The sequence below is a fragment of the Diadema antillarum genome, unplaced genomic scaffold (assembly GCF_040938485.1).
Source record: "Diadema antillarum isolate AM-2024a unplaced genomic scaffold, OU_Dant_1.0 seq00002028_RagTag, whole genome shotgun sequence".
Lineage (NCBI taxonomy): Eukaryota > Metazoa > Echinodermata > Echinoidea > Diadematoida > Diadematidae > Diadema > Diadema antillarum.
The window spans coordinates 207,308-351,486 of NW_027272682.1; the positions used below are offsets into that span (position 1 = coordinate 207,308).

At 38.2% G+C, this 144,179-nt stretch overlaps 1 protein-coding gene across 1 annotated transcript; it reads left to right on the top strand.

Moving 5' to 3' along the window:
- Nucleotides 1-26,223: 26,223 nt before the first annotated feature.
- On the top strand, nucleotides 26,224-92,404 carry LOC139713666 (uncharacterized). Its single transcript, XM_071625367.1, has 2 exons — nucleotides 26,224-26,768; nucleotides 90,883-92,404. The coding sequence occupies exon 2, from the start codon at nucleotides 90,895-90,897 to the stop codon at nucleotides 92,134-92,136; it is 1,242 nt and encodes a 413-aa protein (XP_071481468.1). The 5' UTR covers nucleotides 26,224-26,768; nucleotides 90,883-90,894; the 3' UTR covers nucleotides 92,137-92,404.
- The last annotated feature ends 51,775 nt before the right edge of the window (nucleotides 92,405-144,179 follow it).

Consider the following 144,179-nt stretch of genomic DNA (forward strand, 5'->3'; position numbering starts at 1 on the left):
TGTCTAGTACACTGGATTTGGGCTCCGAGCAGTCATTTTCAACAAAATATCATTTCATATGAAAAGTACACAATCCCTGGACATGTTACTGACAAATGTCAAGGGTAAACATTCCCCCTGCTTTCTGACAGAGGTATAAGTCGATCTAGTGCTCTTCATTATGCCAGAAAAGTGAAAACGTGTTGAATTTTCTTTATATTTTCTATATATCGTATAGTGCATATATGATGTCATGAGTTGTAGTGTAGTAGTCTTAGGATCCTGGGTCTCGTCATCAAAACTTCAAAAATTCACAACTTTTGAACGGATGGTCCGATTTTCCTCAAACCTCAACTTTCACTGTTGTATTCTAATATTGCTGCATTCACTCAATCAACATCCATTTTGGGGTTTCATTCCCCTTTAACTTTACATCCTTCGTCGCCATCTTAAGTCTTAATCTTGTGAAGAAAAGGCCTCGAGTGTTGTGGCGCAGCGAATAACAACACATACTACCACTCACGTGGTCCCTGGATGGAGTACCTTGGATGCTCCGGTTGCCCATATAATATAGTGCCTCTCATTTTGCGCAAAGCGCTATATCCTCATCGCCTGGTCAGCATACATTGGTCCCGTAGTTACCTGCCTACAAACGTCCATTGTTTCTTAGTAGACACCTATAAACGAAACCATAATTCCAATTCCAAACACGTTGCTAAATGAAAGATTCAAAAGTCAGACGAGGCACTTCATCTCCATATGTCCGTAATCTAGGTCAACTATCCCTGCAGTAGCATTTCACGTATACGGGCGACTCTAAATTGGTGACTATCGCTCAAAAGACAAACGCGACTACTTGTTTGAGTCATCATCAGCAACAGGACAGGGCGAAAACTTTATCCTTTAAACTTTTCAATGCTAGTTTTCAATTCTACTTCCATGTCTTGTCGAAAGCTGAAAGATTCGACGCACGAAAATATAACAGCCATGAAAATAATCATAGTATCCACGAGCGTAAAAGAGCGAAAATAATGTATTCACTGAAAAAAAAAAATGTTTCTCCTCTTAACTTGTCTTCCTTTTAACAACTTTGTCCGCTCTTGTTTTGTGTGTGTGTGTGTGTGTGTGTGTGTGTCTTGAATAATGCAAGGTTGAAAAGTGGGCCGAAGGGATAATTATTGATGACTTCATCAAGCGAAGAATTTTGTGCGAAACTCTGTGCATAATTGACAATGTCCCCCGTTAAATCGCTCACGCCAGTGGAGTCCAGTTCATAATTTACACCCATGTTGATTCATCACCGAAACACTTTATCCTGGTTACTTGCCTTTCTCTCAGTTTAGTATGTGCTGCAACGACAGCCGGGGTCCCATGGAATAAATCACTGGGAGAGGATTCGTGATAAATTACAGCTTTAATATTTCATCGTGGAGCTACGCTCTATGATTTCATAAAACCAACTAGGCAACGTTGGACTAGCAAGGGATGAAATTTTCTTTCCCGTTTTTTTTTTGTTTCCTCTTTGAATACCTTCCTGAAGATTTTTTGTTGTTATCGTAATGATTAGCTCTCTCTCTTCTTCTTCTTCTTCTTCTTCTTCTTCTTCTTCTTCTTCTTTACAGGCGGGTTTTGTCAATGTTTCGGTGTTTTCTTTGCTCACACAGGCGCTGTCTCTTTCTAGACGCAAATTTGCCATTATGATCTGTTATCTTGAAAGGATATTGCGGATGTATGGTCTAGAGAAGTCTCACTGCGCATATGAACAACATAGGCAACATATAAATAAGCATTTGTTGCCCAGACTCATCGACTACATGGTTATTTACACTGAATGGAAGCTCTAATGTATATAATGTTAGATATGTCACAATCCCCCAGAAAAGCTGATGAAAGAGAGGAAAACTGATTTCTAAACGTAATGGGTAGAAACCGAAAGTCGAGAGCGCTATTAATGTGTGGATTTTAGTTGAAGTAGCTCCCGGCTCAGAACACTATACAGTATAAGTATATTTTCGTCCATGAGTGAAAAACAGAAAAAATCTCAAACGAGTTACAATACGAGAAATAAGCCACATTATAAAATATCCTAATAATGACGGTTTTACTGCATTTGGAAAAGCTTCTGCCCGGGACCTAATGTTGTGGACAAGTTTGTGTCGGCAATGATTGAGGGTATTTATGAGCAAATTTAACTGAAATTACGTTGAATTCTCAACGATTTTTTACGGCAATGTCGGTCTATTACAAACATGTCATTATCATCCTGCGCAGTCAATTGATGTATTTACGTGCATAATAGTTAGTGCAGGTTCAATGTACTTTTTATCATGTCTTGCTAAAGCTGTTTGGCACGCGCTCTTTGCTCCTCCTGTATCATACAGTACATGGACTTTGAAACGAAATCAGAAACGCTCGTACGTGGTACACGTGAATTTTACACAAGCATGTACAAGCTTTACAGAAGCTTGTATGTAATACATACGAACTAGCACTCATAAGAAATATAAAGTTATGTAAATAATACTTACGTAATACTGTATTTCAGGGTGTATCTTAAAGGTACTGTTCACCATTAGGAGCAGTGATTTAAAAAAAAATGTTTGAGATATAGCATCTGATGCATATATTTTATGTAGGTCAGTTGTATCACAAAATATCCTAACATGCAAAAATTTTGCAATAAAGCCTGAAATATAAAGAGATATCACTATTTTTCTCAATAAACCATAACTGTAGACGGTTTGTCCAGGAATATTGTTGTTATAACTATTATTCACTTTTTGTATATTTAGCAGTACTTAACATTAATTATACTGATTAGAATTCTTACATCGGTTGTTTCTATTCCTAAATCTTTTTTTTTTTTGAGTGGTTCACAACATACAAGCTTGCTTTTTAGTGGACCTCTCAATTCTTTTTTTTTTCTCAACTGAAGCATAACTTTGTATTTTTTGCCAGTATGCATTCTTTTGTTTATCTGTATCATTTATCTTGTGCAAAGTCGAATGTTTATGTTTATGATGTAATTCCAGATTTATTGTATTATGTTTTGTTGGAAGAAGAAGAATGAAAATAAATGAATTGAATTGAACTGAATAGAATTGAATTGAATTGAATCACATTTTGCATCACATTATCTTGCAAACAGTGAATGATGTTTTCAAAGTATACAGGTGGAGGAGACTGTTATCGATAAGCAATTCGCTTGACTTGAATAAAGGCCTCTGGACAATACGCTCTGTTACTGTTTCCTCGTATTTTTAAAGGAAACCAAAACCCAAAGAGATGTGTGGATTCAGTGAAAAGCAGCAACATTAGTAGAACACATCAGTGAAAGTTTGAGGAAAATCGGATAATTGATGGAAAAGCTATAGGTTTTCCCGGTCAATTTCATACTTTTGTCATTCAAGTTCCTATTCCGAGCATTCAGTTTCACGCATTCCACGCTCGCAGCACTGAATCAGCAATCAAATTCAAAATCCGGTCATTTGAATTCACTATCGGAGCATTCAAATTCACTGTCGGAGCATTCAAATTCACTATCGGAGCATTCAAATTTAAGAGGGGAGCAGGCATTTCAGCAATGAGCATTCAAATTCAAACTGGCGACAGAATCTCGTCGGTCATTCAAATTCGTGAATCGGCAACCATGTTCCAAATAGCTGCATTTAATTTAAAAGTAGGCTGGAATTTAAGTAGGACCGTGTATGTGTGTTTTTTTTTTCATTTAGCTTTGAATATATAGGTTTTCCCGGTCAATTTCATACTTTTGTCACTCAAATTCATTAATGTGCATTCAAATTCACGCAGCGTACGCACGCAAAAATATTCGGGCATTTAAATTCAGAATCCGAGCGATCAATTTCATTTATGGGCGTTCTATTTCGTTTTCGTGAAATCAAATTCATGATTGGGCATTCAATTTCAAAATGTGAGCACCGACTTTCCTGCTCGTGCATTCAAATTCATGCGATAGTCACGTGATAGTCCCAATGAGTTTATTTGGAGCATTCAAATTCATTTTTAGGCGATCAAGTTCCTACTTCGTGCAATCAATTTAACGAGGAAAATGGAGTAGACTTTTAAGAAAGGGAAAAGGGCCAACACAACCAATAAAGGCTTGCATATAGTGTAATTATGGTTGTTTACAGGTTCTACATTGTTCTCTGTTCATGTATTCTTTGTTTTTCATCTCAATAAATTTCAAATTGCAATGTCCAATCAGCAGTGCATCCAAACAACACAACGACTAGTAATCATATTTCTTGGTGATACTGCATGCTGACAACGCCCCAACACTAACCACATAATCATGATAATGACAATTCATCAATTTAAAGACAAACTGACACACAATGATCCCACATAGCCCCGCAAAAGTAAATCAATAAGACAGCAATACACAGCAAGCAACACGTATAAAATGTTCATGTATCAGTTTCAATATAGTCGAAATTTGTGGGTTTTTTTTCCTCGAAAGTGTCAACCAACCCTCCATATTATGCTCGTCTGTAGGCCTATACAGTGCCTAATTTTGTTTGTTTGTTTCGTTTTCCATCAAACGGGATGGCTGGATAACCCATATTCAGCTGCAAAAGCTGGTCTTCCATAATATGGGGTCCAGTTTGATGTTCTGCTCTTTGCGATGAATAAATGATGTGGGATCTTTTACGTTGTGAGTTGTGACTCTCTTACACATGGGACCTCCATTTTATATATGTCCAATCCGAGGGACATGTGCCTGTATATTCCTACATATTTGCTAAGCGCGAGTTCAAAATTGTCAATGAACAGGTGGAAATCTACTGTAAAATAAATAATCATCATCAATCTCAATATATTCAAAGCCAAATGAGAAACACATGCATACACGACCCCAAACTAAGTAAATTCAGGACTTCTTTTAAATTGAATGCAGTTATTTGGAACATGGTTGCCTATTCACGAATTTGAATGACCGACGAGATTCCGTCGCCAGCTTGACATGAATTTGACTGCTCATTGATGAAATGCGTGCTCCTCTCTTAAATTTGAATGCTCCGATAGTGAATTTGAATGTTCCGATAGTGAATTTGAATGCTCCGATAGTGAATTTGAATGCTCCGACAGTGAATTTGAATGCTCGGATAGTGAATTCGAATGACCGGATTTTGAATTTGATTGCTGATTCAGTGCTGCGAGCGTGGAATGCGTGAAATCGAATGCTCGGAATACGAACTTGAATGACAAAAGTATGAAATTGACCGAGAAAACCTATATTAGCCATGTTCAGACGTATTTCTAGTCGGAGTAAAAATTTGTGGCACGGCAATTAAAATTCAAATTAATGCATATCTTACCACGACCCTTGTGTCCACACGACGGTCGTGCGAAGAAACTCCGACCAATGTATGTTATGTGCGAGGGTCGGTGTAACTTCCGGAAGTGGTAGCGCCGCGCTTGTCGACCATGCGATTGTTTTTTTTTTTCTACAAGTGGCATTTGTCTTCTCTATTCTTGTTCACAGAAATTTCTGCATTAGCGCTAGCTTCTTTGTCGCGATCCACTCGGTTATAGAATTGCACTACACGCGCACGTGTAGTCGCAAAATGTCAACATTGCGATTTGACCCAGGAAGTTTTACTAGGTCGTAAGGCATGTAAGTTCATAGATACTCCGAGGGCTTGTCCGCACGGGCAATTTACTCCGACCGGTTAGTCGTGGTAGCGAGATACTCCTGAGAAAACTCAGGAGTATCTCGTTCGGGGGAAGAGGTCGTGGTAAGTTCCTCCGATCAGAGGAAGTTACCACGACCTTTTTCAGACGGGCACTACTCCGACCTATCCTCCGAAGTTACTCCGACCAAGCTTCCTCCGACCCTTCCTCCGAAGTTACTCCGACCAAAACTGCCTCCGTCTGAACACAGCTATTGGGATTTATGATGAATATCATTTATTTTGCAGTAGAGGTCCACCTGTTCATTATGACAAATATGAACTCGGGCTTCACGAAAAAAGGAATATACAGGCACAATTGGCATGTCCCTCTGATAAGACGTAAAACGGAGGTCCCATGTGTGACAGAGTCACAGCTCATGCACGTGAAAGATTCCACTTCATTTATTCATCGCAAAGAGCAGAGTGTTTAACCCGATGAAGTGGTCCCACCTTATATCCAACTGGACCCCATAGAAGACCAGCTATTGCAGCCATCTTGAGTATAGGTGAAAAGTGAAACAAACAAACAAACATTAGGCACTGTGTATGTGCCTATTATACAGACGAGCATGATACGGAAGTTTGGTTGACACCTTAAAAAAAAAAACACATTTTCGACTAGTAGACCTACACTCAAACTGATAACATTAACATTGTATACGTCTTATTTGTTATTTATTGCTATCTTATTGGTTTGCTTTTGCTGGACTATGTGAGGTCATTGTGTGTCAGTTTGTCTTTAAATCGATGCATTACCGTTATGTGGTTAGTGTTTGGGCGCTGTCAGCATGCATGCAGCATCATCCAGAAATTTGATAAGATTGTCGTTGCCGTTGTGTTGTTTGGATGCACTACTGATTGGACCTTACAATTTAGATTTTTTTTTACGTGAAAAAAAAAAAGAATACTTAAACACAGAACAATGTAGAACCTTTAAACAATGATAATTACACTATATGCAAGCATTCATTGGTTGTATATGCCATTTCTCCTTTCTTTAAAAAAAAATCTACATTATTTTCCTCGTTAAATTGATCGCACGAAGTAGGAACTTGATCGCCTGAAAATGAAATTGAACGCTTCAAACAAGCTCATCAGGACTATCACATGACTATCGCGTGAAATTGAATGCACGAGTAGGAAATGCAATGCTCGCATTTGGAAATTGAACGCCCAATTGTGAATTTGATTTCACGAAAACGAAATAAAACGCCCATAAATGAAATTGATTGCTCTGATTCTGAATTTGAATGTCCGAATATTTCCGCGTGCGCGCGCTGTGTGAATTTGAATGCACGTTAAATAAATTTGAATGACCAAAGTATGAAATTGACCGGGAAAACCTATATCAATTCTTAAAGTTTTGGTGTTTTTGGAGTTTATGACATCATGTTTGGACAACAATTATAAAGAACACATAGAGAAAATTCAGCATGCTTTCATTTTTCTAGCACAATGAAAGAGCACTTGACTAACTGCTTTCAGAAAGCAGGGGGAATATGTCAGTATCAAGTTGATGGAATGTGTAATTTTCATGAAAAACAAATTTTTGCGGAATTCCCTTTATATTTAATTTATATTGTTGTCCACACATGACGTCATAACATCTAGTAGTCTCCTGATCCAGCGGTTCCAACACCAAACCTTTGAAAATTAAAAACTTTCGCATTGATTGTCCGATTTTCCTCAAGATTTCACTGATGTGTTCTACTAATGTTGCTGCTTTCACGCAATCCATATTCTCTTTGGGTTTTTGTTTCCTGTAAGGAATACAGTAACCGAAAGGAAAAAATTGAAAGAAGAGAAACCCCCCCCCCCCCCCCCCCCGATAGTATACAGTGTGCAAGAGTTGGGAGGAAAACGAAGCTAACTAATTTTACATTTTAAACAATGGTAATTGACGGCGAACCAACTGCTTTGATCAAGTAATCAATCTATAGCTTTTCCAGAGGATGAACCAGCGATAACCCCTTGCAAGTCCTCTTCTTAATGTTCCTCACAATATAAATCATAATACACTCTCAACGGGCTATTGTACACTTGACGAATACGGAATCATATTCTTTGCAAAAAAAAGAATAAAAAGATAAGAAGAAAGCTGTCTCATGATGGGCCATTTCTAAATTCAATTTGATATATCAGATATCATTTATTAGAGACGGACGACAAGTTGTAGAGGGCCTCTTGAGATGGAAATGGCGACATGATCATCGAGGCGCCAAATAATGCGCAAGACTCTCATTAGAAAGGATGGAGGTAGTATTGCTATCCTAGGTCGCTGCACTCCCCCGTGCTTTGCGCGCATGTATCACTACGATGAAAAAAAGAAAAAGTGCCATGCAGTTGTGAAGGCGACGACACGCCACGAGAATGAGTGTGGATGAAGCCATTGTGTGGCCGGTCATGACATGTAATCAATCAATCTCTGACGCAAATTGAGTTTTCTATCTGCTTGGGGTGATTGCCCGCCTTATCTCTCCCTCTCTGACTCTCTCTCTCGCTCTCTCGCTCTCTCTCTTTATCTATACACCTCTATCTATCTATCTATCTATCTATCTATCTATCTATCTATCAATCTATCTATCTATCCATCTATCTATGTTTCTTGTTTTGATTCCCTTTTCTCTTCTTTATACGGACCAACGAAATCCGCACCATGATGGTGCTCGTATATTCACGCAAAATTTCATCTTTTTTTTTTTCGCCTCGAAAAAAAGCTGTGAAGATTCGTTCAAGAAAACATCAGCCGCCCACTCACACATTAAGTGACATTCATTATTTCGTATTCATGGTTTTGCAGATTTTAAGACTCGGCAAGAAAACGTCAAATCGGCAAAAACAAAAATCTTCTTCACTTCTTACGGCCACATATTAGAAGTCAATTACATTACCTGTCAATTATACCATTTAACAGTGGTCATTTAGACTCATTGGACTCGTGTGTCAGGGCATTTTATTTCGTGCTAATCGATCCCCCTCTCTTGTTTTCATTTGGAAGCCTATCTAAAAGGAGTGACTAATACTTTCGTTCATCTGGCTTGTTCAAAAACATGTCAATGAAAACTCTTTAGCATTTGCATAAGAAAACTAACAGATGATTAATTCCGTGTATGATGAAACTTATCCAGTTCCATGCGCGACTTATCATCTGTTCGTGTTTTCGAGATATACGTTTTACGTCTAATCCTGATTGCTTCGAAATATCGGATTCATTGAATCGATAATAAAGCGAACTTTCGCTGATGGCATGGCAGGACGAAAGCGAGGCAGGAAGCAGAGTTTAGCGATTCTATCGATCGATCTCCGTTGCATGATACGTATCGAGTAATATATCATTTCTTGCGTTAACACAGCAAGACATTGCACTCGATAGGAATGTTTGAAATGAAATATAAAAGTTGTGATGTAATATGTATGGATGGTGCATCTGTCACGTCCGAAAACAAAGTCTTTGCTGCCTGATAGTACCCTTTAAACCACCCTCCTCCCAAACACGTTTCTCAGTCACGTTCGGCCAAGTGTTTACCAGTCGGGTGTTTTGCTCGCTCGATTCTGGCTGTCGGCTTCCAGCCCGAACGGTTCAATCTCTATGATCATACGACTCTGGAGATGGAGATATGTTTGACCTTGCATTCACTTCCGCCATCAAGCATGCGTGTACTTGCATATACTTAAGAATGTTAGCGTTTTGCGAGGTGCATATACTGACCATGCATGGAGTTTGTGTCATAACAGATTCATCCCAACACACACATGTCATGCAGGTAGAATATACACCATAACTCACACACATAAATCCCAAAACCCACGGACTCACTCTCAGATGAGTCCATTTCCATCCATTCCTACACTCACCCCCACATCCCACTTTCATCAGCCGCTGACATTTTACTTGATGTATAACCTAACTATGACTTTCTTTCAAACTATCACCTTATAATACGCCCTTGTCTGTTTAAGTGCCCGTGAGATTTTCACCTTCAACTTGCAATACAATGTATACATGGGCCGCGGAACGTTTTTGAGGGTGGGGCCGCTTATAAATTGTATAAACGGGAAGAATCTGAAGACGGAACCTTTGAAAATTCATGGGCGAGTGCTGATTTTTTTTTTTTTTGTTCTTGTTTTCGGCGAGCCAAAAAAGTGCTACTCCTACTATATACTGTACTGTGAGGGGGAAGGGAAGTTTTTCCTGTATTCAATGTTAGTCACTCGAAGCTGAATACATTAAAATGTATATCATATCACATGTATAAAAGATTTCGAAAACAAAAACATAATACTCCATAGACCTGATGAAGTTTTATCACTTGACGAATGTTTGAATAACCATGAATCATGAATTGCATATCCTAATAGTTACGAAGACGTTCACCTCCACTAAATATTATAGAAATATCTTGAAGATGTCTTGCTACTTTCAAAGTCAAACGTCAATTTCAAACGCACCTTGAGCAGTTAAGTAACAGTTCAACAGAGGAGAGTGTAGCATTTATGGCGCGCAGACTTCCATGCCAATTTTACAGCCCCAAAGACCAAAGGTGTTATAATAGTATATTAAGTTGTCACTTTTACATACTTTTACAACTTACATACTGCCTATACAAGTTAACGGTATATTTTGTACTTTTAAAGGTCTAATAAAAATTTCGGCATAGGTTTTGTCCTCCGTGTGTTGAGAGCGAACATGGAGAGCACAATGCAAGTGACACCTGAAGAAGAAAAAAAAATGCGTCAGAACGAAGAAGAGTCGTCGAATGATGCAGGGTACGTGGGCATTCCCAATCTAGGCTATGGGTTACGCCTAAATGCCACTTTCGTATTCGCGGTGTCTAAATGCTTTTTTTTTTGTTTCCCCGTACGAATGAGATAATTGGTTCCTATCGCAAGAGAATGATTTCCCCCCCAAGGGCCATCCTCTTTGTACCATTTGTATGACTCTTATAGTCACGCTTGCAATCAAATTCTGATGAAGCAATGATACAATCCCCCTTTAAAGTCCGCATCTCACATTTTGATTATACCCCTCGGCGGAACCATACAAAATGGCGGATTAACGATTCCGCATGAAAGTCACGGGCTCGGGAGACTCGAGATGGTCACGAAACGCTGGCTCATAGTGGTCACGTGCTGGGGCTGCCACATCAGAGCAGTGTGCCAAAATGTGAACGAGTATCAGGTGTCTGCTACTGTCTCATGTGTTCGTATCCATGGCATATCACTTCTTATTTTCTATAGATGACAGAATGCCCCCAGCATGATGCTAAGTTAGTGTCTTTGTTTGACTTGTTTGTTCCTGTCTTTTTTTTCCCCTCACGATGTGTCTTCGCTCTCAAGAGAATTAACACATATATCCTTTCAAAATTCCAGTTTGTCTTGAGAATAACACGAATAGAAAGTAATTATAACCGTTGAATGTACTCAAAGGCAGGTAAACATGGTACAATTGACATTTTGTCTGCAGTAGTCCCCCCCCCCCCCATCCTCCGTTCGTGAAGGAGTAATTCGACATGTTAGACAGTTATATATGAGACACTTAAATTCGTCTGTCTCTTAAGTGCAAGAATACCGTGTCCTAAATATATGCATGAGAAAATAGAATCCTCGAGGCAATTTCTATCAGCGGACATCTAGGAACTTTTCCAAGTGACGTCATAATCATGTGTCTCGAAGTTAGTTTGATTTGCCAATCTAAGTTATGATTAAAGTAAGTCGCTTACTTTCAAGTTGTTTTGACTTTCACAAGAAAAATAGTTTCAATGAATCTGACTAGGCCACATCATATGGAGTGTCATTTCCATAGGATATTGCTCTTTTAAGCCCTTTCTTAGTTACTCTATAGTTTAGTTTTCTCTATACACCCCATCTTATATTGGATATGACGTAACAATACGCAATATGCACTTCCTTTAAACTGGGTCAGCATCCAAAAAGTTATTACCTTCGGGGATCCTAGTCATTACATATGTATTCATATCGCACACTAAGTATTTTAAAAGGTCTTTCTTTTTATGTTTTTGAAGAAATAGAAAATCTGGGAGGGATAAGAAAATAAGGGATAAAGAAAAAAAATATTGCAACCTGTTCATAAACGGCGCCATAAACCTTTCATGAGGGGACGGTTATATTACTATCGCATCACATAGATTCTGTGGGTAATTACCATCTCTTGGAAGCGGTATGAGTTAAGACAGCTGTCCTATCTGCTTCGGGATGACTATAGACCGGCTTATCTTATCATCGAGCTTCGTATGAGCAGAGAGAATTTCACCTAAGTTTGCAGTATTCTTACCTAAGTCTGCAGTATTCTTGAACATGGGTGAAAAAAAAAAGCCAGACAAACATTATAGCGGTGAACATGGTCTAACACACAAGGTAGAAAGAAAAAAAGACCAAAAAAAAAAAAAAGAGAGAGAAGAAAACCAAAACAAACAAAATCCTCGATTATATTCAACCGATCAACTGCGGCGGGGTATGTCGAGAGCGGATCATGTTCAAGAAAATCCCCGTTACTAGGCAACAACATGCACAGCAATTATTAATCTAAGACCAAGAGCACGTCTGAGAAAGGTTTTCACTACGCTTTCTATTTTTTTTTTCCATCCCGAGGCATTCTTTTGAAATGTTCCCTCGCCTCGGAAAGGTTTGTGTGGCTCTCTTTCGGAGCGTTCATTCCTCGGGGAAGGGCTTACACAAAATGCTCCTCGTCGAATTTCGACTCTTGTGAGGAGTTTAAGCGATGTTTTATTAATTCGCCTCAGAACGATTGACATTGAGCTCTTCAGGAATATTCACTTTTACACAGAAGGGATGGTCTACCATCTCTTTGTCTAGTGTATCTCTCTTAGCATTCACCTATCCATGGAGGGTTTACACGATACGATGCTCTTTCGTACGTTGCACTGCTTTATAGAAAGGCAATGAACGATTATCTTTCCAGGGTATTCACTCTCGCGTAGGAGCTTAGACTCCCAATATGAAGATCTTCAGCTCTCTCAGGAGATTTACTTCACGCTTTCCCCCCGTAACTATTTACATGTATCTCATCAAGGACGTTTTCATCTCGCTCTTTATAAGTAAAGCTCATTTGTCCGTCATGTCTGTAGGGGGGGAATTTACACCATGGGAACACTCGTTCATTGTAGAGAGGCTAATGTTCGCCCGAAGACCATTTGTCTCTGAACGAAGGGTAATTGGAACATAGTGTGAATCGTCCTTACCTGTGCATTTCCCTTTCCTACATAATGACTTAGACTTCACAGTCATTGTAAACTGCACAGGTACATTATTATGGGCACATTGTAATTGTAGCTGTGACGGTTTAGTTGGTTATTCCAAAAGCTCGTTTATCCGAAAATAAAATAAGATTTATTATTCCGAGGATTCGTTATTCCAAAAGTTTGTTAATATCAAAATGATATAAGGTTCGTTATTCAGAAAGATCGTTAATCCAAAAATTATAATAAGGTTCCTTATTCGGATGATTCGTATCTTCTTTTGTGAATTTCATTTTCGTAATAAACGACCCGTACATTCTTTCCGGATTAAAGAATCCTTCCGAATAACGAACTTTAGGAATAGCAAACTCTTTTTTTTTTTAATTTTCAGACTAACAAACCTTCCGAAGGACGAATCTTATTTCATTTTCCCATTAACGAAATCTTTCTCATTTTTGGATATAATAAATTTGTGTTTTTCGGAATAACGAACCTTCGGAATAATGAGCCTTCGGAATTACGCCACAAATGTTCGGATTTACGAACTCTTTTTCTTTTTCGGATGAAAGATCCTCCACCTATAAGGGATTTGTATGTTTTGGAATACCGCACATTCGGAATAACAAAAGTTAATCCATGTTTGGATCAACGAAACTACGGAATAACGAATTTTCTGGAACATGCGACAAGATGTTTGGATTAACGAACTCTCTTTTATTTTCTGATGAACACATCTCTCGGTAAAAGGAATGTGTGTGTTTTGGAATAACGAAACTCTGGAATAACGAACTTTCGAAATAACGTCACAAATATTCGGATCAACGAACCCTTTTTCATTTTCGGATGAACGCAAACGTAGGTATAAAGAATTTGTGTGCTTTAGAACAACGCACCTTCGGTAGAACAAACATTTCATTTTTGTATTAAGAAACCTTCGGAAAAACAAACAGCACCCGGTTTTACAATAGCAAGACCCTCTATCTGGGCCCTGTTGCATAAAACCCTTACCGCTGGACTTACCGCTCCTTTCTAGCGGTAAGTCTTCAAATTAGTGGTAAATTTTACAATCCTTGATGCTGATTGGCTGTGACGCCTAATTTTGACGGTAGTTACCATTGAAATTCAATGGTAAGTTTTATGCAACGGGCCCCAGAAGAGAATCTGCCGGTTCACTTAAGAGACTACCCTAGGTGAAGAAGCCACATCAACATTGTTCATTGTATGGTGTTGTGTAGCTAACCTTACTGAAAAGAACATAGCGTGTTCACAGTGTGTTCACAGTGTGTTCACCTAGTCGACTATGTGAAAACGCTCGAATTTAACAGTGTGAAAATAATTTCACACTGCAGTGTGCATGCTTTTCACAGAGTGTTCACAAAGTAATGCTTTGTTTCACACTGTGAATTGATGACCACATTGTGTCCACACTGTTAAAACGCTCGAATTTAACAGTGTGAAAAGATTTCACACTGTGTTCACACTGTGTTCACACTGTGTTTCTCACACTGTGGGACACTGTGTTCTTTCCAGTAGGCAATTTGCATTCTCGGTTGATTGTGTTTTCACTTTATAATTCTAAGTTCAATTTCAAAGAATAAACATACATAATTATTGTTTTATCATTTTGTAAGAATAGATAATAATATTATAAGTATAATAGAGTACATGGTAAAACAGATATACAATTTCGAAGAATAACCAAGAATAGCAATGTAGGCTACACTTTGAAAGGTTAACAAAAAGGTTAATATGACAATGGGAAAAAAGTGGTCCACTTAAAATAAAAGCTTGTGAACATGTATCAATTTACGCGTGATATGTACTAAATATCATCCAGAATTAATTTATGTACAGCAGGTAACAAGAACATAATCATTATAAACCGTAACCATTTTGAAATACAACGATATACATATTAAGACAATAACAGCAGTGTTTCAACCTAACGACACGAGGAACTAAGCAATGGCTACCCGGAAAAGACTAACACAACAGTTCATACACACATACGCACATACACAGGTATGATAAACACGTATAGGCCTACATAATAACTATACAATAAAACACCCGATATCATACAGGGAAGTAATGTCCATAGAAACATAATCAACAGGAAATTGTCTTAAATATCCACTTAAAGGAGTTGAGTGGCACTCCTAACAAGTTTCCTGGTGAAGCGATATTTTATCTTTCTCAAAAAGCAAGAAAAAAAAAAGACTGAGTTGCTATCACTTCTCGGAGCCATTGTATTTCTGTCTCCTGCCTGTATATTCCTCTGTGTGTGTCTGTCACAATATAATCATGTGTACACTCTCTTCGTTATACGGTTTTTTTTTTTTTTTTTGGTCAGATTGTGAGCAGGTTATGACAGGATTAAAAAAACACACACTTTTTGGCAACTGAGAATTTAAGATACTGACGCACTAATATGACTTCGATTAAAAGATTTCTTTTAAAAACAGATCCATCGATGTAGATACACGGTTAACGAATGGCAGGTAAACACATGTCTCGTATATAGAAAGGAAATCAAAAGGAACATTTTCATCTTTTAGGATTAGATAACTTCTGACAAGCTACAAATATAAGATACGCCTCCTTCCCTAAGAGACCCCCGGGCCTGGACCACCCCCGTTTTCTATTACGAGACCCACTGCCAATGGGCAGCTGAGATGAGCTAAATCTATAAGAACTTTATTCTGCTATTTTTTTTTTTTTGAGATATGGACCATCATGATGATGTATTATTTGAACAGAAATGTTCGTGCGGAAGCAGCAGCACAAAAACAACGCTGCATGAGTACACAAGCACACAAACACTGTCAATTTGGGATAAATGGTTTTCTTTGTTGTCTGCACTGACAAGTTGGTTTTAGTTTCATAAGCGGTGTATTTTCCACTGGCAATGACGGGAGAATTGGAGGACAAAGGAAACTCGTGATATTTACATGATTGAGCGGGGAAAAGATAAAAGAAAAATCCCCGCCGAAACTAATACCTCGTAATTTTTGTTTTTGCGTGGCTTATTTCGTTAGCAAGTTAGGGAATGAGTCCGAGATTGCTGACCCAGAAATGACAATCAAATCAAGATTAGCATTACATTCCCGTGCTCGACGCGCTTGCTTCGTTTACTCGTCATCATTCGCCCAATCAATACGCGCCCATCTCCGCGGGACGGGCAATCCTAGCTTGCCGCCTCTTTTGGCGCGGGTCCCCGTGCCCACCAAGGCGTAGCAGTAATCACATCAAGGCGGTATATGAAATCACAAGAATCGAAAATAAAACCGCCTTGTCACCATTTCTGCGCCTCTGGTTTATTTCTTCGTTTACCACGGCGACTCTGCCGAAGAAGACCGACCGACTTCTTTTTTTTTCGGAAAAGAGAAAATTGTTAAAGAGAGATATAAGCAAATTAAAAGAGCAACGAGAGTTACATAATTCAAAGAAAGAGATGAACCGTTTACTTTGAAATTCAAATCAATGCTAATCTTGAATGCGAGCACTTCAAACGAAGCGTATACCTTACAGCACGTGGGCGACTTTTCCACCCCAAAGTCTGCCCAGAGTCGGGGCGGAGTGAAAGGTTGGTCGTGCAACATGATCTTTACACGAACCGCAGCATTCGTGACCCTTTTTATATTCTGAAATTGTGCGAATAATATGTGCGTGTGTGTGTGTGTGTGTGTGTGTGTGTGTGTCTGTCTGTCTGTCTGTCTGTGTACGTGGGTGATGGTGCATGTCCTTGTATGTAATATTTAAGTGTGTCGGCCTGCTTGTGTATTTGTGTGAGTGGGTTTGTGTGTGTGTGCGTGTGTGTTTGTGTGATGGAGCGTGCATGGTGGTCTGTGTGTGTGAGCGTGTGATGGTGCAATCGTATGTGTATTTGTTCATTAGAGTGTCTGAAATTCAATGAACTTTTTTTTTTTTTGCCATAACTTTTCGAAGACGACCAGCTAGGAATCACCAGGGAAAAGACACCATCAATTTTTACAATAAACCCTATGCATGCTTCGAAAAAGTGAAATCTGCGGAAGACCGGATTTGATTACTATACTCAATATTTTCCAAAAACAGAAGATTTTTTTTTTCAAGTGAACCACTTTGGTAAACGGTTTATCAAGACGCCAATGTTCGTAGGTTTTTCTTGATTTTGGTAACAACATCATATTCAAAGTGTTCTCTTTTTTCATCATCTGACAGATTAGTCAGCAAATGCCGTAAATAATAATATTATATTGAAGGGAAGTTTGTTTTAAAAAAGAAAGAGTAATATTTGTCAAGCACAAGAGTTAAAGTTTGATGAAAATCGGATGAAAATTGGGTTATGCAATTGTGAGGTTTCGCTAATTTTCACTAAAGAGTTTATGGACAGCTGATATGAAAACGTAAATAGCGAATTGATGTATGTCATCCGCTCGCATTTTGTCGTACAGTATGTACACAAAATCACGAAATTTCCATTTTTTATCAAAATAAAAATAATGTCCAGTCTCTTATCATGATATGATAATCTGACTGATTATTTTGAAATCATTTAAACACCAGAAAAAAGATATTTTCCCCCACTTTTAGTTATACGATTAGTGGAAAATGGTGAAGTGATGACATCATCAGCTCGCTGAAACACATATTCATAATTTATTATCAACTGTACGAGAACTGTTGTACAAAACTTAGTAAATATGTGAAATTTAGTAATTTCCTTAGTTTTGAATCGACGAGCTTGTCATGTTCTATTCTTTCTTTTCAGATCACTTTTAAGATATATATTTAAGTTTATATAAATATATGTATATGAATAAATATGAATATACTTGTATGTATACATACATATCAAAATAATATGTATTAACATAATATTCATACAATTATATCATACATGTTTATACGTACGTACCATAATACAAAACTACACATTTATATGTTATGCATGTATACATTCATATGTAAATATAAAATAGATAGAGAAGTAATCATATTTATGTAGGTCATATATAGTCTGTGTATGCATCTATTCAAATGGACGTATCAATGCTCATTGATCCGACCTTGGTTTTTGTCTATTGGGATTCAGGGTGACTGTTCAAAGCGTCGCCACTGTATCGGGTTGTCGGTTTACTGGGTATTTAAATTTGTCCACCTCAACTTTGGAAAGTGAGCCAGTGCGGTTTACGCTTCGACGTTCCTGCATTGCTTGGTAGCGATGTCACGTCCCTTTAAGCCAAACTCATGGCCGGGTATACTCATATTTGCTTTTCTCGCCATTGCTGCGGTGTTATTTACTCACATTACCACATTGGCTGCTTCAGGACGGGCACTCACAGTTTTGTTTAGTTTGTTTTTAAAGGGTCAAGGGTTCATAGTGTCAGAGATATTGAGAACATGAAAGCGTGTATTTGTGCGCGTATAAGAAATGAGCCAATGTTTGAATATTTTCATTTTAATCATATCAGTTGTTTTCAGTTCAGCGTAAGTAGATGCTTCCGGATACTTCCCTTAAAATATGTGTAATGCTTCAATTAATCCACGTGTGTAAGTGTGTGTGTGTGTGTGTGTGTGTGTGTGTGTGTGTGTGTGTGATACATCGTACGTTTAGCAAGGTATACTCTCAGCTGATAATGTGGGTTGGATTTTAAGCGGGAGGGGAGATGTGAATATGGAGGGGGTTTGATGCTTTTGGGTAATTTAAAAGGGTGCACGTCACGAGACCGACACTCACGAGTCATACAGCCTACGAGTCATACAGCTCACAAGTCATACAGCCCATGAGTTATACAGCTCACGAGTCGTACAGCCAATGAGTTCGACACTAAGCTAACAAGGCCCATGAGACCGACACATTAAGCCCCGTACTGTATCTGTCGAACTCGTGGCCTGTTTTTACCGAGAGTCGAACTCATGGGCTTTATTTGCCTAGTGTCGAACTCCTGGGCTACTGTACGACTCGTGAGCTGTATGACTCATGGACCTGTTTTCAATGTCGAACTTGTGGGCTGTATGACTCGTGGGTGTCGGTCTAGTGGGATGACCCCGTTTAAAGGTATGTTGTTAGGAAGGGTAACCAAGGAGAAGTGACTCTTTTTCTGAAGGGCTTAATTTATAGGATTATATACTTCCATTTCTCGTTGGTTATTTGCTGTATTATTGTCATTTCACTTGTTATATATATTAAAAAATGAAATGTATGTCCAAATAGCTACCTTTGTTAAAGAAATCGCTGTGTTACTTTGTACAGTAATACCAAATTGAATTGATGTTTCTGGTATTATTTGAAAGGTAGTGAATGAATATTGTTCAAAAAAAGGAGATTACGTCAGGAATACACTTGATACACGAAGACATAAATGTTGTCTACCATTTAATAATAACATATCATGTTATTCTCTGTCCCATTCTTAAAAAGTGCAGTAAGACAAATGCTTCAGCGCGAATACTCTCAGGTTCAAAAGGAAACGGATATATAACTAAGCGAATAAAGGGCTATTCATCGGATGAAGTGGCTTTTACCCGCACTTTTCACTTAGCCAGACTTTCGACCTTCAACTCTCGGCCTTGATTCCGGCAGTCTAGCAATAAACGAAGTCAAAACAAATCAGAATCAGGAAAGAAATCAATACTACATAGGTAGTGTCAATAATGCATGAATGTAAAGAAATTAGGTATGAATATATCATACATGAAAAGATGAGGATATTGATTCAAACACCGTGTAGATAACATGTGGATATATATATATATATATATATATATATATATATACTCATCAAGACATCAGTGACGGTATGATTGTATGTATTTAGATTCGATATGTTGTTTTCATTTACTACTACATTCTATGATACTATAAGGCAGACACTCTAGATGATCATGATGAACACGTAGAATTTTCAAACTGAGTGAAATATGCCGGTGTTGACATTTTTTTTCTTATACTGTCAAAAAAACCCCAACAACCCCGCAATATAAACGTGGCATCAAATATCTTTAGAGTATCATCTTTCTTCTTTTCTTAATTTTTCTCACTCTGTCTAATTATGACGTAATTATGATATAATTCTTTATGATAGCATTCAACTATCAGTGGGAAAATCAACAAATAAAGAAAGAAAAAACCCAAATGGAGTCACTGAAATTTCAGGTTATGTGTAGAAATTCCAACGAGATACTAGTCGAGAACTTCCATGAGAGTATTCAGTGATATTGGTCCATTTTAGCTAAAGTGATGGGGAGATGTAGGTACTCTTTGGAAAAATATTTCGTTGTGTCCGTTTCTCCGGAAAATATTGTGTATTTTACCCTGATGCTCGCCAGGGTTCTGAACCCCCCCCCCCCCCCCCCAAAAAAAAAAAAGATTCAAAGGAAACACTTGCATTGTAATCTTGCACTTGATAACACTGAAGGAAATTGGGAAACGTGTTCCTTTTACCGTCTGAGTGCGCTTAAAACCCGATCTGAATGACAAATAGACGCGTATATCCTTTCTGGCGTCGTTGTTAAGAGAATTGAAACATAACACTTTTAAATCATGATAGGCCGATTCGCAAGAAGAGTGCATGTTAAGATTGAAGAGGCTCGACCGCTTAGATTGATAAGACAATGATATCATTTGTTGTGATTCTAATGGTAATAAAAAACAATGACATCATCGGCAATGATAACTCTAATATTCATGATTCCTAATTATTAAAACACTCAGAGTCATACCGATAATGATAATGGTAATCATTATGATAACCGCCATTAATGTTATCATTAATCCTACTTTAATTATCATAGCTTAAAATATGATGATTACGAAAATTGATAATATTGATAACAGTAATAACTATCAACTGTTATTGTCACCATTGTATCATCATCACCATCATTATCGCCATCATCATCACCGTCATCATCACCATCATTATCGCCATCATCAACACCATCATCATCACTATCAATATCGCCATCATCGTCACCATCATCATCACCATCATCATCGCCATCATCATCGCCTCATCATCATCACCATCATCATCGCCATCACTAATCATCACCATCATCATCGCCATCATCATCGCCATCATCATCGCCATCATCATCACCATCATCATCGCCATCATTATCGCCATCATCATCACCATCATCACCATCATCATCACCATCATTATCACCATTATCATCAACATCATCATCACTATCATCATCACTATCATCACCACCATCATTATCGCCATCATCGTCACCATCATCATCGCCATCATTATCGCCATCATCATCGCCACCATCATCGCCATCATCATCGCCATCATCATCATCATCATCATCATCGCCATCACTAATCATCACCATCATCATCGCCATCATCATCGCCACCATCACCATCATCATCGCCATCATCATCGCCATCATCATCATCATCATCATCATCGCATTCACTAATCATCACCATCATCATCGCCATCATCATCACCATCATTATCACCATCATCATTACCATCATCATCACCATTACCATCATCATTATCAAGCTCTAAAGGCACCAAGAAGCAATGTCCTTTCACACCAGAACTTGATGATAGACGGTAACCACTTAGTGAGAAAACTCCAAAAAATGGATAGCAATAACAACGGTGTTTTAATACTTCGGGGAAGAAAATTCCGTGAAGAATGAAAGGCTCCTATTATTTCGTTGTGCTCACTCAGAGAGTGATTAAAAGTTGGTTTTGGGGGTTCTTTTTCGGTCACCTTACACTATTTTTTCCTGTTACGTGATCGTTCACAGTCATAATCAATTACTAATATATCACCATCGACGGATCATCGATATAGGCCTATACTGATATCTGGCAGACTGTCTGCATATATTTCCCCATTACCGTCTGTTTCTGAGAGCTTGAGACGCTAAACTTTCGAGTTATTTTGGCCGAGAAAAGATATCAACCAATCATTTAAAGCAGTATTTAGACATTATATATATAGCAAGCATGGAGACTGAGTTGCCTAAGTGGGCATCATGAGAAATTTACGTGCGTGGGCTTGTCAGTGACGTCATCCTCACGCTGTTCTTTATTTGGGCATTGTTTGTCTCATTTCTCTTGCTGTTGAAAACAAACAAAAGAAAGGAAGAGGCTGACAGGGAAACAAATAACAACAACTCACACGACTCTATCTGCAGCTACATGCAATGGGTGCATTTTCTTGTGTTAAAAAAAAGAAATATCATTTGTGCTATTTGTTCTCCGGTAACTCTTAGTATTCAATTTGATGAATTCATTTTCTTGAAATAAAGCATACGCTTTCAAACAAACAAATAAAAAGGGAATAGAAAAGCCTCCACCCTGAACGGTACCTGCAAAGAGCGCTGCGCCTGGAGGTAGTTGACACGAAGCTTCCCGTTTGTTGGCAGACTAATCATATCTGAGTAATAATGTCTTCGTTTCAGGTATTTAAACCAAAAAAAAAAAGAAAGAAAGACAAAAAGATAAAAGAATCGACTCGCACGACTTCGATGATTGATGAGCGGCGATGAGCGAACTTGCGAGTTCACTCGGCGAGACCGTGGCTGTCGCTGGGAGGCCGAAGATGACGACGACAAGATTGATTTCGGCGCATCGAGTCGGAGGAATTCGTGAGAGCCATAACCCTCTCGGCAAAGAGACGACACGTTAAATTTAATTGCAATGAAATTGCGATGACCAGAGGGAAGCGGCATCATATATATATTTACGAGTAAATGTCACTGTTTTTTGTGAACCCGACTCATCTCTGAAACGAGCGAGACAATTTTCTAGTGTAGGCTATTAACAAATTGACAAGGCGTGATTTCACTCCTTTCTTGTTTATAACTTTACAGTGTTTTTGTCTTGTCAAACTCTTAAAATTAGATTAGCGTGACGGAAATGTAATGAGAGTCTGCTTATATGGGAAAAGTGTGTGTGTGTGTGTGTGTGTATGTGCGTGTGTGTGTGTGTGTGTGTGGGGGGGGGGTGTTAATGTGAGAAAAATTCAAATCCCTGAAATGAAGTTTGATGAAGAAAGTTCATAAGTTTGATCAGATTTTGTGTATTAATTTATAATACTACATGAGGTGATATAAGGTATTAATTTTCAACTTTTTAGTTACAACAATAATAGCAATTAAACTTGTGTTTGACAAATAAAACCTCAGTAATATGAAGTTTCCATTCGAAGTGAATGCACGAAGACAGCAATCATTCTGTATTCGGCCATAATGACTTTTCTATATAATTGAAAGGGAGAGTTGTTTATCGAATCACGCCTACTGCGTTTATCCTTTGGCAAGATAATTATGTATGTATATATATATATGATATATATCATATATATATATATATATATATACAAGGAAGGTTGCACAATATATATATATATATATATATATATATATATATGTGTGTGTAGAGAGAGAGAGAGAGAGAGAGTGTGTGAGAGATAGATAGATAGATACACATAATTGAATCCAAGATGGGGGTCTCTAAACAAATCGAATCACGCCTACTGCGTTTATCCTTTGGCGAGATAATTATGTATGTATATATATATGATATATATATATATATATATATATATATATATATATATATATGAGATTAAAACCTAAAATGGCATTAAAACGCTTTATCCTGGCGAGGAAAGCGCATGATTTAGAAACAAGACACCAAACAGGTTAGTCATCGCATTCTTCATCAGCGACCAGGATGCGATGTGATGTTAGATTAAAAATCCGTTTCTGAAGCAGAACATACACACAAGGGTATACGTCTGCTCCTGGTCGGACGGATTTCAAAACTAACCTGCTTGTGATGGAATGCGTCTAGACTGATAGTTGCTGCCACAGTGCATGGTAACCGCGCAGTGTGTCTGTGCGCGTTTGGCGTAGCAACGACGCATCCATGGACTGGTTCCCTCCACGAAGAGCCAAAGATGAAAGGATGAAATCAGTGTTAAAAAACATGACAAACATGTTTATAACATCATTATATATATATATATATATATATATATATATATATATATATATATATATATATAGAGAGAGAGAGAGAGAGAGAGTGTGTGTGTGTGTGTGAGAGAGAGAGAGATAGATAGATAGATAGATACACATAATTGAATCCAAATGGGGGTCTCTAAACAAATCTTTTCACCAAATTTTACTCTGAATTGTTCGAGGTTTTCTTTTTTTCCTTCTGTGAATTTTAATCAGTTCTTTTGATTTTTTTTATTCATTGTAATGATAATGATAACAATAACTTTTTTTTACTATGTCTCCGTTATCTGTCACAATGATTAGCTTACCTTTCATGTGCAAAATCAGCCATGAATTATAATGAATGATGTGTATATTTCTTAAAGTGATCATAGTTGATTATTTGTACCATACAGAAATAAAATGAAATGAAATGAAATAATAATAACGATAATAGTAATAATGAGAATAATCGGTTTCTACATTGATATGTACATATATTCAAGTAGGATAAGTTTCTTTTTGCCACGCTTGGAACATCTCACGTACAGATGTAAATATTTCAAATATCTTGTATTTAGGTGATGATATTGTGTTTATCATTGTACGTAAATTTTGTGGAAATGGAAAACTAAGTGAAATATATAAAATGAAATGAAATGTTCAGATGCTCCTTGATTGTATCAACTTCAGTTCAAATCTTCATTTTGTTTTAAGTCTTATGCATTTAAACGCATAAAACATTTAACCGATATAAAGTCACAAATCACAAGACATTCATCATAGAGACAATTTGATATACGTATAATGTAAAACGTTAAAATCTAGCACTCATCCGAAATTCTGATACTTCATTGAACATTGATACAAATATAAGACTTCTCAGAACACAAGTTGATATCAAAATAATTCAACATGATTAACAGAGGAAAATGAAACGCATCACTTGTGTTTTGTGCATGGCGTATAGATATGTCCACATAAAATGGAAGATGATAAATGGAATATAATAAATGGAATATGATCAATTTTTTGTCTAAAGGAATCAATATGGATTTTGGAAAACTACCTATCCCCACATACATAAAACAGACTGATGCTGTCGTGCTCAAGCTCATACACAATATATGCAAACATATGAATATACCGGCGCATCCGAACATCATGAATATACCATTCCCAGGGTTACGTGGTCACTGGGAAGAGAGAGAGAGAGAGAGAGAGAGAGAGAGAGAGAGAGAGATTATTATGCATGTAAATTCTCCTCCCTTGACACTTATCCCCTCGCAAGAAGACACATATCAATTCCAGAAAATGAGCAGGTTCCCCCTCCCTCATTTTCCCGTCATATTTTTCCCTCTTAAAGGAGACCTCAAGGTGGTTTTCAGACTTTACGTTTTGAGCAACTTTGCATTGTTTATACCAGGTAGAGAGTTTCGGAATTTATAGTGAGTGGGATGGGGGATAAGAATGTACAGTATTTAAAATGTAGAATTTAAAGTTTAAAATTGAGAATGTATGTAAAATTTATGGCCTAATAATCATAATGAACAAGGAGGATAACATGGCAGCTTCACCACAGGAATTCACGAGTGAGGGCTCAAGGAAGCAGAACAAAAGAAGAAAGCATGTATCAATTCTACACAGGTGGACTTGTTAAGCAAACTGTATCGTAAAGAAATTACATTGCTACATTTCTGAAATTTGTGAGCCTCATATGCACTTATCTTTGTTAAACTGTGTATTTTTTTTTTCAGAGCATTGGTTTCTCTGGTCAAGGACCACGATAAATTCCACAAATCTATGTATTGAGCTGTCGATTCATGTACTACGTGATGAGAAATTGTGAAAATTGTCTGGACTTCCCCTTTAAACTCATGGTAACTGTCGACCTGGCAACCATTTCATAACGATTTCTACTGGCGGATCACATTTCTAACGGACGCAAATCCAATCAGTAACGCTCCAGCGTTGCGCCTCAGTGCACCCTGGAACAACATCGCACGAGCGCGTGCACGCAATTGAAGGAGCTGTGTTTTTAGCTACCTGGTGCAAGCACGGAGCTACTGGTGCAAGTGACTTTGGTCACGTGTGACAAGGAATCTCGTCGGGGGAAAAAAAGCTCGAGAATGCGAAGTTTTACCGTTTCCGTCGCTTAACCCTTCTCGTTCTTTCTGCGTGCGGTGTATGTGAAGTTATCAGGAGGTGGAAAGAGGGGAGGGGAGATTTCAACACTGCATGCAGTTTGTGTGTGTGTGCTGATTCTGCGCTATGGCACGCAGCAATGTGCGGCCGAGTTGATAACCGGCGCGCAAACCTGCTGCAGCATTTCACTCGCATTTTGGCGGTCACTCTGTGGCGTCGCCTTGGGTTTTCTCAGAGTAGTCGTAGACCACCGAGTGTAGCTCAAATGGTGGGCGCCGTGAATTAATCGGGGGAAAAAAAGAGAGACTGGCTTGACTTTCATGCAGGGCTTACATTACCCATGCCTCAAGCGTGCGTGGGTCAGGCAGATTTACAAGGCGATGACGAGTTTACTGCTGGTGGACCTGCATCACAAACCGTGTTTGGCCATGAAGCGACCAGGCATCTTTCGGCAGACGACCCAAAATTTGCCTGTCTCATCTTACTTCCACGCTCTCCCCTACTCCAACAAATCTCGCACGCATCGCTGGCGCTGAGCGCCAAGTTCGACTACGGCAGATACGACCGTGACTTTCGTCTGCTGTGAAACACACAAAACGAGACAAAACCAGGATTTGACCTTTTTTTAAAAGCAGCTAATACAGAAGAGAAAAAAAAAACTCTTTACAGTGGCAAGACACAATGTCACGACTGTAGCTCTGTCGCACGGAATACAGATCTGACAAGACTTCTTTCAGGCACACACGAACTCCACATCCGGTAAGTGAATTGCCTGTTCACTCGATTTCCCGCCTTTGCAATCTGGGACGAGAAGCTTACGCGTAGATGCAACCAATCCAATGCGTACTATATTAAACGTAATACGAAGGTATATGGTTACTAATACTGCGTGCTCTTTGCGCTTAAAGGAATGGTCCTGTTCCTGTTTATGTGGCGTATCAGAATGTTATTTGCTAGTATTTGCAGAATACTTGATGAAATTGTGTTGAGGAAGGATATTATCAACATCCACGATGGTTCGTTTCACATTACAGGGTAAAATAGATGAGAAAATTACGAATTTAGTACATAGTAATTTGCTGCAAGAAGGCAAAATCTTTCCAACATCTATCATGATGACCGTTACATACAGAGCGCCACCTGCCGTTTCCATTGCAATACGATACTGTCTCTGCGTTTTGCGAGCCAAACTCCAGCCACCTTCCACGCCTTCCATTCCACCAAGCGACAGGCCCTCCTGACCCCTTGACCGAAACACATCTATTTTTAGGCTTTCCTATCACTCTGCGAGCTCCCCAAGGACTCTCGGCAGAATCTCTCTCCCCATCTCCCAACTCTCGCCGTACAGGCCTACACACACCAGAGAAACACACACAATACCCAATGCCCAGCCACTTGCTTCATTTGGTGTACGGTGGAACACACACCGGTATTGTAACCCCATTGAACGTGTTGGGTCGCCGATACCAGTATCCCTACCTACCTGGTTATGGAAATGATCTCAATGTCTAGTAATGTACAGCTCCATCCATTGAATACTATGTATCCAAGGTTGTGCCATTGGGTACTAAACTTTGTGAGTCCGAAGAAAGTAATTGAATGATTATGGCACCGACTGTAGATATTTCACGTATGTCTGTACTTGAGAACCACCGGCATCAACGATTTTATCATCTATTCGAACATGAAAGTTTGAAGACTAGACACACGTGTACTAGCTACTACACACACACAGAAAAAAGATCCTAGATGGATTTCGACTGAATTTTTGATGTTCAAACCGCCAGCTCAGAGATTATGTTTATGACTGTCTTGACACAGGCTTGATCAGCGCATGTGAGGCACTATTGAATAATCGCGACTAGCCACCCTCACAATTCCCAAAAGTAGGAAAAAAAACTCGATTGGTAACTTCCGATTTTTTTTTTTTTTTTTTGTCAAGACATTTCAGAAAGTATCCAAATAGATAGACGACGCCAATATTTGAAACGCTACACCTATATTGCAGGCTGCAGCTTCACACACATGAAACGAAAGAAGTTTGCATCAAGATTTCAACCTCCAAATGAGCCAAAATACATTAGTATAGACACTAAATTTTTATAGAAATTAATTGTGAAGTTACAGCCCCCCCCCCCCCAAAAAAAAAAAAAAAATGCTGGGGTGAAATTCAGGTAATCTATCGTCCGGTCATTTATTATCATTTTTTTAATCAAAATTTACCGCATACAGTCACTTCCCGTTACAACTGCCGAAAAAAAAGCTAACGAGCAGAGATTTGTTTACGTGAATGACCCATATTACGGGCAGGTATCACGGAGTACTTCCTTGGTATCACAACGTTTTGTACGTGAAGTATTTATAGAATATAATAGAGACAATACTTGGTTTCTTATCATCAAACGATGATTATAGATTTTGTGTTAATTTACTGTTACGGAACTATTGTGGCAAAGTCTGTATTGTCAATCGCGTCATGAATAATATGACTTACCTGCTTGACAAATGGTTCATTCTGCTTTATTCTGCTTGTATAGCGCGTGTAAACAAAATAAGTAAAAACGTACCGAACGCGATGTGATGAATCATTTGAATCAAAAATATTTTAATCAGAATTATTTTAAGTAAGACCCCCTGGCAGTGACTTGATTACATATTTATGTTGTATATACTTCATGGAAACTTCTAGTTAGAATGCTATATCTACTATCAATTGTCGGGTTTTTGTCACCGATGGGATCGTATGTTTTGTTCAGTATAATTATAGTGGTCGAGATTTCACTGATTTCACTGTGCATAGCATACAAACTGACTTGTCCATGCCATGGATCGAGCTACAATAGAGCTCCACCGGCGATATTGACAGAATGGAGTTATATGGTTCACAATAGGCGTTTTCACATCAGCCCGATAAAAATCCAAGCTCGAGATATTTTTTTTGATTTCCCAAGTCAGAAAATAGCGCGCTATTTCAAAACATCGGGCTGATGTGAAAGCGCCTATTGAGTCTTACTGAGCGTTATATTGTTATAAACAATGTATACGTTGGAGGCGATGTGATAGAACCATACACAAGTTTCGGTACGGAGGAATAAATGTTTTAATGAAGTAATTTTTAGTAAGACCCCCTGAAAGACATTTTATTTAGGTTTATTAATTATTCTTTATGGAAATGCCGTGTTACAATTTCAAATCAATGATAGCTTTTGTTACCAATCGTATAATTCGAGGCCGAGATTTTTGTTTACGTGAATGACCCATACTATACGGGCAGGTATCGTACGTAGTACCTCCTTGGTATCACAACGTATACGTGAAGTGATATAGAATATGATAAAGACAACACTTGGTTTCTTATCATCAAACGATGATTATAGATTTTGTGTTAATTTACTGTTACGGAACTATTGTGGCAAAGTCCAAATCTTCCAGTGATCCCTGCGGTCACTCCAAAATGAGTGAAAATGAACATGTTCACTCGAAATTCACTCCAATTTCACTCTAAATTCACTCTTTTTTTGTATTCACTCCTTCGAGAGTGAATATTTTCACTCAATCTTTTTTTTTTAGAGAGTTATGTTTGATAATAATGTGAGTTATGCGACATACATTTGTAATTGTCAATTGAAAATCAACGACACTGCAATTACCGGTAGGCCTGTAGGACTTGAGTTTCTGAAATTCAAAGTTTTTTCTTAATCATGTCTTTTCAAAGATGGAAATAAAGAAATTAGTACATTGAATTGAATTACAGAAGGAAAATATATACCATTTATTGGCTGGTTCCTTGATTTGGACTGCCAAATCGGTATGTTTAGCAACCAAGGGTCATCTCTGTAGGTATGTTAATATTTCAATCTCACTGCTGCTTCTGAACTGTATGAAATTCATGTCCGAAATCATGCGACAAAATAGTAATAATACACGTTTCCATGAATGAAATCACCTTTTTTTTTTAATAGCTGTGTCTGATACACATACAGTCACTTCACCGTTACAACTGCCGAAAAAAAAAAATAAGAGCGGGGATTTGTTTACGTGAATGATCCATATTACGGGCAGGTATCGTACGTATAGTATCACAACGTTTTATACGTGAAGTATTCATGGAATATAATAAAGACAACACTTGGTTTCTTATCATCAAACGATGATTATAGATTTTGTGTTAATTTACCGTTACGGAACTATTGTGGCAAAGTCTGTATTTGTCAATCACGTCATGAATAACATGACTTACCTGCTTGACAAATGGTTCATTCTGCTTTATTCTGCTTAGCGCGTGTAAACAAAATAAGTAAACACGTACCGAACGCGATGTGATGAATCATTGAATCAAAAATATTTTACTCAGAATTGTTTTTGGTAAGACCCCCTGGCAGTGACTTGATTACATATTTATGTTGTATTATACTTCATGGAAACTTCTAGTTAGAATGCTATATATAATATCAATTGTCAGGTTTTTGTCAGCGATGGGATCGTATAATTATAGTGGCCGAAATTTCACTGATTTCACTGTGCATATATAGCATGCAAACTGACTTGCCCATGTTTAGTGGATCGAGCTACAATAGAGCTCCGATGTATACCTATAATACAAGTAAATTCGACAGGATCATGCTGGAACATTCAACTCCCTAGCAGTTATCATGATGTACATCTCTCAAACACCCCACAGTGAAATTCGACTGCAAAACTCGAAATATATTGACAGAATGGAGTCATGGTTCATATTACACAAATCTTACTGAGCGTTTGTTATAAACAACGTATACATTGGAGGCGATGTGATGATCCATAAAAGTTTCGGTACGGAGAAATCAACAATGTTTAATCAAATAATTTTTAGTAAGACACCCTGAAAGACATCTTATTGATTCTATAATTATTTAGGTTTACATTATTCTATATGGAAATGTCGTGTTACAATTTCAAATCAATGACAGCTTTTTATGTTACCTATATACTCACGTATGAAACAAGGTGTCTTGGCTCATCTGCAGGTTGAAATCTTGGCTGTACATGGAAGGGTGCTGTTCGTTATTCCGAAGGTTCTTTATTCCGAAGGTTCGTTATTCAGAAGGTTCATTAATCCGAAACACACAAATTCCCTATACCTAGAGGTTGGTTAATCTGAAAATGAAAAAGGGTTCGTTAATCCGAACATTTTTGTAGCGTTATTCAGAAGGTTCGCTATTCCGAAGATTTTGTTAATCCGAAAATGAAATTCGGAATAACGAACCTTCGGAATAACGAAACTTCGGACTGAAGAGCCTTCGGAATAACGACCCTTCGGAATAACGAACCTTCGGAATAACGAGCTGTAACCGTATGGAAGACGATGCCGTCAAGCAAAAACTCTTGTCAATCTATCTCCACAAGCAAAATCTGTAACATGCAGTGACCATCATTATCACAAACTGTACAGTGTTTGACAGTGTTGATACAGAGATGTGTGTACATGTGTATTTGTTGTAAATTTTGAACACCGCTTGTATTCGCGTGTCTTTTCCCATTCTTCAGAATAGAACTGGAAATTTGAGTAATTTCGAGACAGTTTTACGTATATATATATATATGTGTGTGTGTGTGTGTGTGTGTGACGGAAGGAAAACTTGCAGTATAGACGTTGCAGTGATGTTCAGTCTTGCCTTTATTCCCCAAGCTTTCGGCTGTTTCACTAGCCTTTTTCAAGGGCTTGATGAGACATAAACATAAAAGCAAAATAGCAACCAATTTGCATGCATTTGAACAGAAACAGAAATAGTAATAACAAGAGGCCTAAATATATATATATATATATATATATATATATACACACAGAAATGTAATAAGAAAATTGGTCTGCTCGACATCTTGATGATAATAAGTAAAAGAATTAGTAGAAGAAGAACGCCGTAAAAAAATAAATCATAGATCTTGAAGATCTTAAAAACGGAGCATAGCTCTCAAATACTGAAAGGCAAGGTCACACTCTTGAACTGATGAAGAGTGTGACCTTGCCTTTCAGTATTTGAGAGCTATGCTCCGTTTTTAAGATCTTCAAGATCTATGATTTATTTTTTTACGGCGTTTTTCTTCTACTAATTCTTTTACTATATATATATATATATATATACATACATAAATATATATATATCTGTATATGAATATACTTGTATACATGTACCTACGTAAACCACACCACATATTTGTTTTTTTCAATCACAATTCTGACAGTGCTAAACAATGTATCTTGTTTGATGTGGAAAGGTAAGTAGTATAAGAAACAAGCCTTATAATAAATAATGATAAATCTGTTGATCTTATATATTATAACATTGTAATATTAAAAAAAATGCGTGTATTATGGTAAATAATTTTCACATAGTATAAAAATACAACGATAGGCCTACAGACTGCAGCAATTCTCTTTAAATTAAATAGCAAGTCTCTTTTGGGCTATTTTGGAGGGGAAAACTATAAAGTATCAACATGGAGACAATTCGCAAACCATAATACAGATGAGACATTGGTGTGAACTAAAGATACATGTATCATTTTATAGAAATTGTATACATCACATCCAACTCATTTCGGGCATACACAGATGCATAGATGTAAAAGACAGTGTACCAAAATTTTGTGTAGGAATAAGATGTCAATATATTCCTGAAAATCCGGAGATCAGGAGGTCGTAGGTTTGAATTCTTCTCGATTATGTACATCCATTATTTATTTTGCCCAATATACTTCAAAAACACTGATCAGATTTCTAATGCTTATAAACGTCGATGTATGAAAGGCAATTTTTCAATCGGATGCAGTAAGACGAGGGCTGAAAATGTGCGGCAGCACACCTCCCCGACCATGGATTACATTCAAATCTTTTCCGACAATTCTGATGTAAAAACTGAAACAAAACAACACGGTAAGCCTGAAACTAAGGTCAGAAAGAGAGAGAGAGAGAGAGAGAGAGAGAGAGGGAGAGAGAGGGAGGGGATATCTTTCCGTTCACAGTTCCTTGCTGAAACATGAGGTCGACAAAGCTGTGAACTTGACGAACATAACGAAACAAGGTTGATCTTGTCAAGGATTACAAACTCGGTTCTAGTTTAGTTCAGTCTAGTTTTATTCACCATCATTCAAGTACAATGAAGTGCAATAAAAAGACACTAAAAATAATTGAATTACAAAATAAATGAATTAGAACAAAACAAGAAGAGTTGATCTTGAAGGTGAACCCTACATACATATTTTCATATGCTTTATATTCCCTGGAAGACCATTTCAGTTGTGGTTATTAATCAAGTTCCCTCGATTGTTTACAGTTAGTTTCTCGTCAGTGTATAAATTTTATCTTGCAAGTGCTCTGGATCGGCATCTCGCTTTAAAATTATCCCTCTTGAAGCTAACCGAGCTAACCAGTATCCACGATTACTGCACATTATGACCTCGGACAGAACCGGAGATGGTGATATCGGACCGTACATACCAACAATTCAAGGGAAATGTAAGTACAATTACAAGACGAAGTGTCAATCACTTTTGAAAATGAATATTTCTGTGATTATTCTTATCAACTTGTATAACAGCTAATGAGGCCAATGTGGTTGCGTGAAGTAATTAATGCACTTAACTTTTTTTTTTCATCAATCACAAACACGCAGTTCGTGGTATTAAAAAAAATCGAGGCTATTGCTAAACAAAACAGCTAACTCCTGGAATTGGTATTGCTGCTTGAAATTGTTGCCTTTGTTGTTACCGTTTTTATATCATTGTAATGATTATCATGAATACTGTACTATTATCATCATCACAAATAATTTCATTCTCTATATAAGTTGTCATTGCAAACCTCCTGAGAACCTCTGTTTTGATTGAGGAGAAAATATGTTTTGTCAAGATTATTTTGACGATGCTCATAACGCCAGAGTATACGTGGAATCCGTTCCAGTTAGTGCTAATGCTATCGACAATAATTATCTGATATCATTTGGCTCCCAGCCATTAGCCTCTTCACGATTCGCGAGATATAGGCATATAGCACACATACAAAAACAAAAAACACCAATGACCAATGACCAGTAACAGGAACAACAACGATGGCGAGACATAATACTAATAATGTGAATATTATACAAAAATGAATTACACTGATAATACTGAGCAGTAACATGTGAATTATCATTATCTTCGGTTCGACAGTGTTCTTCCCAGTCGTATTCAAAATATCACCTATAATAATTCCACGTCAAGCATATCGCTGTGCTTGAAAGCGCAAATTTAAACTTCTCTCTGCCATTATTTTAAAGAGGTGCGAACATTGCCTGTTTGTTAATAGCAAAATTTACATACTTACCGATGTAATAGATTATCTATAAGAAACTTACGGTCGAGCCACATATTTGCAAAGAAAATTCATACAGGGATAATTCACAGGGATAATATGAGAAAAGGAAGAGAGAAAATATACCTTCGACATAAAAAAGGAAATGTCTGAAAATCAAGCTTATCCGAGGTACTAAAAAGGACAGATTACGAACATCTTGAGGGAATTTACCAGCAGGCCTGTACAGCGTATTGCACTACCAAAGAAATTAACCAGCATACATGTAAACATGTGTGTATACAATGTGTGAACTAATGATTGATCGTTGAGTCAATGTTTTTACTGTTTGAACGTCACTGTACAGTGTAAATTAGGCCCTACGTCCATGTGACGGGGGATGGGCATTCAGGGTAATATCTTTGGAGTGACTGTTGCGTAATGTATACTGAGTATAATAATATATTTTGTATCGTAATTTGTTGTAATTTGTTCAATATGACAATAGCAATAATAAACAAACACACAGCCTAAATAAACATGAAAAATAAGTGAAAACGCGCTGGCATTCATTACCCATCTATACACGCCTATAGGGGGATTCACACGTATAAAAATTACTGGGTAACAAAACGAGAAATTTGTAACCCGCTAGTAAACTGAGTTCTTTGCACGAGTGGACAAAAACCCAACAAAGCGCGGTCAGCAGCGCGATGCTAAACCCAAGAAATCTTGCTGTTATTAGCGCGCTAATCTTTGTCCCGCAGATACGTGTGAACGGTCGACCACAAAAACTCGAATCTTTCATATCCCATCATTCATAGCGCACGCCACAACGGCGTGCACTCGACAATGTATGTGAGGTTCAAGAACAATGCTTGTAGTTTTATCGATTTATCGATAGGCAATTAGCGAGTTACTAGTATTTCTGTCAGGGAGAAAGGCTGCAAAAATAAAAACAGACAAATAAAGAAACACACAAAAGGCCCAACAAACTCTAGTTTCCGAGCGCATATAGTATACTCTGCTAACCAATTAATTTGGAGAGTGTCGATTAACTGTTTCAACAAAAACAAAGAAAACAAATAAAACAAAACAAAATAAAAACTCGAGTTTCGGGGAGCTTGGTAACCCGCTATATGGTACGTACAAACGCGGCTACTAAGTAACACTCGTGGACCTTATACGTACAATTTCCTTCATAATACCCTATCAGTACAATGATACAACATGCGCTTGTTCACCCGGATCGTTCGCATTCATGATCATGCATGTCTTGATATTGTGTTTACTATCTTTCCAGTATGTAGAATATCTACGCGCCATTAGCCGGATCCACACGTATAACAACATAGCGGGATGACGACCCAGGATGACGATTGAACTCCAAATCTCGAGATTTTTCCCCCTCTTCACGCGTTTGCACGTACCGACAATAATATTTACGCAGCTGCCACACAGTAGTGTGATGTTGTCATTTCCCATTATTGTGATGCTCGCTTGAATGATGGAATATAAAATCTGGAGATGAGTAGGCCTAAAGTATTTTCGGTCAGCCGTTTACGCGGTCACCGGGAGCAAATCAGCGCACTATTTCAGAAATCAAGTGCAAGATTTGTTGGGGGTACCGTCGCGATGCTGATCGCGCAAATTAGTGGGATTTTGTGTGCACATTCAATTGCAAAAATCTCGAGATTACGATGGTCATGTAAATCTCGAGATTTGTATCCCGCTTTTTGGCATACGCGCGAACCCTAATAGTGGCTCTTGTGTTTGTGGGGATATAGTTGTGTGCAAAACTTAGAACAATGTACAGTACACTGTATTAAAAAAAAAAAATACGGCCTAATAGTACACCATGATATAGTCTACTGCCGATTCCACAGCAGAGTAGATTACCAAAGGAACTGTTCACACAGTTTGAACAACCACCGTGGATACTCGCTGTGATGCCATCAACGTCGTTCCCCAATGTTCAACTCTTTAGACAGGTGGGCAGTGGTAGCAGCGGGCCAGATGGAATGACAGGCCTCGGGCTGGGCATGGTTTTCGCCAGGAACGTTCAGGCTGTGAAGGGGCTCAGCCGAACTTCGGAGAGGTGGAGGAAGAAACTTTTCAGGAGAAAGACAGATGGATAAAGCGACTTGTCTCTGGCGATACTTCGTGGCCGGGAATAGAAAATCGGCATGTCCGAACCTCTCCGATTTCTTTAGTGCTTTTGGTTTTGGTTTTGTTATTTTGTTGAACACATCTGCCTGTGTAATAAAGAACAAAACACAAACATTTTCTTATATAATTTTATCATTACCATGGTTCCATGAGTAGAGATTTTCTTCAACTAATATACGATTCAATTGCACATCCCGTAGTTTATGTACCAGAGTAAAATGATATTCACACAATGCCTTCCATTCTGACTAATAAGAAATTCGCGGAATGAAAATAAGCGTCATATAGGCCGATATAGGCCTTACGTGTTTTCACATTCTACCAAAAAAACCCCCACAAAACAAAATAAAACAAAAACACAAACACACACACACACACACACACACACACACTCACACTCACAATGTGAAAAAGAACAGGTCACGTTTGTTGATATATTTATTAGAATAACATTACCTTTGTTGACTGGCTTCCAATGCGCATTCCTGTCTTTTCTCGATTTGCTCCTGAGATCTATAAAACAAAATTGATACAGTGGAATTAGAGATTCATTCTTTTTTCACGCGTAAACGTATATTGAAAGAGTAACGTCGGGCCATACAACGTATCTCATTGACTACCATGATTCATCGCAATATCCCGCATTCCCTGTTAATGGAATCAATTGAGTTTTCACAAGTTAATTCCGAGACAAACTTGAGTTTTATTTATTCATTTATTTTTGGTGTCCTGTTCGGATCGCTTACAAAAACGTTCAATTCGAATTTTGATGGCCCGAAAAAAGAAATGTATCGTGGCCTACCAATGAAAGGAAACATTTTTTTTTTTTCGACACAGTTCTCCGATGGAACCGTCAAAATATAAACTGTTTAGAAGTTTGGTGGTCTGATTTCATTTTCAGAGGTCCCGAGAAACCACTAAAGTGCCATTTGAGATGTAGAGTATATCCATAGCCTACTGAAAGTGTAAAAGGAAAAGACATTGGTTGCATTCATAACCGACAATCTATGAAAAATTATACACGCATTGTTCCCAGGATGAATCCCTTTCGAGAAAAAAAAAATACATCTGAAGATTTTTTTTTTCTCAGAAGGGATTCATCCGGGGAACATAATCATAGCATCCTAAAAAGTTTTAGAACCTGACATCAAGCTGTTCTCACTGACTGTGTTAACAAATTATGAAATGGAAATGGAATTATGCAACCTGCAAATCATCTTATAGCTTGTCAAATTACAAAATCTATTTCATATTTCCATTTATTATAACTTTTATTCAGCACTTCAAAGAAAAGGGCACATCAAAGCAAACAGCAATTCATCATGATGGATCTATATGTACGATCTACATAGATGGACAAAACTGACACAGGGAATGAACAACCTACAGTCTTCTACGGCATATACATGTAGAGTCTCAGTCAATTTAATAATAACAAACAGTAATTGAAGAGCTTTGAAAACAAAAGCAAACAAATCAAAATACAAATCAAAATACATATAAAAAAGTATATAGGCTACTACGCAGAGAAAATTGAATGAAAATGATACGCAAACACACGCACATTATCATGATGCATCGGACCACTGAACCTCCGCCAAACGGCCAGCGTTAGTCGTTATGTTGCAGGTATTGTATACTTCATTTTTATGATTATGATATGACAGATTAATTACATCATAAGGATGAGCTATGTAATATGATGTAGAAACGGTTATTATAAATAGGAGCTATACTCAAAGGTAGGGAAAAGAAAATGACACGACGAGGGTGTAATGCTGCCGCGCCATTGTGTTCCCCTGTTTCTGATACTACCTAGTAGTATACAGTGTAGATCATCCCCTTCCAAATCTCATGTAAACTATAGGCCTACTCGACAGAAATTATGATCACCCCTTACCCCATTCTCTTTGGGCACACATTATTCACTTTTAGAATTAATAACGAATATTCCTTCATTTTTGACTAACGAATCTCCTTTTTGGAATAACGAGCCTTATTTCGTTTTTGGATCGATACATATAATCTTGAGAATACATTTGTACTATTGACGCTTCAGAATAAGGAAATTTATTTCATTTTCAGATCAACGAACACTCGGCACTAAGGGACCCTACTTCATTCTCGTTTGGCCGATTACCCCTTGCGAATTTCATTCAGAATTTTTTTTTTCTGAATTACACGCATAAAACCTTGAAAATCAAGGTGAAAAAATAAAGTAATCAAGTCTTTTGTGGGTCATCCTATACATACATCTTTTCTAGCAGGCACAGGATATTCTTCATGAGATACTCGTAAACTTCAAGCTCTCACATCATGCACTTACGGATAAAGATGGGTCGGACTGACTAACTTCTACACTCATTGCCTGTATACTCACTTTTTCACTCAGGACATCGCGAGCTGGGGTCGGTAGATCCAGGTGTCGCGTCGGTTCATTTCTACGGGATGAGTCTTGTCCAGTTTCAATAATCGCGATCCCTTCGTTGTCCCCTACGCCTCATTTCGAAATATTCTATATTCTTTTGCGAGATTTCTGGGTCGGAGACGTATGTGTACCTCGTCTTGCAAAACCTAACTGTTTCAGTTGCTCTCGAGTCGGAATCGGTAGAGCTCTATACGCAGCATCACACCGACAAAAAGAGACTATGTGCCCTCAAGTAAACAAACGGAAAGACGCGACGGCTGATAGCGCAGTGCGATCACAGAACTCCACGCACACACGACGTGCGTACAGGTCTGCAAATGTGCCATGAACCCCCATGATTACGCAATATTCCCTCGCCGCGCCGTCTCTCTCCCAAATTCACGGAGGTGAAAAGGTCAACCTCCCAGACCAAGCCGTGCGGTACACATCGCTCGCGTGTGCGGAAGATAACGGTTGAAAAAGCCCCAAGCCCAATGTAGTCAAATTCAAACGGTAGAGGGAGGTAAGGTCGTATCACGGGGGAAAGTGTGGGTCCCACACTTTTATCGGACGACGTATTTTTGCATTTCTCAGCCATTTCTAGACCAATTTTTGTCAAACAAACTTTGAATTCCCCATAAATTTCCATGCTCTTTCATATTTCACAAGTAGTTTCTCATTATCTTGCCAAAAAATTTCATCCCGACGTGCCATCATCAACCAAAACAGGACCTTCCCTTTAACTGTGTACGTATTAGTGACATTGTGCTTTTGTGCTCCACTTCTCAGCCCGGCTCTCAGGAGCGCTACATCCCTGGTACGACGTGAGGAATCATAGTATCTGGCACATCTCACTCGAGCTACAGATGTCACTACTTTTAGCTCTCGGTAGAAAAAGTGGTAATGTTTTTCAGGAAAAAATGTGCAAGACATTTACTTCAACTTTATTTAAAAAAAAAATCTCAGCATGCTCATTATTGCAATAGATTAGATATGAAGTAAAACAAGCTTTCTAGTCTTGTTTGAAATAGATTTTGTTTAATGGTGCATTAAGGTATTTGGCTACAAGTATATCTTTCTCTCAATCGATATATTACAAAATAAAACTTAAAGGAATCAAACAACACACAGGCCGAAATCGAACAAATTCCTCGAGGCAGTTAGATAATGACAGCATTTTATTTGTTAAAATGTCACATTGAATGTTACGTTGGGTCTCTATGACAAGACGTTATCGTTTGATATCGAATAAGTCACGTTGCTATGGTGATATCTTCTCACTTCTAACATCATTTGTTAATTACGTTTTATTCAAAATATAATCTCACGCGAACTGAGCTCAGCGTAGAAATAAATCAGTGTCAGGGATGACGTAATTGTGATACGAAATATCGTTATACAATGCCTAAAAAGCGAAAGCATCCATGAAGGAGAAACCGAAGAGAACCAGTACATGAAGAGTTTGTTTGCAAAAACCGATAAGTCCATATTTGCCAAATGGAGATATTTGCGATTTAAGGTCAAGAAAAATATAGATAATAATAAGAAAAGTTTTGCTTCTTTTGACCATAACTTCAAAAATATGCCTTTGTAGTGACCAATATATCATTTAAAAGGTATTATTTTGTACTTTATGACAGATATCGTACTTCAAAATCTTCAAAAATGGACTTATCGGTTTTTGCAAACAAACCCTTCAGAGAGCAGGGGAAGGAAATAATTCGACGAGTCCAGGTTTAGGATTTGTAAGGACTCGGTGATATAGGGGAAGTCCAGCCGATTTGCATAATTACACATCATATCGTAGGCCTACATAAATCGACAGCTCCATGTTTAGATATGTGGAATTGATTGTGGTTCCTGGGCAGAGAAACCAATACTCTGAAAAAGCTCAAAACATAAGAATGCATGAGTAGAAGGCTCACATAACATATTTCAGAAATGCAGCAGTGTAATTCCGTTACAATACCGCTTGCTGAACAAGGTCACCTGTGTAAAATAAATGCTTTCTTTTTTCGGCTTCCTTGGACCCCCACTCATGCATTCTTATGGTGAAGCTGATATGTCATCCTTGTTCACTGTGATTTGTTGTACATTTTAAAAGCATTCTTATTCCTTATTCCAATCGCCATAAATTCTGAAACTCTGTACCCAGTGTAACCAATTCAATATATAATTGTTCAAATGCAAAAGTCTGAAAATCATCCGGAGTTCTCCTTTAAGTCTCGTAAAACACATGAACATAACGATATGCTGCACACGCTCATGTATATGCACAAATACAGACACAAACAAGATCTGTGCCGGAGCAAAGAAGCATTATTGCTCTAATTATTTTTCTCGAATATTAATGAACGAGCCAGTTGCCATCTGCCTGAACTGTGCATATTTTAGGAAGAGTCACGTTGAAAACCCATGTCTTTGAAGAGAAAAAACATAGTGAAATAAAATTACTAACGTGCCTTGCGGCCGTGGCATTAGAGTGTAGGGCGAGCGTTGCCTCTATTACTCTACATAGACAACTATTTTAAGGTGCCCGTGCGAAGTATTTATAGCTGCCCGTGTGAATGACAAATGACTTTTAATGCAAACGGTCATAAAATTTCCATTATTCCTTCCCATCCTATCAATGCCCGCCTTATTTTTATCTCCTTTCACGTTCAGTCAGCACGAAAACAAAACAAACTAAATAAGATGTTTCCATCTGTATACACCTCCGCTGTCACTAACTTATCCAGCGGGGAAGTAAATTATATCACCCACTAGTTAAGCATTCCCCCTGATTTCCCACGAGCGTACACGTTGAAACACGACTAAAATGCATTGACATTTATTCGCATTATCTATGTGGATGCCACCCTGAAAGATAAAAGATGGAATATATATATATATATATATATATATATATATATATTTGTCTATTCTATTCTATGTATATATAATAATCTAAAGATATTATATCTATATATATAAATATATATACTTATATATATATATATATATATATATATATATTTGTCTATTCTATTCTATGTATATGAAATAATCTAAACATATGTATTTATATATATATATATATATATATATATATATATATATATATATCTGATAGTGAGAGATAGAGATACAGAGAGAGAGAGAGAGATAAACAACCCACACCTGCCCAGGCAAAGGGAGTTGTGTTGCGAGTCAATGAAAATGGTGTTATGACTGCCGGAAGGTGGTATCGACAGGATCGAACTTAGCGAATAGCAATGGATGACATAATACAAGCGAGAGAAATAGAGAGTGGAGGGGGGAGGGGCACCAAAACATGCCTATAGGCAAAGGTAGTATAATAATTTATGATGCAAGTCGATAAAAATGATAATATTATGATTGCCGACAGGTGGTATCGACAAGGTCAAAATTAAAGGATAGCGAGGGAGAAGATTTCATAACATGCAACCACACACACACGCACACCCATGCATGCCCTAGCGCTTTTATACACTTGTGCATTTGAATACACGAGAGAGTGCCGGACCATGTCCGTTGACCATGTCCTTTGGCCATTCCATGGGCGGACGACACTTGTAGTAGATAAGTCAAAACGGGTTTTCCCCTCATTTTAATTTATGTTCTAATTATTCCCGTCAAACTTGCCTGTAAGAGGGCACCAAATGTCATGGGTAACCTCAAGCAAGGTTTCAAATTGCAATTTAATTTACAAATTCATGCGTAAATGATTGTTTAACAACGCCATTGTACCAAATTGCTGGCAATTTAGAAAGAGGCCCTGAAGGCAGGTCTTCTATTTCGTTTCTTTGCCGAAAATAGAAAATTCCCGCAACGACTGTGAAGGTCAATACCATTAGAGAAACTCCACAAATGTACATCCTCCTGGCTCATAAAGTGATTTAGTATGCGTATTCCTACCTTTTGTGAGCCTTTAACACATAATATATATATATATATATATATATATATATATATATATATATATATATATATGTGTGTGTGTGTGTGTGTGTGTGTGTGTGTGTGTGTGTGTGTGTGTGTTTGTGTTAGTAGCGCCGATGGGAATCTTGTAGAGTTATTTGTATTCAAATCTCAAATATGAGTCTACGAGACTGTGAAGAGCAATAGTAGTAGATTGAATTTGAGTTTGAGTTTATTAACAACAACAAATATCTATATGAGAATATGAATACATAAGATACATATTTTTGCATGAGCATGCGAGTATGACAGTATGACTACGATAAACAAAGATTCGTTGACAGATATAGGTACATGCATACATAATCATAGTACATATATATTTACCTTGATTGCTTAGAAAACACTTTGTTAAAAAGAGAACTAAAAGTTAGTACAAGTGCAAGTAGAGAATGGATGTTCGATAGATTTTACGTTAAAAAATCAAAACATAAATACAACAACAAAAATTGTGAATTTAGTTCAAAATAAACTAAACATATACTTTATCATCAACCTTTGAAAAAAAACTTTTTCGCGAAATGAAAACCTTGTTTTTGCCTCTCGAGTACATTGTGGCAAACGATTCCAATACTTCACTCCTTTACTGGGTGTCATGAGTTGTTTTACATAATTATACAGAGCCTTAGTATGGAGCGTTCTTTGCCTCTGGTTCCATAGATAAACTATATAGAATTTTATCATATCGTAATACAATAGACAAAGATGATACTGCAAGTACATGACGATTATAAACACCCAATATTTCTAGACTGGTGAATAGTGGCCTAGAACTTGCTCGATATTGAGAAAATGTAATTGTTCTCATGGCCTTTTTCTTTGCCAGAAATATACAAGTTAGCATTCAAGAAATATGTAGCATGCCTGCTTTAACAATATTTGATTATCCGGTTTAAAACGAAATATATCTTATTGACGTTCAAGTAACGTTATTCATTAACGTATCAGTAAACATAATAATCTATCGGTTCGTTATGAAAGGTGAACTGGTGAGAACTCTAATGGTATAATTGCTCTAGACTTCGTATCATCAGTCTTTAGGATGTGGTATAAGGGCGCGGAGCGTGGCTTTTTGGAGCAAATCTAGCTGTTGTATGCTATAGTGAAATAGATTCATGTGTAATTATTTTCGTGGCATACATATGTATATAATTATCTCTATCTATCTACCTTTCTATCTATCTATCTATCTATATTTACATTTATATATTTATGTGTGCATACATACATAATATACATATACATATATGTGTTATACATCAACTTTGTCAATTTTCATTTGGCTGAGTAAATGATGATAATAATAATGATAATTACTATATACAGTATATATACACACTATATATATATATATATATATATATATATATATATATATATGTGTGTGTGTGTGTGTGTGTGTGCACATATACATATTATATTAAGAGAGAGGGAGTTTTGCTGAATGTGAATGAATTGACAGCACTACGTGGAATGCATGTAATAATAATGATAATGATGATGAAAAAAAAAACAACCAACACATGGATAGTTCATGACGATCCATGTAATTCCATGAAATAAAAAAGAAAGAAGCTGCTGTGATACCAATGAGATTCTGTCGTTGACGTTTTTTATAAAGCTCGATAACAAAATATATATTGCAGAAAGAAGGAAGTGCAATTTGCAAAAGTTATGCGCCTTTGTGAAGGAAAACGCGGAAGCGGCCTTCCCCTAACATGCCTAAGTGGTAGGTGGGGCGTACGACTCTTTGTGAATCCCCTTCTCACTCATCTTCAAATCGCGTGACCCGAAAGATGAAAATGTTGGTGATCACTTATTATTGCTTCCATATCTAGCTAATTGACTACTCAAAGACTCTATGAATTTGCTTCTCTTATTGTGAATCATCCATACTTTGAATTATGGTAAAAGATAGTATGTCATCAACTTTTTGTTGAGTTGTATGTTCTATGCTAATCTATTTCTGCATTTTTTTTTTAGCGCAACATGAACACAGATATGACAATGAAAGACTCTACATGCAATCCGATGTTGTGAACAAATTTTCTAATAAAGAGATAATTTCTGTACTTAGTAAAGAATATGGCTTATAATTTCATCAGAATTCCTAAGATGCTTTATAAAGTATGATTTGAAATGTCATTGTATTTTCCAACGCAGGACAACCCCCCCCCCCCAAAAAAAAAAAAAAATGACATGAAGAGTGCTATTGGAGGCAAAGTGTGGCTACGATCGTGGCCTCGAAAAAAAGGTGTAAACATAAACCAGAAAATTTTATGGTCAAAACGAACAAGAAAGAAGGAAGAATTTGAGAGTCTGATCAATGTGCTGATATGAAAGTCGGAAGTGCATGCGCCCTACACAATTACATTCTCGAGCAATTGTCGCGGATGTGCATTCAAAACATTTTCGTCGGTCGACCATATCTGCGCCAACAGGATTCGTGCTACGACCTGAAATTTAGAAATTTCTCGTCTTCAATGCTTGATGGGGTGCCGAAACATTATCCCCGAAATTGGAATGCGAAATCGAATGAACACTGGGAATATTTGACCAGCAAATATGAGATAGGATCGCGAACAAGGGAAGATTTTTTTCTAGGAGAACTGGAGGAGGAGGAGGAAGAGTAGGAGGAGGAGGAGGAAGAAGAAGAGGAGGAAGTTGTTAAGGAAGGAGATGGAGAGGGAAAAAATCATCACCGTTCTCCTCCTCAATCCCCTTCTTTTCCCCTCCTTCCTCTCTTTTTGTGTTTTACTTTTTACCCTTCCTTCATCGCTGTCTCACTTTCTCTCTATTTCTCTTTCACGGTCTCATTTGTCTCTCTCTCTTTCTTTAACACTTTTTCCATCTCTCTCTCTCTCTCTCTCTCTTTTCTTTTCTGGCTATTATATTCGACAAACGTCGCCCGAAGCGGCCAGCTGCTTGTATCAGTGGAAAAGTGACTACCCGCTCTCAAGTGTTTAGGTCGGTCTTAAGTGATGTCTTCACTGTAATGAATACAAGGAACAGATATTGCCGTGTTCGTAGTAATCCTTTAAAGCTCCACTTCAGCTTTTCCGCTTCCGCGTTGCCTCCACTTTTCATCCGAGTATGACTTTTGGTTTGAGAATGGCGTATCTCAGTTTCGTTTCTACTAAATCTACTATTAGTTTTGGCTGGCTATAGATGCGATGACGATTTTGCTTTCTTGCATTAATTCCCGTGAGCTTTAGGCATCTTCGGATTCTCAACAACAACAAAAAAAAAAACAAAACAACAACAATAACGACGACAACAACAACAGATCATATTTCAAACTAAACAGGAATATCATGATATGTTATCAATATGATGTCGTTTTAATCAACAAGAGTCCGGTTTCTCTTCTCCACCCTTATATAAACGTACTGTTGTATTGATTTGAGACCCAGTTTCACCTAAGCGTTGCCATGAAATCTAGAGAATGAAAAGAAGAAGAAGAAGCACATTAAAAAAAACAACAACAAATGACAACCTCAAAAAAAGTCATCATGGTTGAGTCATTCGACATGTAACAACCACATCACAACGTTATTTTTAAACTTGACTTGTCGTAAATGCTAACATAAACTAGTTTTATATACATGTATATTCTTTGTAGCGGCAGGAAGTATTATTTCCATGTAAATCGGTTACCAAATAGGGGTCCCACCCCTTGGTCGCCCTCAAGAAAAGTACTGTGTTTAAATAGGTATGGCACCCCCAAATCCCTTAGATAATCCCTCTGAGGAGAGGGGTAACATTGTGCCACACCAGCAGTTGGCACATCATCCTTTGTGAGGCAAGGACCACTTGCACCCCAGCAGAGATGTGTAGTGAAAAAGTCTGTGAAGTCAGGGACGGATAACAGTCGGTAAGTTATAACTCTGTCCAAATTTCTATATATTTGAGATGTGGCTGATCAAAGGCAGTTGCACGAAACATCAAATGTTATAATTTAGTCAATATTATTGTCTGTATATAGTATCTGTGTTCCTCATGCACAGAAAGGTTACATAGCAGAGGAGAAAATAAGAAGAAAGACATCTCGCAGATTGATATGATTTGTTCAACCTTTCTCTAGTAAATATTGATTGAGTATATGAGTGATTTAGCTGCTATATCTGTTTGCAGATATATAGGCAGAATCAAAAGCTATGATATGTCTTATATTGTTGCAATGAAGTGTCCTACTGTAGATGTAAGTTTGCTCCGGATACTATATGAAATGTGAATTGGCTTGCAGGAGCAGAGTGCAGTATATAACAAGTGCTGTGTGAACAGCTCCTAGCTGTAATCTCAGCTTTTTACCTTGTGTGTGAACATGACAGTATGAGTCACAGTGTATTGTATATAGCATGCTGTAAGAACAAAGAGAATACGATGCCCAAAGTTTGATACAAGTTCAGGTGTATGGGGGCAGTGTAGGTGGACAATGTCATTGTCCAGCCGAGAGGCAGTAAAACCCTCTGTACATAAATCGAGATTAGTTTAGCTTTTCAGACCCAGTTACAGCATACTTTGCTTGTGGAGTTGGGTAGATGACATATATCTTACAATTTAACTTATGACGTAGTTGTGGTATAATGAAAGGATTCTTCATTATGCACTGTTTATTTTCTATGAGCATATAAGCTCAGATGTAGTGAAGAAAAAGGCGAATTTTACCTTCCTATCGTGTTATGGGTCTGTGGTGTAGAATAGTTCACCTCCTATAGAAGTTGTGTAGGAGCATCTTAATTGTAAGTGCCTCTTCCAATGTTTGGGTTTGTAGCAGAGCAGGAAGGGATTAGCTCACTACGAAAAGAGGTCTGAATGAACAGGCTCTTTGTTTTATCACAGATTTACCTCTCCTCCTATGTTCTGTACCTTGCTTCAGCCTTCTCTCTCTCTCTCCCTCTCTCTTCCAATTAATCCTTCATTTCCTTCTTTATTGCACTATATGTAGTGTACTGTGGAAGTTGTTATCTAATTTATGCAATGCTGGAAGAAGCTTGCAAGTTTCGATGTTAGTGAAAGAATACACTGACTCAGTTGAGCCAGGAGCATTTAGGCTATGTATATACCGTGCAAATTGTATGTGCACTGTTGAATAAGGTAACAGAATTAGTTGAATTGAAGAAGAAACAAAGAATTGTAACAAAGTACAAAGAATGCAAACGTTATTATGTATTTGTATTGTATTTTTTCTGTTCACTTGCAGTGAACCACGCTTATGTGCAGCCGATGCTTACACATGCCAGCTCGATGCTGCTAAAGAAGAACGCCAATAAAGATGCTATTAGTGTTTGAATAGTAAAGAAATTGGTGCCTGTGATCATTGGGCTCGTCGAGTGGAGAGTCTGATTGGTGCACGCGTGCGTTTGGACTGAATCTTAACCACTTCTGTGTAGAAGGCTCGCTTGAGTGCGAGATAACGCTACATTCTTTTTTTCACAGAAGACGTCTTGTAGGTGCAACCACTTACTGTTCGGGTTACTGTTTCCGTTGATGATCTTTTTCCGATGGTTCGTTAATCCGAAAATGAAATAAGATTCGTTATTCCAAAGTTTCGTTATGTCGGAGGCTCGTTAATCTGTAAATGAAAAAAAATACGAACCTTATTTCATTTTCGGATTAGCGAACATTTATTGTATTAACGAATCTTCGGAAAATCGAACCTGCGGAATAACGAAAATTCGGGCTGAAAGATTTACACTTAGAATATAGTCGAAAGTTCTGAGCTCCAAACCTACCCCTCCATAGCCTCCAAATAGTCAAGATGTTCAACCTCTTACTCCCCCTTCTTGACACACTAGGTGTAATAAATTTGCAGCTGACAAAGCTTGGGTGAACAGTATGCCAGAGGTCTTTAGAGAATATAAATGCTAATGCTGAAGAGGCTACCATGAAAAGCTTAACATTATAACAAAGGAGACGTGGACTGGCTAATCCAAAGTGCTCTACTTTGATGACATTTTTTACTATTTTTAGGAGCGCTTATAACGTACAGCTTAAAAAAAAAATCAATGCTAGTCGGATCAAAGAGGTTTTTTGTAGGCATAGTAGTCATTGTGTTTTTCATTGGACCACTATCTAGTGTCGTGCCTTGCTATTAATGATGCGAAATAATTTCTAGACGTGATCTCCTCTTTCTCATTGTCGATTCATCTGAGTTATCGCACTAGGCAACGCTTTCTAAGAAATGTATTTTCTAGGAAATGCGTTTTCCCGGAAACCCAAGTCATCAAAGGGTTTAAATGTTTACATCTGAGCAATTAACACAAGCAGGTGCGTACATGTGTGTTGTTTCTTCACTCTACTTAACTGATGTATACAAATTTAGCGATATTTTCTCCCCAGGTAGTAAGTCGTATAGTAATAGATTATCTAATAAATTGACCAGTTAATAAAAATTGTATTACTTTTGAAACAATATTTTTATGACATCAGGAACTTGTCAAAATTATCACCTGCCTAATGGACGCCAAATAATGAAATCTATATTCTCTAAATCATTTTATCAATCGATCAAAATTTATTATACCATAATCGTGATTAAAACAGAGATTCTTTACAAAGGTGCTAAAAATATTCATTACATTAGGTTTCAGCATACTGATGTTTTTACAAATATTATACTTTGATTTAATGCCCTGCAAATGCAAAAGAAATGAAATATAATCAAATTGCACACCAGGTGAATTACAACAGGCCGTTACCACGTTACCAGATGCTCAACAACCGCCATAAAGTTTTATATCGACATCTATATCTAATCAAGTGTATGAACTGGATAAATCACACAAAAAGCTCTTTAGAAGTCAAGGAAAATATAAACGTCTATGATTACGTAAGAATAATAATCGCCTGCCTTTTTGTCGTAATTCTGTAGTTAGTGACATCGCTACTCTTGTCAACGTTTGGTGACTATTTAATCTGTCTTTTCATAATTTAAGCATGCAAGTGGTATAAAAACTGATAACAGTCACTTTTTCTTTTTGCCTCTCTCTCTCTCTCACCCTTACGTGCGTACCAAATCTTTTTCTTTTTTTTCACTCTTTTGAAACCGTTTGTGTTTGCACGTATACCACTGTGTACATTGAGTCTGCTGCCTTATTTTGTGCTTGGCTGGTAACGCGATAATCAACAAATCGAACTGTGCAGGAGGAAGAAATAAAAAACACGCAAACAAACAACAAAGCCACTAACATATATGCAAACCAAACAAGAAGAAAAAACAAACAACCCTAAACTTTACCTGCAGACAATTGAAATGGCGCATGCAAACTACACCGACAGGGAAAGCATAACATACTATGACATATATAATGTCTAATAATATTAACATGAAAGTATATGATTTATTTTATATGATATATATAAGGGCAATTCCGCAGTTAGGTGGACATGACATGGATAAAAGAAATGTGCCTCTTTATCTTACTCTTTAATTTAGGTATCAACTAATGCCATGGATGTTCACCAATCACTAAGGTCTTTCAAATTCAGTAGAATTTATTTTTCGTATTTATTGATTTTGCGAGATCTAAAACCATCATTTAAAATGTACATGTGGGACTGGGGATGCTGAAATTCACTTAAATGCAAATTACAGTGGGTTGCTTTGAAATTTTTTCCTCAAATTTTTGCTAAAAGGTAAAAGATGAATACATTTAAATACTCCAGAAGTCATGTGACATTTTGTCAATTACAGAAGGGTGAAATGACCTGCGGAATTACTCCGGACAAATGTAACGTTACTAACCGTAACGTTACTAACCATGCATTTGGGGGTCTAGCTAATGAATTATCAGTCGAACTGCTAAAAATATTTGCGTGAACATTTGTCATGATGCCATAATTGAAATTAATGCAACACTTTGTTTGAAGTAACTTGAAATTTTGCACACTTTTTGTTACAAGACATTGATTTTTTTTTGTCATGTCCTTTTTTCGTAACGTTACTAACCAGCCCTTTTAGTTGCCATAGCAATTTTAATATTTATTGGATTGTGCTCATTCTTTTCTATATCATAGACCTGGGGAGGATGAACATGTTTTAACATGATTTTGACTTGAAATGAATAAATGGTGATTCAGCAGTAAAAATAAATATCTAAATTTCTTTAAATGTAACGTTACTAACCGCGGAATTGCCCATAACGTGTAATATGTGATACATTATACATACTATAAATTATGTGATATGTAATATGTAATACATAATCATCAATAATATGTGATGCAGTATATATCATACTCGATGGACACATTTTTCTCTTTCCTGGAAAAGAGCCGTTATTTCATGGAATATTGCTTATAAAAACCACAATCTAACATCTTTTCCACATGACTGCTTAAAATTAACAAGTGCGCATGACTCCCTGGTTCACCTCTTCCTAGAATCTAGGCAAGTAGTAATCATCACTGTCTGAATAAAGCATTGTGTGCCATCGCGGCATAATAATTACAAATAATAATCTTCTCATTATTGTCACGAACGTTTCCGTAGGCACTGTTATCGTAATGATTACCTCGACCATAATTTACGAGTCAGCAATGAGCTCGATAATAAAAGGGGGAAATGGCTGTTTAAAACAAAAGTGTTTTTTTTTTTCCTGTTTTTCTTTGACTGTTGTCACATCTTGAAATGCCTCGCAACGGAAACAATCAGACGGTGCCTGGGACGTGCATCATAGGATGCATGGCGGTATTGCGGTATTTGGGGCATCAACGCTGCGAGATATTCGAGAACGCAGCCGTAACCGATTGTATCTTACACCGTAATGGGGCCGTGACTGATGACTCGCCACTCACTATTTGCCGGCTTCACGTCCATTTTGATGCGGTTTTTGCTCAGTGCGTACGTCGACTCAATGAATTTGTTGTTTGTAGGATAAACGTGTGAGCGATTCTTAATTTGTACACCCGTGTTTGTCTTGCGAGCGAGAAGATATATCGCTTTCCTAACATGCTTTTCCAGAGACAACGAAACAAAATGACGCGTGGAAGAAATGAAAGATTGCAGGTATTCAGAAAAAATAAATAAATGCTTTCCATTTGCGACATTTCGGGTGACTGTCGATTTCAGCAGGACGTTGTGAAATTGCGGTTTCCTGTACTCGCGTGTGCTTGCATATTCTCTTGCCTCAATATCTGCGTTTGTGTTGTAGGATAATGTTTGTGTTTGTATGTCCGTCTGTCTATGTGTGTAACCATGGTAACTGGGCGGTTTTGTTGCTTTGTTTAAACTCAATCGACTCGTTATTTACCGTGCAGTTACAGACTGCGTCAGTGTTGTGACTTATGTCTCCCGTTAATCGTCTTTTGATAGAGCGCGACTGAGAGCAGAATTGCTTAAACAGGTAAATATTCGAATTATGGTACATTAGTATTAAAAAAAAATCGAAGTCCCGGCTAAAATTGAAATATTGTCTGTTCAAGTGATTGTCGATGCATTAGCGTTTCTTTGCTTATTTCATTAACTTTCTTCAATTTGCAAGAGATATTGTTCAGTGATGTAATGATGACGTCTTTTGTCTTAACTTGGTTTCTCTCTTTTTGATTTTCGTACAAGTTATGAATATACATCTGCATATTATATATATAAATATATGTATATATATATATATATATATATATATATATATATACATATATGTGCAGATGTATATCATATAGGCCGATATTCCGACCTATATAGTTGCTCACAGGTTTTAATGCATTACGAAGTCAATATCTTATTTGTATCCGAATTTTCCGTTTGTATAGATTGTGACGGACGAGGGAAGAGAATAATTGAATGAAAATGTTTGTTGGTGAATACGGGCGTGAATGTGTAATCATTCGTTATGGTGGTGTCGCTGATACTTCCGCACCACCTGCTCGTTATCAGAGATGTATATAAGAAGAGATAGATAGAGAGAGAGAGATGTATATAAGAAGAGAGAGGGAGAGATATCTATATAAGAAGAGAGATAGAGAGAGATGTATATAAGAGGAGAGAGAGACAGATGAATATAAGAAGAGATGGAGAGAGAGAGAGGCAGAGAGGAAAATAAAAGCAGAGAAGGAGAGAGGGATATAGTACTTTCAATGAAAACAACAAACTGCTTCTACAGGGTATATATAGATATTCCATCGAGGAGAGAACAATATCTCTTTTTTAACATGTTGGATTCTCCGCTCATAACTGAATTAATGAACGTGTTATATACTCCACTTACGGGCGCGTGAAATAAAAAGCCGAAACACAAAATATACAGGAGGAAAAAAGACCAAAAAACAAAACAAAACAAAAAACACAAACGTAGCAACGTGCAATGACGGGAAAGAAAGGCGCCAGAGAAGAGAAAAATTGCTGTCTCTGAGGGAGACGACAGCCAGTCCAAATCTGATATACTCCACAAGATTGTGAATAACATCATCTTCACTTTGAGATATCCACTGAGGATTATTCGCTCTGTCTTCCGATGGCGGTAAAGTCAGCCATGTCGTTTCCGATGGCGGTAAAGTCATCCATGTCCTTTGCGGATAATCCACTCTATGAAGTATCAAGGGATTTAAGGAAGGAGAAAAGGGAAAGGAAATACTCATTCTAGCCTGCAATATGAAATATACAATATATTTATATACATATATATATATATATATATATATATATATATATATATAGAGAGAGAGAGAGAGAGAGAGAGAGAGAGAGAGAGAGGCAAACATGTCACTCCATTGTTATCATTAAGTTGTCAACGATAAAACTATTCATAGAAACCATTTTCTTTTAAATTTTATGTCTGCAACAAGCCTAGGATGCATTGCATTATCTTTTCTCTGCAAGTTACAATAATTTGCGTCTGTGTGTCGCTAGCTTTCACAAAAGAGAAAAGAAAGAAGAAGGAGAAAAGGAAAAAGGGAGAAGAAGATCGAGAGAAGGAAAACAAAGACAGAAAAGAGAGGAAGAAGAAAAGAAGAAGAGCATTCCTGAAGTGAAATGTGCCCCTGAAACAGACAGCGCTTGAGCATTCAATCGAATTGGGAATGAATCTGGGCGAAAATGAAAGAACGCTTTCGGGTTGCGAAACCGGAGAATTATCAGGATCATGCTCGAGCAGGACGTCCTTGATGGCACATACACGGGTAGTTTTAAACTCATGTGAAATGTATATATGCATGAGAAAAGCGTGAGAGAAAAACCCTGTGAATATTGCCAACGCAACATAAGCCCATGTTGCATGCCACTTAATTTTATTCTCATACATCAATTCGCATGATTATTGGAAAGCTGCGTGATAGAAAGAGAGAAAAAAAGCAACGATTTGGTGAAGCAGGGAGGGAGGGGAGTTATTGCTTTCGCGTCGTTGCGCTTGACATTTCAGTTCCATTATTATGTCATAATGTTCTCCAACAATATAATGTTCGAAGAAAGAAGAAACAAAATCACATCGAGATAGACGATACATAATTATGCACGCAAGGGTGTGTGAAGGATGGGCCATGGTCGGCCAAAACATCATTCCATAATCGTTCAACAGCACAAGACTAAACACAGTTACACAAGCACACAGTTACACATCCTCTCTCTGTCACACACACACACACACACACACACACACACACACACACGCACACACACACACACACACACACACACACACACACACACACACACTCACATACACATACATTGTTGCATTAAAATGAATCATTCATGTACATCATTATCCCAGCATGATATATGGGAAGACCCCAGAAAATTCGGATACAAATAAGACATTGTCTTTTTTTTTTTTTTACTTTTTAACGCATTGACGATAAAAATGTTTCTGTGTGTTTTTTTTTTTGTGTGTACAAGTACACTGCGATAATGTCATATGGAAATATCTTATATTCATGCATGTTCATTTACATACATCTTCTAGCAATTTCCTTTTGTCTGTAAATTTGTCACATTTGAATTTCAATTTTAGAGTTTATTTCATTTTTGGACGAAACATTTACATTTCACTTCCTTTGATAACAGAGAATAAGGTAAAAAATGTAGAATGAGAAGACCATACAATATTTGTGGAACCTTATAGTGATTATACATTGTGTTAAAAACTGAAGTGGTCGAATAAAGTACAACATTGCGCAAAGTGCGAAAAGTGGAGGGACCCACTAAAAAGGCAGAGCTTGTAGAATGTGGGCCCCTCAGCATTACACAGATATCAATTATGATACATTCGCAAAATGTTTATTATCGTTTACAACCTCTCCTCCTCCTTTTCCCAAAAGAGAAAAAGACACACTTGAAACAACACCAAAATCATCCAACTCCGCTTCTCTTATAATTCCTAGATTCACTACAATATGTAGCACACGTGCCTTTATCTATGCTGCTCCCACCTTATGGAATAACTTACCTTCAGCCATAAAAAAAGTGTTCTTCATCTGATTCTTTTAAAAGCAGTTTAAAAACTCACCTTTTTAAGGCCTCTTTTTGATTACTCATTATTTTGAATTTTGTATGTTCTTTACCTCCTTCACTTTCTCTCCCTTCCGCGCCTTGAGCACTCTACTGAGTGGATTTGGCGCTATATAAATCATATCAATTATTATTATTATGAAATTATTTTGTCAATGCTTCTTGCTTTACACATATATATTCACATCGTCAACATGTATGCAATATAGTTGCAGGTGTACTATGTCGACGTACAGGATAATTATACCTGTAAATGTAATACTCCCTTCAATGAACACGGCCTTAAAACAAAAAGAGCACTCTCCTGTAGGTATAATGAATCCAACATCCATCATGTCTAGATGTGGAGCGCAATAGAGAAAACACAACCTGCACAGTCCTGCCGATTAACATAGACAGAAAATTAATATTTCCATCAAGGAAATGAGAGCTGACATCTCCCTTTAACACGAAGAGACCGACTCGCCACTCGGCCTCGTACGTGAGTATCTACGACAGGAGTGTCAATACCAATACGCTATCGCCACGGCTACGTACCTGCGCCCGCAGGTTTTACGTGCCCGATAGAAAGTGGAAAAGGAAATGAAGAGGGGGGGGGGGGGGGGGGGTGGAGATGGGGTGGGGAAGGGGGGCAAAAGGCTGACGGCGGTGCGCATAGTATTCCTTCCCTTGTTGCCATCGTTATGATGCAAATGTTAATGGGTAGGCCTTACCATAAAAACCAGGAACCATGTCACAAGTATGGGAAGAAATGGATTCTCGTTTTGCAGGGCTTCCCTTATTGCAGAATGGCAGGTCGCGGGAGAGAAATAAAGTTAATGTTGCCTGAAATGGCGACCATGGGATACCAGCCTAGAAGGGTAAGCACCACATAACAGATACCGTAACCCTTCGTCTTCTTCATCCTCTTATAGTGCTTTCTTTTTAATACACCATCGCATAAAGTCATTCATGGTCGTAGGCAAGCGGAGGGGTGCAGTTATTACCCTCCGGTGGAACTTTGAAGCCTCCTTTTGTCATTAGGCTCAGATGTAAGATTTTCGAATAATTTTAACCAGTGATTGAGAAAGTGGGGTCACAATTCAAGAATTAATGGTTTTTTTCTCTACGTGCAACATAATTTAGATGAATAACTAACATTTCATCCGTGGCAATTGGTCATTTCAAAATTTTTCATGTATTCATTCATTGGTCAAACTTTCTTTATAAGCACAAATTACCAAATATTTTACCAAGAGTGTGCGCCACACCGTTTACTTTCAATAAAAAAAGCAAAAGCTTTCTAATATGGGAGGGGGATACCCCCATCCGCACAACCCCCTCCTCCTCTCAGGGGAAAAGTTCCTGGATAAGCAATGGCCCTGCGAAGCCATTTTAGCAGTATGTGTTCTGGTCGGAGATTACCCCTCAGTAATCATGATGTCTCCAGCACCCTACTCCAATCTTTACGAATTGCGGAATTTTAATATTGCCATAGTGCCGTGATGGCGCCCCATTCGTGTATTTTTATCAACACTTCATCAAATGGAATGTTATGCATATTAGAGTACGGACGTACACACACACACACACACACACACACACACACACACACACACACACATATATATATATATTTTCACATTATATCAATCAGATAATCCATATTTATTCACACACACACATTATAATGTGAGACACATCAGGTTATAAGTTGCAATTCTTACAAGGCTTTTTATTCTCAAAGCTTTGTGTCAAAGTTTGTGTTTTTGGTCCATTATACCTGTAAATTTGGGGAACATTAAGTGTTGTTCGAGAACAGACTTCGGCATCAGAAATTCTCTGGTGAATGTTACTAATCTTTGTACTTTTTTTTTTCAGAAATAAAAGTTTACAAGGCTTAAACCACATCTCTATTATGAAAAATCAATGATTTATTGTTCTGACAAAAGTGTAATCAAATTGTTAACCGACCGACCAATATATTTGTTTAATACCAGTGTAGCATACACATTGACTATTTTAAAATTTTGGGATCATAACCGTGATCAGAGCTGAACTAACATTTTTTGTTGAATAACCTTACTATGGCAATACACTTAACATGAGTTTTTCTCGGTGAAGACCAGATGCAGTATTACCGAAAGGGGTTTCCGTATTCCATATCCTACTAAGCACAAATTCAATGATTGATTTTTTCCGCATCTTAGAATCAAATCACATTTGAACATTCTAGCCGCACAGACCACGAAAGTTTGCCGGGGGCGTACCCGACCAGTCAAGCAATTCAATTGCGCACCGTGCATTTCCATCACTCGCCCAATTTCGCGATGTCATCTGAGTCTCGGGAATTTAAGTGTAACACAAAGCAATCCATATTCCCGCCGAGCTTGCCGGGCATGGTAACCACCTCTGCCTTGGACATGGTGTGCCTGATTGCTGCCGTTTGCTGGCTGTTACTGATACACTTTTCGGCGAACCTCAAGGGGTTAGCTTTATCCGCCCGTTTTGGGGACAGCTGAGTTGACCACATCACCGGAGACTGTATGCCCTTGCTCTTCGTGATTCATGAGATGTTTAGTGAGATAATTGCTTTCTTGATGGTTTGTTTGTGTGTGCGTGTGCGTGTGCGTGCCCGTGAGTGCATGTGTGCAAATGCGTTTTGATTTAGACCGGGCAAAGCTCTCATGCATGCAAATAATCAGACCAAATTAGACCAAGGTAGACCAAAACCATTACACTCTAGTCCTTTAATTTGATCAAACTCCTGTCAGAGGTCCTTAACGAAAGACTCCGGTTTTGTCACTCAAAGACTTCACATGTTTTTCTTTATACCTGCGCCGAAAGAAATGAAGTTCTTCTAGATCTATTAAAAAAAACATGACTAGCCCTCAAGGGAGGTCTACATTGTAATCCCCCATATCATCCAAGCCTAATACATTTTGACAGGTTTTTATAGCTCACATCTTATTTCTAGAGTTATTTTGGAGTCTGTTGGCATGAAAAAGTTATAGGTGATATCCGTTATTCCGAAAGTTCGTTAGTATAAAAATGAAAGAGGGTTCGTTTTTCCGAAGTATCATTGTTAATAGAGTTTGTTGTTCCGAATGTTTGCTGATCCGAAAACGAGAAAACGATAAAAATGGACATATAATGTATACATATTTCAACATACACATATGAGATACAGAAAATGGAGCTAAATTAAATAATTGATAATTTGTCACTAAAGTGATGTTAACAAAGTAACCAACAACCCGAATAACACCATAAAAAATCACTCACAAATACACACGTACAAATACTCACACACACACACACACACACACACACACACACACACACACACACAGCACATTATGTACATATAAAAGGCAGTGACAAACACCTTTGAAAGGTGAAAATTAGTATACTAATACTGACTAATAAAAAGAAAGATCTTAAGATGTGTGTATGCAATAAAACACTTTGAAGTGCTCTAATCGTCCGGATATACCTCTCCACTTTTGTCTCTTTACACCAAAGAGCTACTAGGTGAACTCATCTAGAACTACATGTATCTCCCTTTTCAGACATGGTCGGTTCAAGATGCATCAGAACACAGTCTGCCGTATGTAAAGCCACATCATCGCCATCGCTTTGACTTTCAAATATACGAGGCCCGGGCGAATCCCTGCACATTCTCTTGGCATTGCATCGAAATTCCTCTTCTTGCGGCCCCAAACCCCAAGCGAATTTACCGGAGTTGGGAATGAGAAGTTGACTTCAGTACGTTCTGAATAATTTGTCATGAGGTGAACATATATAAAGTCATTGGTCACAGTGCATGTGGAAAGCGTCTTGGACTTGAAAAAGGTATGAACAAACAATCGACTTGTCATGCTTGTGCTGTAGTCTAATGTCTGTAGAACCACTCTGTTGACGCAGACAAATTGTTCGGTTTCTTCAGCACTCGATTTTTCGTTGATGTGAAGTGTTGTTAAACCCTACCCGCACGTTAATAGTTCATTGATATTACCATCAGCCCCAGTAATTCGAGAAGTTGAGAACTCAATGCAATGTACTAGAAAGCGAACAAAGGTTCGAAGTAACACTGAAAGAAAACAAAAACAAAAACGAAAGCTCCGCAGTAGTTATGGCGTCCTCGAAAATACAATTGTTTGTTTGCTTGTTTGTTTGTTTGTTTGTTCATTTCCATCTAGAAGATGGCTGGATAGCCCATATTCAGCTACGCTAAGCTGGTCTTCCATGGGGTCCAGTTGGATGTGAGGTGGGACCACTTTACCGGGTTAAACACCCTGCTCTTTGCGATGAATGTATGAAGCGGTATCTTTTACGTGCATGAGTTGTTACTCTCTCATACACGGGACCTCCATTTTATGTCCTATCCGAGGGACATAGTGTTTTGCCTCTTGCTAGAGGGGACGGTATGATTACACACAACATTGCTCAGTCCAGACTCAGGTTCGAACCCGGGCCCTTAGGATCGTAAGGCAGACGCGCTACCGACTGAGCAAACTCACCGCCCAATCGTTTCCAAGAGGGTGGATTCACCTTCAGTGATTCAAAACTACACCATCACAGCTGATCTTGAAGTGAGGATAAGTTAACCCTTTACGTGCCACATTACATGACCTGTCAATAGGTATGTATGACTATTGTGAAATTTGCGCACAAGAGACCACTCGTTCCCTCGGAAGGGTTAAGCATGTCTACTGCTCCTCATCATCAAACATCCGTGGAGTACTTTACTTGGCACAGGGAGAAAGGCTTTGGGCTCACAAACGGGAGGTTGTGAGTTCTCGGCCAATCTTGCGCTTACATTGTTGGACACGATTTTCCTCCTTGCGCGGGTGTGTTAATGGGTACCTGGCGATGTTGGTGTAATCATAGCAAGGTCCTCAAGAAGAGCCGTCGAAACGTTGAAAGCCCTCCTTGGGACAAACAAGAAGATATCAAACGTGTATACTTATAATATGATATTGACTGGCCTCGAGGGAGATACCAGAAAATGCGGGCAATATTTATCTGGTGAAAATATGTGAATACGGCTATACACTATGATATAGATCAAGCCACGTACATTTAACTACCTGTAGATCATCACCAACATGTCGAATAACTGAAAAATTGTTCATCAATATCATTCAACTCCAACTTCAAAGAAACATATGTAGTTGTAACAGGCGAACAGGCAAACATCTGAACGCTTTTACGCTTTATTTTTGCTTCTGTTTTAGTTTGGAGAGTTGTAATAACTGATGGTCACTGTGCAGTTATTGAGCAGAAATGGACTAGTCAGTGTTTGACGCGTAGTGCTGCTGGAAGTGGTCGACCTTGTATGAGTTGATTTATCGGCGTCCTTCTGCGGTGCGTGTAACCGACACACAGCGACGTCCTTGAATGTTTTCTCTTCGTGGTCGATCGGAATGTTTACATGTAAAGTGAATGGCGAAACCCGGAAAAAGCAAAATACCAACGAATATTGACTGCTGGCCTCCACGACCCTGCAAAATACCAACTGCTATTGCCTCGCAAAACCACCTCGTATAGGTAATGATATACTACATTCCCCCCAAGAAAGCACTTCATTTCATGGTATACTTATACATAACTGACTTTTCATGAGTCAAATTTTTGGGTGAAATGTGATTCCTTCTCATTTTGTTTTTCTTCATGAACAGCTATGGCGGGGACGTATTGGCCGCAATGGCAAATTTCAAAGAGATGCGTGAGCTGCACATGTAAAATGGTTCTGACTTACGTCATTTCTTTTCAAATCAGTTATGCTCTAGTCGTGAGCATGCAGGGCCCGATATTTCTGGACCTTAATGTAGTTTACCGCCTGCACCGTCATTGCAAATAATTCGGTTCGAGCATGATTCTACCAACTCATGTAATCTAATTTGCTACTGTATATGAGCCGGGGTTCTGTAAAAGAAAACTTGGTCCAGCGACATACATTGACATTTTTGTAACGCTTTTAACTCGCTTATACGATGTCTGCTGGGCAGATTGTGTGCACAAGTTAGTGTGTGTTCATGCCATTGTATGCACGGCGGAGTGTTAGTGTATTTGCTACGCCATCACTGTTGGTGTGTGTATTTGCCTAAGGAGCGAGTTGGTGGTATGACCGGGGATTATATGGCTGGTGGTTGGCGGATGACGAAGCTGTATTTATAGTTGCGAAAACGCAACGAGTCATGTGGTTTTAAAGGAAGCTCCACTCAGGGTATAGAAGGTGGACGGTGTTTGCATTTTTTGCTTAGAAACTTGCGATATAAGTCGTCCTCTATATTAGAATCAAAATTTTTATCGGGATTTTTTTTCTTTCATTTATTTATATCGCGAGTGTAATACAGTCATTTTTCTATTTTTCAAAAACAAATTAGATGTAAAGTCGGTACAGTCAAACATGACTCAAGTTACATAAATAGTTTAATGATAAAATGAAAAGATGGCTTGACTTTAGTTGTATTTACGATAGAGGAATGAACAGTGATCTGACTGAATTCTGGTAGAATGTATTGGTGGATTTGGAAAACGGTAGGCTGCCGTTTATATTGAAGCGACGACAGCCTGAAGAAAATATAAATATTGTATGTAGGCCCTACACAGCGAAAGGAAGGAAGATTATCCATTATTCTGGCGTTGTGTTGTGTTGATAGGAATAGATTATTTGGGTATAATGGGGGTGGGGTGCCTGCAGTGAGTGCGTGTGTGTCCTGGAGCAAGCGGTATGCCTTCCTGTAATAACTAAGTCTGAATGTGGTCATTGATGATTAATGGTGCTGAAAAGGTTCAGGGAGCTTGTTGACTTAAGCTATAAAATGCCTGAAAAGTTTCGTGATGGAAATAATCAGGTATCAGACTAATCCTCATAATTTGGTATGATATGCTTTTCATGATGACCTTGAAAGAAAAAGAAGATGATATGCATAATTCAATTCGTTCGGGTATGGAATTCCATATTGTTATCTGGTCCGTGGCGTAATAGGATAGCTCTATAGACAAGGAGATAATCCGGCATTCGACTAATAGAGCCTCCGATCAGTTAGAGGCACATTAAGATAGGTGTATAACTATATCCTCCATCTGACGCTTGAACTCTTTTGCAAGATCTTAGTTTTTTTAGTATCAATTTAAAAAGATACAAGTATTATTTGAGTTTTAAATATTAAGACTTTACCTCTTAAGTGGTTACACTGTACTTATTCCGCTAAAAGCTGAAGGAATGCTTTCTTTCTTTAAGAAGTATTTCAAGATGCATTGCTCGTTTGCTGTTGTCATTGTTTTCATGCCTCCGTCACGAAGTCTATAGTCAGAGGCATTATGTTTTCGGGTTGTCCGTCCGTCCGTCTTTCCGCCTGTAATCTTGTGGACAGCGTAACTAATAAACCGTTTGAGGTATTCTATGCTTGAAACTTGGCAAGTACATGTCGACGAAGTTGTGCCTATCAACTTTTGGGTGAACATGCTCAAGGACAAAGGTCAAAGGTCGAGGTCAAATGCTTAAAATTTCATTATTTCCCTGGAGGTATTTTATTGGAAACTTAGCATAAACCAGTATTACCTGATAAAGATTTTCTAGAGAAAGTCTTGGGCCATGAAGGCGAAGGTCAAAGGACAAGTTGAAATGCTAAAATTTCACTTTTTATCCACATCTCAGAATTGATTCAAGGTATCTTCATGGAACCTAGTACATATGCATGTACTGCCTAAAAATGATTCTCATTGGAATTTTGGGGTCACGGAGTCAAAGGTCAAGGTCAAGGTTTCAAAATTTCACTATTTTCCTCATATCTCTGCAATGCCTTGAATGATTTTCTTGAAACTTAGTGTATGTATCACCAAATGGAGATTTTCTAGGAATGTTTTTTTTTTTTGGCCTAAAGGTCAAGAGTCAAAGGTCAAATGAAAATGCTAAATTTGTTTTCTTTCTCCCGAAGTGGCTCAAGGTATCAGCATGAAACTTAGTGTATATTAATTTATCCATGTACTACCTGTCAATGATTATCTTGGGAATGTTAGGGTCTTGGAGTTAAAGGATAAGGGTAAAATTCCAGGTTAAAATGCTAAAATTTTACTATTTGTTGCTGAAATTACACTTTTCTCAAAACCTTCGGGATTAATTAATGCATAAATTATAAAAGGGTCGAAGGTCGAGTAAAAATCCTCAAACCCCCAAATACCTGTTCTCTTAGACAATATGTATAGCCATTCATCCAGTTAAACCTAAATCAACTAAAGCGAACGCCCTACACGTTGTGACAGACATGTCTTTTTGATTTCTTGTCAATTATTTGAAATTGTATTGTCACACATTGTCTGGGCATACTGGCATACTATACACCCACTTGGAGAACCATGCAGTAAATGGCGGAGGCATGCCAGTCGCCATAGCGGCATTTCTATATAGTTTATATGGCAGCACGCAACGATGACATTTGGTAGGGTTGTCAAACTGTTTAAAACAATGACGAGATATTGCGTTGTCCTTCTGCCACCAGGCAACCAGCAATTTTTCCGTGCCGAATCCTAACCGCTGGTCATAATTCTCCGGAAAATTCAGTGCACACTGGGACGTGAAGATTTTCGTGTAGGCTGTTGAAAACCGCCGTTTTTCTGTAAACACTGTGCTCATGTAACGTGATTTATCGATCTCGGAGAGCCACCTGTATGATCAGCACACAGTCATTGAAATTTACTGCCTGTTTATGCGCAGCGGTTGATAATTTCTGGATAATTTCGGCGGGGTTTTCACGGTTTTGGGACACATCCTGTCTCAAAAGAGGTTCAACCAAACGAGTAGAAACAACTTTCTTTGAATTGCTATAGTATCAAAAAACCACACCCCAACAAAATAAAATACAGAAGAACTTTGATTGCAGGGAGAACATATCGCGCGTGTCTTCTAATGACGACATAAAAACTTTCTGATAAACAAGAGCTCTTCCAAAGTAGTGATGAAGGGAAGGATACAGACAAGTTTTCTCTATTCGTTTCAAGTGATCAATAAAAAAAAAAAACACACGCATCATACTAACATCCTATTCAATTCAATCTAAAACCACCTCAGCCAATCCGTGAAACAGGTTATATAGATTCAAATGTCATGCACATGATGTACCCAATATATACAGTGAATTTATATGCTTTTCAACTCCTTTTATGTTGTAGTGGTTACCCAGCAGACGTTGAGTGTATCAGGTGTCCGTCCCTAGAGTCCGCAAACATGTTCTTCTTGAAGTTAAATGGACCTAGGTTTCAAGTGGACGCTGTTGCATGGACCACACTTACGCACCTGCCAAGTTCCGAATGTCCAAATAAAATTGCAATGTCAGTATCAGCTCCATTCTTGATTCAGCTGCTGTTCCTGGCTGGTTGGCTGGCTGGTTTCGCCAGCTACAATATGGATACTTCCAAGACAAAGCTTGCTTGCTAGCGAACCACAGAAGGTTGAGTATAAATAGGTGTAACAGGTACACAGTCAGTGGTCGACGGATTGCCGTACAAGTGTAGGACTTGTTCTAGATCTACACAAGGTCGATATAATCGGTCCAGTCCAGCATGTACGTGCCATATTTAGGCTGCATACTGTGAATCGTGAACGACGTTATATGGAACCTGTGCAAAAGAAAATGTAAGCAATACGTGATACTTTACGATCCACTTTGATCGATAATAGGCCTATATACTAGCTTTCCATCCTCGATCTTCGCAAAGAAGATGACGGCAATGATCGCGCCAGTGCCGTATAAAAAGAGAGTCTGGCCAACTCGGTTAACATGCTTCAAAACTCATGAGTTTTGAGGCCTGCGATGGTCAAAACTGGTCCCGTGATCTAGCAATGAACACCACACGCATCATCCAGTGCCACCAAAACAGCAAAAAAGCCAAATCACCACCCAACTTTTATGAGGAACCACCAAGAACAAACTTTATTCCTCGATCTCGAGCGCCATGCCTTCTCTTTAAGCTTCCACCACGCACCACGTGGGCTCCGCATGTGTACATACACATGTAATTTGAATAGATATATGCATATTCATGATAATTATACTCTCTATTTTTCACTTGCATTCCCCTGAATCACATGAAGATGCTGCTTCTGCCTACCGGAACCTTATCAGATGGTTGGCCACTTTTGAAAACAAACAAACAAACAAAAAAACAAACAAACAAACAAACCAAATATAGATGTAGGAGTAATCGTTTTCATTTGCATTCTGCAAATCTAGCCTGTATCTTAGATGAAAATTAACAAACGCACAACCGAGAGTAAAGGCTTACTACTTTCGAGGGTTTTGAGACCGTAAGATAAAAAAAGCACGATTGTTCTTGCTTTGTAGATTAACGTGAAAAAAGTGTGGATAAGAAGGGAGATAAGAAGAATCATAGTAAAATATGCCCAAATTGAAAAAAAAAGAAGATAGTGCAGTCTCTGACGACATGTAAAGCTTTCACCAACAGTTTTAACAATTATGTTTGAACTACTGGCCCATCTCTGTTGAGGCTTTGCAAGCACCAATCATAAGCTGCAGTCATTATTTTAAACATAAACGTATTTTTCGAATACAACTTTCATGTGATAACATGATCTCCCCTATAGAGTGTAGAACAAATATAATATTTCTTTGTAAGTTTTTCAATTATGGAAAACGAGGCAAAAGTTGCTTCATTCTTACAGGAGAAATGGGATCATGAGCTGAATTAATCCGAGGCATATTCGATAATCATTTGCTCTCCTCATCCCTTTATCTGTATTTGCTAAATCCGAGACAAAATTACCCATGATCGGCGCAGTTTTTTGTTTAAACATCATTCTTCGGCAAAAAGCCTGAAAAGAAAAATCACAAAAAGCAAGGGATCCGATGAATACAATCGTGTCCTTCTATTACACTTCAAGTCATATCAACAATTTTCATTACTTTCCCTATAGATAGAATGATTCACTTGTTGTCGACCAAATGAGTTAAAATTTGACTGGTTCATTTTTAATAAGTTTAATAAAATCAGTGACGTAGAAATATATGACAGGTAATATATAATAGTAATACACTGTATATTTTTTTACTTAATGTGCTTTAAAAAGAATTTTGCTCACCTTCTACTCATTTATCACAACTGTCGACATGATCGGTATAACTTGGGCTGTTGCTTCTGTTTCACTTTCGAATACTCTTAATAATTCTTTGCATGCAACTTCAGCTGCTAACAGCTAAAGCATGACAACTACAATGCATGAGAGGCCGTCGGTACAATTCATCATGTTATTTAATATTTCATCTCTTCCACAGTCACGTTGCCAATTTGCAGGAGGTGGCCTCGAGCGATTCGAGAGTTGTCGATTGGGTGAATAATAAACAGATCGGTCTTAATCAGTGACAATGGCTCATATGACCAGCAATGCAACAAACATACATGTAAACCCCAGGGTTTTGTCAAAAAGTATGATCTTTTGTTATTATACAAACTAATAATTCTTCCGACGCACCTCGTGCACGATCTTTCTCATGATTCACGTCACGCACGTCTTTTTCCCGTACGGAAATTGCGGTTTTCGTTGTAGTACAGCTGAAGCTACCGGTTGTTGGAACAGCGAATGAATTCGGGGTAACAAAGGCTCATCCAACAAACAAAATACCACCAAACCCATAAATTATATTTCACTTTGCTTCTGAGAAACCTTCTTCAGTGCTGCCACATATGAATTGAGGCTTATCTAGAAGAGGTAGACGACTCGAAAGGTTTGCCACGCCGTATAAAATCGAAGAACAATCTCTTGCGGGAGGCATATATTTGCTGTTACCCGCGTAAGTATAGACCTACTTATATGATTTAATCGTCTATTCACGTACTTCGTTTGATCTCCGTCGTTCCATGGTCGTTCTAACCCGTAGCATTATTATGTTGTATTGTCTTGTGGTGTGTTTCTTCGCATTTATCAACTACTAATGCTTGGAAATGGGGGACGGGTTTTACGGCACAAATTGTCGCCCCTGCATTGTCGCCTGGCGACAAATTGTGCTGCTTGTGCAGTTCCCAATTTTTGACCTCGATGGCGACAATTTGTGCAGACAAAATGAAACGTAACTGCACAAATATTCGTCGGCCATGCACTATGAATTGTGTGGTTGGGGTTGTTGCTCCGGTGTTATAATTATGCTTGGGTGGGGTGTATATTACTGGTAGGTTATGCGTATGTGTGTGTGTGTGGGGGGGGGGGGGGGGCTGCATGGTATGTGTTGTGTATGATTTGTAGGTGCGGACCTTAAGGCCCCCATCTTACTAGGAAGGCGACCGTGGCGACCATGGCGATCTGTGACGATTTAACAAATCGTGGCGCGATCGCCGTCCGTCTCCATTTTTGGCCTCCGAGGCGATTACACTACGGTTTCTCCACTGAGCAAAATTGTGTGTAATCATACCGTCCCCTCTAGTAATGAGAGAGGCAAAACACTCTGTTCCTCGGATAGGACATAAAATGGAGGTCCCGTAAGAGAGAGAGAGAGAGAGAGAGAGTCTCAACTCATGCACGTAAAATATCCCGCTTCATTCATTCATCTAAAAGAGCTGGGCCCCGTTGCAAGAAAGTTGCAATCAATTGCAAATAATTGCTAATTTTGAAACAACCATTATGATTGGCTCAGGGTCTGCCCTATTACGAAGACATGCATGTAACAATGATTTTGATTGGCCAGTGACAATCAGTTGCAAGTTGCGTTTAAACGCAAAGTTTCTTGCAACGGGGCCCAGATTGCATAACCCGGTGAAGTGGTCCCGTCTCATATCTAACTGGACCCCATGGGAGACCAGCAATATGGGCAATCCAGCCATCTTCTCAGATGGACAAATGAAGCAGAAACATGAATTTCATGTCCGGAAACCTTTATTCTGCGCTCTATCTCTCCAATTACTTGAATGAACACCGTTATGGTATCATCTTTGTTCATATGCTAACGCTCAAAGTCGAAGGTTGCGATAAATGGCGTTTGAATTCTATACTACAATTACGTGCAATATCAAGATAGGAAAGCGAGCGGATGTTTGTGTGCATTTTCCATATATACATGTTATGTAGGGCGAATATTCGTGTTTTATGCAGCATACGGATGTTTTGAGTGTGCTCATGTGCGTGTGCATGTGATAGTGTTTGTTTAATCGATTTGTTTGTGCTGCGCGAGTTTTGCAGGTTTGCTTTTTGAATACGTCCAGCCAGTGTTAGGGAGTGTGTTGGCCTTAGGCTAGGGGCAGGTGTAAAGGAGGTCATTGTTAATTTGAAGGAGAGAGAAAAAAAAGCACTCCTTTCGAGTGGAAGGTGAAGTTAACGTGGCAATTATATAACTTGTGCTACGTATGTGATAAATCGTCTGTCCGAAATCGCTTATAAGAAATAAGAAACTTTTCTTTTTGTTCCTGTATGGCAGTTATGTAATTATGATGGTTTTGTGAATGGGATAGTTTTGGAGTCTCGAATTGAAGAACTAAGTTCAAAGTGTAGCTTTAATCTTGCAGTTTGCAATATTATTTGTTATCGGAATTGAGAAACGAATGTTTTTATATGAGAACCAATTCGCGGATTATCTTTTGAAGTACATGTACAATTTTTTGTATATCCAATTTTCCTGGCATTCGAAACCGGTCTTTTGCTCGGTATGAGGTTAAGGTAATGTGAATGTAGCATATCTTTAATCCTACGTAGAGAGTGCTCTTCGTTTTTTGAAAGGTTTTTCTGATTTTTATATACACTTTATTGTCCGTCGAACCGGGAATTGATATCAAAAAGAAATTTGTTTCGTTTGAATTCACCTGCACAGCTCTACTAGATTGTCTTTTTAAGATTTGTTTGACAGTGAGCAGCTGCTTGGAAGATTCTATTTGCGGATTAGACTGCCTTCTTTTTAAAGACAAACAAATCTGATCTGACAAAAAGTCTTCTTGATATCGGAGTATGTATGGCTCGTAACTCAATTACTGAGACGGACTCGTGACAAAACTCTGAGAAGAAAAGGGCTTTGACATTTTGCGTATTTCCGATACAGATCGCATAACCCGATGCACGGAAATTTCCCGTGTTCTGAGTGGCGGGCATCTCCTCCCATCCTCTCTCCACTCGCCGATCGATTTTATATTAGTTGGGTTGATCGATAACTTGTGGTAATGATCGTTCGTGAATGAACGTCTGGGGAGGGACAGCGGAGCATGGCGCAAAATTCACTCATCATCAAAATTCGCTGCGACGCCACGAGTGTCAATGACTCATAGCAGTAGATAGCTCGCAGTCTCTTCTTGTTTAATTCTTCTTTATTATTTTCTAAAATGCAGGGCATTATGTGGCCAGTTCACTTCAATTAATAATTCAACCCACCGGGAGATACTCGGGGTAGATTATATCATCTGACGCCTCCCAGGCGGTTGGGTTTTGCCATGCTTTACCGGCGTGGAAAATCATAGCTTGGGACTACTGTAGTGAGGACGCTATACACTGCTGTGTTGAATGCCAGTTTGGTTGTTGTGTTACATCCACACATGGGTGTCTCAAAGCGGACTCTACGGCCCCGAGATGAAACAGAAAGCGGAAATATGTTTCCTTTCTATTCTAATAACCGCAAAGGATCATATCTGAATGAAATTTCGTCACCTCCCACCCTACATTTTCATTATTCAAGGACTGGTGCACAGAGGAAGTTTATAAATGTGGCTATAAACCTTATCGTATCCTGTGAGAGCCAGGGGAAAAAATATGCATGCGAACTTATGCCGACTTTTTGCAAAGTGATGTGCATGATATGCAACATCGATGAAACCAGGCAAACTAAGAACTTGATCAAAATTCGACGAGACTTTGGGAACATGTGATAATATCAAAATTTCAATCTTGACTGCGATGTTTCAAGTCTATACTTCTCTCAATTCTTTTTTGTTTTTGTTTTGTTCAAATATCATTCATGATTTAAAAACGATGTCCGCATAATGAACCAATTACATCAAGTACATTGTATGCGCAAAGAACAACAGAGTATAAATGTTGTTGAACAACCTAAATGCATATAAACAAAGAAAGTAAATGTTCTGATATAACCACAATAAAACATACACATCATGAAATATTTCGTCTCATGATTCAGCTTGATCTAATGAAATTCGTTTCAGCGCAACATTTGTTCTACCCTTAGTGAGGACATTTGTATTAATGTATCAGTCTCCCAGAACAATATCATACGGAAAAGAACCATTCATATCTATTCAGATCTTTTCAAATCGATTTTTTTTACCTCAATTTTAAAAAATCACGTTCTCCATGGAAGGCTTCCCCCTTTTCTTACCAAGTAAAATTTTGAACCACAGTTTTATATAAAGATTATGATGTCAGTAACATTGTCATATCTGAGCAACAATTTTCTAAGGGGAAATGTTTGCGAAAGAAAGCCACTTTTTTTTTGTAGATGGACTACAACAGGAGGCGTCGTTATAAGGCTTTTATAGTATCAGCTGGGATTTCACTTAATGACCAGTGGCTTTGGAGATATCCCGTGGAGATTCTTGAAAATTTGTTTTCTGTCTATTGCGTATATTAAGTCTGAATACGCTTGACATTTTCGAAGAATTTTGCGGACATTGTCGATATTAAACTATTTTCCAAACTGGCTAGCTTTTATCAATCTCCTCTTCCTCTTTCGTTCTCTCTCCTTCTCTCTCCCTCTCTCTCTCTCCCCTCTTTCTTCTCTCTCTCTCTCTCTCTTTCTGTTCACTTGAAGCCTTCTCCATGTGTATTTTAAAAACCATCAAAGGAAGAGTTGAAGTCTCAGCAGCAGGAGGATATGGAGAAAAAATAATGTGAAACGCATATTTTCTTGCAGTTCATATCACGTAATCACCCTACAATGCTCTACAATCTATTCATTCCCTATATGCTTTAACAGCCCATCCGATTTATCTCCGCTTTATCGTTTGTTTAAAACGACGATAAATTGTACTTTGTTCATTTCTCTCTAGGCCAACAATATGAGCGGCAATATGACATACGCAATAAGAATTAAGCTCCAAGTCTAAAAGATTGGCTGGCAAAACATTATGCGAAAAAATAGGACGTATTCTTCGCTATAGCTTAACCAGTGTTATTGGTGTTTTTTTTTTGGGGGGGGGGAGGGAGAGGGCTGCTAGAAATTTGTCTATTATATTCACTTTACCTCAGTTCCTGTTTATATCATGCAATTTCTTTTTACTCTGATCGTATGTGATTTCGTCAGCAAATGATAGCATTTTACATTAATGACATCTAGGAGAAAATAAAACCATCATATTTATTTTGTAAAACGCAGACCGAAGAAGGAATATTCTCCATATACTTCTTCAAATAGACCTCTGATTTGACCTGAATTGTTGCCATAATTTCTCGTATAACATCATGCGTGTTGGAAGCGTGAAATTGTCAGTCAATAAGTCCTATATGTAGGTGCGAGAGAACTGTTTGATCCATAGATAGACGCAGGATGGAAAGATGGTGGTATATATACCTGTATATGTATATATTTGCTGGTATATGCATATATTGTTATATATGCAATTACACAGTCATATAAAGTATATAAATGATGGCAGAGTTTAATACGCGTCATGCGTGGCACAAAATTTGAACGAAGGGAAAATAATCCCCCTCAATTCGCTTTCCCGAGGTCAGCTATCAATTATTTCACGCCCAACCTTGCCAACCATTCCCTCCTTTATATCATATAAAGTATATTTCCGTAAAAACTTTGGCATTTCTGAAGAATAGGAAAAAGAAATCCCCAACTTCAGGATGGCGCTCCATTTTTTATACTGCGTCAGAAGGGGTACTTTTTTTTAACGATTTGTAGCTCTTTTTTGTTCTTGCTGATTTTTCGTTGTTGTTTTTTTTTTGCGACCCATTACTCCCCTGAAGTCGTACGGCTGTAATTAGGCTAAGCTGATATGCGAATAGCTGCAGAACACAGTTAAGGAGCCCTCCTGTACCGCAAGCTTCTGGAAATGCTAGTACAATGTAGTTCTAAGGTAGCACGACAGATTCAAAGCTTATCCTAAATAATAGCTTGTGTTTGATATATATAAATATATAGATATATAAATATATGAATCTATAAATATACGGATATATAGAGATAGATATATAAATATATGAATATATAAATTTAAAGGTATATAAATATATATATATTTTCTGAGGGATATATAAATATGTGCTGATTAATGCAGAAAAAAATTGAGGGTAGGTTGTGTAGTCATGGGCTCAGTGGTGCGCCATCTGAATGCAGGCGACTGCAATGCGGGATCTGTTCAACTGGATATATTTTTGTCTTTGTTTTTGAAGAGGTATCATTTCTTTTTTCTCTCTCTCTCTCTCTGAACTTCTCTTTTTTTATAAAAAAAGTTGAAACTAAAGGGGATATAATATGCATTTTGATACCAGTGACCCGTTTCGGCGAAACTCACAAGGGAAACGGATTCAGATCGCAAAGAGTGTGTAAGACCCAATAAATCTCAAGGGTCTACGAGGCAATTTCCTTCTATTACATATTTCATTTGTCTTACATTTCTTCTGGACTGATTTGTCGAATTTAGTGGAATGAGATACAGTGAGAACCATATAACGTACCTATAGACATGTGTCCTGCTTAAAAAGAACCTTAACAGCTGGAGTGAACGCACGATTACATTTTCGTTGCCACGGCAACGGTGAAATGGGATAACGAACAGTAAATCATTTACTCGTTGAGGATCGGGAACCTCAGCGGAGAGTACAGTAATTATTTACGGTAGCATTTTATGAGTAATCTAGAGGGTACGAAACATCGTCTGGGCGAGATCTCGAGGGACGTGATTGTACTCAATCACGTCAAGTACCTCACGAAACCGCGTAAGAGAATAAAACACCATGTATGGGGGATGTGGCTGCACATTCTTCCTCGTATTTGCTTTCAAAAGTTCGCGGGAATCAATCATGTCCCATGATATGCCTGTATACAGATTGCACAAGAGGGAACATTCCCTTCACCAGAAAGCATGCTTACACCAAACAGCTTATACTCGGTGAGTGTTGGTGTTTTTTTTTTTCTTGTTTTAGCGGGACTTTTCTTAAGAGTCTAGCCGTTTTTATTTGATTACTTCACTCATCAAGCCTACCTAACAACGCTTGATAAGATTCCACTATTAGGGCATTACACATGCGGGCTTTGGTATATCATAGTTGTGTGTGTGTGTGTGGGGGGGGGGGGGTTATTGGCACTTATCTGTTTTCCAACATATTTTGAATATCTTTCCTGCTGACTGTCTTGCCATTAAAGAAAAACAACAACAATTATAGTGCGTCATCTTTCCCTGTCGAACTCCCATGTCCCATATTATCTTCTAGGACTCTGCTTATTCTTAACTTTCTGCAATCATATTCTATTCAGTCTACGAAGATTTCGCAGTTTGATACCCCCTAGTGTTATATAGAAGTCTCGTGATATTTCGATGCAAAAGAAAAAACAAAACAAAACACAAAAGAAAATAATAACCCCAAAGCAATCAACGACCCGAAATTCATCAAAACCAAAGAAAAAAAAAAAGAAATACCCACGCTTTAATAGCACCTAATGCCAGGATTATCATTATCTGAATACGGCGCCAGTCTGTTCTCAATTTAAGCAAACACTTCCAAGTTTTTGTTTTTGTAAAATGTGTTCCGATTTCAAGCCGATATTCTAGAGGTTTCTTTGTCTATGTTTCCATTTTTTTTCTTTTTTTCTTTTTTTTTTTGGTTGATGTTCTTAGAAACATCTGTTACATTACACTTCAAAGGAAAGTTTGACATCAAGATGGGGATTTCCGTTTCGGCGCTTGTAGAAAACAAAGCTTAAAACTTAAACCGACAAATGTGCTGATGGAATGTCGACGGTCTCCCAGGAGCTGTTGAGAGCATTTATCAGACAGAAAGGAATCGACACCAAATCTGTCAGGAAAGGAAAACGTTCAAATCTTTAGTCTTTCAGAAACCCCACCCCGCCCAACCAATTCTCTTCTGTTTCAGAAGCATTATGTTTTTAAGCGCCGTGTTTTGCCCTGCGGATAAAGGAAGGCGCCCCCTAGGGGAGGTGGAAAAAAATTGAGTCCCGCAGGCTGAGCGGTATAGTTTTCTAGAATAGTTTTCATCTGATCAAATGTTTGAGAAGGGAAATTGGCTTATTCCATTATTGCACGGGTGTATGTTTTGATGGGATGAGGCTTGTTAGAGTGGTACCCAAGGGTTACATTAATACCCCTAAAGCCAAGTACAACCCACCTGATTCGGCTAATATCGCCGCGCAGACAAGAGAATAAAAACTTCAAATCCGTGGAGGCAAGAAGAAGATGAAAAGGAGAGAAACAAAGCGAAGGAATTAAAAAAAAAGATAAAAGGGAGATGACAAAAGAAAGGATAAGAATATCTTGTTAAAAAAAAACAGAAAAGGAGGTGTACGGAAGAGCTTGCGGCTTGCCAACAGAGAATTTACATAAAGATGTGGACATAATCCTTCGAAATGTCGTTCCGAATGGAAAGATAAAGGACCGATCACGGTTGATGGTTTTTGGTTTGAAGTTGCAAGTTCTCTTATCTGCTGAGGAAAGAGTTCTCTGTCCCTATAATCCGCTGAGTATGCACAATAATTCACGATTTGCAGCTCTGCGGATTGTGCTACAATATTGCTTTCAGGAAGTATCGAGCTGACGCGTTGGGGATTTCATATAGATTAGAAAGTTTAGGGTAAATGCAGACCCAATGAGCTAATGGAAACAACAAGTAAGGTTCAGTATGTAAAATGTACAAATCTGCAAGAGTAATATTGCAAAATTGAGAGACACATCATAGTCATGACTTATTTAATTCACAACTTTTTTTTAAAAATCCTATGGTGATGTTTATAGTTTTTCATCAGTGCAGTGCCGTCTCCACACTCTCCAGTTTGTGATCAGTTCCACATCAGCGTGGTACAGTCACGAACACTCGTCTTTCCCAGAGGAAAACATTCGCATTTGTTCTGAAATGGAACGTCCAGGCTTCGGTACGAAATTCGAGACACGACTGACAGAACGGCGTAATTGCTTTCTGACCGCAACATACTGTCACTCACTCATTTGTCGAAAAGTCAAAGCATTAATGAGAATCTATGAAAGGGAAGGAGCGTCCCATTATTTGAAATCCAGGTTAGTCGTATGTATCGGATGTATACGGATGGAACAAACTTTGACTTATGTTACCGACTGTGCATCTGAAAGTGCAGGTCATGTCCAGGCGAAATTGAATTGGAAAGAAAATGATGATGGATTGATTTGGGCTCGCGGTTGCATGCGTTAAAGGGTAAAACTTGCTTGCAGCATGAGTGTATAGCAATGTAAGTCATTTTCAGCGTTATGCATTTCTTGTCAATTTCAATCATTATAGCAATAAATTCTTGAATATATATTTCATTACTGCTTAGAAATCATGGGTTTTTTTTATCCCAACAGAATTGAGGACGACGGAATGGATAAAACGTGGCCAGGATGTCAAAATGTAGAGACGGATGAATAGACAAATACGTTACTTTTAAATAGATACATGTTCAACAATGACCGCACAGAGTCAACATATGTACTATATATATATATATATATATATATATATATAATATATATATATATATATGTAATATATATATATATATATATATATAATTTATATATATATACATATGTAGAAGTATAATTGCGTCCGAAGGGGACATTTTTTATTCCCCTTAATGACAATGTTTTTCAAAGTGCTATCATTGATCTGGGGCCTCAGGACTACTCCATAATAGGGCACAGATGGCATAGTGTGTATAGATTGAGGACTGTACCATCAATATCATTTAGGGGAAACTGGTAGGGTTGCATAAATTGGGTGCATATATTGAATGTGCATAGAAAACGGGTCATCGAGGGAATTTAGGTACATCTGCTTTTTCCAAAAAAAAAGAGTTGTGTTTTTTCATTAACATACAAAATTTATTGGTAATAAATGCATTATGTGCTCTTGACAATTCAATTCTTCATTGAGCCCATATTAATGCATAATTTGTCAAAAGGGGCAATATTTGCATTTTTCTGCGTATTTTCATGTTTTTTTTTTTCAAAATTCCCCAAAATATCAATTATTCCGCATTTAGTTTTATGGCTGAAAATAGCGTTTATATATATATATATATATATATATATATATATATATATATATATATACGTATTATAGTTACAAGTGTACTGCCTACAATCATGGAGCTACAGTTGCGACTAAAATGTGATGACGATTTGATATTTCTGAGATAAAATAGATACATCTTTGTAGATCTATCAATGCACCCATCCCCCTTCCATTGACCATCCACGGCTTATCTGATCCCTGAATTGCAAAATTTTTCAGCGTTCTGATGAGCTCGGAGGAAATGTGAATCGACAAGCCCCAGACAGGCCGGAGACTTGTACCAAGGCTCACCAATTAAAGGGTGATGCCGATATGCCACAAGAGCCATGGAACCTGAACTTGTTAAAGGCATAATTTACCATTTGAAAATGAAACAAAACCCCAGCATTAGGGCTTCAAAATATTTCTAAAATGTGAGTTAGGGATAGAAACAATCAATGTAAGAGTTTGAACCAGTATAATCGATGTTAAATATTGTTAAATATACAAAATGTAAACACTGGTTATAATAAAATGTTCCAAGACTAAACCGTCTACAGTTATGGTTTAATGAGAAAAACAGTGATTCTAAGCTTTATTGCAAAATTGTTAGGTGGTAGGATGTTTTGTGATACAACTGACCTACGCATATGCATTAAAAGCGATATCTTGAACATTTTTAAAATCACTGCTCCCAAAGGTAAACAGTACCTTTAAGTTGTCCGATGACAGTTAATCATCGGACACTAAACAGACTGTCTTAGGAAGCCAGCTAGACACAGCACTTATTTGACACACATCGAACTTTAATACTAAACACTTAACGGACAAACTCGACATTTATCCGACACTGACTCGTCTTGCGACCAGAATGGTGTCCGATGGCAAACTAAACTCTGAACTTAGTTTCTTCATCGTACGATCTCGCCTCGTCGGATCACGCGCGACACGTCTGACACTGACCAGAGGGTTGACCAACACGAATCGCATTTATCGGACACTGACACGATACACTTCGGTGGATGACCGGAAGGAGAAAAATTGCTTCCACCGTGTTATCGATGGGCAAAAAGCTCTGTGGAAGGCTGGTGGGGGGGGGGGGGGGGGGTAGTAGAGTCTCGCATATTAACCCTGGACGCCCTATTTGAATACACCACAAAGACTACTACTCTGTAAAAGTGGATATTTTCGCAGCACTAATTTTTCGCGCTCGGCCCTGTAAGGAAAGTTTCGCGTGCTTTTAATTCCGCGGAATCAAAACAGTAAGTACAGGAACATAAGTATGACATGCAAAACTATTCGCGTTCTTTTATTTTCGCGCTAGTTTCTGGTTGCGCGAACATTTGAACACCGCGAAAATTTCCACTTTTACAGTAACTGTATAATGCCTTTAATCGAAACGACATAACATCGAGTTTATCCTACCGTGAAACTTGTACGTCACGATAATTTCGGCCAATGAAATCACTAACTTTGCCTCTCCGTGACAGCAGGATAGGCTGGGACCAAGTCAGGAGAAAGAAAGACCAAGTTTGCTCAAAATATTTACCATGTAACTAGACTGAGCTTATGTTTACGCCTCCCCATAGTGCTTAATGGTATATTATACACTCAAATCCACCTGCTAAAAGCGGGACTTTGGTGAAGTCGTTCGGCTATATGCGATTTGCCTGCGAACATTTTCCTTGAAATATCATTTTTTTTTTATTCCTAACTTGAGTAGATCCCGGAGCGTCGAGAATTGTCAATAATGCAGAAATTTATTCGACACCAATAAAACAGGTGCCCAATGTTTCATAAGTAATCGTACACGATGAATTATACACAATAGTGTGGATTTCAGTCTGTAAATGTGAAAAAAGAGAGGAAAAAGAAGCAGCCGCTGTTTTATTGTTCATCGTTCCTCGATGCATGCACCCTGGCACTCTGCCCCGGTGTAGCTCAAGTGGCGGTCAAGAGGAAGCAGAGACGCAAGCCACCTCAAGACGGCAACCAACTTCTCTCTTTTTCTCCTGCTTTCTCTGTCTCCTTATCTTTTTTTTCTCTCTCTCTCAATTTCTCCTTCTTCCCCCGACCTCCTCCCCCCTGAATGGGTCCTCCCGTGCAAATCGCTGCATTTAACCATTTAACGGAGCTGCCAGTTCAACTCGCTCGTGTATGGGAGGACGGTATTGAATAACGGACAGTGGTTTGCCCCGCTGGGACCGTCGGTGTTGCGCGCAGCATATTTCCCTCTAGTCAACAGCTCTATATATCTAAGGTGAAGATATTTGTATGTATAATGTACGTATGTATGTATGTGTATATATATATATATATATATATATATATATATATATATATATATATATATATTATGTTTGTATGTGTGTGTGTGTGTGTGTGCGTGTGTGAATGTAGCTCCTCGCCTATGGAACTCCCTCCCATCTTTTCTCCCTGAAATTGACAAACTTGAGCACTTCAAAGCCTCAGTCAAGACTCATTTTTCCCACCAAGCATTCAATTGCTAACTCTCTTGGAGGAGTCTGCGCCTTTGAATGTTTCTAAAACAGATAAATGCGCTATACAAAATTAATGCTGTGGATCCATGTATGTATCGTTACACGTGTGTGTGTACGTGTGTGCGTGTGTGTGTGTATGCGTAGGGGCCTATGTGTGTATTCATTATTCGTTGAAGTCTCTATTTTGTAAAGAAATATCTACCTCTATGCATTTTATGACCTGGAAAAGAATATTTTACTTTGACTATGATGTATGGCTAGGGAGATTCACGGGTATTTTGCTATCTCTAAAGAAAAAAAAAATATTTCAAGTGAACGAATAGCCCTTTGAAACAGTTTGCTAACGTTTGGAATTTCTAGTCGCACGAAGTGTTCTCCGTGACTGCCAATTGCTGTGTTTTTCGTTCGTAATAAAGATTCTTTACGGCCTTCTACTGCTAAGAGGTTTACGAAGAGAAGGGTAGTTCAAATATAAACGCTTTTTACGATGTGTCGCGAAAAGAAGAAAAAGAATGAGAAAGGAGACCAACAAAGAGTGGGAAGAGGAGAGATTGTCCTCAAGCAACCTCCCCCATCTCCAAATATTGTGTATAGCTATTGATCGAATACACGTGTCGGCGACTGCACTTGAACGTTTCAAGAAAACGGGAAATCTGATTGTCTACGGTGTCTTGGAGGGCACAGAACATGCAGAAAGAGCGGAGAAACTCCCCGGAGCGCTTTGCAGCCGAGTAGATATTAGTTTCACAAGTGCAGAAAATATGTCATCATCTCTCAGTCAGGAGGGACTGAAGAACTTGATCTTCAATATCGAAAAACTTTTGTCTCTTCCCCACTTTATCCATTGCCGAAAAACCTCCTCGCCTATATTGGCAGTAGGTATAGCAGACACTATATGAACGACTCACAAGTTTGAGTGGGTCTGTACGAATTGTGTACACAGAGTACCTCGGCATTGAACCCACGAGATGTAGCAGAGTGGGTTCGGCTTTCTAGATGTATAGCGTGTGCGCAGCTTCTACCGACTCAAGGAAAGAAAGAAAAAAAAACCCTTGTGAGTTATCTGTTTTATAAGATTAAAAAATTCTTGACAATATATATAAGCTGTCCGCTGATCGTAGTTTACCAGACGCATGCAGGGGCGGATCCAGCAATTCCGTAAAGGGGAGGCGCCTGTGCAGAATTAAAGGAGGCGCACGTACCCTCATTTTTTCTTTTTATTTCCATTGTTATAAAAAATAATGAGGGGGGCGCGCACCCGGTGCGCCCCCTTTTGATCCGCCACTGGTATGGAAAAACCATGCATCCGGTAATTACCGGACGTATGGTTATGGTAAATGGCATGGCTGTAAGGAAAACATGATTGCTTTTCAATTCACCAATCAAATTCAGAAACTCCCCAACCCACTCGTAATAACGTGTAAAGAGATTGAACAACTGCGCTGGCGAGCTGAAAGATCCATTACCTAATGCACACAACAAGTTCATATCTACCTTTGATATCGTATAGACACATGCACATGCACAGGGCACATAAACACAAACACACTCATCCTTTTTTTATCTTCAAATTTGTGCACAAACTATAAGAGCGGTGAAAGACTGAACTCTTTGTAACCCAATGGAATAAAGTTGCCACAATCTACCTACGTATCACAAAGTTACTAGACTAGCGTATACGTCCTTGCCTATATGGAGATACTGATTTGTCTGTATTGGCGACGCAAATCGTGTTAGTTCCAGTTCAGGTAAACAAGCGCACATGCCCGAATAGGTAGCGTATGGAGAGGCATCGAATAGTGAGGGAGAATCGTCCCAAGAACCCATGTCAACGAGTGCTTGCAGGAAAAAATATTTTCTCGTTTTTTTTTTCTATTTTTTTTTTGTCTTAAGAACTAACCTACTTTGCCTGCAAGCAAGATTTTGTTTTTCTGTTGTTTTCTTTTTCAAAAGAACCAAATGTTATTTAAGTGTGCACTTAACCTTCGTTTCCGCCACGAGCGCTTGCATACTGTTCTGGTGGTGTGCCGACGTGCAGTATTACAAGGTCGTTACGGTTCGGATCATTCGAGTGTTTACTGTACACTCGCCTGCGGAGACAGGTGTTCATATAGCGTGGGGGGGGGGGGGGGGGGAGGGGCAGCCCTTCTGCGCACGACGTTCTGGCTGAAGCTTGTTCATAGCGGGCAGATCATTGAAAGTTTTGAGAGCGCGATTTTTTTTTTTTTTAAAGGAGTGGTATAGTTTTGGTTGAGATGGCGGATTCAAATTTTCACTTTTTGCGAGATACCCAATGTAACTAGAAACCACTCATGAAATATTCAAGAGCATGCAATTCTAAGAAGAATTCAAAGTTTATTTTATGAAAAACGGTTTTGAAGTGGTTGAGATAGCCAGAAACAAAGTAAAACAAAGTGTTCTTAATAAAAGATGAGTGCCACGTTTTATGAGGACCATTTTGTTTATGGATATCTCAGCCATTTCAAAACCAAGTTTCCACACCAAACCTTGAATTCCTCTTCGACGCCTTTTGTATGCTCTTTCACATTTCATAAAAAAAGTTTCTAATTATATTGCAAGAAGTTGGAAATCTAAAGCGCCATCTCAACCCGAATTTATATCTTCCCTTTACGCTTTCTCACAATTTCAGAGCTCACCCGTTTCTCACGACTGATTCTTCGGATACTCCTAGGAAGGTGTCTTTCTGTCGGCCGATAAGTATCCTCTAGATTCGTATAGCATTTTCATCTTTTGTGCGAGTTATCTGAAAGGAAATGTGTACGTCACAGGACTGACACAAGACAACTGGCGAAGGAGACTCTACACAGGCAATTACATTCGCCTAAACCAAAGTAGAAATGAAGAGTTTGTTCGCAAAAACCGATAAGTCCATTTTTGAAGATTTTGAAGTACGGTCTCTGTCATAAAGTGCGAAATAATACCTTTTAAATGATATATTGGTCACTACATGTAAAGGTACATTTTTGAAGTTATGGCCAAAAGAAGCAAATATTTTCTTATTATTCTCTCTATTTTTCTTGACCTTATTAATCGCAAATATCTCCATTTGGCAAATATGGACTTATCGGTTTTTCCGAACAAATTCTTCCAATATAGCCCAAATCTGGTCAACCATACAGTAGGCATACATGAATCACAACGACAATGAAAAATACGCGCCGAAAATTGCCGTAGGGCTCTTTTATATTTCTCGATATTAAAACACAATAACAATACATGCATAAAATGCGGATTGACGAGTACGGAGCGTTGGACAGAGGCTGACTTTTTTAGCTTTCATTTGGAAACACAAACGTTGCATTTGAAATGCTCGTTTTCATTTGTTAGTACGTGTATGTAGGTTTGGGCATTTTTTTCTCCTGCCATAATGGTTTGCCGGCTGATCACCTGTTCGGTGCCAATTTTCTCGAATAGGCAGCTAGCGGGAACCCGGGACCTCAATAATGCATGGCCCAAATTAGGCGGCATCCCTCGGGGAAAAAAAGAAATGAATAAAACAATAACAACAACAACAACGACGACAAAGTCAGATCAGTCAGTTGTAAAGCATTGAGAGCGATTCTGTGGATGGCTACTGTGTGTGTGTGTGTGTGTGTGTGTGCAGGTGTAGGTGTAGGTGTGTGTGTGCGTGTGTGTGTGTTTATGTTTATGCGTGAGTTCTGTTTCATCGTGCGTGAATCAGTGTGTACGCGAGTATATGCGTGAATTTTCATGGGTATCGAATGTGCTCCTATGGTTTATGTCGTACTTTTCATCAATAAAATGGCATATAGGGCTTGTACCCACCTTCATAAAGGTACAAGTAATCCTTCTCTTTTCTATTTGAATAACACATAATAACAATAGCAATAACAACGATGGCAAAATGATAACTATAATGATAATGATACTAATAATGATAGTGAAAATGACGATAATCATGATAATGGTGATAATGATGACAATAATAACAATAAGAATATTGATGATGATTATTCTAATTTTTAGATTTATTTCTCAGGAAGCGGATGATGAATTACTAGAACAATGAACCACATTTGAGTATTGGCGTAACGTGCATAGAAGATACATGTGAAATTAAGTGATTTCATCCGATGGTAATTTTGTTTTCGCAAGAGAGATAAGTTTCCTTCCTGGAAGACGTGATAAAAAAGTGATAGCAAAACTGGAGCGATGAGCCAACCTTAGTTGTCCTGAATACACGCATGAGGCAGTCGCCTGTATGTCAGTTTTACCCTCTGCTGGCAAGCTGATATGGCGTAGGAACGAATTAGTAGAGTCACACCAAAATGGTCTCTTACTTCCCATGATCAGATTGTAGATGATGCTTTCTGGATGGAAGCGTTTAATCTTGAAAGCTTCGTGCATCTTCATTGTATCATCATGGGGAAAATAAAAACAACTTCAGTATACTTGCTGTCTTTTTTTTACATTACCTCATCCTATCAGTATGTTAGGTGAACGCTACAATAAGAATGAAAATGAAATTGAACACATTGGGTCAGAGAAACACAATTTTTTCATAGCTGTCAATCAAAAAAGTTCAGTAGAGAGTGCAAACGTAGAGTTGGCAATGTCCCGGTTTGTTGCCATGGTTACGATTTAAGAGATATCGAAGCATTTCATCGGCATTGTGGTGTACATTTCCAAGTACATTTACCCCTCCTTGATCTCGAAACATGCAGCTATAAAACAAGCGCCCGCGCGAGAACGCACCCGAAAAAAAGTGTTGACGAGCTCGACCAGAAACGGCGGTAACAGTGGCGGAGCGGGGAGTAGAGGGGGGTGGGGAGGAGCGCACCGGATGCGCGCCCCCTTAAATGTTGTTTTCTTTTTTGTTTAATCAGAGAAATAAAAATGATTGTTCTTTAAACCACAGAAGAAATCACTTTTTTTTTTTTGCTTGTCAGCTAATGAACCTGGAAGTGGCACTCAAGATTTCTTTTTGCTTGTTAACCCCGGAAGTGGTACGAAAAATATAAACTGCTTTGCGCCCCCCCCCCCCTTTACGGAATTCCTGGATCCGCCCGTGGGTAATCTGTCTGCCAGGTGTGAATGACATTTCAACACACCGAACTATTTCAATAGAAATATTGATTTAATAGTAATCATCATAATAATCATAATAGTAATAATGATAATAACAATAATGATAACAATGATAATGAAATATGAACAGTAATGGTACTATTTAGTGGTAGTATTATCGGAATAATTATCATGAAGGTAATATTAGCAACTCTAAATAGTAAAGACAATTGCGATAGGGACAGATTTTTATCTCGTGAGTAACTGAAATTGGAAGCTATGAGTACTTTATAGCTTCCCGGATATGTCATATGTTCCTGCAATGAATATGTTGTCAGTCATTTGTTTGAAGGACAGTGTGAATGCACATACAAAGTTAGAGTATAATGAATTTCCGCAGGGCATAATGCCAATTATGTATCATCGCTGAAATTCCATCCTCAACCACCTACAATATGAGGGTATTGGGGCTTTAGTTCCTTAAAGTATATATTGTCTACGTACATAGAATACACTGATATTGTTTCTTCGAATTGAATCTATTTTAAAGATATGTCTTCATTGGTGCTGCTTTTGTAACAACTGATGCTTGACCCCTGGGAAGGGGCAAGGTATATCACACATTATCCACCCCATCGTAGAGGTGAATAGTAAATGGTGTGTCTTTGATAGAGCGGAAGCGGAGAAGAGAAATTAAAGAGAATCTTCAGAAGTAGAATGATGAGGCACACAATATATTCTGCTTTTCTAATTTTCACACAATATGGTGATGGGTATGCTATGGATAATGCTCTCCGAATATATTGACTATAGTTACTGTTATTGAGTACGTTAACATATCTCTGCAAAGGAATGAAGACTATTCTAATACCAGCTTCAATTTCATCTAGAATGGATTGCTGTTTTCATTACTTCCGCGAAATGATATTACATCGAATATCCCAGTCTCATCAGTTTGTTCTGGAAGTGGATTTGGGATTAGACGTAATAAGAACATGATATTCCTTTGGTAAGGCAGAGAAGAAAAAGAAGAATATAGAATAAAAAACCCAGGATAAAGGAGTTCTCAAAAAACAAGCAGACGCCTCAGGGAACAGGGATCTCCACTTTGCCATGGATCAAAGGGAAAGCAGGCCACACTCAATCGATATGAGAATTTCGGATCACACGTGTGGATCTTTGGATACGGGATGTGCAATTGGAAAGGAATCCATGGGACTACGGCGAAGAAATGTTATGAAAGCTGATATTTCGAGGGAGAAAGAGAGATATGCTTATGCCCCTCATCTTTCTGCTATATATCTACTGGGCTGATTTTTTTTTCTTCTCTGGAAAGTAGAGGACAGTCACCTTCATCTTGTGTGCTCGGACTTTAGCCTCTTCTGACTCTTTGCACTTTCTGTTCCTTATGATTTTTTCTTATTTGAGGAATATTTCAAGGATCCGTGAATTCATCGATCAAACCACTTGTCAGCATGCTGTAAGGTCACTCATTCTTTCTAGGCTGGATTACTGTAATGGACTTCTATCCTCTTCCTAAGTCTTATGTAGCTTGTCTGCCATGTCAGCAACGCCTACAGAATTTCGGCGTCTAGTGTTTGAGGTGGAGGAAAATCATTCCCCCCAGCCTCTACAGTTTCACTCTCTTTATTGCATGGCTTCCTATTCATCAACGTATTATCATCGTCAAACTACTCATAAAATGCTAAAAACTTTCATCGGTTGGGGATGACAATGATTCTAAATGTTTAAGCTTCTACCAACCTTTAACTGTAGTGGGCAAGCTTTCGTTCTACTCCTGAGGACTTTCATAAGGACTTTCATATATAAGGACCTTCATAAGGCTTGAGAAACTCCTCGGGAGTAGGACAAAAGCTTGCCCACTACAATTAAAGGTTGGTGGAAGCTTAAACATTTAGATTTATACTCATAATATATGTATATAAATCTTTTAACAATCCGGCCTTATGGTATAAGCGAATGCTTAACTGTATACACCCCTGGCAGAAATCTCAGATCCTCAAATCTCAAACCAACTCTGCTCTCCAATTACTCGAAATCTAGCTGGTGACAGGACTTTCACGGTGGCTGCATCAAAGCTGTGGACTAATCTTCCCTTGATTATCAGGCTGTCTGCATCCACAAACTACTTCAAAACAGCTCTGAAAACATAGCTATTCTAAATCCAATCTTCGGTTCTGCACAGCCAGTAATTGTGTGTAGGTGTATGTATTTTTGAGTATGTGAATTGTGAGCGTGCTTGTGTTTACTTATTGATTTAAGGTTGATCAAAATGTTTCTATTTTTGAGGGAGTTCATTATTACATTTTCTGTAAAGGAATATATCTCTTGCTTATTTTGTGTAATTTTCTAAGAGCTCTGAGGCTCGTGGGTGGAGCGTATCAAACCTTTCTTGTATTGTATTGTGTTGTATTGTATTGTAAATAAAAATAGATTTAATAAAAGATGGGACCCACCTTTTATAAGGATCGCTTTGTTTTTCTTTTTATTGATATCTCGGCATTTCAAAGCCGATTTTCATCAAATAAACATTGAATTCCCCCTTGAAATGTATGCTTTGTAACAAAAATGGCTTCTTAGTATCTCGCAAAAATTTAAAAGCTGAATCCTCACCTCAACCGATACTATTCCATCCCCTTAACCGGCCATCAAGCATGGGCTTTAAAAGTACAGTGGAGTTTGATTTATGTAGCTGCAATTAGACGGACTACGAGGAATTACAATCAGACACGAGCCAGACAATTCTAATAAATTGCTACAATACCGACTCCGAGCCCAGCATTTCGTGCTCTACATATCTGAGACGTAATTTATCGATGCAGTGCAAAGGACAGCGGGCCAGCGTCATGATTGAATTTGAACATTTGCACAAAACAATGTCACAAATTTGTGTCCATTCCACGTCTTGCTCACAATGACATCTATGAAACAAAGTCATAGAAATAAGAGTGGGAGAAGCTCACACGGACATGAAGAATCTAGTCTTGGAAATTTTACCTACTGTATTTTCACCTTCTGTTGGTTTTCTATCCACTTGTATTGGTCGGCCACTTTCAACAGAGAAGCATTTATATATAAGTGGCGATAATGTCATCACATTTATTTATTTTTTTTAAAATCTATTCTGTGTTCTTTATACAGGGCTATCTCTTCAGAACAGAACTGCTTTACAATAGAGCCTTGTGTTACATAGAAATGAAACATTTAATTATTGCAATCTTACAGTCCATAACAATACAATACAATACAAAGTAGGAATAGGTTAAAGTAGTAATCGAAGTATAAAATTGATTGTGATATTGAATAGACATAGATGATATATAACAGTTTAGAATAAGATTACGACTTACATTCAAAACAAACGTTAGTCATAACCAACAAAACATTACATGTATACGGACAGCAAGAATAATGCAACTTGAAATTAAATATCAAAACTTAAACATTTACACAGTTTCTTAAAATATAAAAACAACACAAAAGTTTGGACATGAATAGGTAATCAGTGTTTAGCTCGGATAAAAACCAAAATTAAAACATATCCAATTGGTTTATAAAAAAACCCAATAATTATAAAAGTAATATTTTGGGTCGAAAAAAAATTCATCTGCAACCTTAAATCCCCCTCCCATGAGAGTTATTATTAAAGAGTGGTTGCACGAATATGACAATTGATGCGGAGAATGCAGTTAATACTTCTCAATTTCCGGTACAAAGACATAGCACCTGCGGTTTCCCGAAGAAAAGGTGAACCTTTTCTTTTTCGTAAATGTCTTCCTTCAGGTCCGCAATCGATCATGTGCAATTCTTTTCGTCTAACTTTACTGTAAGGCGACTTGAATGTGGCCTGTTAAGATGTGTGCGTCAGAGAAATATCTTAGGAAAAGAAGACGGTCAGATACCCAACAACACTTGTTTCACTTTTTCTTACGAATGCACTGTCTTGTTCACCATGGCGATATGTCAGTCTGTTGCGCTTTTGACCTCTATGTAACAAATGGTTGAACTCTTTGAATAGACCTTTGAATCCCCTCAATATTTTCTCTAAAGATTTCACAGTAAAGGAAGTCTCCTTTCCACAAAATGCTTGTAAATTTCAATGCACGTGACGATAATGACAAGGAGAGTGGACATATTTTGCTGAAAGAATCTATTTATTTGTTTTTAGAGGTAAGACCTAAATATTTTCAGAGGGAGTCCATATGTATCTTTTAAAACATCGGCTGGTCTTGCGCTGTGTAGTAAACTAAAAGAACTCAGAAAGTGCAAACCCCACACCTATAGGTCATCGTCATATAGTTACCAACAAGAAAGAACTATGCACGCATCCTATGAGAAGCCAGACCAAACCAAACCAAACCAAACCAAAAAAAGAGAAAAGAAGAAGACTGGGACCAGAGAATCATCCAGATTTCAATCACCACCAAAATTTGAATTAACTTAATTAACTAATCGATTGATACAAACTGATTTCCATTTCTTTCTAGCGTAAGGATGAAAACGGACCTATCCTTCGTCAAAGTTTTTCGAGCATTAATGCTTGATAATACATAACGCACAGACAAACACCGTGGCAAAGGCAAAAACTCCCTAGAAATCAACGACGCAATTCAATCTTCCTCGCTGTTAGCATGGATATCATCACAGCAAGGAACCTTAACACATCAAGGCGGATCATTACCCAAGAAAAGAAAAGAAAATAAAGAAGGGAGAAAACAAGAGTACATGACTGAAAGGATACAGCTGATCCTTGAGAAGAGTAAACTGGAACAGAGACGTTAAGAGGCACAAACACAAAAAGGAGACAGGGGATAGCAGCGCGTCTTTGCCAGTAAGTCATCTTAATAGAAGAAAACTAGGACGCCAGCAGAGTAAGAAGGACGGAGATATAAAGAGGGACGCTCGAAGAGAAAGACAGAACAAATCAATGGGAGGAGGGGGAATAGGAGGGGGAATAGGAGGGGGAATAGGAGGGGAATGGGAAAAAGTAAGGGAAGAAGAATGAAACGAAATAAAGGAGAAATCTAAAAATCTAAAGGAAGAGAGAGAGAGAGAGAGAGAAAGGGAGTGAGAGAGTTAAAAGGGAACTATCAATTCGACTATGTCAACACTTTTAACTATATGCTTATGGGAATTGAATCGCCCGCATGTGGACTCTAAGGGGAATTCCCACATCGCGGAGGCGGCAGGTTAAGTAGGTAGAAGGCAAAAATTGCCGAGCCGGCGTACCTTGGGATGCTCTTCCACCTTCTGCTCATCCGGATAGGAGCGCAAATAGCGGTAATTTCCCGGCGACGTTCTCCCAATTACGTCATTAAGGTTGATCCCCACGGCATCAGATTTCTTATCAAAGACATTCTTTGGAGATTATGCGAACGTCAAATTTCATCCGAGTTGCAAGCACCGATTAGCGTCTGCCTTTTGAAATATACGGTTTCAGGCATTCGGACATCAGTCAGGGGGTTTTGAAACACATCTCTAACTCTTTTGTAGAAAAACTGAAAATGATATCTTAAGAATCGTCTCCTCGGCATGTAAGAAAATCCATTTTCCGCAATCCCACTTATTAGAAGTGTGCTTGTTATTCGTATGATCTCTATTTCCCCAAATATCCATTACGTACGGTGTTGTTGTCATATTCGAATCAAGAAGATACCTGCTGCTAAATAAGGAGGATCGCAAACAAGACTGGTGATATAATTTTTGGTCCTTTTTTTACGGACGTGAAATCACGTTATCCGTCCTGTCCATCTATCATTCCAACAGTCCACTGTGAAATTACGTGACAAAAAAAAAAAACAAAAAACCCAAGCACATACAGAAAGAAAATGCATGAAAAGTGAATCTAGATATCACCCACTTGCCTAGATTCATGACACCTTCGCGATTTCTTTTTCAGGAATTGTGAATACTGATCTTAATGTGGAAACACAACAGACTAAGTTGTTCGTGTTTTTTCTCTCGAATGGACAGGATGGACGCGACAAAGCCCCATACACTTCGGGTCAAAAGATAACATGCTGTTTGCCAGACATTGATACATCTTCCGCTCATCATACCTGTTCATGATGATTGCAAAATACAAACAAACAAACGCACGAGTCGAGGACTAGTTATACACGCACAAACATACACTCGTGCACAGGCATATCCGTTGTGCGATTTTTTTTTTTCGAAGTTTGGTTGAAATGCAAATCAAGCGTGCACACGGTTATCGATATGTGGTGATCAATAGCTTGAGATGAGACAGCGAACAATGTCAAGTACAAGTAATGGGGAAGAGATCCCTGAAGGCAAGGACATACTTGCTGATCAATCAACAGTTCTTAGAAGCTGAGAGTCGAGCCCAAATATACAACCAGAGACATAACATAGATAACAACGAAGGCTGATGAACTCGGGTGACTGATATTCAAACGCAAAAAGTGCCACGGGAAAGAGTAATTGAGCGAGAACATGATCACATGCGACCGGCTTTACAGTTCTGGGACAGAACTATTTCTGCCGCAGTTCTGCCATCTCACACAGCTTCTACCTCGATGATTTGTGAGCGGTTGACGATATACTAAACCAATTCTTCGTAATTTTTTTTAAATCTTTCGTTACATAATTTCCACCATTTTTTTCACATCGAGCGATGAAGCATATCTTCAAGTTTGTTGTTCTTTGCGTTCATTCTCATTTTACTATCGGTAGCCAGTTCTGAGCATCTCTTATCAAGTTAAAATTCAAGGACAAAGGTTACCATGAAATGCTTGTCATTGTGATCATAAGTTTCTCTATTGCATCTGTTTTACATCTTCTGCAGGTGCGGCGACTCATGTCTGCAATGGCAGAGGGAGGGAACGAGGAGCGGATCAAACTGCTCAAGGGAAGCGTCGGAGACGGCAATGAGCTCCTGGAGAAGTACGGCACCGTCATCAAGGACCGCATGGAGCACCTCAAGCAGCAGATCCTGGATGCAGCCGACGAGGACATCCTACAGGTTGAGCAGAGCCGACGGCACCTCCTCCACCAAGTGCAGCGGATGATGGAGGAGTTCGACTACAAGCTCAGAGAGGTCGGGGTAGGGTTCATGGCCAGGATGGACAATCCTCGCATCGGTTGCTTCTCCGGACTCCAACGCTTAGGATCGATGGAGGTCGACGACCAGCTGTCATTCATGGAAGAACACCTGAACGAGGTGCTCGACCTCATGAGCGACATCCAGTTTAATCGCGAGAATTCGAACTCCAAACTTTGTATAGGTCACATTGTCCAGCCAAAGATTCTCCGATTAGCGTCGTCCATCAACCTTCCGGAGACTACGGGCCATCCGAAACGTAGCCTCACCGCTCTTCCAGACGGTAGTGTTGCCATTGGACACGATACCGGCGGCGTCGACATATTTCATCCGGATTTCGGTATAAAGAGGTTCGTCGATGACGTGACAGTCCGTGATATTGCTGCCTGCTCTGATGGCAAAGTGTTGGTTCTAAGCTTCGATCGGCACATCCATGTCTTCGACAATCAAGGCAAAGCCCTGCAGACACTTAGTCCGCATGAGACCTGCTTCATGTTCTCGCTTTCTGTAGACCGGGGTGATATATTGTTTGTAGGTGACTGCGAGCTAGAGAAAATATTCGTGTTTAATCTCAAGCGAGACGCGCCGACGGCGCTGCGGACAATTCCGACGGCGGCCAACACGCCCTGGCAGTTGCATGTTCTGTCTACGGGTCAGCTTCTTGTCGCAGATCCTTGCCCACCCTATGGTCCTTCCATCAAACTCATCGACCAAGCAGGCTCAACGGTCACAGCGATCCACCAGGAGGAATGGTCCAGCGCCTGGTGCACCGTTGACCGTGATGACAACATCTATGTGGCCTTCGCCAAGAAGGGAATCGAGAAGCGAATATCCATCGATATCTACTCGTCCGATGGTAAAGTCGTGGAGAACTTGACGAGGAACTTAATGATGCCTAAGTTTCAGTGGCTCTCCGTGGCTGTTCCTTCTCCAGGCACGATAGCGATATGTAACGAGACCCATCTATTTGTGTACTCATGGCGCTCGCAGTACCATTGATACGGACTCGTGCGTTGTGTGTCTGTGTGTTTGTATGTGTATCCACATGTTTATCTTTGTTGCGATTATAGCAGTTTGACTCCGACAAAAGTGACAAAAATTTCCGAGTTCATCGTACACTTCAAGAATTCCGTCTACTTATCCGCAATGTGCCCTGTACAAAGAATCGTTTGTGTAGCTTCCCCAACACATTAATTGGTATCATTCTGTGAAAGTGTACACAAGCCCAACAACTATGATAATTGAAAGATGAAAAGATGAGAAAAGGACATTAAACTCTAATACAAAGTGCGTCGTCTTGTTATAGATATGTAGTTTTTTTTAAAACCAAGTGACTGAAATGTAAATGTAATAATACTACGCCTTACCCAATATCGTAAGTTCGAGACCTTTTGCGTCAAATTGGGCAGTATGCTTACCGAAGAAAGCTGTACAAGCAACTGTAAGACGGCAAACAGAACACCTCAAGTATTTATCAAAATTTCTGAAGCTTTCCATGACACTCGTTAAAGTATAAATCTGGTTTGTCCTGAGTTTTTAGGTCCGAACGTTTTATTGTTGTGCACATACAACCTGATGATTTTAAGTTTGGATGAAGATGAAATGAAATTAACTCTACTGATTAAATGACGATGAAAATGGTAATAATTTCTATAAGACAGCTTTACAGATGTACATATACACATATAGAAATATATATAAATGTGCGTGTGTGTTCGTGTGTATATGTGTGTGCGTGAATTCATAAATACGACTTTCACATAAAATACTTGTCATTATGTTGCTCAATATCATTTCGCACAAACTTTGAAAATGGAGTATATATTCCTTTTTGGTCGTTCAAGCAGTAGGAAATGACTTTCTTCCGTTTCAACTGTCCCTCTTCAAAAAACAATCAAACAAACAGACAAAGTGTGAAGGACCAATCTATGAAAGCAAGTAGAGATGAATGTCAGCACGTAAAAGGTCTTTGTCTTTTCGTCAGCATCCTACTGGTTTTGTCTTTTTTGTCAGCAGCCTACTGATTAAATAAATGTAAATGTCATGATCCAAAAACCTACACCTTCTTCTTTTCATTCTCCCAGTCTGTCAATAAAGCTGTAAGATTCACTGGCACTGTATTCAAAGACGCGGTAGTGTAGCGATTCATGGCTGGCCCGATTTATTCGCTGCCCACCAGCTAGGGTAGGGTAGGGTAGACAGGCGAAAACCACGAATAGCACTGGTCAGCGAACACGTGCATCGAAGAGATCGCTCATCGGCAACCGTCGGCTTCAGTCGAGATTCTTCGGCTGTGTGTACGTACATAGAGATCAGTGACAAAGCTATACACAATTCGTTACGGGGATTCTCGAATACACCCGAGCCGGGCCAACCTTCCCTTTCCATGGTATCCCCATGCTATCGGGTCCTTACAAGCGAGTGAAATGCCACTCGACACGGTATCGAAGTCTAGGTGACCATTATGAGTAGAATATATTCTAACAACAAATGGTTGAGGTTTCACAGATATCTGGAACGTAACGAAATGAAAGTGTGCTATTTCAGATTTTAATGTAATTGCAAGAAGAAGTGATATCGGTCGTATTCAAAGTGTACGAGATTTATCACCACTTATTCAAATCTTTTCGACCGTGGAGTGTGGCGTTTTATATTAAAGGCCACCATGTAGGCCTTGCTATCGATCAGGAGGCGATACAGCAATACGATACTATCGATGCGAGGATCAATAGACTTTTTCCATAGCATGCAAGCAAGTGTAGTGATGATATTCATTACTGCTATCGTAGGAGTCGTTTTGCGCATTAAACATCAGATCGATGATACAGCGTAATATTGATTTCGCACCATCTCTCCCTCACGTATGCCCTAGCTTTACACAGCTTTGTTTAAGGGCATCGTCTTTCGTTATCGCTCCGTATCAGGGCGAGATTACGAGCGACTTGGATAGCTTTGGTGTCTGCCTGACTGGAGACGATTCGACGTGCAGTTTACCGGGTTGGTGTAGCATTATGCACAGGCAGGCGGTACGTGCCGAGGCATTTTGTTACGCGTTCATCGATGTAAAGTAGGGCGAAAGAAAGTCGAACATTCCAGTCAGGGACAGCGTTTTTAATGAATTCTTGTTCGATTGAATGTTAATGAGAGTTCGCTCAATAACCAAAAAACAAACTGTCAGCGCATTTGTTTATAGGCTACAAACATGGAATAATGCCGTACTACATGACCCAGATTACATGTAGTGCATGGTCACTTTAATGTTTCCTGTCAGTTTTTGTTATTGTGTCTTGTGTGATCTGATAGGATTTATAAGCCACAGTCTTTGCCATCAAGTCAAATATTAAACGATTTCAGTCTACACGTTAAGAGGTTCAGTGTCTTTATTCTGTTTTGTTTTGTTTTGGTTTTTTTTTTTTATCCAGCATGTAGGAGTAAGTGTTCTCTAGCACTGGAGGCTACATGCAAACATTTCCAAGTGACAGAATTTTGGACAAACCATAGCCGTGAGCGCTTTCACGGAAAAAATCACCGATGCCATCCATGGAGACATTTTTTTTCTGGGGGGGGGGGGGGGGGGGAACGCAAGCTCAAACGTGGACAAGACTACGAGATATAGCTCAATTTACACTCATGTTTTTTAAGCCGTACCCTAACATATTAAAGACAAATCAATACATTCACTGACATTCTTCTCATGTCCCGTGTAAGTAAATTCGACGAGACATGCCTTTTGATGTTCAACATGCTTGACACGGAGCATTTCAACAAGAGTTTTGTCAGATATTTTCTTCTGACAATGTGTTCTAAGTTACTAAAATCCTTGCACCTTCCTAGCTGAAAGCAAGTTTGTCAGAAAAGAAAAATATCTGGCAAAACGCTTGATGAAATGCCCCCCCCCCCCAACCACACACACACACTATCAGAGATAGAGAAAAATTTTTCATCCAAATAGGAGGGAAAAACCCCCAACAAATATTATAGATTATCATGTTTTTGCGAAATACTGAAACTATACAGACCCTTAAGCGTGCTTATCATTTTAAACTGATAATGCCATTTTCACAATATCCTCTTTTGTTGGTATAAGGAACACATTTCCGCAAAGTTTCTGTCATCAATTCAGCAACTGGCTGTAACTCAATCTTTAGAATCTTTGAAATAGAATGAAAAAAAAAAGTTAAGCTTCAATTTTGTCTCTGAAACACTGTTATATTGGCCATGGTCAAGAAAAAAAAAGAAATAAAAGAAGTGATTATGTCATCGCCTCATTACCCTCGCTTTAGTTTGTACATGAAATATAATCAATCATTAAATCTATTATTTGTGGATAATTCAGAAAATACCATCACTCTCCCATTTCAAATCTTTCCCATTTCTTTGCCAACTCTGCGATAATTTTAAGTGAAGGAAAATATTCCTTCTTTTGGATATATTCATAATGAAAAGATGCAAAACCTTGCAATAACGTTTACTTCTTGATATTGTCTGAGTTGACAAATTGTTGCTGTTCTCCTCGTTCCGTTTGATGTACAACTGCGTATCTACTCAAAACAACTTGAAAATAAAGTGGAGATCGACTTACAGTCATGCATACATCCATCACTGCCGCAAATGTGAATATAGCGATGCGTGCTATCAATATAGCTATATTGTAGAAAGCTGCCGTACCTCTAAAAGATTGCTTAGTTTTGTTATCCTTGCAACATGGATGAGTTCTCTGCAGTTGCATTTTCAAGGACAGGCTGCTGCAGTTTGACAGATGTTTCACAAAGTTCAATGCACATTTTGGAAAAGAAGAAAAATCGACTATTGCAGCTTTTCGATACATCGGTGCCGACCTTGATGAAATCCGATAAAAATTCTTTTTGTAAAACCCTAATTTGATAGAAACCCATAACGTATCCGTATTATTTATTTATTCATTTATTTATTTCAACATATTTTGACAGGATAACAAGATCAGCAGGTGAGTGCTGTTTTACATCAAAGTCCTGTACAATCCAACTGTATAAATATAAAATCATGTTACATAAATATAAGCATAAAAACCACTACAAACAAGCAATCAGAGTTGAAAGGAGCAAAACGTCTAGTTAAAATCAGTAGTAACCAGATCAATGTACGATATGACAAAACAATATGATAGAAAAGGATATATTAAAGCGGCGAATAAAATGATGCAAGATTATATACACAATCAAACCATTTGGTGTACAAAAGGAGTTTAAAAACTCTTCCAGTAAGGACTTAAATCAACGAGACAAAAGTAAAGTATTGTTTACACGGGAACCAGACGCATCATCATATTCAGCCTGTGAACATTATTACGTGATCATGCTTACCCAATAGCTGACGGGTATTTGAAAAAAAAAAAAAAACCTGGACATGCAAGATATTTTATACTATGTTTCAGTTCCTACAATTTCTACATCATTTTCTGTCCTCAAATCACATGAACTGGCGAATTTGCTTCATAATGCGAGAAATTCTCCCTCGCTGACAAGCTTAGTGTTTGATGAAGCCCACTCGTCCACTTTTTTTTTGATCCTACTATTCCAACAGAATTCGCTGTCCTGAAATCACATCATCTATAAAACGAATTCGCTTCATTTCATCAGAGGGTATCCCCTCGGGGGATTTCTGGATGCGGAAATCTCATGTTCTTCATCGGATCCGGCAAAAAGCAGTTTTCGGACTGAAGCCTAGAAATTCATTTTATCCTAAGCCATGTTTCTCTCGAACCTCTCCGCTCTCTCCGTGACTCCGAGCACACACGCAGAGAGGGAATACACCGTCAACATTATGAATATATGAAAAGAAATGAGCTGAATATCATATAGTTATTCTTTTTTATTTGTGTGTGTGTACGGGCACATAATTATCTCTGATGTATTAACAGATAAATTGGACAGCCGTGACCTTGAAATACGGTCGAACTGGAAAGACATTTTATCCAAGAGTGGCTCAGGATAATCGAGGTTCATAACCTGTTTACCCTTGCTGTCTTTTCTCTCTCTTTCTTTCCTTCCTTCTTTCTTTCCTTCTTTCTTTCTTTCTTTCTTTCTTTCTTTCTTTCTTTCTTTCTTTCTTTCTTTCTTTCTTTCTTTCTTTCTTTATTCAGTCATTTATCTATTTTGCTTTTTGCTCTCTCTGTCTCTGACCTTTGGTAGTTAAGGTAGAAGTGGTTCCTTTATTGTCGTAATGACAGGATTATCCAGGAAAGGACAGACAATTGAGGCTGCGGAAATAAAAGTAATTGCCCGGGACTATTGAAGGATATAGACAGATTTGCAGATATGATGACATAAAGAGAGAGAGAGGGTATAGATGGAGAGGGAGAGAGAGAGGGAGAGAGGGGTGGGGAGAGAGGGAGAGAGAGAGAGAGGGAGGGAGAGATGGAGGGAGAGGGAGATGGTCAGTATAGTAACGAACCAAGGTAAAATTTCGGCGATGTAACTTATGCCAGGAAATAGCACAATGCAAAACCTGAATGATTATAATTTGTACTAGTATATTTAAACACTTTATTTCCTTGTCTATCTAAAAACGTACTATGTATCTGTTTATCTATCTGTAGACATATATCAAAACATATATAGTTAGCCTACATATATATATATATATATATATATATACATATATATATATATATATATATATATATATATATATATATATATAGTGCGAGATATAATTCGCTTCCCAAACGTACGCGGTGCCTCATTGTGGGTAGCATATACTGAAAGAAATTGGACTGAGGCGGACGTTGCTCTCGATCTTGAGCCTCCCTTTTAATCAGTCAAGCTTTCTGTAGATCCTGATGAAGGCATAATGACAGGCCGAAAGCTTGACTGAGTAAAAGGGAGACTCAAGATCGAGAGCAACGTCCGCCTCAGTCCAATTTCTTTCAGTGTAATATATATATATATATATATATATATATATATATATATATATACATATATTATATCATTTTGCATGCACACACTTATCGACACACACACACACATACACATATGGCATATATATCATAAGTTTAAGTATAAGTTTATAGAACATAACAAATATATATATATATATATATATATATATATATATTTAAAATGAAGAACAGTTAGAGGAATAATGATGATAAAGCTACGCACAGATTTCATCTTCCTTTCTCATATCTCACAATGAGTGTATATATACACATATATATATGTATGATTATATACATATATATATATATATATATATATATATATATATATGTGTGTGTGTGTGTGTGTGTGTGTGTGTGTGTGTGTGTGTGTGTGTGTGTACATGGATAGATAGATAGATAGATAGATAGATAGATAGATAGATAGATAGATAGATAGACAGATAGATAGATAGGTAGATAGATATTCCGTTTCTAAATGCATAGGTAGGTACATATCTAGACACTCCGGACAAGAACGACACCAGGACGGGAGTAGGAAATCGACATTGCATGTCATCCGGACTAGACATCGGAGGTTTGCCTTTAGGTTCTTAATTTGTTCACACTTCAAGGACACTTAATCAATTAACGCGGCAAATTGACCTTATCAAAAAGCGTCCTCTCTTAATATCAGCCTCAGCTTTTGGGTGTCTCCACTTTTTTACCGTGTTTCATACTTCTCTGCCTGTGAAGTAGCTGCAATCTGATCGAGAGATTTAGATATGAAGAGTAGATTAATCATATTTGACCTCCTATTTTTCGAAGATTCTCAGTTATCCATACACCGTTTCAGTTGCTTAATTAGCGTTAATTTTTGTTTTTATCTTGTTTGATATCAACTTCTTTAGAGAGTGTGTGAGGCGTTTATTATTTCTTTGCACACTGAAGGGGTGTTAAGATAATTTTGTTTTTGTCCATCTCAAGAAACATAGACTCAATTCATAGACATGGTAGAAGTGATTATATTGATTATGCGAATTCCTCTGTGAGGCGAAAAAAGGGCACTGTTTCAGCCAAAAGACTGATTACATCGCAATCGTTTGCCTGTAGTCCCTCTCGTTCAAATTTACGTCATTGAATCAAGCCTGCAGCTTACACTTCTCTCTCGTCTAGACTAATCACGTCATCCTATGTCTGTTTGCTTTTAAGTTATTTCTTCTCTTTTTTTTGTATTCGACTATCTTCCTTCTCCTCAAAACCACTTGCACACTGGCACTTCGATCGCTTTTTCATTAATATTCGAAAGATACTGATGTCGCATGACATTTGTATAGAGTTACGTCTTTTTGCATATATCCGCTGCCAGCTTTGAAAGTCACATGCCTGTGAAATGGATTACGTCCTTGATTTTCAGAAATTCTGGAATAATCAAAGCACATATTTTTTTGTCGTTTTAGAAAACTAAGTTATTTTTATTTTATCTTATTTTTATTTTATTTTATTTTATCATTACAATAACAATAATTTTTTATTATTATTATCATTTTTTTTTTGCTGCCCACGAACTTTGTCATTGAGCTTCTTGCCAGTCTTCTTTCGAGGTGTCTAAAATCTATACATACCAGCAAATAAAATGATACTGATACGCCTCTTTGGTTTAAACGTGTTTAAATCTGACGGAAGATGGAGTATTTTTGAAGATTCTGAAATTTTAGAAGGACGGAACCATTAGTTCATTGAGTGCTACTCTTGGAAATAACTAGTCATTAATTGTAGACATGTATTGATATACTTCGCTTTGTCTTTTTAGATCAGTCACGGACGTGTGTATGTCATGTCACTCATGATGATATGCAGAAATTGATTTTGTCTTCATCGAAGACGAAATACAATGTTTATGAGAATAATAAAGTACAAGAATATTCTTTCCTCTCGGTGTTTTCGTAGAGATAATGTTATCATGAAACTTATGACCAGAAGTAGTAGCTGATGAAAAGAATTGGAACAGGAACCAGTTCAGTTTACCTCTCATGCTCATAACTATAACATGAAACAAAATTGATTTACTCAAGAATAGTTTTGCTTGGCCTTTTTTTTAAATGTCTGTGAACTTTAGATGACAGACGTCATCTCCTCTGATTTTTTAAAATCAATATTGGAAGACCTACTATTATATAAGGAGGAAGAAGATTTTTTGAAGTGACAATGCGTGGAACTACCTGTTATGGGTAGAAAGAGTGCATATACAGTATAATCTATGTTCAGGGGTGAATCCTGGACTTCTGTAAAGGGGGGGGGGGGCGCCTTTACAAAATAAAGGGGGCGCACGCTGCCCATTCTTTCTTTTTTATTTTTTTATAGCAACAATTAAAGGGGGGGGGGGGCACCCGGGGCGCTCCCCCTGGATCCGCCACTTATGTTTGCCATTTGTTTGATTGTTGTTGTTGTTTAATTCATTGTAAGGACGATTACTACAGGTATATATTTACTGAAGTGAGCTCTAACCTGAATGACAAGTGGAATGGCTGCATTTCGTAATAATTTCTCAAAAGATCAGAAAAGCTTTTTATGCCTGACTTTGAAATGTTTAATGGTGGATGTTGAATGGGAGGAAATGAACGATACGTCATGTTTGCAGCAAAGTGAAGAGCTCATCTACAGAATGTCATTTTACGGACGATGTCCTCACCGCCTTTGACAGAAAGTTGAATACACTTTTTGATCAGTTTATTTGAATAACGTCATTCACCGAGTATTCATTTGTCAACTTTTGTTTGGATTTGTAATAATGGGCTTCAATTTATTTTACGTACCAACCAAGTTAGTTATCAACTGTTTTATGAGCAAGGAAGCAAGCACCGATGAAGTCCCCACTCAAGGACAGGAGTATGAAGATAAATTACCCGGCAGAAGAACACTACCAGTGCTACTAGGGGGCCGGGGCCAAGGACGTCAAGACCCAAAGTCCAATCCAATAAAATGGTGCCTCAATATAGGTAATATTTTCATCTATATAATATCCTTTCTATCACACACACATACCAAAAAAAAAAAAAAAACCCGCAAAAGAAAAACAGAAACAGCGTCGAGTAATTCATCAAGTAACTCTGAACATCGTTTCTCATGCAGTACCCCTCTCCATTTGAGAAATCATAAGATTACTCTCCAAAATTAATTGAAGACCTTCGAAAGTGAAAGGTTACGCAATAAATCATTGTGGTTGTATCCATGATATATAATGAACGCAGCAAAATGGTACACCTTGTTTCAACATGCACTTGAATGTCGAAGGCCGTCAATGAAGTGTTGCTGTAAATCAGAAATGTAATTATTGCTACGAATAAATCTTTGCGATTTTTGCCTACATTATCGAGATGGGCAAGAAATTTTTACAATCTTTCCGTTGTCTTATCTTTTTCAAAGTGATGACTCAATATGCCTCATGTTGTGATCGTTGGATTGTATGCGTAGAGGTGTGTTGTTGTTGTTGTTTCTTCTTTCTGTCTGATGCCCCGTTTTAGCAAAGCCTTTCAAACTGGAGTTACGGCGACAACGTCCGGATAGCGTCGGGGTATTTTTTTTTTTAACCCTGCCTGTTAAAACGGTTTTCACATGATGTTGCTCGGATGTTGTCGAGATAACTTTTGCCAAATTCTACCCCAGTCGCACACATACACACACACACACACACACACACACACACACACACACACACACACATATCTCTCTCTCTCTCTCTCTCTCTCTCTCTCTCTCTCTCTAGTGTATTTTATTTGAGGCCTTTATTGTTCATATATTACATTGATGGCTAGCTGTTGTGAAATTTTCAAAAACCTTTTCGTTGCTAAGTATTTATGATGTAATCTTAATGTGAAACATACATTTTTTCCTCAAAGAAAATAACTGTATCTATACTTATTTCTCTCTCAAAATTAGGAGAGATTTGTAAGTTTCTCTCTGGTTTTGAGCAGATTTGATGCATTTGAATTGTTTTTTATTTTCCTCTTATAGAAATGAAGTGTAAAATTCAGAGTTGCCAATTTACTCATGATATATATATATCATACATAGATATATGAATGAATAAACAACTGGTCGGTAGTTAGTCAAAATAAAATCACGTGACTAATGCAGCATTGATCAAAATCGTTATATTGTGATCAGTGACGCCACGTCAGGAGATATAATTCTATAGAATCTGACTGACTGCCAACGGTGTTGTGCATTGCAGAATGAAATAATGCGTAATTTGTAGACCATGACATAACAAATATTGCCTTGTCTCTCGTTGTAATCTAACACCTGACAGTCCCTCAGGGGTTATATTTTCCCCTCGAGACAATATTTCTCTTTTTTTTTTGGGAGGGGGGGGGGGGGAATGTGATCATTGCGGGATGTCAATAATTAGGCCTATACATTTCACTTCTTACAAGGCAGTATCTGTTTGACATGCACTGACTAAAATACAATTTCAGTCGAGGGATAAGTTTTACCTCTCCCCTTTCTGTTTGGTCCGTTGAAATATCATATGATATAGTGTTATATAATACATATATGTGGGTATGTGTGTGAGAATCTGTCTGTCTGTCTGTCTGTCTGTCTGTCTATACGCTTCTGTCTCTCTGTATACGTCGACTTTCCTCCATTCCCAAACAGCCCCCCCCCCCCCCCTCTCTCTCTCTCTTTGGCGGCTGTCATATTTCCATGTTCACAACGGATGAAATGAATTCACCATCGCCATTAATCCATTATCTTGTTCCTGCATGCATGTACACTCTGTAGTTAAATCGACAACTTAACCCCTTGGATGCCTTATAATACGACAGATCATGACGAACAAAATGCACGCCTGTATACCTGGGGAGAAGTGCGTGATCGAGTTGTGATGCTAGTGAGCTAATAGTTAATTCTGGATCACCTGAGGGAGTGAGAAGAGGAAAAAAAAAAACCTGATGCAACGCATTTGACTAATGAGACAACGATACAGTCACCTAATGATTCTGCAGTTATGGGCAAATGGCGAACACGTTTTCCCCAACTGCTTATCCCTCATACAAGATTGTAAGCCTTGATATGCAAAATCGCCCATACCGAAGGAAGTGCGATGTAATGGCCTTATTAATCACTCAGTGTTGAGGGACTGTTTTGTTGTGATATTCCTGTATTTTCACGAGGTATCGTGTAAGACGACAACGACGATTTATTTTAAAAACTCTTGATAAAGGGTGGATCGCTGTCCAAGGTGGAGCGCTTGACATGTAAGGAAAGGCGATATCTGAGTGAGACAAGATGGTAATACCTCACCAAAGAAGGAGAATAATCCGAGTTCTTGTAACGAGCACATGTTTGTCTTGAAGTCGGGGTTGAAAGAGAAATACCCTCTAAAGCGAACGGCTTTAATAAATAGAGGAAAATTTGAAAGCCAACCCCGACCCTCCCCATAAAAAGGTAAAAGTTTAACTGAAGATTTCTTGAGGTGTGAGTTTTTTCAGTTTGCCTGCCCTCTGTATAAATAAAATTTTGTAAGATGGCAAAAGCTGATCTACATTTTTAACATGCATGCCGGAAAAAAGGAACTAACAGGAACCGAACCTGTCTTCAAATGCTTTCATTTGCTTCGCCTTGTCCGCCTTTGACTACTGAACAAATTAACAAAGCCCAAATTTGGATCTTACAAATGTCATTTTGTACAGAAGGTAGACAAAATTGAAGAAAACCCATAACTCATATCTTTACCCCTCTGCTTAACAATCTCTTTCTCTCAATTAAGAATTTCTTCTTGAGATACACTGTGTTCAGGTCTTATAAATTGATGTTATTTTCACTTCTGAATTGCCTAATTGGTCGTGACTTACATCAAACTATCTTTAGACACGTTAGATAAAAGAGAACGTATGAAATTCTGAAATCACACATCCTTGTAGTTCATTTTCGATCTTAATGAACGTCTATCATTCTGTTCGTTTGATTTGACTCCATCAGTCCAACAAAGCCGACCTGAATCTGCAGTGGAGTCGCACTGTCAGATCCTAAAGCTCTCCTGCAGGCGTATAGTCCTGATTACAGATCTCTGCGTCGTGATTTTATGGACAGCCTCACAATTTTGATTTGCTGGGAGAATTAATGAAATTTCATTTTTTTTCTTACTTCTTGTCACTAAGAGTTTCTTATTTTCACGAACCAAGATACACTGTAAAGAAAAATACTCTCCACATGACAATTGTCATTGATGTGGACATGAAAACAAGGTTTATTCATGCGCAAAGAAAGTCAGCTTTGGTGGAATGATGTGTACAAAATGAAAGAAGAGCATAAAGCTTATTGCTCTTCACTATACAATGTAGTTTTTTTTCTCTCTCTATCGATCACGCCCTCTAGTGGTCACTGTGCGTCTAACGAGGTGCAACTCCAGCATTCTCAGGTCAACTTTTACTCAAATTATTCTTTGCGATTCATTTTAAATTTCAGAACTTAACTTTGGAAATAACTCGGAGTGAGAAATTGTGAGTTCCCTCTGAAAGGGCTGAAATGACCTTTACAAACACACACACACACACACACACACACACACAGAGTTTCAGACAAATCACATCTGATTGTATACAATGGAAGCATAATTATGAAGAGTTCTATTGCAAAATGATCGAGCTAAGCGCCACTTTTAAAAATTTCAAAGTAAGTCCATCATCAGATAGATCAAAATTGAACCTTTCCAGCAATAGCTCACTTGTGACAAAATAAGGAATATTCTAAAAGTTATAATTCGAAATATTCTGTACTTTCTTATTATTCTTTAAGCAGATTTAATCATAAACATCTCAACTTAACAAGAATGGAGTTAGCTCGTTTTGCAATAAAACTCTTCATATTGAACTCAATGGAGAAATACAACCATACGGAGAACAAGTTTTCATCGAATACAGTAGACACTGGCAAGGAGATATTTAGCTCACGCAAATATATATATATATATGTATATTTATTTATTTATCTATCTATCTACACCGATAATTTCACAGATATTGAACGCTTGCATCGAGACAGATAGAAACAACGAGGGAGAGGGAGAGGAAGAAAGAGACGGAAAATTTCAAATCCATGCCTGGCTCCTTCGGCTAATATTTTTAAAAAAATAAATACTATACGCCGGTCATTAGACACACAATAAGAAAGTTTCGTGCTTGATACAAGGAGATTTTGCTTTCCCGTGCAGCTATGAAAATCCGCATTGACCAATAACCTATTTAACGCGCGGGAGATGGGATATTTTATCCAGGTGATCTTAGACTGATTTTCAGTAATCTGCGAAGTCGTAATGGAGAGCAATATAAATCCGGGACGGTCCCTGCTTGAAAACACAAAGAAGAAGAAGAAGAAGAAGAAGAAGAAGAAGAAGAAGAAGAGAAGAAGAAAGAAAAAGAGGGAACATAATAAAAAAGAAGAAAAAAAGAAAAGAAGAGAAGAGAAGTAGAAGTACTATTAGAAGGAGAAAATAAGTAGTATAAGAAAGAGAAGAAGGAAAAGTTTAATAGCATTACTAAGTTAATTCAAAATAGAAAGATAGATAGATAGAGGTTAATAGATAGATAGATAGATAGAGGTAGATAGACAGATAGATAAATAGATAGATAGATAGATAGATAGATAGATAGATAGAGGTAGACAGATATATAGATAGATAGGTAGGTAGATAGATAGATAGATAGATAGATAGATAGATAGATAGATAGATAGATAAAGGTAGATAGATAGACAGACAGATAGATAGATGAATAGATAGATGGACAGATAGAGGAAAGAGAGAGAGAAGGAGGGAGGGAGAGGAAGAGATAGAGATAAATAGAAACTGGGAGGGGAGAGAGAGGGAGGGGAGAGCGAGGGAGAGAAAGAGAGGGAGAGAGAGGGAAAGACGGGGGGGGGGGGGTGGGACTGCTAAAGGCTCGAAGTGTCCGACGTTTTACACTATAAGGAAGAAGTTACAGTAAAGGGAAAATCTTCCTGGCATTAAAGGTACCGTTTACTTTTGGGAGCAGTGGTTTTAGAAATGATCGAGTTATCACATTTGATGCATATGTGTAGGTCAATTGTTTCACAATACATCCTACCATTTTGAAAAATTTGCAATAAAACCCAAAATATAGGGAGATATCACTATTTTTCTCAATAAGCCATAACTGTTGATGGTTTATTCTAGAAATGATTTTATTATACATATTGTTCACATTTTGTATATTTAACAATACTTAACTTTGATTATAAGATTAACAGTTCTATATTGGTTGTTTCTATGCCGAAGTTACACTTTAGAACTATTTGAAGCACTAAAGCTGGGTTTTTGTTACGTCTGCAAATGGTAAATAATGCCTTTAACCTTATGTAGGTGATGGGAATGTCAGTCACGCAATCGAGCACACTTCACACGTAGGTCGACAGCAGGAGGAGACGAGGGAACACTTCCACCTCCAGAAGGAAAGGTTGTTCGTGGGCTTCAAGGGTAAGGTCCCAGATATCAAGAGTTCAAGAAACTTTTTTCCTCTCTCTCTCTCTCTCATTCACAACAGGTTTTCAAGATAGGTGTATGATAATGGACTTACACATTAGCCTTTCAGTTGTATTGCACAAGTACTGTAGCCCCTCTGTTAGACTGCAATATTTCTCTTTGAGGAATATCTCATCTTAATACTGCCATGGGAACTATTATATTGTGTTTTTGTTGTTTCTTGTGTTTGTGATGTAATGTATTTTTGTTAGGCAGCTCACCACAAGCTCTGCTTTTTGAGGTTCTGTCTTCCTTGTACAACCTTATGTATGTGATTTACAACATGAAAAAGATGGAAAATAAATGTTTTACAAACGTGAACTTGAACTTGAAGTCAGTTTTTTTTCTATATATACCTTTGTGATTAGTTGGTAGAATTATTTTGTTCTCTCAATTGTATTGTTCAAATAATTTTCTTTCCTTTTTGCGCATAACTTTATATAGTACACACCACTCCCTTTTAGACGTTCTTTATTTCTATTTATTTATTCAATTATTTATTTATTTGCTTATTTATATTGTAATGATCATACGGCGATATTCCCTAAAGTATTTTTTCTTCTTTGGGAGTATTCTAAGTTAAAAACAAAATGGAACTTTATACTATGTCTTAATTTCATTTAGGCTTGCTTTCTGTCTATTCTTTGTGTAATTCTCATGATTATGTCCTACATGTTCATTTATACGTCCTGGGCAATGCAGTGCTGTTATGATATTATTATATATCATACTGTGTTCTTTTTTGTTGCTGTTTGATTAAAGGACAAGTCCACCTTCATATACATGTGCATTGAGGGAATGCAGCAATATTAGTAGAACACTTCGGTGAAAGTTTGGGGAAAATCGGACAATCCGTTCAAAAGTTATGAATTTTTAAAGTATCTGCGTAGTCACTGCTGGATGAGAAGACTACTACAGTATATGATGTCATATACGTACAACCATACAAAGAAAATAAAAAGAGAATTTCACAAAACTTTACTTTTTGAATAAAGTGCACATTTCTTCGACTTGTTACTGACATATGTTAACGGTAATATTATTCCCCCTGCCTTCTGAAAGAGAGAAGTCCAGTGTTCTTTTGTTATGCGAGAAAAGTGAAAATATGTTGAATTTTCTTTATTCTTTCTTTATATCGTTGTACTCATGTGACATCACAAGCTATAGTAGTCTTCTCATCCAGCCTTCAGTGAGCAGAAACTTCAAAAATTCATAACTTTTGAACGGATTGTCCGATTTTCCTCAAGCTCTCAATGATGTGTTCTACTAATATTGCTGCATTCACTCAACCCACATGTCTATGAAGGTGAACTTGTCCTTTAACTACGATAAACTGATGATGTACATGATATAAACACACGTTAAGAACTTTTATTTTCTATGCGTCGTTCTTCACGCTGTGTGATTACACTCGACTGAATTCTCACTGTTATTCATATCCACGCCAACTCCATATACGTACAGATACATACGTACAGATTGACGGCTATCACCGTATGAGGGCAGTATTAAGTCATCTATCGACTTTTCGGATTGATCGAAAATCACAGACATAGAGGAGAGAAGACCCACCAACAGACCGGAGCACACGCCTGCCGACAATGTCTGGATCCATTTTGAGTGTTGGTTAAGAACATGCACAAGCAGACAGAGTGAGAGAGAAGGATGTATAGATATTGATATTGGTCTCCACTCCAATCTGCATTCAGATGATCTGTCTATCTCTTAGTCTGACTTAGCCTCCGTGAGATCCCAGGACACATTACGTACTCCTAATAGTTGCAACGTTTAACACTTCCCACCTGCTGTACTTAGTGTTTCCCGCACATTGCTCTGTTTTGCATTTTGACGTTTGAATACATATTTTTATTCAAAAATAATTTTCATTACCCTTCTAACAGATTATTGTCATTAATCATGCCTAAAGACTCAATCGTTTCCCTCAGGGCATTGAGGTGGCACGATTTGAGGAGACACAATGATTGTAAAAAAAAAAAAAGATCATGAATTCACTCTTGTCTTTCGTGTTCATATCTAAAGTAGACGAACTTATCTTTATCCAGTCCCAAAATTTCCGGGGGGGGGGGGGGGGGGGGTCTGAATAAACTCTTCTACACTCTTAAAACATCCGAGTCAGAACTGAACCGGAACAGGGTCCGTTGGAGTCACACACCGTTCCGGCTCAGAAATGACAAGGAATGGGGTCAGATGTGACCCATTCAGAGTCATGAATTGGGTCAGGGTGACGTTCATGACCAAATTCCAAGTCATTTTTGACCCGGAACGGTGTGTGACTTTAACGGACCCAGTTCCGGGTCAGTTCTGACTCGGATTTTTTTAGTGTGTAAGAGGTCCTTAAAGGAAGAATACAACTTTACTAGTCAAAATTGCCTTTCTCTTCAGAAATAAATCAGTGTATCCCAATTTGTCAGGGCCAAACTTGGGTTTGTGTTGGCTGTGTGTTGGTTACCCGAAGCTCAAAACTATTTACTGTCCCTACTAAAGAACGCTTGTCCAGCTTGCAAATAATGAGGTGTATTTTGTTGCGGGATTCACCTTCATCAACCACACCTGACTAGTTTTTGTTGTTGTTGCCGTTGTTGTTGTTGTTAATTGTTGTGCGTGTGTGTGGGTGTGTGTGTGTGAGAGAGCACCTCCCTGGTTTTTTATGACAAAATCAGATATGGGGGTGGGTGTAGGTTGATAAGTTAAAAAATGATGAAATCGATCGGTCAATTCAAGTATGAGGTGTTTTTGGTTGTTTTTTGTTTTACTGCAGGATTTGGGAAATGCTATATTCTCAAGAGTGTAAGGTAGTTTATGTAATGAAGCAGATATTGATCAATTTGATCAAGTTCATCAAGATAACTTTTTCTTGTATAGAGTATGCTCTGCAAAAAACAAGTATGTTAAAAAGGGGATTCAGCTGCACAAGTTTTTGCGTAACAAGGGAGATATGGATTGGTTTGATTAAGTTGATCAAGATAGCTTTTTCTGAGAGTCATGCAGAATTTCATGTCATTTTTCTTATACATGGTATGATTTGCAAAAAAACAACAACAACCTAAAACTAAAATACAGTTGTATATTGAACTGTATGTTGACAATATATATATATATATAGTAGCACAAGGTGACAAGAGAAGAGAATACAGCGGCTTATTTTTGTTCATATTCATTTCTTTGTTTACATGGACTTGATATCGAATGATATTCGAACAAAGGAATAATAAAACACAAAAAGTGTATGTGTGTGTGTGTGTGTATGGCTTGTCAACCTTTCTCCCACATCTATTCTACTACCTTTCGTACAAAAAGTAATATTATGGTCTCTGGCTGGTCAGTTGTAGTTCAGGAGGTGAGACCTTAAATCGTTAAACTAAAGAGGATAGGCCCTACTTTGACATTGATTTAGCCTTTGAAAATTTTATGAATATTTTGATTGCTAATTATGATTCTTGTGTTCCTCTCTGAAGACCTCACCATTCTAATTATAAAAAAAAGTACCACGACAACCATGGGTTACAAAATCTCTTCTCTGGTCCATTAACCGCAAGAATAAACTTTTTCATAAGTATCGTAAAGATCCATCCCCTTTAAACAAATTAAGATATGTTCGTTATCGGAACATATTGACATCCATAATACGTATAGCCAAGCGAAATTATTTTTCGCGGCAGTTTGTTAAATATAAATCTGATGTGAAGAGTACGTGGAAGGTGATTAATGAGGTGCTCAAACACAAAAATAATACCGATCCTCCTAAATATATTTCAGTGGACGGCCGCCAAATTAACGACCTGGTCATTATGGCGGAATCTTTAAATGATTATTTTGCAACTCTTGGTCCACATCTTGCCAGTAAAATCCCGAAATCATCAACTGAATTCTATAGATACTAAGGTAATAGGAATTCTCAATCAATATTTTTTTGAACCTATTGTTGAAGAAGAAATTATAGATATTATTAAGAATTTGAACGATAAAAAAGTTCAGGATATGATGGAATTACAAATTTTCTTTTAAAAAATGTTTTAAGCGAAATTATTACTCCTTTTACATACATTTTCAATCAATCCTTATTTAATGGCAAAGTCCCCAATAAGATGAAAGTCGCAAAAGTTGTCCCTATCTTTAAGAAGGGACAGAAAGATTTGGTGAATAATTACCGACCAATTTCTTTGTTGACTTCAATCTCTAAAATTCTTGAAAGGGTGGTTTACACACGATTAAAATTTCTCACAAATCATAACATTCTGTCGGATTCCCAGTTTGGTTTTAGAAAACATTACAACACAACCCATGCTTTACTTACTTTTATTGACAAGGTAGCTCTAGCTATAGATAGTTTTGAACATACAATTGGAGTTTTTCTTGATTTTTCTAAAGCTTTCGACACGATAGATCACGAAATCTTGTTTTATAGTTTGTATCACTATGGAATCCGCGGAACCCCCTTAGAATGGTTTAAGAGTTATTTAACAGAAAGAAAGCAATTTGTTAATATCAATAGCTATGATTCGCAATTAAAGCCTATTTCATGTGGAGTCCCGCAGGGCTCCCTCTTGGGCCCACTTTTATTTATCTTATAAATAAACGATCTTCCAAAATCATCGCAAATTTTGTCATTCATTTGTTTTGCCGATGACACAAGCTTGTTTTTTCACATCGAGACCCTAATGCATTAATAAATATGATGAATACTGAGCTCACTTCTGTGCAATCCTGGATTTATGCGAACAAATTATCCTTGAACATAGAAAAACTCATTATATGGTATTCAGTAATTCTTTGAATGTTGTTCCATATGATATCAAAATAAATGACTTATGTTTAAAGCAGGTTAATAACACAAAGTTTTTAGGGCTTCGGATTGACCGAGAATTATCCTGGAAAACTCATTTTATTTTGTAAGTGGAATTTTGTCTAGAAATATTGGAATTTTGAATAAGCTCAAACATTTCTTTCCTGTTTATATTTTGTAGAGTATATATTCTTGTTTAATATCTCCACACTTTAATTATGGAATTTTGGCGTGGGGAAGTGCAAATCACTCATTACTAGATTCCCTTCTCCGTATTCAAAAGCGTGCAATAAGAATCATAAACCACGCCGGATATTTTGCTCATACCAACTGTTTTTTTCATCAAAACAGAATTCTGAAAATTCCAGACCTATTTTATTACAATCTCGGAATTTTCATGTATACACTAACAACTAATGAATTACCATCTGTTTCTATCCACATGTTCAAAAGAAATCGCTCTATGCACTGTTATCCCACCCGCCAGAGTGACGCCTATCACCTTCCCCGTACTCGCACTATTTTTGCAAAGAAAACAATTATATTTACTAGACCCAGATATTGGAATGATCTCCCTCTAGATATCACTTCTTCCTTATCTTTATTCACCTTCAAATGCAAATTAAAACAGTTATTACTAAGTGGATACGCACTACCAAGCTTTTAGCAACTTTTTTATGCTCCCAGTCTTTTGTCCTTGTCCGCAGCACCAAGTTATTCAAGTTATTTCATGGTACCGATACATCTTTTAATAATATAGCATTTTTGTTTTTTAAACACTGCGAGACTTGTATGCAGTCTGGTTTGTGCGATATCTATGTGGTTCATTAGTTTATTACTTATCATTTTTTTTTGTACTGGTGTAATTTTAGTTGGTCAAGACAAACATATCCGTTCTCCGTGTAAAATTATATGCCTATGAACTCGGGAACCTATACAGTTTTACAAGCTTTAAAGCTTTTATGTAGGCCCCATCATATTTCTTATACTTACTAGTGACATTTTCACACGATATGACCATGTACATTTGTGTCAAGTATTTTTTTTCTTTTTCTTCTACAATCAAAAGACATGATTGTATATATTTTGTATTCCTGTTTTGTTGTCAATAATTTTGTAATCTCACCATTGAGAAAATGGAAATATGAAATAAAATTTGAACTGAACTGAATTGAACTAAACTTCGTTTGTAATGACGATGTTATCGTGCAGAACAATTAGTTCTTTTCAAGGAAATGTCTTATGTGTGTATCCCCTTACACCTACCACCCACCCATCCCCCCCCCAACACACACACACGGCTCACACACACACACAACCTCACACAATGTTTGATAAAGAATAGCTAGAGCAAGGTAAAACTTGTTATTGAACTCTCGGTCTTTATTCCGAATCAGACGCCTTTGTCTACGTGTTTTCATTATTTTGTTAGTTTTTTCTTTATAATTCATCCAATATTTGCCCAAATCTTTATGATTTCCGCTCCGTAAAGAGTATAACATTGAAACGTCGAAAGGTGTTTTCCAGCGCCCTGATTTTGTATCATAACAACCAATACAAACATAATATTGTGCCGGGCCGTTTTGGTTTTGTCTAGTGTCTGTCTGTGTGTGCGTGTGTGTGTGTGTGCTCATGCGTGTAAGTGTGCCAGGCACTGCATGTTATCACGGCTATGATCGTTACACAAATGATCGGGAATTCCCAATGTTTACATGATTCCATATTGAAAGTGATCAATCATTGCGGAAATCCGATAGTATTTTTTGATATACTGATATATATATATATATATATATATATATGATCAGACGTGTTTTCATGTCTGTTTCAGAAACGGGTTTGATTGAGATCTTTTGTCACACCATGGGCACTGATGAAGAGTGTGACCTTGCCTTTCAGTATTTGAGAGCTATGCTCCGTTTTTAAGATCTTCAAGATCTAGGATTTATTATTTTTTTACGGCGTTCTTCTTCTACTGATTCGTTAACTTATATATATATATATATATATATATATATATATATATATATATATATATAGTATATACATATATGTGTGTGTATGTGTGTGTGTGGTGTGTGTGTGACAACGAACAATGTCATATTAATACATAGTGCTGATGTTTACCCTTTTCATCTAATTATTAATTCCCTCTACGCAGAATAGATACTTATATCAGTTTGATTTACTATAAGCCAACTTCCTCCACGGGAAAAATAGTTTCATGCTGCTAATTTGTTCAACAATGTGAATGAAAACTATATAATTATGTGTTCTGTCTTAGTTCTGCATGTAGTGATGAGAAACAGTGGTACAGAGAGAGATATAAGGGAAGGGATGAGCGAAAGAGAGAGCAAGAGCGAGAGAGAGAGAGAAGGGGGCAGAGGGAGAGAGAGAGAGAGAGAGAGAGGAAGTGAGAAAAATAAAGAGGGAAGGAAGAAGGATAATACATGTGTTCTGTATATGTTTATTTCCAGCGCCCTCCTGCGTCGGTCAGTAGGCAGAGTTGACATTCTGTATTTCAGACTGCCACTACCGCACTACCTTAACGCTCTTCACCACGGGAAGGTGCAGGTAGGACTTATCCATGTGATGCGATAGTGATGTCACAAACATGAGCTGCATAAAGGGAAGAATTCTGCGAAAATGCAGTCAATCAGAACTACGAATCGATGTAAATATTTCGAGCATGATTTCTTGGTCTCAGCAAATCATGTCATAAGCGTGTCTCTAAATGCCATGTAGAACATTTTCTCTAGATTACTGAATGAATTTTGTTTCCAATTTGTGTAAGTGACATCAACTATTTAGCATCATCATGAATCGTTCGAAGAGCGACCTGGCGGCTTCTCATGCTCACGTATCACACGATGTGCTGCATCCTCGACTGTGTCTGCAAACGAGCCCCGACACAGACCGAGTGCCGATTCTCAAGCACTCTAACGTGTTCAACGTCACGTCATTTTTGGACATTTTTGAGACCTCATCATGGTCAGAGCAAAACTTTTGAAGCTTCTGATAGGCATTGTCTGATTTGGCATATTCAGTATTTTCTTTTGTTGCAATGCTACGAGGCGTTCTAATCCCCGATGCGTTCGTGGCATATAGTATTGGAAAGATGTCATCACAATTTAAGACTTTCGAGCGTTTAAGCAGAATTTGGTTGCTGACTGTCTTTTTCCTGTTTGAGAGAAAGGTGTCTTTTGGAATTGCAAAGTGAAGTGCTCTGTGTTGCCCTATACAAAACAACCGGCCCAAGTTTGGCCCTAAGTTTTCTTCAAAAATGACTTCATCAACATCAACGCCATTCCTAGCTTTTTGATTAGTTGTTGTGCTTTTCGTCACTTTGCTTGAAGCCGAATAATAGATTGAATATTGTTTGTGCATTTGAAGCCGCCGATGTGGCGCAATGACTGCACATCATCGACGGGGAACAAACCAATGAGCTGCTGTCGTAGCGGTACTCGTTTGTGTTTGCTGAAAGGAAGCCCTCCCGACCACCCTCGACGAACTCTTCTTCTCCCTGGGACGTGGCGGCTGGATTGCCAGTCTTGCTCCGATGAAGAACCTTCAACATACCTGTGGCACACGCAGTCGATAGTCGATGGAATTATCGGGGCATGTACTTGTTGGTTTAAGGTACACTGAAGACAGAAAGGGAAACGGAGAAGCGGAAATGATAAAGCTAGGCGTCGCCAACAACAGCATTGCATATCGAAGTGGCAGAACTTACCGTTTGAGGCAAACCATAATCATGATGATATAGGAAGAAAATTATGTAAATTGTTTTTTTTTAATATGATGATATGACATTTTGTTTATTTACATCTAACAGGAATAAACATTGGTTTTTCAACTTCGTTTCTACAATAATTTTCTTTTTCTCCCCATTTAGTCTGGTAGGAATGGGGGGTCCCCATGCACCCCCCGAACACATTTTTTTAACTTACTTTTTTGTAACCCTTAGGGTGTCTAGTTAATGATTTTTTTTGTTCCCAAGAAAAAATCGTGTCCCATGGGGGTCATTGGCGGCCATCTTGGCAGCCATCTTGGATTTTCAGGGAAAATCATTATCTTCCATAACTTTTGAACTACACAGCATAAAATTATAAATAAAGCATTTCTTCAGGGTAAACGTGACACGAGGAATCGATTGCAATGGTTATTTACGTGATTAAAGCAAGTCTGAAACAAGAAAAGCCTAAAAACATGCAAATTTCGGTGTCATTTTCACCGAAAAATACCTAAATAGTTTAACTTTTGAATTACACAACATACAGGGACAAACAAAACAGTAATTCAGAGTTAATATGGCATGAGGAATCGTTTGAGAGAGTTATTTACATGATTAAAGCAAGTTACATACAAGAAAAGTCCAAACATGGGAGGAAAACCAGTGTCGTTTACTCTAGAAATATTCCCAAGTAGTCTATATACATACATACATGACAATCTCATATCTCCTAAGAGTAAACTAACCTCTTTTTCTTAACAGTCTGGTAGGAATGGGGGGTGGGGGGTCCCATGCACCCTCCTTTTTGTATCCCTTAGGGTGTCTATTTGATTCTTTTTGTCTCCAAGTGAAAATCGTGTCACATGGGGGGGGGGGGGTCATTGGCAGCCATCTTGGATTTGCGAGGAAAATCATTAATTTCTATAACTTTTGAAGTTTCCAACATACAAGGACAAATAAATAATTTCTCCAGGGTAAATTTGGCATGAGGAATCGATTGACATTGTTATTTACATGATTAAAACAATTATGATACATGAAAAATCCAAACATGCGAATAAAAAACAGTGTTGTTTGCTCTGCCCAAATAGTCCATATACATACATGACAATTATATACCTCATATGATTGACTAACCACTAAAGTCTAGGAATGGGGGATCCTCATGCACCCTAAATTTTTGTAGCCCTTCAAGGTGTCTATTAGATGATGATTTTTTTTTTTTTGTTTCCAAGTAATAATCGTGTCGGGGGGGGGGGGGAGTCATTGGCGGCCATTTTTTATTTGAGAGGAAAATCAGTAAATCACACATTGAAAGTGTGAGATAAGGTTGCCTCTGCCAGGTGGGAGCAAGGAGAAATCCACCTTGGATTTGGTCATCAGTTGCTCGCCCTCTCCCACCATCTGTTTCAGCATGATGCTGCGAACGCCATTATGATAGACTTCTCCCGGACCTCGCTATACATTTTAGGCATGTGAATGCTTCCATGTCATCTGTCACCTCTGGCTCCACAGACCACCCATCACCAAGATTTGTGAGGAAAAAACACTCAACTTGGCATATTGTATAGTCATATTCTAATATTTTAGTAGTGTTTATTATGATATAATACTGAGCAACTTATTAGATTTCAGTAAAATACTTCTGAAATCACGAAATCAAACAACTCTCACCTGAATGCTATGTGGTATATGGGGTGGCTTTTGTTGATTCTTTAGGGGTCCAACTTTTCCCAACCCATTAAGGCACTTTAATTGTTACATCTTCCCCGGTAGTCCAGGTATTTTGGTATACAGTATATGAGCTCCCGTTGATTCTATATAAATGCAAGTTAATTGACATTGACAACCTGGCAATACGTGACAGTCCGTTTATTAAGAAAGATACTACATTGTAGAATGGATTAAGCAAGGACCAAGGGGATCAAGGAAATGTGTGTCTGGATCCCTCACCAAAGCTACCTTGTACCTAAGTTTAGCAGCGCACTTGAGGTAAAGCACGACCCTGGTGTCCGTCTTCTTATACTGGTTAGACAGTCACTCATGGATATCGCGCCATTGTCTCTTGGAACATATCATTGTGTAAACAAAAGGAATGTAACAGAAATCACATTCTCTGAAGCTTAAGTGATTCCTGTTACATTCTTTTTGTTCACCTAATTACTCATCCCAGGAGACAATAAGCTCTATCCATGAGCTGCCGTCTAACCAGGAGAAGGACACCAGGGTAGCGCTCTACCTCGAGTATTCCACTATTAAGCTTGGGTACAAAGCAGCTGTGGTAAGGACACCAGACACAGACATTTTCTTGATCTTCTTGCGCCATGCTCACTCCGTCACCCTCACTATCCTCCTTTATAAATGGACTGTCGAGCATTGCCAGATTGTGAATGTTGTTGAACTGGCATACTGAATCAAAGGGAGCGGGCTACTGTACCACAATACTTGGACGACATGTGCTTACAGGGGAAAATGTAACAAGTGCCTTCAAGAGTAGGGGCAAAGTCGGACCCCTAAAGAATCTACAAAGCCACCCCATGTACCATACAGCATTCAGGAGAGAGTAGTATGACATTATAATCTCTGCAATATTTTACTGAAATGTGGTAAATTGTTCAATATTACATTATAATGAACACTGCAGAAATCTTACAACATGACTTTGAAATGTGCCAATGTTTTTTCGTCCTCCACTTAAACCTTGGAGATGGGTGGTCTGTAGAGCCAATAAGAGGTGACAGAAGACATTGGAGCATTCACATGCCTAATGTATGACCATAAGAGGTGGAGAAGTCTATTTACAGCAGCATCATCCAAAGCAGATGATGGGAGAGGGCGAACAAATGACGACAAACTCCAATGTGGATTTCTTCATGCTCATATACACCTTGCAGAGACAACCTTATCCCACACATTAAATGTGTGACCCATCGCCTTGCCATCTTAAAGAGAGCTGACCAACCATTCTTCTGGTGCTCTGTATATGACTCCTTTGATTCTGGACAAGGATGGCAGAAAGTAGCCTTTGTTATGATGGAGCCAGTGTGGTCAAGTGGCCCTATCTTTCCGACTTCCCTCAATGACTTGCTTCAGAAAATTACTGAGGAAATGAAGGAGGATGAAGAAGAGGACCCAGACATTGATTACAATGATCGTTTTGATGATGACTACCGGTATAGAAATTAAAGAAGTGTGAAATGAAAACCTGATATATCGCATAACCGCTTCTGTGGTTTGTACAGTCACACAGGGTGAGCATTCAGAATACTTTTTAAGAAAAGTGAAGTCATATTGTGTTACTTTATATTATTTCAATATACGTTAATTCCATACTTCATGAAAAGCATATACACATGTCACAAACGTTGAAATATATAGATGATGACTGGCGGCGGAGGGAACATACCCAATGTTCCACCCGAAGGGTTTGAAATGCTATTGAGGGAGGTTATAAGTGCGCTGCGGTCCATCACGTGGAAATGTTTTCCCATGGGAGAACATTACAAGAATGTTCGCCCGTGGGCCAACATAACGAATGTATACTTCCATCACGTGACTGTGTTCAGCCAATCACTAATCGGTATGTGACTAACCCTTTCAAAATATCATTATGTCTTTTGATAATAGCTTGAATATTGCGTCTTATATCAGACAACTTTTAACAGAATTCGAAAGGAAACTTAATTCCAATCAATGTGAACTTGAATTGAATGCATACAGGATGTAAGCACAAAAGCGATTCACATGCAAATATTTCTAAATTAAAGTAGCAGCAATCCACATTGATATACGGTCCCTATTCACAGGCTAGATTTCCGGCTGTCAAATGAAATGTTTCTCTTTTTGTTTTCGGACAATAAACTTTAAACAAATACATTTGAATGAACTGCTTTTTTAACTTGAGAATAAATGAAACCATTTTGGCATCTAAATTTTTGAAATCGGCTCGACATTTTGACACAGTGATTGTTTCCTTGAATATATCCCAACTCAAACTCGTTTTAAATATAAAATGAAACGAAATTGAACGCGCACAAAGAGTATCAAATTTAAGTTCCAGTTTTATCTTTGTCCATTAGTCACTTTTAAGTGTTGTGATCAACATTATTATCATGTGTCACCTCTTTTTAAGGGTATTTGCATATGAATTACCACAGTGCTTACATTCTTATTCTATTTCACCAAGTGAGGGGTGACAATGCTTGAAATTAATTTTCTCTTCAGATTCTATTTAATGTTTTTGATACAGAACAAAAAAGGCCTATTTGGGCAATGATCTAAAGACAGAGTTGTTAGTCACTTTTGTGAGGTATGCAATTTGTCATGTATGTAGCATGAAATATTTGGGCCATTTCCAGAGCAACAGCACTTAATTTTTCAGTTTTGGGACATTTCTTGTGTCAAATTTGCTTTCATTATGTAAATGACAATCTCAATTGATTCCTCATGCTGTGTTTCGTCTGAAGAAATGTTTTATTTGTCCCTGTATGTTGTGTATAGTTCAAAAGTTGAACTATTTGGGTACTTTTCAGTGTAACCGATACAGAATTTATCATATTTGGGACTTTTCTTGTATCAAGCATTTTTTAATCATGTAAATGACCATCTCAATCGATTTCTCATGTCACATATACCCTGAAAAATGTTTTATTTTTCCTTGTATGTTGGAAACTTCAAAAGTTATAGAAACTAATGATTTTCCTCGCAAATCCAAGATGGCTGCCAATGACCCCCATGTGACACGATTTTCACTTGGAGACAAAAAAAAAATCAAATAGACACCCTAAGGGATACAAAAATGAGGGTGCACGGGACCCCCCCCCCCCCCTTTTCTACCAGACTGTTAAGAAAAAGAGGTAAGTTTACTCTTAGGAGGTACGAGATTGTCATGTATATATGTATATAGACTACTTGGGAATATTTCTAGAGTAAACGACACTGGTTTTCCTCGCATGTTTGGACTTTTCTTGTATGTAACTTGCTTTAATCATGTAAATAACTCTCTCAAACGATTCCTCATGCCGTATTAACTCTGAATTACTGTTTTATTTGTGCCTGTATGTTGTGTAATTCAAAAGTTAAACTATTTGGATAGTTTTCGGTGAAAATGACACTGAAATTTGCATGTTTTTAGGCTTTTCTTGTTTCAGACTTGCTTTAATCATGTAAATAACCATTGCAATCGATTCCTTGTGTCATGTTTACCCTGCAGAAATGCTTTATTTATAATTCTATGCTGTGTAGTTCAAAAGTTATGGAAGATAATGATTTTCCCTGAAAATCCAAGATGGCTGCCAAGATGGCCGCCAATGACCCCCATGGGACACGATTTTTTCTTGGGAACAAAAAAATTCATTAATTAGACACCCTAAGGGTTACAAAAAAGTAAGTTAAAAAAATGTGTTCGGGGGGTGCATGGGGACCCCCCATTCCTACCAGACTAATTCTCATCTTTTTGTTTTCATTCATACGTTGCCTGGCCTCTTCGCCATTTAGTTCATTCAGTCTCCTACTCCATCGATAAAATAAACATATCTCGATGTCTTCAACACGATGACTGTAGGTCAAACTGCCAAATTTTCGACTTTTCGTGTAATCTCTACCATTAAACATCTCACTGTTATGATCTCCACAAGTCTACAAGCACGTGAAGTTAACAGCTATAGCGTAAGAATCAGCAGGTTGCTCCTATTGAATTTCACATTATACTCACGGAGGAATCATAGTACATATTTTTTGACAGCAATTTAATCTTCATTTTCTTTACTAATATCAGAATATGCCAGGAGTATTTTTCACTGCTGCAATCCAGCGCAGCAGCTCATTAATTGTGTCTCTAGGTATTTTACCTCTCGATCAGTCTCGTATAAAGAATTTTTCTAATCCCGACTATATTGAAATAATAAATCTACAATGTACTTCGAATATCAAGCACATTGACAATTGCAATAATTTATCATTTGATAATGATGAATTTTGTCTATCAATACCCACTCCCTGTTCTACAAGCGACCTTTCAGGAACCGAAAGCCTTTGAGCTACTGTACCAAGTTAAAAAGATTTAAACAAAATGAGTGACATTTGACAAGAAATGCAATTTATTAAAACAAATAGGCCTAAAAACTAGTATCCAGATAAGTTAGAGATGCATGAAATCTACCGAAAATCCGAGAATGTCGGAATTGATTTCAAGTCAAATTGCTGTATGAGAAAAAGACGCACTTACCTGACTATAGTAGGTGCCACTCTAAAGCATGCAGTCACCGCGCCACCACAGCTGAATGTGGTTTGCGCTGTGCTTATATACTTCGATTTTGGTATTCATCCACCATGAAAACAAAGAGTCCCGTTGCACATCATAACATGCACGAAGGCATTCATATCTCCATTATTTTCTTATTTGTGCTAACATGATTTATTGTTAGGTAACTCTTCGGTGGCACAGTGTCAACGCGTTACGCGGAGGAATATCTAGCGTGTGTCGAGTGAGACGGTCATCAAGGTGGGGACGGACTCCATATAGGTCTGTTTTCTTAGTGACGACATCAGTGTCTTTGAAAATTTGCATTGGACACGCCCTGTCATTATCTCCTTAAATCGTTGCTGGTTCCCGTGGCGAACATTCAAGTTTAGATCATAGGACATAGTCTGATGCGGCACAGTGCTGATTATAATATTCCATGCATCGTTCAGACGCGGTACTTGGGTATTCTAATGATATTGTCACGTGATTGGCAAGCTGAATTAGCATAATTATATTCATTACCTTCACGATGGCGCACAAGGTTTAGACAGCATTATCATCATTGATCATTCCCTAGTTTCCGTACGCCATGCATGGTGGTAGTAAAACCAGCAGCTAGACAAGTGGTACATAGGCTAGTTGTGGAAGCAATAGTTATTACTACAGTTATTTTAAATACAGTGTACTGCCCCTAGTTTTTTTAATCTGATTGAATAACGATATTAGTAGTCCTTCCATAAAGGTTTTTTTTTCTTTTACCAATTTATAATTCATCGAGTCGAATTAGTCTGAAGGCAAGTTTTTAATCACATAAAAAATCCACCTCGCCCCAAATTTCATTTCCACTGTATCCCTAATTTTGTCTGTGTTTAGCTTCCTTCTGCTCATTACATCTTATTCTTCATGCATTTCCCAGACTAATTTCGATATATTTCTTAAGAAGAAGTAATGGAACTCGGTCTGGCTCATTTTAGGTACAGGTGTGAGTCTCTACAGGCGAGAAGAAATGTTTCTTTCTATAGCGACGATATTGCAATGTATGTCGTCCGTATGCAACACCCCCTCCCCCCCCCCCCCCGACACACACACACACCCACACACCCACAAACAACCTCTGACCCTGTCAAACCAGCACGAAGTACACCCCTGGTAAAAACTGTTGTTGAAACCGCAACAATTATTCTGGCTCAGTGTGATATTTTTTTCGGCTGTTTTCGTTTTTTTATTATGTCAGACGACTAAGTGGGTATTCCCAGTTTTTACATAAACAACCTGGTAGTGAAGGAAGTGTTTTCCAGGTTCTTGCGTTTATATTAAAGGCAGGTTAATCTAATTAGCGTGTGCACATTGAGAGAATTCAGCAATGTAAAGAAAACACATCAGTGAATTTGTCCAAATGTTATGATTTTTTTGAAGTTTCATTGCTGCCGTCGCGGGACGTGAAGACTACCATAGTTTGTGATGTCACATGTATAGAACGACATAAGGTCATCATACAGAAAAAAACAATAACATGTTTTTACTTTTTCGCATAATAAATAAAGAGCTTTTGACTTGAATCTATCAGAAGGCAAGGGAAAAGATAATAACCTTAACATACAAAGGTGACAGGGAATATTTATATATTTTTTTCAACCCCCCCCGATATTTGTGAAATTCTCTTCATAATCATTTTCCTTGTATTATTCTACGCGTGTGACATCGAAAACTGAGGTTGTCTTCTTAGCTAGCAGTGACTGCACAGGGAACGTCATAATTTTTGTACGGATTGTCCGATTTGTCTCAATCTTTGACGAATGTGTTATAATGTTATTGCTGCATTCACTCAATCCACTTGCAAATTAAGGCGAACGTGTCCTCCGTCGACGTGTTTTTTTTTTTGTTTTGTTTTCTCGCTGTGTGTGTCTGTCTGTGTTTGTTTGTGTGGAATGCATTGATAATCACATTTACAGGACAGCAAGAAGGAAATTTTATTTTATGAAAAAAGCATTGTAAAGATTTACGATTTGTATAGTTTGCACTGAGGAAAATTTATGTACAAACTTACCAACAATTCTCTCTCTCTTGTATTCGACCCTTATTCATAAAAAAACGAGACTGTTCAATCTTATCCTTCCCGGTGATCTGGTGAATTTGCCAAATCTGTATTTACTTTTTGTGGTCCGAAATTTTGTTATTTTCTTGATAGTAATGAATGCTTTACCTTTAAATCAAAGAATCCTTAAAGAATTTTTTTTCATTTCTGAAAGAGTTATATCTTTGTAAGCATTAATTTCAAGTCCCATTTTACTACCATCGTTAATCGTTTACTACGACGTCTCTTTATATTCTACTTATATTTTGGTGAGCTTACGCCTCACATGCCCTGGCTTTAACCCATCACCCCATCTTCCTTCTCCCTGTCTTCAATTACAAGAGATCTGTTTTGTGTTTGTTTGTGTGTCTTTGCATACATTTTTGTGTGTATATATATCGCCCCAGTGTGAAACCGCCAGTAGCGGACAAGACGCACATGTGAGCCTAAAATGTTCTGCTTTCAGCATCGCGCACTTTTCATCAATCCTCAACAAGCTGTACCCTACGGATATACAATACATGTATATATATATATATATATATATATATATATATATATATATATATATGAAAAGTGCGCGATGCTGAAAGCAGAACATTTTAGGCTCACATGTGCGTCTTGTCCGCTACTGGCGGTTTCACACTGGGGCGATATATATATATATATATATATATATATATATATATATATGCAAACGTCTATGTGTGTGTGTGTGTGTGTGTGTGTGTGTGCTTTCGATTGTGCATACTCGTTTTAGACAAGAAAGAAATTAAAGTCTACCTTTTGCCATCATGTGTGAAGCCTCGTTGAAGATCGGTCTCTTGAAGAATTTTTAGATACACAATTTAGATGCGTTATGTAGCGTACGTTTCATCTGATCCCATGAACTGCATTCGACCATTAACACAATTGATGAAATAAAAAAGAATTCCTGGAAACAGCGAAAAATATGGGCCCCATGTCCTAAAGACAAAATACGTGATTTGTTGTCATGGGGGATGGGCTTGTCACGCATGCACTGAGTGAGTGGGTATTTCCATCCATGTTTTATAGACAGTTCCTGATGTTCTCAGTAGTACATGTACATTCACCTTGATATTTTCTATTATGTAGATATGATTTTTTTTGTCCCTCCCTTATTTGTCTGTTCCTTCTCCAACCCTTTAGTGTCTCTCTATTTGCACAATGATATTTCTATTTTTATGTATTTTTTTCCTGCAAACTTCCTGCAAGATTCATGCCATCTACCACAGTGCCGTAAATGACAATTGGAAAATCCCCCCCCCCAAAAAAAAAGTACCCGAGTGGGTGTACCAGGGGTTGATAGCTGCGAGAATGAGTGGGGTTTCCCAACGGGTGGTTTGTTTGTTTGTTTGTTTGTTTGTTTGTTTAGTTTTTTTTTTTTGGGGGGGGGGTTGGCGAATTTATGGCATGACAGACCTTATCAACCTCAGTCAGTCCGCAGCGTGTGCGATAATGAGGCACGAACGACAATTTTATTCAGAATCACGTTTACGCAGTTTGTGCTCTTGAGACTGACGAGATTTCGCGATACTTTGCGAGAGTTTTTGCAGAGGTCGCAATAACAACTTTCATAGCTTTCACAGTGCATTGTTTGACCCAGGATGGTTGGGTAAGTTATAGAGCTGATTATGCTCATTAATTTGATACCTAATTTCCCTATTTTTGATGTCAATATAGTAGTCCATTTTAGCATCAAAGTAAACGATTATTTTGCCAATGTTCAAGAAGCTTTTAGATCATAGTTTGATGTTTTGCTAGTTCCTGACTGGTATTGAAAATAGATCTCCGTAATTTCTTCGATTTCACAATCGTGAAACTTGAGCGAGTATGATCAATTAAAAAACGAAGAGGGGCACCATTTTTAAGGTTGTGAATTTTCCTGTTGAAAACAAGGCAAATTATGTTTTCTTACTGGAAGTGGGGTAGTGAATGAACACGCGTGGAATGTGTTGTTGATACCCAGACAATGGTCGTGGACAATGGCCAGGATTGGAATGTTTCATGAGGAATTCCACTATCGCAGCTAGTCTTTGTTCATTCTGAAATGTGGTGTGTGCAAGCACATGGAAACATGTGCTTACTTCTTTCGTGTGCATGCATTTCACCCTGTGTCAAGAATTCAGACTAGCAGTGCTCGGGGCAATCCACATGAATAATTGATTAAGCATTCATGTGCCTTGCAGCAGAGCTCGGGACAGGTGGCAGCCAGGTCCATTGTTCAGGGTCATTGTAAGTGCACACTCACATACACATCATTGGTTCCTGTGTAAAGTTCAAGTTTTGTACAGAGAGTGAAAATTCGATCACAATCTGGAACCTAACATTTAAAACTCACAGCATTGAGTCAGCAGCCAATGGATACTACGCAATGCGACACGCCGCGTCTTGCGACAGATTTCGACCAATCACAGACCCGGAATTCCGGTGCGAATGCGAGGATAATCTTTTTAAACTCGACGCTAGACATGTCTCTGAATTTTGCTAGTTCCTGACCCGTATTGAAATGAAGATGGGAAAACGTGCCCTTATTGTGATACTATATACCTTAGCGGACATAGTCTTCACCATATTTTAGAGGGGCATGAAAAATTTCAGGTTAATTTTTTGGCGTCAAACGTGAAGGAATATTTTTGAATACAATACCGAACTTCGAGAGGGATTTTGATATTCTTTATTCTTCTTTTCCGTTTATTTTGATCATGAGCATATTTGCTTATGTTTTCTCTTTCAGTCGATACTAAAAGTGTCGAAAACTGACGAGAAATACTCGTTCTACACGGATTTATTCATGACCATGTATCTGCTCATTACGTATGCAAGCACCGCTCAGCCGTGCATACGACTTGAAAAAATACGTGCGTTTTCGCTCACGCTGCGGACTGACTGACCTCTGATTTCAAAAGACCTTAGAAAATGGAAATTGTAGTCCCATTTCATAAAGTATAGAAACGGTATTTAATATAACTCGAGAAAGACCATGGCATTCAACGATGTGATGTCTCATAATGTATATTCGTTTATTCCAAACATTTCTTTTTAATCCACTATTTGCTTCTTTCATACCTGATGGATACGTAGATGTGTTTGGCTGGCCAAAGTCGCTTTCCTTGACGGAAGAATGTTTTGTGTTGAGTTGTCGATTGATTTGACTATGTCGACTAAAACTTTTTAAAAAGTGTTCTGGCCTTGTCCTGTATATATAGTCAGGAGAAAAAGTACTTCAGAGAGAGAGAGAGAGAGAGAGAGAGAGAGAGAAGGGGGTGGTAAAGAAAGAAAAGAAGAGCACGGAAGAGAGAGAGAGAGAGAGGGAGGGAGAGAGAAAATGTGTGTATTCTTTCCAGCGCCCTCCTGCGTCAGTCAGTAGGCAGAGTTGACTGTCTGTATTTTAGACTGCCACTACCGCACTACCATAACGCTCTTCACCACGGGAAGGTGCAGGTAGGACTTATCCATGTGATGCGATAGTGATGTCACAAACATGAGCTGCATAAAGGGAAGAATTCTGCGGAAATGCAGTCAATCAGAACTACGAATCGATGTAAATATTTCGAGCATGATTTCTTGGTCTCAGCAAATCATGTCATAAGCGTGTCTCTAAATGCCATGTAGAACATTTTCTCTAGATTACTGAATGAATTTTGTTTCCAATTTGTGTAAGTGACATCAACTATTTAGCATCATCATGAATCGTTCGAAGAGCGACCTGGCGGCTTCTCATGCTCACGTATCACACGTTGTGCTGCATCCTCGACTGTGTCTGCAAACGAGCCCCGACACAGACCGAGTGCCGATTCTCAAGCACTCTAACGTGTTCAACGTCACGTCATTTTTGGACATTTTTGAGACCTCATCATGGTCAGAGCAAAACTTTTGAAGCTTCTGATAGGCATTGTCTGATTTGGCATATTCAGTATTTTCTTTTGTTGCAATGCTACGAGGCGTTCTAATCCCCGATGCGTTCGTGGCATATAGTATTGGAAAGAAGTCATCACAATTTAAGACTTTCGAGCGTTTAAGCAGAATTTGGTTGCTGACTGTCTTTTTCCTGTTTGAGAGAAAGGTGTCTTTTGGAATTGCAAAGTGAAGTGCTCTGTGTTGCCCTATACAAAACAACCGGCCCAAGTTTGGCCCTAAGTTTTCTTCAAAAATGACTTCATCAACATCAACGCCATTCCTAGCTTTTTGATTAGTTGTTGTGCTTTTCGTCACTTTGCTTGAAGCCGAATAATAGATTGGATATTGTTTGTGCATTTGAAGCCGCCGATGTGGCGCAATGACTGCACATCATCGACGGGGAACAAACCAATGAGCTGCTGTCGTAGCGGTACTCGTTTGTGTTTGCTGAAAGGAAGCCCTCCCGACCACCCTCGACGAACTCTTCTTCTCCCTGGGACGTGGCGGCTGGATTGCCAGTCTTGCTCCGATGAAGAACCTTCAACATACCTGTGGCACACGCAGTCGATAGTCGATGGAATTATCGGGGCATGTACTTGTTGGTTTAAGGTACACTGAAGACAGAAAGGGAAACGGAGAAGCGGAAATGATAAAGCTAGGCGTCGCCAACAACAGCATTGCATATCGAAGTGGCAGAACTTACCGTTTGAGGCAAACCATGATCATGATGATATAGGAAGAAAATTATGTAAATTGTTTTTTTTTTAATATGATGATATGACATTTTATTTGTTTACATCTAACAGGAATAAACATTGGTTTTTCAACTTCGTTTCTACAATAATTTTCTTTTTCTCCCCATTCTCATCTTTTTGTTTTCATTCATACGTTGCCTGGCCTCTTCGCCATTTAGTTCATTCAGTCTCCTACTCCATGGATAAAATAAACATATCTCGATGTCTTCAACACGATGACTGTAGGTCAAACTGCCAAATGTTCGACTTTTCGTGTAATCTCTACCATTAAACATCTCACTGTTATGATCTCCACAAGTCTACAAGCACGTGAAGTTAACAGCTATAGCGTAAGAATCAGCAGGTTGCTCCTATTAAATTTCACATTATACTCACGGAGGAATCATAGTACATATTTTTTGACAGCAATTTAATCTTCATTTTCTTTACTAATATCAGAATATGCCAGGAGTATTTTTCACTGCTGCAATCCAGCGCAGCAGCTCATTAATTGTGTCTCTAGGTATTTTACCTCTCGATCAGTCCCGTATAAAGAATTTTTCTAATCCCGACTATATTGAAATAATAAATCTACAATGTACTTCGAATATCAAGCACATTGACAAATGCAATAATTTATCATTTGATAATGATGAATTTTGTCTATCAATACCCACTCCCTGTTCTACAAGCGACCTTTCAGGAACCGAAAGCCTTTGAGCTACTGTACCAAGTTAAAAAGATTTAAACAAAATGAGTGACATTTGACAAGAAATGCAATTTATTAAAACAAATAGGCCTAAAAACTAGTATCCAGATAAGTTAGAGATGCATGAAATCTACCGAAAATCCGAGAATGTCGGAATTGATTTCAAGTCAAATTGCTGTATGAGAAAAAGACGCACTTACCTGACTATAGTAGGTGCCACTCTAAAGCATGCAGTCACCGCGCCACCACAGCTGAATGTGGTTTGCGCTGTGCTTATATACTTCGATTTTGGTATTCATCCACCATGAAAACAAAGAGTCCCGTTGCACATCATAACATGCACGAAGGCATTCATATCTCCATTATTTTCTTATTTGTGCTAACATGATTTATTGTTAGGTAACTCTTTGGTGGCACAGTGTCAACGCGTTACGCGGAGGAATATCTAGCGTGTGTCGAGTGAGACGGTCATCAAGGTGGGGACGGACTCCATATTGGTCTGTTTTCTTAGTGACGACATCAGTGTCTTTGAAAATTTGCATTGGACACGCCCTGTCATTATCTCCTTAAATCGTCGCTGGTTCCCGTGGCGAACATTCAAGTTTAGATCATAGGACATAGTCTGATGCGGCACAGTGCTGATTATAATATTCCATGCATCGTTCAGACGCGGTACTTGGGTATTCTAATGATATTGTCACGTGATTGGCAAGCTGAATTAGCATAATTATATTCATTACCTTCACGATGGCGCACAAGGTTTAGACAGCATTATCATCATTGATCATTCCCTAGTTTCCGTAACGCCATGCATGGTGGTAGTAAAAGCTAGACAAGGGGTACATAGGCTAGTTGTGGAAGCAATAGTTATTACTAAAGTTATTTTAAATACAGTGTACTGCCCCTAGTTTTTTTAATCTGATTGAATAACGATATTAGTAGTCCTTCCATAAAGGGTTTTTTTTTCTTTTACCAATTTATAATTCATCGAGTCGAATTAGTCTGAAGGCAAGTTTTTAATCACATAAAAAATCCACCTCGCCCCAAATTTCATGTCCACTGTATCCCTAATTTTGTCTGTGTTTAGCTTCCTTCTGCTCATTACATCTTATTCTTCATACATTTCCAAGACTAATTTCGATATATTTCTTAAGAAGAAGTAATGGAACTCGGTCTGGCTCATTTTAGGTACAGGTGTGAGTCTCTACAGGCGAGAAGAAATGTTTCTTTCTATAGCGACGATATTGCAATGTATGTCGTCCGTATGCAACACCCCCTCCCCCCCCCCCCCCGACACACACACACACCCACACACCCACAAACAACCCCTGACCCTGTCAAACCAGCACGAAGTACACCCCTGGTAAAAACTGTTGTTGAAACCGCAACATTTATTCTGCCTCTGTGTGATATTTTTTTCGGCTGTTTTCGTTTTTTTATTATGTCAGACGACTAAGTGGGTATTCCCAGTTTTTACATAAACAACCTGGTAGTGAAGGAAGTGTTTTCCAGGTTCTTGCGTTTATATTAAAGGCAGGTTAATCTAATTAGCGTGTGCACATTGAGAGAATTCAGCAATGTAAAGAAAACACATCAGTGAATTTGTCCAAATGTTATGATTTTTTGAAGTTTCATTGCTGCCGTCGCGGGACGTGAAGACTACCATAGTTTGTGATGTCACATGTATAGAACGACATAAGGTCATCATACAGAAAAAAACAATAACATGTTTTTACTTTTTCGCATAATAAATAAAGAGCTTTTGACTTGAATCTATCAGAAGGCAAGGGAAAAGATAATAACCTTAACATACAAAGGTGACAGGGAATATTTATATATTTTTTTCAACCCCCCCCCCCCGATATTTGTGAAATTCTCTTCATAATCATTTTCCTTGTATTATTCTACGCGTGTGACATCGAAAACTGAGGTTGTCTTCTTAGCTAGCAGTGACTGCACAGGGAACGTCATAATTTTTGTACGGATTGTCCGATTTGTCTCAATCTTTGACGAATGTGTTATAATGTTATTGCTGCATTCACTCAATCCACTTGCAAATTAAGGCGAACGTGTCCTCCGTCGACGTGTTTTTTTTTGTTTTGTTTTCTCGCCGTGTGTGTCTGTCTGTGTTTGTTTGTGTGGAATGCATTGATAATCACATTTACAGGACAGCAAGAAGGAAATTTTATTTTATGAAAAAAGCATTGTAAAGATTTACGATTTGTATAGTTTGCACTGAGGAAAATTTATGTACAAACTTACCAACAATTCTCTCTCTCTTGTATTCGACCCTTATTCATAAAAAAACGAGACTGTTCAATCTTATCCTTCCCGGTGATCTGGTGAATTTGCCAAATCTGTAGTTTCTTTTTGTGGTCCGAAATTTTGTTATTTTCTTGATAGTAATGAATGCTTTACCTTTAAATCAAAGAATCCTTAAAGAATTTTTTTCATTTCTGAAAGAGTTATATCTTTGTAAGCATTAATTTCAAGTCCCATTTTACTACCATCGTTAATCGTTTACTACGACGTCTCTTTATATTCTACTTATATTTTGGTGAGCTTACGCCTCACATGCCCTGGCTTTAACCCATCACCCCATCTTCCTTCTCCCTGTCTTCAATTACAAGAGATCTGTTTTGTGTTTGTTTGTGTGTCTTTGCATACATTTTTGTGTGTATATATATCGCCCCAGTGTGAAACCGCCAGTAGCGGACAAGACGCACATGTGAGCCTAAAATGTTCTGCTTTCAGCATCGCGCACTTTTCATCAATCCTCAACAAGCTGTACCCTACGGATATACAATACATGTATATGTGTATATATATATATATATATATATATATATATATATATATATATATATATATATGTATATATATATATATATATACATGCAAACGTCTATGTGTGTGTGTGTGTGTGTGTTTGTGTGCTTTCGATTGTGCATACTCGTTTTAGACAAGAAAGAAATAAAAGTCTACCTTTTGCCATCATGTGTGAAGCCTCGTTAAGGATCGGTCTCTTGAAGAATTTTTAGGTACACAATTTAGATGCGTTATGTAGCGTACGTTTCATCTGATCCCATGAACTGCATTCGACCATTAACACTATTGATGAAATAAAAAAGAATTCCTGGAAACAGCGAAAAATATGGGCCCCATGTCCTAAAGACAAAATACGTGATTTGTTGTCATGGGGGATGGGCTTGTCACGCATGCACTGAGTGAGTGGGTATTTCCATCCATGTTTTATAGACAGTTCCTGATGTTCTCAGTAGTACATGTACATTCACCTTGATATTTTCTATTATGTAGATATGATTTTTTTTTTGTCCCTCCCTTATTTGTCTGTTCCTTCTCCAACCCTTTAGTGTCTCTCTATTTGCACAATGATATTTCTATTTTTATGTATTTTTTCCCTGCAAACTTCCTGCAAGATTCATGCCATCTACCACAGTGCCGTAAATGACAATTGGAAAATCCCCCCCCCCCAAAAAAAAAGTACCCGAGTGGGTGTACCAGGGGTTGATAGCTGCGAGAATGAGTGGGGTTTCCCAACGGGTGGTTTTTTTGTTTGTTTGTTTGTTTGTTTGTTTAGTTTTTTTTTTTTTTTTTTGGGGGGGGGGTTGGCGAATTTATGGCATGATAGACCTTATCAACCTCTGATTTCAAAAGACCTTAGAAAATGGAAATTGTAGTCCCATTTCATGAAGTATAGATACGGTATTTAATGTAACTCTGGAAAGACCATGGCATTCAACGATGTGATGTCTCTTAATGTATATTTGTTTATTCCAAATATTTCTTTTTTATCCGCTATTGGCTTCTTTCATACCTGATGGATACGTAGATGTAAATTAATGTACCGAAACACAAATCGTCGCACTTACCTATACATGATTGACTCTGACGACAAGCAACCTTTACACGTTTTCGTCAGGCTTTTATACTCTGCAGTACAGTATCGAATGATACAGTCGGGCTCCATATTTGGCCTGTTTTGGGCGTGGCGATGTCCCAAATTTGCATATTAACAGTTACTGCCCTGTGATTGGCAGCAGCTATCTCCCCCAGAACCTGCAGATGCGCACAACATTTTTTTTTTCCCTAATAGGCATGTCGTATAGCTCGTGACTTGAAACTCACTAATGACATCATAATATGACATCATCATAATACGTAGCTAGAAGGCAACTTTTCAAGAGTGTGATATGTGAACTGTGTTGTCAAGCACAAACGCGATGTTCAATACATGTATACTGATTGGCTACCCCTGCCTAAAAGGAAGCTGTAGCGTTGGTGCAGGTGAGATACTTAGAAGCTACTGTATGAAATGATTAATGAAGAGCATACAATTGTAACAGGTACCTAAAGTTTGTTTTGTGAAAATTGTTTATGAAATGGCTTTTTTGCAAAGACAATTTCATAACAGTATTCACCTTCTGAGGTAGCAGCAATAACAATACACTAATTTTTTCCACAGCTTAAATCAAATATGAAGCTGTTTCAGCATGGAATTATAAAGCATCAAATGTTAGGGAAGAAAATATCACGAATGAAGTCACGAGGGGGAAAAACAGGCAACAAAATAATGTCAGGAAGTATACACACTTGTTACAATATTGAACCCTCGATCTTTATTCTGAATGAGATGCCTTTGTCTGTTTTATTTGTGTGTGTGTGTGTGTGTGTGTGTGTGTGTGTGTTTTCTATCAGACGACTGAGCGGGGATTCCCAATATTTACTTACATGAATCTAGCGGGTGATAATGATTCCAACAATGTTAGCATGGATTATAGAGAACGACAACCTTGTATTGTAAAGAGGTGCTTTCAAGCTTCCTGGTTTTGCAATCTAGGAGAATTCCAGTGCAGTTGAAAGTCAGTCTGAAAAGAAGGAGTACATGTTGCTCAGCAACACACAGACAATTTGATCAAAATTGCTGAAAGATAAGGAATTTATACATTTTGAAGTTTCGCTAATTTTTTCAGGCAACAGTCCTTGAATAGTCAGTAATGAACGTGGAAATAATGAAGTGATGACGTCTTCCCCTCACAACTTGCCGTATAGGTTATACATATAATTTTCTGAAATTTCCAGTTTTTCATTTATCTGCAATTTTGCCCATGTCTTAAATCTTGATGTAATCTAACTTATCATTATTCAAAAATTATTCAACCAGAAATAACATGTTCTACAATTTGATAACAGAAATATTGAATTTTTGTCAATTTCGTACACGATCAATGGAAAACTGTGAGGTGATGTCATCATCAGCTCATTGGCGCATTCATATCTACTGTGCGAAAACTGTTCTGCAGGAATTAGGAAACTTCACAATTTCATAACTTCCCTATAAGATTCTATCAGATCTTATATCGGAGTGTAATACTTTTAAGATTTAAAAGCAATCTTTAAGATTGCTTTTATTTGCTCGCTGCTAGTATGTGTAGTGTGTGTGTGTGTGTGTGTGTGTGTGCGATCGCACAAGGCGTTAATAATCACACAAATGAACGGAAAATCCTGTGTTTTTGTCAGGCAGAAACACACACACAAAATTCATATGACTATGTATATATATATTTTTTTTCTCTCTCTCTCACTCTACATATTACATGTGCCTGTGTGTGTGTGTTTGATTGTCACTTGTTAATAGACTAAGAAGAAAATCAAAGCCTCCCTTTTGTCGCCTTTAAGCGTATTTTTCAAATTTTTGTTTTTTTTTCTATATGTCTAGATCACACACAATCAGGCACGTTTGTGTATAGCATACAGTTTATTTGATGACATGAACTCATTGAACCGTTGATACTACATTGATGTTGATAGTCGCGGAAAACTGCGTAAAGTGGGCCTCATATTCAGTCCTCAGCCAGGACTATAAATGTATTTTTATTGTCATTGCAAAACAGTGTTTGTTGGGCATAGTCACGATATTTGAGTGAGTGGGTATTCCCACTGTTTGCTCAATATCGTCATGTGATATAGTTATGTGGCAGTTCCTGTTGTCGATAGTACATTCACATTAATATTTTTATGATGTAGTGATATCTTTTATCTCTCATTCCCTTCTTTTGTCTGGTCTTCCTCCTCCAGTCTCTGTCTGTCTGTCTGTGTGTACCTCTCTCTTTCTGTCTTTGTGTAATGGTAATTTCCATTTTCATGCACTTGTTCCCTTTAAACATCATTTAAGATTTTGTTTCATGTATCATTGCGCCGTAAATAAAAATAGAAACACCAGTGCTCATTCAGCCTGAGTGTGTATGTTCGTATGTGTATGCGTGTGTGTCATGGGTCGATAGTCGCATGAATGAGCGGGTATTCTCAAACTTTACACGAATCTATCGCGTGATAGACAACTCCCTCTCCAAGATCAAAGACCATATAAAATGGAAATGTCATAGTCCTATTTCATCTTGTATTGAAACTGTACTGTGACTCGTGATTTGAACCCCCCCCCCGTTTGCCAGCAGCAAAAATTAGAAAAATAAAATGGAAAAAATGAGTCCCATGAAAATCCTAGATACGAGTCTGACGTCTTGGTGTGTTCGTTCACTCCAACTTCCTTTCATCCAGTATTTGTCTCCTCTATACATCATTTTTATGGATATTGACTTTTTTTATTTATTTGGCATATTTGAGGCATGCTCTATTTAACTGAAAATCCAGAAGTTACAATTTTGGCCCATTTCTGAGATATTTGGGTGGCAAAAGGAAGCAAGCGCACAAAATTTCATCAAAAAAATTGGCAAAAGGAAGCAAGTTACAACCTCATGATATGATTTTCACTTGCTTCCCTTTGCCAAATCATTTATATTTACACACAATCTAAAATACTTTGGCAAAAGGAAGCAAGTAACATTCTCATGATATGTTTGTCACTTGCTTCCTTTTGCCAGATTTTTCATGTTTGCTATAAATCTGAAATACTTTGGCAAAAGGAAGCAAGTTACAACCTCATAATACTGGTATGATTGTCACTTGCTTCCTTTTTGCCAAATATTTGAACACAATCTAAAATACTTCGGCAAAAGGAATCAAGTGACGTCCTTATGATATGATTGTCACTTGCTTCCTTTTGCCAATTCTTATTTTTGGTACAAATCTATAATACTTTGGCAAAGGGAAGCAAGTAACATACGGTACTCAAGATATGATTGCCACATGCTTCCTTTTGCTAGATTTTCCATGTTTGCTACAAATCTACACGTGTATAATACTTTGGCAAAAGGAAGCGAGTTACATGATAATGAGTTTCTATGGGAATATCAAAATTCTTCGAATTGTCATAAATGCATCAGCATATGACTTGCACAAATACCGACATTTTTCTCTTCACAAATTTCTATGTTGAAGGGCCTACCCAAAAACATCTATTTTCTTCATTTGTAGCATTTGTACTCGATGTCACTTGCTTCCTTTTGCCAAAGTAGGGCAGTATATCTGTTTGACTGGCAAAAAGCCAGTCAAAGAGTTGGAGATTCATCAAACGATGGCACCCGAACCTACAAGTGTTCTGGCCTGGTTATGTATTGTACACTATTTAGTCAGCAGAAACAGTACGTCAGATAGAGAGAGAGAGGGATGAAGAGGGGGAAAAACAGAGAATGCATGTGTTCTGTATGATGTATATTCCCAACGCCCTCCTGCGTCAGTCAGTAGACAGAGTTGACTGTCTGTATTTCAGACTGCCTTAAATTTTCTTCAAAAATGACGTCATCAACATCAACGCCATTCCTAGCTTTTTGATTAGTTGTTGTGCTTTTTGTAACTTTGCTTGAAGCCGAATAAAAGATGGGATATTGTTTGTGCATTTGAAGCCGCCGATGTGGCGCAATGACTGCAAATTATCGACGGGGAACAAACCAATGAGTTGCTGCTGCCGTAGCGGTACTCGTTTGTGTTTGCTGAAAGGAAACCCTCCCGATCACCCTCGACGAACTCTTCCTCTCCCTGGGACGTGGCTGCTGGATTGCCAGTCTTGCTCCGGTGAAGAACCTTCAACATACCTGTGGCACAAGCAGTCGATAGTCGACGAAATTATCAGGGCATGTACTTGTTGGTTCAAGGTACGCTGAAGACAGAACGGGAAACGGAGAAGAAGAAATGATAAAGCAAGGCATCATCAGCAACAGCATTGCATATCGAAGTGGCAGAACTTACCGTTTGAGGCAAACCATGATCTTGATGATATAAGAAGAAAATGATATATATATATATTTTTTTATATGATGATATGACATTTTGTTTATTTACATCTAACAGGAATAAACACTGGTTTTTAACTTCGTTTCTACAATAATTTTCTTTTTCTCCCCATTCTCATCTTTTTGTTTTCATTCATACGTTGCCTGGCCTCTTCGCCATTTATTTCATTCAGTCTCCTACTCCATCGATAATATAAACATATCTCGATGTCTTCAGCACGATGACTGTAGGTCAAACTGCCGAATGTTCGACTTTTCGTGTAATCTCTACCATGAAACATCTCACTGTTATGATCTCCACAAGTCTACAAGTACATGAAGTTAACAGCTATAACATAAGAATCAGCAGGTTGCTCTGATTGAATTTCACATTATACTCACGGAGGAATCATAGTAAATTTGTTGACAGCGATTTAATCTTCATTTTCTTTGCTAATATCAGAATATGCCAGGAGTATTTTTCACTGCTGCAATCCAGCGCAGCAGCTCATTAATTGTGTCTCTAGGTATTTTACCTCTCGATCAGTCCCGTATAAAGCATTTTTCTAATTGAAGACCTGAATATCGGAGAATGTCGGAGTTGATTTCAAGTCAAAGTGCTGTATGAGAAAAAGTCGCATATACCTGATTATGGTAGGTGCCACTCTGAAGCATGCAGTCACGGCGCCACCACAGCTGCATATGGCTTGCGCTGTGCCTATGATTAATACTTCGATTTTGGTATTCATCCACCATCAAAACAAAGAATCTCGTTGCCATGGTTGCACATCATCACATGCACGAAGAGGCATTCATATCTTCATCATTTCTTTATTTGTGCCAACATAAGCAATTGTATATGGCAACTCTTTGGTGGCACAGTGCCAACGCTTGACGCGGAGTAATATTTAGCGTGTGTCGAGTGAGACGGTCTTCATTGTGAGGACGGACTCCATATTGTTCCTTTTTGCTTTAATAGTGACGACATCAGTGTCTTTAAAAATTTGCATTGGACACGCCCTGTCATTATCTCCTGAAATCGTTGCTGGTTCCCGTGTCGAACATTCAAGTTTAGATCATAGGACATACTAGTAGTCTGATGCGGCACAGTGCTGATTATGATATTCCCATAGAGCTGTATTATACGCTCTATGGATATTCCATGCATCGTTCAGACGCGGTGCTTGGGTATTCTAATGATGTTGTCACGTGATTGATAAGCTGAATTAGCATAATTATATTCATTACCTTCACGATGGCGCGCAAGGTTTAGACAGCATTATCATCATTGATCATTCCCTAATTTCCGTAACGCAATGCGTGGTGGTAGTAAAACCAGCAGCTAATGGTATAGGCCTACAGGTTAGTTGTGGAAGCAATAGTTATTGCTAAAGTTATTTTAAATACTGCCCCAAGTTTTTGAATCTCATTGAACAACGATATCAGTAGTCCTTCCATAAATCTGTATGTAATTGAATTAAAGGGTTTATTTTTTTCTTTTACCAAGTTATAATTCATCGAGTCGAATTAGTCTGAAGGCAAGTTTTTAATCACATAAAAAATCCACCTCGTCCCAAATATCATGTCCACTGTATCCCTAATTTTGTCTGTGTTTAGCTTCCTTCTACTCATTATATCTTATTCTTCATACATTTCCCATACTTATTTCTATATATTTCTTAAGAAGAAGTAATGGAACTCGGTCTGGTTCATTTTAGGTACAGGTGTGAGTCTCTACAGGCGAGAAGAAATGTTTGCAATGTCTGTATGCAACACCCCCCCCCCCCACACACACACACCCACAAACAACCCCTGGCCCTATGAAACCAGCACGAAGTACACCCCTGGTAAAGCCTGCTATTGAAACCGCAACCTTTATTCTGGCTCAAGTGATGTCTTTGTCCGGCTGTTTTCGTTGTTGTTGTTGTTGTTTTTTTTTCGTTAGACGACTAAGTGGGTATTCCCAGTTTTTGCATAAACAACCTGGTAGTGAAGGAAGTGTTTTCCAGCTTTTTGCGTTTGTATTAAAGGACATGTTCATCTAAGTTACTTGTGCATTGAGAAAATTCAGCAATATTAAGAGAACACACCAGTGAATCCATTTAAATGTTACAATTTTTTGAATATTCATTTCTGCCGTCGCTGGAAGAGAAGACTACTACAGCTCGTGATGTCACATGTGTAGAACGATATAAAGAAATCATACAGAAAAAAAAAAAACATATTTATACTTTTCTTTTATAATAAACAAAGAGCTCTTGACTTGCCTCTTTCAGAAGGTAGGGGAAATGTTATTAACCTTAACATACAAAAATAAAATCAAATGTCTTGAAATTCTTTTTATAATCATTTTCCTTGTATTACTCTACGCAAGTGGCATCGAAAACTGTAGTAGTCTTCTCATGTACCAGTGACTTCGCAGAAATTTCAAAAAATTGTGAACTTTTGAACGAACTGTCCAGTTTTCCTAAAACTTAAACTGATATGTTCTACTTTTATCCATTCACTCCACATGATTATGAAGGTGAACTTGTCCTTAAAGTCGACGTCGACGTATTTTTTTTTCTCGCTGTGTGTGTGTGTGTGTGTGTGTGTGTCTATGTTTGTGTGTGTGCCAGGCATTTATAATCACACTTCGAAGTGGGAGATTTTATTTCATGAAAAAGCATCTTAAAATTAACGATTTGTATCATTTTTTTTTTACTTAGGGCAAAGTACAAACTAGAAAACAATTCTCTTCCACTTATATTCGACTCTATGATGATAGGAACTGTCCATTCCTATCCTATATACCCAACAATTGAATGCATTTTGCCAAATCTGTATTTTCTCTTTCGAAGTTGTGGAATTTTCCTGGTAGTAATAAAGAAGCTTTAAGCTTCAATACTCTTACATTTAATTAAAGAATTCTTAAAGAAATTTTTACATTTCAGAATGAGTTATATATTTTGTAAGCATTAGTTTCAAGTCCCATTTTTACCACAATCATTTATCGTATACTGCAACTTCTCTTTATATACTCCCTTTATTTTGTTCAGCTTATATACCTTATTCCTCAATATTACTCTCGCTTAAACCCATCACCTCGTCTTCCTTCTCCCTTTGCTCTGTCTACTTATCTCCTCCTGTCATTCATTCCACGCTTACTTACCTTTTGTCTGTCTTCAATTACAAGAAAACTGTTTCATGTTTCTTTATGTGTCTGTGTCCTTATATGCATATGAATATATCGCCAGTAGGGGACAATTAGACACACTTTTCACCTATCCTCAACAAGCTGTATCCGACGGATATATCCAATGGATATGTATATATATATATATATATATATATATATATATATATATATATATGATATTATATATATTTATATATATATATATATATATATATATGTGTGTGTGTGTGTGTGTGTGTGTGCTTTCGATTGGGCATACTCGTTTTAGACAATAAAGAAATTAATGTCTATCTTCTAGCATCATGTGTGAAGTCTTGTTTAGGATCGGTTTCTTGGAGAAATTGTTTTCTTCTTCAAATTGCTTTGTCCGTAATGTCGAGATCCAACATAATTTAGATACGTTATCTATCGCACGTTTCATTCGATACCATAAAACTCCGTTGGATCAGGAACACTATTGACATGATTGATGAAAAGAATTGCTAGAAAACAGTGAAAATGAGACTCCTGTCCTTACGACACAATACGTGCTTTGTTGTCATGAGGGATGTTATTGTCACGCATGCACTGAGTGAGCGGGTATTTCCATCAATGATCGTGATGTTCTCGGTAGTACATTCACCTTGACATTTTCTATGACGTACTTATGATTTCTTTTTCTGTCCTTCCCTTTATTTTGTCCGGTCCTTCTCCTACCCTTTTGTCCCTCTCTGTTATTCAGCTTTTTTCTTCAAACTTCCTGTAAGATTTATACCATCTATCACAGTGCCGTAAAAAAAAAAAAAAAAAAAAAAAAAAAATGCTCATTCAACCCGAATGAGTGACACGCATTTGCGTGCATGGGTGTGCCAAGGGTTGATAGCTGCGAGAATGAGCGGGTTTTCCCAATTTTTTCTTGAATCTATGGCATGACAGACCTTATAAACCTCTCTTATCTCAAAAGACCTCAGAAAATAGAAATTTTAGTCCCATTTCAGCCAGTATAGAAACGGTATTTAATATATAACTCGAGAAAGACAATGGCATCCAACGATGTGATGTCTTGTAATGTCTATGTCATTATTTGCTTCTTTCATACATAATGGATGCGTAGATGTGTCTGACCGGCGAAAAGTCACTTTCCTTGAGGGAAGAAATGTTTTGTGTGAAAAATTCAGAGTTGTCGATTGATTTGACTACGTCGATTATAACATTTTAACAAGACTGTTCTGGCCTAGTCCTGTATATAGTCAGGAGAAAAAGTACTTCAGAGAGAGAGAGAGAGAGGGAGGGAGGGAGGGAGAGAGAGAGAAAGGAAGATAATATAAAGTCATGTGTCCAGTATATTGTCTATTTTCAGCGCCCTCCTGCGTCAGTCAGTAGGCAGAGTTGACTGTCTGTATTGCAGACTGCCACTACCGCACTACCTTAACGCTCTTCACCACGGGAAGGTGCAGGTAGGACTTATCCATGTGATGTCACAGTGATGTCACAAACATGAGCTGTACAAAGGGAACATTAATTTATTCAAAACGCAAAATTTAACCCTAACTATAAAATGACCAAACACTTAAAACAGTATTTTTTTTTTCGTCAGGGAAACATTTTAGAAACTTGGCTTCAAATGCCGAATTGGACACTTCCTGTGAATCGTTGTTGAAATTTTTGTTGTTGACATCAATTATAACATCTTCAAGAATCGTTCGAAGAGCACCCCCACCCTTTGTACGGAAAGTACACCCCTATATAGGCTACTTCTCGTACTTGTGCATAGCACACATTGCGCTGTATATAATCAAGATTATCTTCGACTGTGTCTATACCGAGTACTGAGTACCGATTCTGAAGCACCCTGACGTGTTCGATGCAAGCAAATTTTTTTCCATTTTTTGAGGCTTCGTCATGGTCAGAGCGAAACTTTTGAATTTTTTGGTAGACATTTTCCAATTTTGGACATTTATCTTTTCCGGTAATTTCAAAGTTACAAGTTGTCATGTTTTTCTTGTCCTGAATAGAACAGAAGCCACACGAAATCGACATTTTGGAATTTTTATAAAGGATTTCATCGATTATTTTTTTGTTCTTAGAAGATTGAAATAATATTTCTTTCAATCTAACATCAACCATTTGATACACTTCGGCTGCATGGGGCAGATTTTTGGTGCCATACTTCGTTAATGCAACTTGTTGGTCAAACCAAAACACATTTCTTGTTGGAGGGAATGAATATATTGTGGCACAGGCCTCCAGGGCATTTTTAACGTGAAACATTTGATACATTTCGGTAGCATAGGGCATATTTTTGATGCCATACTCCCTTAATGTAACTTGTTGTTCAAACCAAAACACCTTTTTTATCGAAGGGAGTGAACGTATAATGACACAGGCCTCCAGGGCATTTTTAACGTGAAACATTTGATTCACTTCGGTAGCATGGGACAAATTTTTGATGCCATACTCCGTTAATGTAACTTGTTGGTCAAACCAAAAAGCCCTTTTTATTGGAGGGAGTGAACGTATAGTGACACAGGCCTCCACGGCATTTTTAACATGAAACAGTTGATTCACTTCGGTAGCACGGAGCAGATTTTTTATGCCATACTCCGTTAATGTAACTTGTTGGTCAAACCAAAACGCCCTTTTTATTGGAGGGAGTGAACGTATAGTGACATAGGCCTCCACGGCATTTTTTACATGAAACATTTGATACACTTCGGTAGCATGGGGCAGATTTTTGATGCCATACTCCGTTAATGTAACTTGTTGGTCGAACCAAAACGCCCTTTTTATTCGAGGGAGTGAACGTAAAGTGGCATAGGCCTCCATGGCATTTTTTACATGAAACATTTGATACACTTCGGTAGCATGGGGCAGATTTTTGATGCCATACTCCGTTAATGTAACTTGTTGGTCGAACCAAAACGCCCTTTTTATTCGAGGGAGTGAACGTAAAGTGGCATAGGCCTCCATGGCATTTTTAACATGAAACATTTGATACACTCCGGTAGCACTGGGCAGATTTTTGATGCCATACTCCGTAAATGCAATTAGTTGATCAAAGCAAAGCACCCTTTTTATTGGAGGGAGTGGACATACAATGGTACGCGTCTCCAGGGCATCTTTAACATCAAACATAAAATGATCAAGTTTGGAAGCATGAAACGGCAAACTATTAATGCGGCACCCATACTCCGTATAGGTAGCTTGTTGGTGAAAAAAATCGACCGAGAATGTTGGAGGGAGTGGGTGTATGAAGACAAACTCTGTTTCGTTCGTTTTTCTCATACCATCAGTCATATCATTGATGTCGACATAAAACACATAGTTCTCTTGCATCACACACAGTGGACGTTTCACGCCGATCTCCTTAGATCTTCGATGCACATGAGGACATCTCCTCCTGCAGTTTTTCTTACGGAATGGACAGTTATAGGGTGTTTCAAGAGAACCCACTATTAGCGGATCGAGACTGCCCTCCGCAGACCTTACTTTCATTACAGGTCTGTTCCACAATGTAGCAGCCTCTGCAATGGATGTTTCACGCCATTTGGCCTGATCGTTACTCGTAAAGCTAAAGACGAGGAGAAAAATGGAGAAGAGAAAATGATACAAGGACTTAGAAGGAGTGTGACGAATATCATGGTCACCATCGGACAAGATACCTCTGTTGTTTATGCTCCTGTTTTGATACTCGTGCTTAAACATACGTACGCGGCGATGCTTGGCTAATGAGATAAAGGCCGGGAAATTTGATATTGCTGTTCTTATCATTTTTGCCATTGGTATCATAATCATCATTGATATTATTACACGATCTTATTCGTTATCTGTTATCAGTCATGCATGAATTCATTCAGGATTCACGGGACTATTTTCTCTTTTTTCCGTATTTTCTACAGTATTACGTTACGTAATGTATAATCATACGGTAGCTTCGTTGGCATTTCGTTCAAATACTCGTTTTTTACATTTCCGACTTTTTTTAACCGTATAAAAGCTCCAGAACAATGTGGCACAGGTCGTATGTGTATATT

Bases quoted from the DNA above. Each gene is read 5' to 3' on its own strand.
- LOC139713666 (XM_071625367.1), top strand. From the start codon at position 90,895: ATGTCTGCAATGGCAGAGGGAGGGAACGAGGAGCGGATCAAACTGCTC.